The sequence below is a fragment of the Uloborus diversus genome, chromosome 9, assembly GCF_026930045.1.
Source record: "Uloborus diversus isolate 005 chromosome 9, Udiv.v.3.1, whole genome shotgun sequence".
Classification (NCBI taxonomy): domain Eukaryota; kingdom Metazoa; phylum Arthropoda; class Arachnida; order Araneae; family Uloboridae; genus Uloborus; species Uloborus diversus.
The window spans coordinates 110,156,768-110,300,946 of NC_072739.1; the positions used below are offsets into that span (position 1 = coordinate 110,156,768).

Below are 144,179 nucleotides of genomic sequence, written 5' to 3' on the forward strand. Positions count from 1 at the left end.
ATTCGATCGGGCAAAAACACAATTGCTGAACGCAAGTATCGCAATTGCGATCCTAATGATCGCATGTTGATGAGCTATCGCAATGCTGATCTTAATGATATATTATGACGTTGGTGAGCTGTCGCAATTTGCGATCATGATCTTGATTGATAGCATCATAGCTTGATGACCAAACTGCGAATCTTCAATAGAGCAATTGAGGGACTAATAAGCCGTGTTACGAAAACGTCCATTCAATCTTGATGTTGCAACTAATACTAATCACTCGAACAGTTAGAATTTAACTTTGGGGGGGGGGGGGAGAGCATTGCGATGGGGGTCCCAAAACCTGTAAATCCGCCTCTCACAATTCTTCACAGGTAAAGTCAGAATAAAGAATGATGTTTTCCAATTTTCTTCAACTAACCAATACGCACATAAATATTAGAGTGAATTATAGTCACAGTGTAATGTTTTCTAACTAAATCTTACAGTACTGCAGGAAGCTTAAGTTTAAAATTCAATGAAATTAATTCTTCAACGAAATAAAAAGAGGTATTAAAGGAAAATATTTTTTCTATCATCTTTGTAGATGTGCTTTTAGCAGTAAATTGAGAGCGAGAGACGCAGTTGAATCGTCCTCTCATATTATTTCAAAGATTGTTTATTAGTAATGTCAATTTTCATTATAATCCAAAATATTTAAATAGTTTTGTTTGAAATTGTTGCAAATTTAAACAAGGAAAAATCGTTAGCCATAAAAATAAACTATCAGTAAAATTTTTAACTCGAGTCTATTTTTAAGGTATTTGAGGCTACATTATTAATATATACTATATGTAAATTTCCAGTCAATAAATATCTTTGATTATGAAATGCCACTATGATGCATAATATTTCGAATTGATAGGTAGTTTAAAAAACCACTCCAAATTCCATAACACTATCCGACCTTTTTTTTCCTTCAATTTTTCTGTTGCAGCTGCTTTCAGTTTTCTTCATAAGTTATTTTATTTTTGCGTTCCCTTTAAAGGGAAGGTATGCATGAATCATAGTAATGATTGAAAAGATATAGAGCAATTTCATGCAAACATGCTTTACGATTTTTAATTTCGTTACAGACAGCAACCCCCTCTCCGCAAAAAAAAAAAAAAAAAAAAAAAAAGGAAATAACCAAGAATAACAGATTAAAGAATATTAAGCACTGGGGCAATTTTTTAAAAAGAATTTAAATGATTTATGGAAAATTTCCTGTCTCTTAAACATTTCATGCCTAGGGTATAGGTCCTGAGTGCACGTGCGATACCCGTACACACCCAAAAGGTACCTGATCTGATACATGATATTTACACACCAAAAAAAAAACTGCTTCTTTCAGAGGAGAGCAGTTATTTTTTTGTTGACATTGATTTTCAATATGATTTTAGAAAGAAATCACGCAACTCAAAATCGTTTTATTCTTACAAAAAATTTCATTCAAACTGCTTCCAATTTTCTTAGCTCCAAGCAGAGACCAGGGCCGTGTCCATGGGGAAGGTTTTAGGGGGTTAAACCCCTCCCACTGAGACAAAAATAATAAACCAAATGAAAAAAAATGTACATTTGACTTGAAATTACCTTAAATGTTGAAGTTTGTGCACAGCATTTTTTTTTTTCTAAACACACATTCCTTTTAAAGTTTCCCGGAAATTTTGAAAAGCCCTCTCTTTATCGACTAAAATCATATTTTGAAACAACAGTGATGAAGGAACCGTTGAATAGACTGTCAATACAAAGTACTCACTGTGATTCAATATTGTTTCTTATAAGGAGGTTATGATGACTTCGGTGTTTTACAAAAAGAGAAATGTTGCCGCTATGAAGATGCATATTTATTTTGTTTGATAATGTAATTTGTATCCCCACAGAACCCTCTCCTAGTTAGTTTGCCAAACATTATCTTAAAACATAAAACCAGAAAATATATGCCATAAAATAATTAGTGAAATTGTTTTAGTACTTGTTGTAGTGCAATAAACCACTCAGTAAATAAAATAAGTTTTGAATCCAAACAAACAGTAAAATGAATAACTACTAAAGGTTACTAGAGCAGATAGACTTGACTTTCTGGGAGGTGGGGCTCATAGCAGTCCTTTCATGTACAGTACAATCTCGTTCATTGGAACTTACTGCTTAATAGAACTGAAGGCAATCCAAATAAACGAAAATCCGGATAATCCGGTAAAAAAAATAATAAAAACGATATTCCTAAGTAAAGTAAGATTTTGGTGCCAAAATAATATTTAAGAAACATCATTGCAATACAGAAACATTGGCTACGCACAGGCAATTTGGTTCTTGTTTAAAAAAGTGTGATTTTGTCTTCGTGTAGAAATATTGTTGGGGGGGGGGGGGGCACTGTATTAAGGTTTTTTTTTTTTTTCTTCTTAAAGTCTGAAGTCGCGCCTTGTAATGACGACGACAAGGATTTGAAAAGGGAGAGGGAAGAGTGTCTGTCAAATGCTGCAAATGATTTAACAAAGTAAATAAACATTTTACAGAAAAACGTTGACTTAATCCGAATCGCAACATCTAGATTTACAGGTGCCTTTTTAGTGAAAGAATGATCCTACCTTTTCTGATTCTGATCGTGGAAGAAAAGCATGTGAACTTTGCTTTCTTTTTTAAATAAAACATACAGAGGTTTTACATTTTAAATAATTTAAATTACTGTTTAAAATAATTCAAGTTATAATTAGTCATGAAAATCCTACTGTTTTGTAAATTCTCTTTCGCACCACAGACGTAGTGAACGGCCGGATACAGCTGTGGGTTATGGTTTTAGAGAGGAGTCATTTCTAGATGGAGGGCTTTAGTGTCACTTTCAGGCATAAAAAGATGATTCCGAATTTTTTGAAACATAATTCCCCAAAATACAGCTCCAGCTATCTTAACTCACTTAAAGGAGAGGTGCAATGACCTCCAATGTATCTATGGCCCGGTGCAGCAAGCAATTTCAAAACATTTCAAGAATTGTCATTTTTTGTTCCCATATTGGTAACATAGCATAATAGAAATACATGCAAGGTCTGCTATGACAAAACCCATCCCATTAGAGAAAGTTTTGACTCGTTATGAACTATTCCCGTCCCCGATCCATACACCAGGAAGAAAATTAGGTTGCACTACTGATTTAACTTTCTCTATCCCATAAAGTCTATCCGGAAAAAAAAATCTTGGCCTCACAAAACAGCTTGTTTTCTAATAGATGAGGCAACATCATGTAGAAGACAACCTGGACTCTTCTTAAAAAACATTGTACTGTCTAACTATGGATTGTATGGAAAGGCAAACATCCAGTTTACACGCGGAAATGGACGCATCTATTAGTTTTCAGGGATGTCAGCTTTTGCAGATGCAGGTTAGCCTCTAAGTTAAGCAGAGTCTCATTCAAATGAGCTGAATACGCGCATCAAATTTTTACTTTTCTCCCTCATTCAAATAGACTCGTCTTAACTGAACGTTTGCCAATTCCATTCAACTTGTGGTTGGACAGTATAAGGGAACTACTATTAAACATTTATTTATCTATTAGGATAAGATTTAAAATACAGTACATCCTCGTAAATCTCAAATAACTGGGACCAAAGGCAATCCTGATCGAAAATCCGGATAGTATGGTAAATAAGCAAAACAAATCTTTAAATGAGATGACTCATTGTTTATTACGATTTAAAAAAAAAATGTTTTGTAACAAAATTATAGAGTCCTTTAAAAGACATTAAAACATGTCAAAACGATTTTTCATGTGATTTCTTAACAAAGGTTTGGTCCACTGTCTTTCAATTCAAACATGTGTGTCCTTTGAATGAAGCTAGATCAGTATAACGCTTGATCTTTTAGTTCAGCTTCAGGGGTGTTTGTTAGATTATTATAATTTACAAGACAATCTATATGCAGGAGTTGTAAAATCAATAGAAATAAAAAGCGGATTTTTTGTGTACTTAAAGTTATGTTCCTGCTGTTGTCATAATTTAAAATTATCTATCTAGTGGGGCACACAGGAATTTTTCAAAGGGAGGTCCAGGATCAAAGGTTCACCATTCTCATACCATACTCTATGCAACATGCATCCAACATGCTCTTTTGATTTTATTGATTATCGGGAACTACAAACATTAAAAAAATATATTGAATAATTACTTAGAATTAATTAATAAAATTTATTTATAAACAAATAATACTTAAACTTATACTTAATTATTAACTTATACTTAATTAACGTATTATACTTAATTAAAATACCAGAAAGAGCAAGAAATAACTAAAAATAAAAACAGCTTATCAAAATAGTCATTATAGAACGATTGAGGCATTGAGAAGCAAAGGGATGTAAAGGACAAAATTAAAAATTTGGAGATAACCAGTACAAATGGTAGATGGGTCTCTCCTCTGTCTTGGACCAAGAAATAGTATTGTTAGTCCTGGTAGGTTCTGCTGTATAGTATGATTAAAATTTTTCTTTTTAACGAAAGCCTACAGGGCTGGCCAAATTATTAGACTAAAGAGTTCTTTTTTTGTACACTATTTGTACTAAAATACTATTTATTTTACTGTTAAAGTACAGTATATACTGTATGCTGATTATTACGTTATTTTAGCATAATTTAATGTTTTGCAGGTGGGAGCACTGTCTGCTTTGTTTATCTGCCTACCAGGAACATAACCTCAATCAGCTTAAACAGTTCACTAGTTCTTTTTATTAGTGTGTTCTGTTATATTTAAAGTTAGTTTTAGGTAATTAGTGAGTATGTGCATGTGAGTATACATAATAGTAAGTATAAACGATTTTTTACCTCCTTTTTTAAAAAGTTAAGAAATGGTGCAAACCAAGGCCGTATCCAGAAATTTTTTTCGGGAGGGGCCCGGATTAGCACATTGCCCAACACACACACACACACCATATAGTATATATAGACACACCAAACGCATAAAAATGTTAACATAGAAGACTTTTTGTCTCGATTTTTAACGATTCCACTGTTTGGACTGTTGTTATTTTATTTTAATTTCTTATTATTTTTCTTATTCACCTTGTAGTGGTAAGGATAACACGAGGGTGTCCCTTTAAGTCGGATGTAGAACATCCATAATTTCAGGGGGTCCGACGGTTTCTCCCCCCGAGAAATTTTTGAAAAAAAAAAAAAAATCTGTATTTTGAGGCCTTATATTAGGTAATTGAAACAACGAAAATATGAAAAAAAAAAAAATAATAGGCAAACAAAGTTTTTTTTAAAGTTATACATTCTTTTTTTAATCAAGATCAAACAAAATAAAAATTGCTTGCTCGACAAATCATGGAAATTAATGGACAGAGAGGAAAAACGAGAGAGGAGAAAAGAGAAGCACCCCGTCATCTGCTCATATCGACTTTTAGTGAAGTTTGTTTTTGATCACTCCCCCTACCCGCACTTTTTTCATTAACTGCCCTACAGTATGAAAATTGTACAAAATAGTTTAAAAGAAATAGTGTAGACATGCAGAAAAAAAGAACGGAAGGGTAATATTCTGGTCATTTGGACAATTCATACTTTATTTTTTTGATGAGATACAAAATTGAAGAACTTTTCAAGGAATTTCAAAAACTTAAATAATTTTCAAAGACTCTCGAACAGTTGAAATTATTTCAAGCTCTTATAACTTTGTAAGACACACCCGTTTTAAGTTAATAAATGCAACGAAATATTTCTCGAAACAAACTTTTTTTTTCAATCACAAGTAGTGCAGAAAATGAAAAAGAGTAGAGTAAGTGTTATTTTTTTTCTCATACTTAAGGTATTAACAGTATGCCGTAGAAGTAAGAAAAAAAAATAAAAAAAAAACAAGCAATAACAAAAGAACTTCCATGATACTGAATTCGGCATTAAATAAATGCAAGACATGAAACATATCAGTCACAAAAATGATCTGGAAAATTATGCTACAAAAACGCGAGAATAGTGATTTTTGCATTTTTTACGCAGGATGTATCAAGGAGCTGAATTTGGCACATCTTGGTAACAAGATACTCGCCTAATTGGAAACTAGGGGCCCAGCCTTTGGGGAGTCCCCGGCTCGAAATCAGTACAGTGTAAGTTTTATAAGAGTTTTAGGGGGAGGAGAGCAGGGTCGTGTATAGAGGGGAGAAGGGACACCTGTTAGTCCAGGCCCGAGCTTAAATGGGGCCCAATATCTTTAAACCTAGGGTTCAAAATATAGGTAAACAATATGGAGGGAGCCCAAAAAAGATATTTGTAACAGCCCCAATATTTCTGTGCACGCTCCTGGAGGAGGAAGTGCACAGAAGTCAGACTTTTCAAGTCTGCCGAACCAGACTTTACCAAAACTGACAAAGGGCCTGCCTTGACCCTGGACTACCCTGAATTGAATTGGGAAAGAGAGCAGGAAGTCCTAATTAAAGGTCTAAATTTCAAGTGTGCCTTGCGGCTAATGAGAAATAGAATTGCTTTTTCTGTATTTCTTCAAAATATTATAAATCTTGAATAGTAGCAAAATTAAGAATAAAAAAAACTTCGTTATTCTCCTTTTCTGACATTAGGAATTTAAAAAAAAATCTTCTTCTGTTTTACGGTACAAAACATTTCGGGTTTCGGGGGGGGGGGGCGGGCCCGTCAGGCCCCCCCCCCCCCCTCTGGATACGGCCCTGGTGCAAACCTTGTGAAAAGATGCGAAAAAGACTTAAGAAGAATGCTCATCAAGAACAAGGGAATGCATACTAAATATTAGATAATTATTTCACTGTTCGTTAATGTGTCTATAGTTATGTAATCAATAAAGAATTTGCTTTTAAAACAGCCATAGTCTAATAATTTGGCCAGCACTGTACCTAGGATCAGAACTTTAAACGTGATTTACTCGAAATTTTAAATAGTCCACTAACATCCCTTTGCTTCTCACTGCCTCAATTTGTGTTAACACACAGTTCAATTTGGCAGGAGACGAAAGAGAGAAAATAATTTTTTTTTTTCTTTTTTAAAAATGAAACTATTGATACCTTTGCTTGGAATTATTTTACGAACTACATAAATAGGATTAGAGCCAATCAAAAAAAAAAAACCTTAGGCGGTAGGAAGAGTCCGGACTTCTGGACCCTCTTTTCGTGTGCGCCACTGTATCTATGTGAACATAATTTTTTTCTAAAACTTACAAATTTAATCCAAATAATCCAGAAATTTTGTTCACACCAATGTTGTAACACTAAAACATCTGGCTACATATTAAATAAAAAAAACATTTAATAGCAATTACAAATACTTCATAAAGTAAAATGAACTTAACAATGAATGTTAATACACATACAAACATAACACTTAAAATAGTGTTAAGTGATTCCAAACATAACAAAATGTACAATGTCCAGCAATAAAAGAAACGAATCAACAAGTTATATATTTACAAAGCAAAAAGAAAAATTAAAAACAACACTTTACAACATGCAGAAAAATATGCATGTTGCTTAAAAAAGTATGATTGAAACAATGTTGTGTATATAGATATATTTCCATAGACAACAAATAACACTAACATTCACATAGGAAAATAATAAAATTTTTGGTTTTTCTCACACAACATTATTTTACAAAACTCTCACAAACCTTTTCATTTATTTTATATGTATATTCAAGGAATATGTTCTGAAAACTTTTCATTTGTGACAGATGAAAAAACTGCTGTTAATAATTACATTCCAACACAAAATTATATAAAAAGATATTCTGTGTATTTTAACTGCAATAATTCTTCTAGAAAAAGTTATGAAATATTTTTTTATAGAGCAGAAAATTGCAACTAAAACTTTGAGCTTCTGAAACAGATTTCATATCTGTTTTTCTTAATAAAATTTTAACAGTACAATTTTTTTTGCCAGAATTGCATTTTATCAAACCATCTGTATAAAAAATGCTTCCCACTATAAGTGTTATTTACCATGTATGGCACATTTCAACATGTGATGTTTTAAATCTGTGTTGTGAGTGCTTTTTCAAGACAGGTCAAGTGCTAATAATTACTCGAGTCGATTAAGTTTTCGTTATTGTTTGGGTGATAACTTGCACCACAAGAGTTATAAACTGCTGCTAATATCAAACTAAGCAACTTGGCTGCAAAAAATTAGGTACAGTAGCATTTAATTGCAACACGCAAACGCACATCTTTGAAACTGGCTGACAAGTTTGTTGATGGACATTTTGGAGCATTTTATAATGTTTACGAAGTTTATATAGAAGTTTTCTTTCAAAATCTCAAGTACAAACTTTGGCACCCTGAAAAAGTACAAAAACCAAAGAGTTTTCATTGTTCTGGTTAAAATTAATAAGTTAATTTATTTCAATTGATGTAACAGTAAATATCGTGAATGGGATAATTAAATTTTTTGTTTGCTGATTGAAGTTGGTTGATGTTTATTTTTATTGCAAAGAAATAATTTACGAAATGATTAATATTTAAGATTTTTAGAGCGAGTTAACCAGAATGGAAAATAAAGTATTTATAACCTCATAATATGTTTCTGTTATGTGATTATTTTATTATTGATATATCTTAGGTACGGCAATAACTGCTTTAGTTGGCGAAAAGGAAAAACTACAAGGTTCAAGTTCTTTATTACAACCATACTTTTGCCACTCCATTTCAATTTTTCTCAATGATACTCACATTCATAAAAAATGGATGCTTCTGAAACGAGGTCTGGCAAAGTGCCCTCTCCTGACAGTCAGACTAGATCAACAATTAAACTTTGGTCAGCAGTGTGGCATTGTAAAAATAAAAATGAATACTTCGATTTCACAAAAGAACTATTATGAATAATTCTAAAGAGTTGATTAAGCCATTAATAAAACCATCAATCCAAACTTTTTTAATCATGCAGAAGTTTCGTAAGACTTCATTTGGACTCTGCTGTTCCGTTTTCATCATCTTATCAAGATATGGCCTTTTTGGAAAGGGTTGTATAGACAGCTTCTGTGTTAGTGAGTTGATTTGTTGATTCTGATTTCTATTCCAGGCTTTAAAAATTTTAACTGTATAGTCTTGAGGAAAAATATTATTTTTGCTATTTAAGTTTATTAAAATAGATACGTTGAATTTTTACAAAGGAGACAGAAAGAGGTTATTGTTTTTAAACTATCAGAATAATCTTGAAATTAGGAAAAATTACCACTGCAATTGGGCAAGCATTTGGAAGTTGCAGGAAGCAGTTGTTATTTACAATGAGGTGAATGATTCTAAGAGGGCACTTCATCTTTGTTATGGAATGGTAAAATTACACAAAGACCATTTTGATTGGGCCCAGAACCTGCTACTCATTGTTTCTTTTGTACTTCAAGTATGATAATGATTTAAGGGTTAACTATATTAATTTTAATCATTTGTTAACATCCTTCATATTTAATTTAAGAAATAGACAGAAATAGCGAATTTATGTAATTGAAACTTTATCTATTTTAATCCTTTTACAGAGAATCATTTTCTGTCTTCAAATTCTACTCATAACCGTAATGGACAATTCCAAGAGCAACTGACTGGTAATTTAACTGGGGGTTTTAATTCGAGCTTGTGCTTTGAAATGTACCTTACAAAAACCAAATTTATTAAATAATGTTTACAAATTAAACCTACTTTCGGACATTTGTTCAAGATTGAGGTAAGTTTTTAATTTAGTCTATGTAAACTTTTATTGTTAAAAAGGATGTTTTCCTAGGCGGAACTTATTTTTTTTAGTTTCAAACATGTTTTTTTCGATGATTTCTTACTGAAAATTGATTCCAATTTCATTCAAATAGTTCCTTCATTATGAAAGGAAACATTTTGAAGAATATAATGCAATAAAATTTACTAAGATACACATCTTCCAAGTATTTTTTTAAAAAATCATGCAAAGGGCCGAAAACCCCCAGTCTGGAGAGAGATATGCGGTTGAAATAGCTCAGACCTGAAAGTGTTAAAAACAAAATTGTAAGTACTTTGTAACTTGCAATGCGAAATATACATTGCACAGAAAGTCCTTATCCTTGGATTATTGTATTTTTTTAACTAAATTTAATGGTATAACAGAACTTTCGAAACATATTTTGGTTCATTTTTAATTTTTTAAAACATGGGAACTGATTGAGATGTTACTTTTGTAATTGTCTGTCAGTTACCCAGTTTTTAATATATTTTTAAAAATCATCCAAAATGTATTTTAGGAGTTCAATTACATCATTAAATTAAGTTCAAAAAATTAAGTAATTAAGAAGAAACGATCTTTTGAAGAGTATATTTTGTGTTGAATGTTAGAAAATACTTACTTATTTGCATTAAAAATGTCAATAAATAACCAGTGGAATTACCCTAATATGAAAAATAATTTTTTTTTCTGTGAAAATAAATAATATTAATAAACATAAAGTAATTAAATTTGATGTACCATGAGCATCATTCCAATAATGAGAATTAGAATTTCACATACGGAAGAAGCAACTTTGTCTGTTCAGGACTGAACAGATCTGAAGGAAATTATTTTAATAATCATAAATAATAAAATATAAAATCAAAAAACAATTTCCTGGAAGTGATTATGTATAATACAAGCTAATTACTTTTCATAAAACAAGTTCATCTTTTTTTAAAAAAAAAGTAGCTGTATTTTTGATTCATATGTAACAAATGAATATGAGTTTCAAAGAATAAAAAATGGCAAATCTATGACGCTACAATATTTTTAAACTAAACAATAAAACATAATATTAAATATTTGATAGTTGCAACAAAATAATATATAAAATTTTCTAATTCCAAAGTAATAATTAAAATTCATTAGTTTATGCATTTTATATTTACAATTAAAAAAAATATATCTTATGAATAAGTTTAAATATTTCATGTTATTGATTTCACTAAAAATCAGATAAAAGAACAAGAAGTTCTTTTGTCAATAAGCCTAACTGACAATAAGCACCGGAATCATCAACAAAAGCAAGGACATGTCTCGCAGCTTCAATTTAACGTTTAGACACTGAAAAGTATCACAGTGAAAACAAAAATATTATGATTACTTATTCATAAGAAATCACAGATGTATATGCAGAGTCCCTACTGTTTACATTTTTTTTAGAAAAAAAAAATTCCAAGAGTTGGAAGACAATCCCTGATCCTACTCAGATTTTTATTTTTATGAAATTTATTTTATAATTATTATCATTATTTATTTTATTATTAATGTTTTATTTATATATTTTTTTATTTAAAAATTAAACTTGGAGAGAAAACAAGAGGGCTAAGCGTTAGCAATCAAATTCACTCTATTGTTTATACTGTACTTAGTAAAAAAAAAGGAGGGGGCTCTTTAATTACAGCTACATTATTCTACTTACTCTGCTCACAAATGTACTTGAACATTTATTTCCTGATCTTAATGACCCCTAGCTTGTACATTTGCTCTTAACTGGTAGGAACTCTGATATTTGACAGCTTTTAAACCTGTTTTGACAAGGTTCTAACTTCATATGTTGGCTAAGTTGATGAATAGCATAAACAGCCAATGACATCATTCAAAATATTTGTTGATCTTGAAAAATTTAACTTATATTAAGTTAATATTTTCAACCATCAGGAAAATTTAGAATTACATAATTTTTTTTCTGAGTGTTTCTGAGTTATGCTAAAGCAGTACCTTGTCAAACCAAGTTCATGAGTTGTTAAAATACATTTTTGTGTATAGTAACATTTTTACATTAAGCTCCAAGTGTTTTAGGAAACAAAATACTAAAATTTTCAAAAATACCATTTTTGATGAAGTTATTCCAGTTAAGAATATAATCATATTTCACAGCTAGATAATATTACATAGGACAAATTAAAGACACAAATTTCAAAAATTCAAATTTTAACTAACATTTCTAACATAAATGAGTAAAGTTGTCAACTGATTTTACATCAACACATCTTCCTCTAACATTCAAATCTAAAACAGAAGTTTTAGAGTCACACTCCATTGCAGCAAATGCAAATGTTTATTAACTAAAAGCTTTGAAGTTGAACCCATACAGTAGGTTTAGCTATGACATATGAAATGAAATGTCCAACTTATGTACTTAACATGATCTTTAGTCTTTTTTTTTTTTTCCACGAGGATTTACCATCCCCCTTCTCTGTTCCTCAAATGATGGGTGGAAGACATTGTAGCAACTATTAATATAAACATAGTGAAAAAAGAAAGTATTATTATTTTTTTTAATCCCAAATTTAAACTTCACATATTTTAAGCATTACTTCTCACTTGAAGATCTTTTACAAAGCATGTAGAAAGTCCCAATGATATTCTAAATCATGGAATTCTAAAGAGTAATTTTGTTCAGATGATGATCAATAGTTTTCTTTGTATGCAGTGTGACATACTACTTCCTTATTAACCCTTAATGTGACTCCATTTTTGAGATTATTCTAAATTCTGCTTTGTATCACTGCAGGCAGACTGATTTATTATAACCAAACAATTATTAAGGTGGCATAACGTGTTAAGCGGAAACAAGACAATTTTCTTCAGATCTCAAAAATAATTTCATTTCACAACAATTGACAACAAACTTCTGCTTTTGTAATACTATCCTTTTCCTTTAAAAATAAAAAAAATACAAAACCTAACAACTTTGATTTTTTTTAAAAATGAAAATGTACAGATGCCATTAAATTTGAAAAAAAAAATGCATAAAACAAAATGATAAGTATATGTAAGAAATGATGCATATGATAAAAAAAAATAAAATAAAATGATGAATGACTAATAAGATAATTACATTTTACAAGTGCACCTGCAGATGAATATCCGCTCATCACTAAAATTAATAGGTTGCTAAAATATGGCTTCGCCACAAATAAGATTATCAAAACAAACTTTACTCATTTCTGTTAGAATGCATTTGAAAATCGTCACTCTTGGAAAACATTTTAAAAATATTTCTGCAATCAAATTATAAAATATAGTTCGTTTAAAAAAGACATCAACACTCATTATATTCTGGTGCTATTTGATGGGTTGTCTGATATTAATCTTGCATCCGCAGAGGCTACACTTGACATAAGTTCCGACATATTACTCTCTATACTTGCTTTCCCTTTCATCCCAGAATTCAAGTCTTTGTGAGCTAAAGGTTGAACATCTGCAGCATCGACAACATAAACAGCTGGGGCGTGAATCTGTTTTCGTTCAGAACTATTCCACATACCGTAGAAAAAGTAAACACAGAAGCCTGAAAAAAAAACATTCTTTTAATTATTCAGTGAGTATAATATTTTAATAAGTCAAAACATTCATGATTTTTTTAAATGAAGTACTATGAAGGAGAATATTAATGATTATATCACATGTAATTTATATTTTATTATTGTTCATTTACAATTAATAATCAAGTAATATTTATTTATTAAACACTTGTAAGTGATCACTAATGGAATTTTTACGCTCTCTTTCTCTTTCATATTGAGAACTTTTAACTATTGTTAAAGTAGAAACTTGACTAAGCTTGAAAAGAAAAAAAAAAGCTGGTGTATGAAATACTGAGACAAAGGTGTTATATATTGGCTCAGGGACATTTTGAAATAGTTCGTTAATTTGTTTTTCACATAATTACATCATATAAAATGCAAAAGGATTTACTTATGAAATGAGTATCATTATTTCAATAACTTTTGTGATGGAATATTTAGATCAATAGAACATAAATATATAATTCAATGTAATACAGAAAACAGAAATTCTGATTTTTTTAGTAACTCAAATGGGTTTTTAATACAAATTTCAGGGTGCAGCTACAAACCATTTCGTAAATAGAAGACTTTCATATGTTTATTTTTGACAGACCACAACTTGAAAAATGTTGTCTTACGGTAACTGAGAAAAATATCAAAAAATGAATGATACCTAAAGCCATCCAAACACCAAATCGCTGCCAAGTCAGAGATGATAGCTTGAACATCAAGTAAACATTTATGGCAACACTTAGCATGGGAATAAATGGAACTAAAGGAACCTGCAAGAGATATATTTGTTTATTATGCATATTTAAATGAGGAATCATAACACCTTCATTTTGCACTGATTTCAACCCCCCCCCCCCCCATTGGTTGGATTGCAATGCAAATGTTTGCAAACATAAACCTTAACTTATCTCTTTATAGTAAATAAAAGTAAGGTTTCAAAGAAATTCTAGACAGAAGTCTGTGGCGGGCCTGCATCCAGGAGACCCCATAGCACCTACAGCCTTGAAATTTTGTCCAAAATTACTTCGAGCCCCGGAAGTGTGCACATGGGTTTTTTTTTTTTAAAATTTGAATTAGTTTTTTTGCAATTAATTCTTTAAGCTCAAATTTTGTGTAAATTGCCTATTATTGCCAATCAAAGGGGTGAAAATTACTTGCACATATTAATATTACATATCGTTGAAAAGGGTAGAATTTTACGCATGTTCTTCTCAATTTTTTTCAATGCTCTAACTTAAATACAGCGGGAGTTATTTGCGTTTTTAGCTCGAACTTTTTTAGGCTTAGCTAAAATTTAAACACTACTTTCTTCATTAAATCGATCAGTAAAAAGCGAAGGAATTGTCCCACAGTTTTCTTTTTGACACCACTGGAAAGAGCAGCTTTTTTTACTCCAGATCTAACTCGAACTATGGGTGAAAATCTAAGCTTCTATCTCCAAAGAAAAAAAGTTACAAACCGGGCGTGGTGAGCATTAGCAAGCAGGGGGATTACCTAAAAAATCAACCTTGCTCTTTAAGTAACTAATAAAGCAGTAACTAATAAATAGCTAAAAATAAATACTTAATTAAATAAACTACAAAATGTAATAGCAATAAGTTACCGCCCCTAAGCCAAGGCTAAGGCAGAACCACATGCAGTATAACAGACAGCCTGGTTATCACATCCAGAGACTGCAGTTTCATTCTTATTAGAATTCTTTTGTCTTGAGATGACATCTGCCTCCGGTTCAGTTAATCACAAACACAGCCTGAAGAGTTCTAATAAGAATGAAACTGCAGTCTCTGAATGTGATAACCAGGCTGTCTGGTACACTGAATGTACATTTTTTTTTCTTTTTCAGATATGTTTTTGAAAAAAAAATCTTACTTTAAAGGAAAGCTTTTTCTGCTCAGTAGGCTGTCTTTGTAGCATTATTAGACAAATGAAAATAATAAAAAGAACAACTCCCAAAGAAATTAAGGATCGTAATTCATAGGTTATCAATCCTTCTTCATCCAAAGCAAGCATAGCATCCATAGCACAAATTAGTAAACCTAAAAGTAAGAAGAAATAAAATCAAGTAACATCTTTTCTAATTTTTTTGAAATATCTTTGAAATTAACATCTTAGCCAGTGGTGTTCCCGTAGGGTATACTCTATATACACCGTATACTCTCAAACATTTTTTAGACATATAGCGTACACCCTCAAGCTTCATAAATTTTCATAGTCTGACATACTATGTATATGATCATATACACAAATTGTGCATAATGGATTACTGGGAGTATACCCTCAGAAAGATTGATGGGAACATCACTGATCTTAGCACACAGTAACCTAAGCACATTTACAACTTAAAATGATTATAAGTAACAACAGAAGAAAAATAAAAAGATTGCCACGCACACAAAAAATAATAAATAAATAATGATAATTTAAAATGAATAAACTACTGAAAAAAAAAATGTATGTTCAATAAGTGTAAAACATTCACTCTTGTCATTCTGAATTTTAACTTCAAGTTTCATTATGAATCCATGGTAAAAACTAAAACAGACAGAATCAGTAAATTGCCAGAATTGAATACTTACAAATTATACTGATCAACCAAACACTTATTTTTGTTGAAAATTGAGTAGGTTTTTGTACTCTATTTAAGTTGAAAAGCTGACGAATTAGCGAGCTGTCAGATATCTTCTCCAATGATGTAGCCACAGAGTTAGAAAAACTTGGAGATTTGGTACGACCATTAGTACTCATGGATTTTTCACCGCTGGAAGAAAATTCATTATTCAACAATAATAAATTTTAAATTCAATTTTAGAAATGACATATATAATGATATAAGAAATATAATTATCATATGAGTAGGATCACAGGATTTTCTTTTTTGGTTCGGGGGGGGGGGGGGGATTGAGAAAGCCAAATATAGTGAGAACTTCCCAAATTTACAGTTGAAAATAAAAATCCTTATTCACAAATAGTGAAAAATTTATTTTGGGAAGGCTCTGCGCCTTTTCGCGTGCGCGGTCTGCCTCTTAAATACATTCTTGGTCAGCGAACATACTAATTTTCAAATTAAAAAAAATTGTTTTTGAAACTTTAGATTTCATCACAGTGTCCTTTTCTAAGTAAAAGTTAAAACTACTCAGAACTAACAGACAAAAGTTAATAAAACTGGCATACCTGCATTGCATAGCCCTTATTTGTACTGCAGGGATGCTATGAAATATTGCAACAGTTTCATAATCAACAAGTCTCTAGTTATTTGGTAAGTTACTGTAAAATTTCAGTTCCCCTGTGAGCATTTCTCTGCTTTCAAGGGAACCACGGCGTGCAGTTTGGGAATTACTGCCTTAGAAAATACAGTAATTGACACATCCTAGTAAGTGTTCAAAGGTTGAAAGCCGAGAATGATTCTTAAGACTCTTCAGTATTTTCCTAAATATGCCTTTTCTTAACTGACTCGAATTAGCCATTCAGAAGAACTTGCCACAAAAACGCTATTTTGATACTTGGGAAGGAAAAAGTTAGCACGAGCCCATAAGAAAAAGCTAATGAACAATTATATATAAAAAACACACACACACACACAATGGAAAAAGTCACAACAGTCCAAGTGCAAAATTGCAAGTGATGACTGTTATTCAATAATCATTCTGTATATGAACATAACATTTCCATAATCGTAAAATTTTTCAGTTACTGAAACCTAAGTTCAAAGTTAAAATTTCAGATTATTTTATTTATTTATTTATTTATTTATTTGAAATGACAAATCAAAACCAAGCACACATAACTTCCCAAAAACAGTTCTTACTTGATGCTCGAATACTTGGCATCACTGTTGCATCTGGATTCCTTTCCATCACATCGATACCTGAGGGAAAATAGGAAAAGGAGTAATAAATATTCAATTTAAGTTTTTTTTTAAAAAAAGAAAAAAAATTGGTATAGTACTATTGTCTACTCATTATAAATCACCCAATTAATATGAAATCATTTAAATAAAATGTAAACATAGTAACCTCTTATAGAACTACCATATTTTTGGGAGTATGCACCGCACCTGTCGTAAGAGACACATCTTAAGTTATAAACAAAAGAAAAAATTCACTGTATACACAAAACGTGCAGTAAGTGCCACAAACAAAGTTAATAACCAAATTAAGCAAAATTATAGTAATGAAAACTGGAAAGCAATTTGAATAGATTGAAGATTTTGAAAGATAATATAACTGCTTATACATATTTTAGTGCCACCCTAAAACCGGCAATCGGGGACATTGCCAAACTTTAAATCGCTATCTGAGGTTTCAACATGGCAGATGCAAAAATATTGAAGGGCCACCTTAATGGGTGTTTTTAAAAACTATGAACTTTCATTGAAATAATTTTTGTGTATAAAGGTACTTACTTCAAATTGAGCAATTTATACAAAAATGATAATTCAAGATGGAGAATCCAGCCTTTTCAAAAGACAAAACTTCCAAAAAAAAAAAAAAACCTAACAAAGCTCAAAAATCTGCTCATTCTCTCAAGTTTATTTTAACCAATAAAGAAAGCAATAAATGTGAGTACATTCTGGCATAATTTTATGCTGCCTGACTGCTAAAGACTTTAACTACAGTAAAAGCCTGACAATTTGAGAGTGCCAAATTCTGGATTCATAAATAATTTGTATTCACCAAATTCCAAGCCACGCTTACTCTTTTGAACACTAGGTGGCAGGGCTGCGCGGGGTCACTCAAATTTTCCGGCGGAAGTCTTATTTGTATTGCTTCTTACGACGAATTGCTCTGTTTACGTATCTGTAATTTGATTGAATTTTTTAAATTAATCATGAATTTCAAAGGCGCAAAATTTTCGTAAAAAGAGCGGATGTTGTTCTGCTTTCGGGTACAGCATGAGGACAGGAGCAAATAAGATGTCAAAAATAAAGATGTTCAAATTTCTAAAGGTCCTGATCGTCGAATAGTAAACACACTCTGTGCGAGGTATTTACGAGCTGGAAACATTTACCTTAATCTCATCAGCTTTGTATTTTTACTGTAATGTGTGAAGATCTATATTGATCTATATTAAATTGATTATTAGAAAAACTCAACCTGAACAATTTTTTATTTGCTTCCCGCAAAGCTGAAAGTTTCCAGTGTTTTGACGGGTTTCAAACAGTTTGATTTGTGTGATTAAAATAAAGAACCACTATTCATTACCTCATGAGAAAAAAACTTCCCATAGCTCGAACTATCAATAACTCGAACCATTTAGCCCGTCTCTTGGGACTTCGAGTTATTGACGGTACTTTAATAAGGCGCTCTAATTGTAAACAAATTTAGATATTCGACAATCGGTAAGCAAACATATTAATTAAACTTATAGTATAGTATCATAGTATAGCTATAGGTATTACATTCAAAGCAATTTTAACGCAGGAGAAAGCACTCGGAGATTAAATTTAAATTTTGTTATCTTTCAATTTTTTTTTATGCCTATCAATCTTGCTACAGCAGCAAGTTGATTAAACAACAACAACAAAAAAAAAAAGTGATGAACAAATATGTAATAAAATATATTAAATATCAAACCTGAAAATTAGGTAGCAACTGTAAACCAATAAGTGTGTGTGAACTGAAAAGCTACAACAGGAGAATTGATTGAATATGACACCAAAACTCCCTGTCATAGCCATTCTGTGTGAACACAGTGCAGAAAAGCTTCCATCTTTGAAAAAATAGCTTCAATTCACAACGTACTTGCAATCCAGTAGATTTGTGATTCTTGAAAGCAGACTTTGTATCAACTTTATTTCTGTTTAGGAGGTATTCATAAATGCTTATCATTGAAATCGCGGTAATGATCGACAAACGAAGACTCGTTTTTTTTTTCTTATTTCTGTATTTAAAGGATCAGGAAAATCAGATCCGTTGATCGAAAATTTTTGAGAATAGCAAAGCCTATTATACTCATTTCATGCATTAAAATACGCAAAAGACATGATTCTACCTAGAACTGAAAGAAAACAAAATTGCCTGAACACTGTAAAAATCAGTCGTTAGCAATAGATTCGCCATCAATCTACTAAAGGATCGGTAAGGTCACAGCCATTGAAAGATAATTTTTAACAATAACTAAGTTTGTCTTTCTCATTTAATGCATTGAAATACGTAGAAGACATTATTCTGCTTTTTAAAGAAGCACAACAAAATCGCTTTCGCTATGAACACCTATCTCTAGCAATGGAGATTGGCGCTTAACCGGAAATAAGACTCGCTACTTCCGGTCTACGTCAGTGGTTTGTTTGTTTATTTAGGATATTTGGTGAATAGTTGGTTGAATGAAAATTAGTTTGCTTAAAAAAAGCACATGTAATAATGCTATGAGATATTGAAAAGAAAAATTTCATTGCTATTAATTTAGATCAAAAGCAACAACTGACATTAAAAACGATACGAATCGTGGAAAGGAACCCCTTTCAAAATGCTGGATAGCAAAAATGAAACATATGCATACACATACACAGGGTGGCGACAGGAACTGTGAAAAAAAGTTCCCTGACTTTTCCCTGATTTCCCTGATTAAGTTCAACAAATTTCCCTGATTTACGTTACCTATGATAATGGTTTCCTTTCTTTGCTCTAATTGAAATCGATTGTATGTTTGTATAAAATGCAATATTTTAAACGTTTTAAGTTGTGTAAAGTTGTTGAATTAGAGATATATTTTAAAAAGATGCTACTTTTTTAACAAAATGGTAAAAAAAAGCATATCAAAACAATTGTTTTGGGAAAAAAAACTACAAAACAGTATATTAAATTTTTCTACAATGGAAAGATTATAGAAAATTAAAAAAAAAAATACTTTACTCACAGAAACCACTTAGCATAAGAATTTTAAGAAACTATTAAAAACACCCTTAAAAATATATGTGTATTTATGGTAGAACTAAAAAGTAATTGAAATTATTTTGAACTAAATTTTCAAACAGTATAATAATTTTTGCAAGAATAACAAGTAATAGTGAAAGAATAGAAGTAATGTAGTTATTCTTATATAACTAATTGACATATTTATGCAAAACAGATGAAACCTTTTGACATCCATTCATAGGGAGCTTTTCTCTAATCAAGAACATAGGTTTTAATGAATGAATACAGCATTTTAACAATAAAAAAAATAAAGATATTTACTTAAGTACACAAGTTAACTCTATTTCAAATGATTTCAGTATATAACGAAAAAAATCTTGGATTGCTTTTGTAACAAACAACTTTGAAATGCAAGGAAAAAAAAAGCAATTAGTTAAATTCAATTTATATAAAAGAAGAAAACAACTTGGTTATGGTTATAAAATAAAAGAATCAATTAAGTCTGAAGACAAGAAAACCTCTATAATCTGCGGCGACAGCAAATAGTATAACGGCAAAAAACAAAGTTTTTTTATTGAAAGTTCAATTTTAGCAATTAAATTAAAAATGCGAAGAAGTAATAACTTTTAAGCTTTTATCAGTATTAATTCAAAAACCAAAGATTTCTTCTTGAAATCGTGATTACAGTACGCTAATCACTTCGAAACAATGGAATAAAGGCAAAGGAGCTAAGGCATTAATGAAGGCTTCCCCTTTGCCTGTATGGTTGTTTATTTTACGTCGCATTAAAAGCGTGAAAGGAAATTTCAAGCTAGGTAAAATAAACAACCTAACAGACACAGAAGCAATCTTCGGAAGTTCATCCTGTGGTAAATAAGTAAGATTCAATACATTGATGTTGAGGGAAAAAAATGCACAAATATATGGCAGTGTATAATCGCACTTCATTAATTTTACTTTTTTTTTTTTTTTGAACAAATAATTGGCGGAAAATGCGTAGGGAATTAGGATACTTGATTTTGTAAAACAAAAAAAAAAATTTTCTTCATAAAATCAATTTTCCCCGATTTTTTGTTATTTTTTCGAAATTCCCTGACTTTTCCCTGATTAATAAAGTTCCCTGAGTTTTCCCTGATTTCCCTGGTCCCCTGTCGCCACCCTGATACAGTCGACTCCCGCTACAACGAGATCCGACTTACGCGAAATGGCTATGACGCGAGTTTTTAAGGAGCAACGAATTTATGAGCTAAAGTGAATTTCTCGCTCTCAACATGAAAATATTTGGAAAGGAATCGTGATGCTAAGTTTCGGCTTTGTTATTGACTACTAAACATTGACTTCGTGAATGTACTTTCATCCTTTCAGCATCACTGATTGCACAAGTTCCCACACACCACACTATAAACATAGCTTTATTAGTGTGTATCTATCACCACTCCTCATTTTTCATTTATTTATTCCAAATATGAAAGATGATGAAATATTGCGGCACCTAGGCACACTATTCTATCTAAAGTTTAAAGATGGAAACAAAAAGCGAAAATTTGCGACAATTTAAGAAAAGGTAAAGAGTTTTGATACCCTTGAACAACTAGAAAGTGAGTCGAAGGTAGCACGACAATTAGGTATGAGTGAATCTTTCATACGTATAATTAAAGGCAAAGAGAAGGCAATCCGTGTAAGCCCAGAGCTTAATTTTAGTATGTAGCTCGCAGAGTAGTGTTTAAGCAAAATGCAAACAACATGAAATTGGAATCTGCTCTTGTATTGTAGAACATATGGAGATCATGAAAAAGGGGTGTTACCATAGATGTAAATGTTATAAAAGTAAATGCAAAGCTACTGTATTTAAAAATATATTAGAAGGGCTATCAAATTGCGCAGCATAAATCATCATCTTCAATTTTTAAGTTATAATTGTAACTTATTGTGTCTACTGTATAGTAAGTGCTTTATTATTACTACATACAGTAGGTACCGTACTGATTTATTTTTATGTCTCTCTCTCCTATGATCATTGATTTTGTGCATTGTAACAGTATTTTATGTTAAATAATGCAGCTTTTTAAAAAAATACGGTAAAAAAATTCAGTTCTTAATGTAAGAAACGAATATATTTAGTTTAAAAATGGTCTAAAACAATTTAAAAGACATTTAAAAATGTCTAAAGTGATTGGGTATGTTAATAAAAAAAATCATATTCACAACACTTTTACGCAACGCAAAATTTTAACTTACGCGAGGGGTCTTGGAACGCATCCCTCGGGTAAGTCGGGATCCGATTGTACATAAAAATTTAACATATTTTCTGATCATTTTTGAAACATATTCATTACACTTTATTTTATTTCTCTTATACTGCTTCATTGTCATCATTTTTATATACAAGTGTTTTTATGGAACTAGTTTTTACCTCCATCTCCCCCCCCCCCATCTAACTTCAATAGTTACAATTAATGTACTACTACATATTGGGTCAAATGAACCAAATTTATTTTATAAGAATTCTTTTCTAATTTCAGGTTTAGCAGTGGAAATCTCTCAAAGTGACTGCATTCTACAGAATTTTCACCTCATCGAGGAGCGGCAACTTGTTGATTGGGGTGTAAAAGTTTACAACACAATTTTTTTTATAGCAACAACTCAAAGAAAATTTGGAAAAAAAACTCAGCACAATTAGTTTAGTTAAAACTCAGCTCACTTATCTGAGTTACTTGATAAAATACCAAAGTGCACTGTATTTCAGTGCATGAAATGATAAACTAATACTATGCCAAACAATTATAACTTTAGTGAAGATAAGCCTACGAAGAAAAATTCATTCAATATTTTAATCCAAAATAAATTGTGGATAAAATAGAAGACAGTTACTTCAATGCAAATATCTGGAGCAAAACCATATAAGCTCAATATGAACTTGTAGCAAATTATTCTTAATTTTACTAACTGTTGTTAATGAGATTAAATACTAAAAAATGTACCTAAGAATGGTAACAGAAACGGCTACTAATGAATAAGCTAGAAGAGTTCCAATTGACATCATGTCAGCAAGTTCGTGTACATTAAACATCATTGCCATGAACCCTGCAAGAATATCACAATACATTTTACATAATATTTGCCATGAAAAATATTATCTGAAGCATTAATTACTTTCAAACATAAAAACTTGTAAGAAAAAAAGCTCCACACATTCAAGGTTTAAGTACTACAATATTAAAATTAAATAGTTTTAGTTAGAAATTGTATACAATCTTTACTAATAATAAAGCTCAAAGTTTGCCTGGATATCTGGATCTCTATCGGGATATCTCTCTGTGAGGCGCATAGCGCCTAAACCATTCGACCGATTTTCATGAAATTTAGTACAAAAGAGGGTGTGCACCTCAAAGCGTTTTTTTCAAAAAATTCAATTTTGTTGCGAAGTCGAGCGGGTACTGCTAGCACAAAATAAAAGAAAACAAAGAATAAGAAAAAATAATTAAAAATACCATCATTTTAAGGTTTTAATATACTAAATCATTGCAAGAATTTATTATACTGGAGTAAAAGCAAAATTTTCTCTTTATAAGTAAATAAAAGTAAGGTTTTACAGAAATTCAGGAGGGAAATCTGTGGCAGACCTGCATCCAAGAGACCCCATAGCACCTACAGCCTTGAAATTTTGCACAAAATTACTTCGAGCCCCGGGGGTGTGCACCTGGGGTTTTATTTTTTTAAATTTGAATTAGTTTTTTTGTAATTAATTTTTTAAGCTAAAATTTCATGTAAATTGCCTAGTATTGCCTATTAAAGGGGTGAAAAATTATTTGCACATATTATTATAATATATCGTTGGAAATAGTAGAATTTTCCGCGTTCTACGCAATTTGTTTCAATGCTGTAACTTTTTTAGGATTAGCTAAAATTTAGGCACTACTTTCTTCATTAAATCTATCAGTAAAAAGTGAAGGAATTGTCCCACAGTTTTCTTTTTGACACCACTGGAAAGAGCGGCTTTTTTACTCCAGTTCTAAATCAACCTATGGTCAAAAAACTAAGCATCTATTACCAAAGGGAAAAAAGTTACAATCCCTTAAAAATCCAATTTGAATAATCTCCATCTCCATTAAAATTATTGATGTTTTATTTGGCATTGCCATAGTTACGTCTTTTTGATTTGCATTTTTCTTCTTTCTTATTCAAACGCTAAGGACTTTGATTGTAACAGAAAATCTTAGGCTCAACTCAATTCAAGCCCAGAGCTAAAGAGCAAAATATATTACTAGAGACCACAAATATGAAAGCCACTTTTCAAACATACAAAAATACAGTTTTGCAATGCTCAGGAGCCCCTTAGCCCTTACGGCTCTGCAAGTTGGTACAAGTTATTTTGAAACCCGGGGAAGGGGTGCTTTTTGATTCAAAGGGAGCTTATAATGCGTTTTTAATCTGTTTATTTTTAAATGACAATTTAAATCTTTTCAAATCAAATAAGATTGCAAAGCAATCTTCGGGAATTAGTGAGCGTTAATGAGCAGGGAACAGAGCAGTGTAGTAATGTAAAAAAAAAGAACAAAGAAAGAAAGAAAAACCGGATTTCCAGATTATACTATAGATTATACAAAACAAAGCACATTTTTTTAAATAAATATTTGACAACATTAAGTCTGTTAGCAACAAGGGCGGATACAAGGGGGGGCGATCGCCCCCCCCCCTTGGGCCAAGAGATGAATAACCGGGCATCTACCAAAAATAACCCAAAAAAAAAAAAAATTAAAGAATATTCGCAAAACAAAATATTCTTCAGAGGCAAAGGAACATTCTTTCTTGCCTTTATAGGAATAAGAATTTATAACATTTTTTCTTCTTTGTTGGGATTGAATTTTGGCTTGAAAATATGACGAAACAGAAACCTCAAGATATTCACCGAGAAAAAAGTTTAATGGGCTAAAATGCAAATCATAAAGGGGAAAGGGGGAAACATAACCTTTGCAATCAGACATTTAGAGCCACCGATTTTTTGATGACGCCAGTCATTCTGTAGAGCGTCACTCTAAGAAACAGAGGGAAATGTTCAGTCATTGTCTCTCTTGAATACTGGTTACATTTAACTTCCAAAAGTTGACTATGTCCAAAAGAAAACAAATCAATTTATTAGGATTTTTCAAGAAGAAAGAAGACGAAGAAAAAACCCATGAAACTGATGAGCTACCAGATGCTGTTAGACAAGGTACGTTTATGTATTTTGTATTTTCTTTTCATTTTTTATTTTTCTGATTCGGCAAATTTTGGTCTGTGTGTGAGTGTGCATGCATAGATATTTTTAACACCTCATAAACACATGCATTAAAAATCGAAAAGACGGCTCAAAAATATTGTGAACTGTAATTGACGGTTTGTGTTTTAAGCCTTTGAAAACCTTGTTGTAGCCTTTAAAAACACAAAACCTAAGTTCCGGGATGATAATATTTATCAAAAATTTATTAAATTAGAAAAAACAAGATTGAATAAATTGACTAGGGCAACTCTAGCTGGGGTCAGTTTTATATTTTCTCTATGTGTTTAAAAAAAGTAAGGTCAAAGAAATAATGAAAGGAAGTCTGTGGCGGGCTTGTGTCCAGGAGACCCCATAGCACCTACAACCTTGAAATTTTGTACAAAATTACTTTGAGCCCCCTCCCCCCAGGGTTTGCACCTGGGGTTTTGTGTTTTAAACTTTGAATTAGATTTTTTTCTAATTGATTTTTAAGGCAGAAATTTCACATTAATTGCCTATTACCGGGATGAAAGATTTTCCATACCCCCTAGCATTCGTTGTCATTCGAAAGACATTTGTTTCCTGAATCAGATACAGCTTGTTCCAATATTATCAATGAATTAAAACATTTCAATCAACTTTTATCACATTTGTATTTGTATATATATATATATATATATATATACACATATACAACATGAGATACATATTTTAAATATAAATTCAAAGACATTGAAAAAATGAAAGAATAAATATTAAAATGTACTGTAATGCCAGCACAAAGCTGCTAGAAACAAAAACAGTACAAACATATTCATGAATAAACAATCTAAATAAAATCGAAGATGCAAAACACAAGAACATACAAATTAAAAAGGTGAATCAGGGACCAGCATTTTCTCAAGGGGAGGATTAGTCCCTAAGTTCAAGTTATTGGGTTGAGTTAGTTCCTCAAGTTATTGGGACCTTCCCTCTGGCTAAACAGAAAGGGCCTTGTGAACTTAGGGACCAATCCTCCCCTTGAGAAGGTGTTGGTCCCTGGTTCACCTTTTTCCCTTGTATGTTCTTGTGTTTTGCATCTTCGATTTTATTTATATTGTTTATTCATGAATATATATATATATATATATATATATATATATATATATATATATATATATATATATATATATATATATATATATATATATATATATATATAAAGGTTTGTGTATGCACGAGCAAATCAGGATAAGACGCAAACTAGTAAGGGGTAAATAATAAAAATCTATCGCCCCCCCCCCTTGAGAAGTTTCTGGATCTGCCTTTTGTTAGCAAGTATTTATTTGGAAGAAATATATGTGCTTTTCATAATTTTTCCAAATAAAAAGATGAAAAAGATGAGAAATCTACTGAGTGCATTGGGACATGAGTAGGGGTGGAAGGAAAATGCATGAACATGGTAGGGAGTAGTAGCACAGTGAGGAGGTCAACCCCATGGGCGCTCATATGGGGGGGCAAACAGGGGCTCATCCTAACCCCCCTCCCCCTTATAAATTAGAACTTCTTTACTTTTAGATTGAAGTCTTTGAAAAAAATGTAAAAAACATTTCTTCTCCAGCCATTAATGAATAAGTTATTAAAACTTTAGTAACTCTAATCTGTACTGAAATCAGTTTCTATGGGGAAAATATCAGAGTCCCCCCCCCCCCCGCCAGATAAAATTTTGCATATGGGTGCCCATGGTGAAGAGGTTTTGGTCTTAACATTATTTCCCATCCCCATACAGTAGTTTATACCCAAGAAAGGACTGTTTTGATCAAAAAATCTTCTCCAGAAGGTAATTCTGACTGCACTAGTGGTGAGGAGTAACATGAATACTTTGGGCTATGTTTGCCAGTCGGAAATCTTTGTAACAGTTGATTCATGTGGGAAAACGAGATATGTTGGTGATCCAGGATAAATCCTTTTTCAGTACTAGTTAATGGATAATCAGCTTTCAATAACTATTAAATAAGTTGAATTTTTAAGTTTATTTAAAAGCACACCAAAAAATATTAATCCACCTTTGAATAATTGGGGAGCCATTTAAACACAGTAGAAGACCGTTATAACGCACACCTTGGAACCAGAGCCTTTGCGTTATACAGGTTTTTGCGTTACATAGATCATTTCACAAATTTTGAAACTAATATTCAGAATATATCTATATATTAGCACTTCAGAATGAGTTTTATCTGCAATGAATATTAAAGCACCAATATTACAATTAGTTGTTCACAAATAAATATGTTTCACAATCAAAAGAAAGTGCATCATCCTGCACTTCTGTTGGTTCATGGTTTGCATAACAGCTGCATTTTCAAGAGCCATCTGGTATTTTGTATTTACTGTAAGTACTAATTTTCCCTTTAAAGCTTTGAATTACAATGGAAAGATGAGAAACTATTTCAAAATTTGATTTTCCTTACAATTTTAGTGCTTGCAAAGCAAAACAGAAGGATTTTTTAAACTTCAAAACACATTGTTTACTTCTGAAAAGTTGTGCGTTTTATAGAGAATTGCGTTATATAGGTCGGCGTTATAACGGTCTTCTGCTGTACCAAACACTTCCATCAAGTTATGCAAAGTCATCCAATGAAAAATGTTTGCTGCGCATTAGGGTGGAGCACATATTTTTTTTTTCTAATTTCTAGTTCTGACTGAAAGCTTTTTTTTTTTTTTTTTTTTTTTTGATGTTTTTAGCAAATTTAGTAAAAAAAATGTTTCTCAATTTTTTATAATGGGTAATGCAGAAAAAATGCAATTGGTGGAATGAAATTCCCATAAAGAATTTGTGAGACTGCTATTTGTTAAGAAATTATAACTTTTTTCAAATTAAAAAAATCTACCAGTGATAACGGTTGTGCCCGTAGGTTTTGAAATCAAGAGTGCTGCACAATGTTCTAATACAATATTTGAAATCTTATGTGCCATAAGTAGTTAGTTTATAACAAACCAGCATCTAAAAATTAATCATATGTGATGAACTATATAATTATTTCAAATAAATATGGGGAAGACATAATTTCAACATTTCAACAAAATTTATTTAAAAAGTTAAAAAGGCAAAATTGTGAAAACCTTGTTTAATGCATTTGTCACATGGAAAGAATTATATACTACACCCCTCAAGTATTTTATGGGATTTTAGTGCCACCAGTGATTCTTACCCCACTGCCAAACTGTCAGATAAAATGCAACAACTTAAATGATGTTTCTCACTTTTAACTGAGCAACCTTAACCCCTTAACGACCGAATAATTTTCAAGAAAACGGTCATAAAAGTGTCTATTATTTTTATTTAAGAAAATTATATAAAAATAAGTGTATGAACAACATGTGCATTCAATTTTTCATTTTCAATATTTTTTTGGTTTGAAATTTCAAAAAAATGTAAAATTTTATGAAAAGTCAACAAGCAAGCCCAAGCAAGCAGCGAAAATTTAAGAAATACATCTTTTAAACATTAAAAAAGAATTTTATAAATTTTTTGTGTAATATAAGTATATATTTCTTGTGTGGTAATTTCAAAGCTTGAGGTACAGAGGCCAACGTCACAATCTGGAAAGTTAGTACCAAAATTTTTTCCTGAATCTCTGCAATTACATTTAAAATCCTCAATTACATTTAAAATTACATTTAAACTGGTGCTGCCATTTAGTGTATAAAAAGAGAAATAAAATGTCTTCCGGGTCAAAGAAATGAATTGATTTTAATTGTTTCGTCGCGTTAATATTACACACCCCAGCACGGCAATATCACAAGAACGAGAAATGAAGATCAAAACCCCAGCCCTGCATATTCACGGGAGCGAGAGGGAAAGGGTTAATTAGATTTCACTGAAATCTATTTATGTTGCTTACCAGCATTGTTCTTTTTCCCGAAAATGGGTTCTCATCAGCAGCTGAACGAATGTGTAATCAAAGCAATCATGCAATTGCAGAGTTATTACATATTGCTGGGTATAATTTATTCAGACAGGATAGAGTAGGTAAAAGAGGTGGTGGGGTTTTATTTTATGTTAGAGACAATTTTATTTGCAATGAATTGGTCATAAATGATAAGCCTACTGATATTGATATGGTTTGGCTGGAGTTGATGAGCAGTAAGGGCATAAAGCTACGCTTTGGAAACATTTATAGGCCACCTAATTCAAACCAGGGACAAGATGAACAGATGTACCGTATTATTAGTGACATGTCCAGTAAGGGATCCGTTATCATAATGGGGGATTTCAATTTTCCGGGTATTGATTGGAATAATTTTTATCCTGGTAATGGCAAAGAAGAGGAATTTTTAAAAGTAATTGGTGACTGTTTCTTAGATCAAGTTGTAACTCAGGGAACTCGAGAGGAGGCCATTTTGGATCTAGTTTTTTGTGACATAGGTAGTTTTGTTCAGGGGTTGAGTGTAGGGGAGCATATTGGAGATAGTGATCATAACAGCATTAGGTTCCGGGTTAAATTTGAAGTGTGCAAAGATGATAATTTTAGGTTTGTGCCCAATTTCAGAAACACCGATTTTGTTGCACTTAGGCAGAGCTTGAAAGAGGTTTTTTCGTCAGGGTTGGAAAATAGCGACGTAGATCAGCAGTGGACGGAATTTAAGGATAAACTTGCTAAAACCGTTGGGGACTATGTTCCATTTAGGAGAAAAGGTGTTAGTACCAAAATTTGGCCCATGTGGTTCTCCAGGGAGACTAAAGAAGCTCTTAATTATAAGCAAGCCACTTTTCGTAAGTTTAAAGAAACTGGTCAGAGTGCGGAAAGGCTCCAGTATGGTAAGGCAAGGCGAAATTTTAAGTATTTGGTACGGATTCAGAAAAGGGAATTGGAGCAAAGGCTGGCAGATGACATTGATGGGAACCCTAAGAGGTTTTTTGCTTACGCTAATTCTGGGAAAGCTCAAAACAGTCAAATTGGGCCTTTGGTTGATGAGCATGGAAATTTAATCCAAAACGATAGGGATATTGCAAATGTTCTAAATAACTTTTTTTCCAGTGTGTTTAACGATAACTGTATCTCAACAGTTGACACTAACAAGACACAAGCTATTATACAGCTTGAGGATTTTGTATTTTCCAGGGAGGAGGTTTTATTTCATTTGAAAAAGATTAAAGCAACTAAAGCTCCGGGACCAGATAATATTTATCCAAAAATTTTAGTTGAATGTGCAGAGGAATTAGTGGATGTTATTTTGAATATTTTCAATGCTTCTTATAACTCGGGGACGGTGCCAGAGGACTGGAAGCTGGCTAACATAATGCCACTCTTCAAGAAGGGGTCTAAAGGTATTGCTGGGAATTATAGACCTGTAAGTTTGACTTCGGTGATTTGTAAGATTTTCGAAACTTTGATCAAAATTAAGATCATGATGTTCTTAGAGACTAATAGTCTGTTGACTAGTTTGCAGTATGGTTTCAGGAAAGGTAAATCCTGTACTACTAATTTATTGCATTTCTACGACAAGGTTACCTCAGCTTTAGATAACAAAAAATGTGTGGATGTTGTTTATATTGATTTTCAAAAAGCTTTTGACAAGGTACCGCATGTTGCTCTTCTCAGCAAGTTAGCTGACATTGGAATAGGAGGAAAAACTTTACTTTGGGTTAGAAATTGGCTTACTGGTAGGAAGCAAAGAGTAGTTGTGAGAGGAAATCATTCTAATTGGAGTGATGTTTTAAGTGGGGTTCCTCAGGGATCAGTTTTAGGGCCTCTTTTGTTTATTATATTTATGAATGACATCAATGATAATATTTCTGGAAGCATGAATTGTTTTGCTGACGATGTAAAAGTTATGGGGATTGTCGAAAATGATGAACAAGTAAAACAGCTGCAAGAGGATTTAGATCATATTACTAAGTGGGCAGATAAATGGGGTATGGCAGTTAATGTAGGGAAATGTCAAGTGCTACACTTAGGTCATGGAAATAAGCGTATGAGATATCGTTTACAGGGTTCAGTCATAAATCAGGCAGAAAATGTTATGGATCTGGGTGTCTTTATAAATCAGGACTTCAAGTTTAGTCAACAGTGCAGTATTGCTAGTAACAAAGCCAACAAAATGCTTGGGTTCATCAATAGATCTATTTCAAACAAATCTAAGAAAGTTCTTCTGCCTTTATATAGGAGTTTAGTAAGACCTCATTTGGAGTATGCTGTTCAGTTTTGGTCGCCTTATCTGAAGAAAGATATTTTTGTATTGGAAAGGGTTCAAAGAAGGGTAACTAAATTAGTAAGGGGACTCTCAGATTTAGATTATGATACCAGACTTAATAGGCTTAACATGTATAGCCTGGAGCAAAGGAGAGTCAGAGGGGACATGATTCAGTTATTTAAATTTATCAAAATGAAAGATGTAAATGGATTAAATTTTTGCGGGGAAAGCAGGACAAGGGGTCATTGTTTTAAGCTATTTAAATCTCAGGCTAACTTGGAAATCAGGAAAAACTACTACTTTAGCAGGGTCGTGGGCACTTGGAATAGCTTACCGGAAGAGGTGGTAATGAGCAAGGGAGTGGATAGCTTTAAGAGGGCCATTGATCTTCATTGGGGACTAATTAATTGACTAGGACCAGCCTAGCTGGGCCCAGTGCCTGTTGCTGGTCGTCACATTTGTATTTGTATTTGTATTTGTAAATTCAAGCTCTGTTTGATTACACATGCGAAGGTCAGAGGGAGGCGGGGCATGCAAGTGACATAGTTGGAGGTGTGATTTGCCACATCAATGCTGGCTGAACCAATAGAGATCAACAAGGGCGTTGGCATGACATCTTAAGTGACCTTGTGAGATTCATATGAAAATAAGGTGTAGCTTAAAAGTATCATTTGCATTGCTTTCGCCACTTGCACCAGATGACCTCTCATGATGCTGTCTGGTCTGTAATAGACTTCTCATTTTCTCCATACAATTGGGCATTTTGAGATGATTGGTCTTCTACTGTTCTTGTAAGCAACGGTTCTTGTAGCGTTTTTTTTTTTTTTTTTAAATATTGGCCGACATTAGACATAGTGCTAAATTAGTATTGAGGATTTAGAGCTTTATTTTAAGTTATGAAATTGATCATTGTTTGAAATATTCATTTGAATTTATAATGTTTTCAATTTAAGTATTTATATAGTGAAATAATGCCATTTGTTCTTTTAACAAAGTTTAAAGTCATCGTTTCAAGCTCTCTTAGTGCTACTTGGCATATAAAGGAAATATTCAATAGAAATGAGTTCCATTTCATCATCAAGAATACTTCCTTTCACTAGTTTTGATAAAAACTTAAAAAAGCAACATTTGGTCAGAACTTCAACACAGTTGGCACAGATCAAGAGCACGGCACAGAGCATCAAGCAGAGTGGCAGGTCTAGAAATTGTCAGAAGTATTTTTTACGTGCACTTTGTGCTACCAATGGCAGCTTTTCCACACAGCCCAACATGGAAAATAGAAAAAAAGTTTTTTTTTTGGTCCACCCTACTGCACCCGTCATGTGTGCTGCATACATATACAGTAGAACCTCACCACACTACAGGGGTTGGCAGACATATTGTGGAACAAAACTAAACTTCCACCACATGTAAATTAATGACAGTAATACAAAATAATACAGAATTAAATCCTTGAACTAACATCCAGTCAAACTTTACAGAAATCATTCTCTGCATTATTGCAAATAGAGTATTTTAACAAACTGCCTTTAAATAAAATGTACAAACAAACTCATATTGGAGGAGAGTTAGAGCCTTTTCTCAAAACATGAAAAGGTTAGAATGGAACAAAGGAGCAGATGTAACACAAAAAGGCCGGAAGGGCAAGAAATGTATGTAGGGACTTTGCAGGAGCAAAACACGAGAATTCTCTTATTTCTTAAAACATCAAACAACATAATGGCATTTGCAACACAACTGATCATGTGGTACACCGAAGAGTGTTATAACAGGGTTCTACTCTACATATACGATTAAAATAATGAAATAAAAATGCAACTTTTTCTGCCATCTAAATAATTGTGATCTCCACCACACATAAAGCTTTGAAGAAGGTCACCCTTTTACTAGAAATTTGAATTTTAGCACCTGATACATACACACATAAGTACACACAGCATTAAACTAAAAGATTTAGGGGGGGGGATACAAAAGATTTTAACTGTCTAAGGGGGGAGGGAGGGATGCAGAATTGCATTTACTTTTTTCATTTATGGGACTGATATTACTGATTATAATTACTTACCAGCAAAAACACCAGATACAGCTGTAGCAATCAATGGAGTCTGATAACGAGGATGAACTTTTGCAAGGAAACGAAATATTATCCCATCAGAGCCCATTGCATATAAAACCCTTGGCAAAGGAAAAATTGCTCCTAACAAGCTGAAAACAATAAAATATTTGAATGCTTCAAAAGTAGATAAAAACACAAAAAATAAAACTTATTAAGGCATGGCAAAAAAATTGTCGGGAATTAATGTTTTTTTTTTTTTGAACAAAATATGCATCAATCAGAGCTAAAAGCAATATTACTGAGTTAAAATGATCATACCCGTGTCGTAAACATTACATGGCACAGCTTTCATAATGGATCAATGTTAAAAATAGCTTTAAGTATGGATGCTTCCTTTCTCATATCTTGTTTCAAGTAAGTTTCTATTACTCGCTCAAATGCATAACTTAATCCTTAAATCCATCAAACGCATAACCTTTCCTTGGCAAAAGAATTGCACTGAAACTTATTTCTGACTTTCTTTCTTCTTCTCACCATACATGTAAACCCCCTCCTACATTCACCATGCAAAAAGAAAACTCCAGAAAAACAACTGATCTAGAAATTTTGGTACTCTTGTCACTAAATGTAAAATAATACCAGTAACTAAGCCTTGAAAACCTTTTTTAATGCTAATTTGATTAATGTTTCTGGTCTCATGTTGCTTTATATAGGGTGTTTATAAAATCTTGCACTGATAAAGAAACTCATAAAAAAAAGATGCAACTTCAGATTTCAGTATTATTCTTCTTTTATTTTAATCATTATCTCAGTTTTTTCACATCGTTCATACACTTCTATGTGTACACCTTTAGTAGTTTTGAGAAGACTTAGACGATTTTCAACTTCGCAGCCAGATTTTACGTACAGAGAGATAAAGTTGTGGCAATGGTGCACGCAAGGGGAGAGTCCAGATCCCTGCCATCGTCCCTTAGTTTTTTTTTTATTGTTGATATTTCTATGTATGTAGATTGTAACAAAACTTCAAGCAAAGGAAACAACTTCAAATTTAATAAATGAAAAAATAAAATCTATTTTCTCACTTTCTTCCCTGAAAAATCATATTATATGCAAACCCAAATAGTTCTATAATGATGATTTTGCTTCCCTGTTTTTATATTTACTTGTGAGGAAAGTAAATACATATATTCTTGTGCTTCTAGGTATTTTAATCAACTATTTGCTATTAAGTTATTTTATTAACTAAGGCGAAGTATGTTCAATTATTTAATTCTTACTGTTTTTAGCTCTCAACAATTGATTAAATCAAAAGATTATGCTTGGCAGTGTATGAGAGTATGATATGAGAATAGTGGACTTTGCATCCTGGACTCCCTCCGCCCCCTCTCCTGTTGAAAACTTCTCGTGTGCAACACTGGGTTTTGGACATAACTGTCCTTATATGTATATAAACTGTGATATTAGAATGGACTGTATGTATTAAAAACAAAGATTCTGGAAGATTGAACATCAAAAACTTGCATGCGACGTTCCTGATTATTTTCAGACATTATTTTCAGTTTTCAATGCAACTGCCACCTATGTGCCTTTAGCTAATATTGTACCCATGGGGGGGGGGGGGACACTTGATCAGACAAAGATCAAATTAGAAAAATATTAAGTACAAATCTAAAATACTGTAAAAGCACTTATTTTGACGAACTGCAATTTTGGTGAAAATGAAGATTTTGGTAATTTATTGTAAGTTATTGGAAATATTGATTTATTATAGTCTGCTGATGAATAAAGTCTGAAAGTAAATATCACAAGGGGAAAAAATGATGTATTTTCTATTTTTGCACAAATTTATGGCATACTTTTAAAGTACAAAAACATTTTCCACAGCCTTTGTTCAAGAGTGATCACGAAAACTAAAATGAATGTCGTAACACGGTATTATACCATAACTTTTTTACTTAAGAATATCATTTCTTTGAGAATGCCACAAAGAGAGAACTAATGTTGATGTCAACAAAGCATTTAGCAAATCTGAAATTTTGTTTCTGCCAAATGATAGATAATGTCTTTTCATGGAAAACAGTTGAAAGTAATTCCAAATAAATAATTTCTAACACTTAAACAAGAAGCAAAACTTCAGAATTAAATATTTTTTTGAAAAAGAGAGAGCTGAAAGCTAAATTTCATTATTTTACTTCCAACTAAGCAAGAGAAAGAGATAAAGTTAAAAAACGTAGAATCAAACCTTGTGGAAAGTCCGGCTAAAGCTCCAACAGCAACTATCCATCTACAAGCTGGCCATCCTACATAGTCAAATACATAGGGCAATGGTGCAGGATTGTTTTGCAAATAGTATGGCACCATCAATGTTTGGACAGTTGAAACACCATAATAAGCAAGGAATACAAAGAGAAGAGATAACACAATGCTGATTGGAATAGATTTCTGAGGATTCTTTACTTCTTCACCTAAAATTAAAATAACAGAATATTAAATACATTTAAAAAAATGCATATAATGTAACAAAAATTTGTAAACTCAATCAATCCTTAATGAATACAAGAAATAAAAATTCTGCAGGTGTTCTCGCAAGCAGATTTTCTCAAAAAATTGTCCGCAAACCCCTGGGAATCTGCAAGCTTTTACTAAGGGGGTTACTTTGGTAATTTGCTAAAAAGTGAAAATTATTATAATTGATGGGTGAGTAGCAATATTTTTGTTCAAAGAGAATGACTGGATGAGATACCCTTTTAAGCAAAGATATATTGGGAGCTTTCCTAGCCTTTCTGAAGGTGAACAAGATGAATTTTGTAGACTTATCTTACAGTGCAACTGGTCTACAATAAAGAAAATGAGTTACATCATTTTTGGTTTTTTCTAAAGTCTGAATTCAAAGCATTTGCATCAAAGGTGTGGGATGTGCAGAGTTAATACATTTTCAGAAAAGTGTCTGTAGTGAGCTGAACTATGAGAACCTCTACCCAAAAGTTGTACTATTATTTAGAATGATAAAAAAAAACTAAAAATCATTTAAATTAAAGTCAGGAATGACTAAAAATAGATTAAAACAGGGATTCTTAAATGGTGTTGTAGTCGATGCCCCTTGAAAGAATTAGGGTATACACTTGGAAAAGCACCTATCATCAAGTATTTTATGAATTTACACACAAACACACACACATATGACACAAAAAAAATTATAAAGGATTTAAACAAAAAAATAATTTTAAAAATCCTAAATGAGATTTAAATTTTTTAAATTTCAAGTTTAGTAATAAATTTAATTATTTCACATAGCAAAAATATGTCTAGAAAAATTACTTGAAACGAGGCCTATTATTTATTAATGTCAGGAGGGGACAACTAACCCCTCTAACTTAGAACAAAAAGTTAAAATACATATAGAAGTGGCCAAAAATGGTTTATGTGTGCATCTGCATATATAAAAATGTATAATTAGCAGGGATGAAAAATAAAATATTCTACATTTTAACCAGCTCAAAATGCAGCTAAAGCATCTTTAATATGTTTTGGTTAGTAATGTTACACTAGCAGATTTGTACAAAAGTGTACATTTAAACAACAATAAAAAGAAATTAACTAACATTTAACAACATAGAAAAGTCGATCATTGAACAGTAAAAAAGTGAGTAGTAAACTGCTTCGTTGACAGAGCAGGGGGGGAGGGGCAGTTGGTATGTTACTATAATGTGCAGGTTTCTGAAGAGGTCAGTATCAAACGAGTCAGCAAGCAATTTAAATTTTAGAATATTATATTCGTTACTGAGCCATATAGGCTTAGGGAGGTACGAAGAAGCAAATGCTCACGAAAAAACATAGCTATACTTATATTAATTGAAAAGTATTTTAAAATGAAAACTGTATAAATATATAAACATGGAAAATTATAAAAATACATATGAGGGTGTGAGAATCAAAGGGATGTAAGTGGTAAAATTAAAAATTTGGAGATAACCAATACACATGGTAGGTGAACCTCTCTGTCTTGGGGCAAGAGATGGTACTAGTAGCCCTGGTAGTTGCTGCTATACATACAGCATGATTCAGGAAAAAATTTCACCTAGGATGTTATATTTAAACACGTTTTACTCAAACCTTGAAAATGTCCACTTACATCCCTTTGCTTCTCACTGCCTCATATAATCAGGGAAGAATTAGCACTAGAACTTAACAGAACACCATTCCTATACTACTTTTATCCAAAAACAAGTTCACCTACAATTGGTCATGACTCAGGCCTCTACTATTTCTCATTAATGTTCCGGTACCCGAAATTTTACAAATTAGTTCTAATGTAAATATTGTACATCCAATTCAATACTGCCTTAAGTGCAAGTGCTAACCTGCTGGACTTTCAAATGAAATACAATTAAGCTTGATTAATTTTATTATCCATACATAATAAAAAATTTAACTGCATTTAGTATCAAAATCTAACGTGCTAGCACTGCCTCCATAAAATCAAAATATAAAAATTTGCATTTATAGCAGCATTTTGATGTGGGAAAGTAATTGTCATTTTTAATTTTTTTTTTTTTTTTTTTTTTTTTTTTTTTTTTTTTTTTTGCATTTTTGTCATCTATTGTACTTGAGCTTTAATGTACAAGCTTGCTTATTTGGTTTCTGCTGAAAATTAAGAAAAAACGTCACATTCCAAGATTTTCCTGTCATTGGTTTGCAACCCAAAATGCATTTCTACAAATATCTCAAAAACATTTCTGAAGATACTGCACTTTACCTTCCCACGGCAGAATTGAACTGGATGTGTAAAATGTGTGTATGTGTGCAGCCATACATGTAGTTTTTTGCTAACTCTTATTTGCTTGAATAGAATAATTTTTTTTTTTGTTGAAGGTAACTTACAATAACAAGTAATATAATTAAAACTAAATACACAATGACTATCATCACCTGTTGTTGCTATGCAATCAAATCCAATGAAGCCATAAAAGCAAGTGGCAGCTCCAGACATCATACCAGAAACACCAAAGGGCAAAAATCCCCCTTTTCCATAACCGTCTGGCACCTATCAATGCAAAAATCATAGCTGCACAAACATTAGATAAATTCAAACACATAACATAACTTTGAATGGATATTTACTTTATAATTTATAAAAATCCTAATGCAAAGAAATCTACCTCAGACAGTCTCCAATTTTCCGGATCAGATTTTATAGCTCCAGCTATTATAGCAAAAACTACAACACCTAAGTTCAATAAAGTGAAGATGTTGTTAAAGCGAGAGGATTCTTTTACTCCAGCAGCAAGCATCACTGAAATAAAATATAAGTTTTTAGGCACAAATAATATTCAGCAAAATATATAAACATCATTAAAAGAACTTAAATACAGTATACATTTATTCTCATGAACCTTTGACTTACAAAAGCACCTATTTTACATGCATGCATAATCTTTTTAAATAAGAATGGATGTATATTATTGTGCATGTTTGTATGTTCCTTATACAAATCCAGTTTACTTTGAACTTTTTCCACATTTAGCACACAGGTCCTTTGATGCTCAGAAATTCACATAAGGTAGTTTTTGTCCCACTATGGGGGCAAGACCTCTCCTCACTACAGGGTTAAGACACAATTTTCATATAAATTCTCTAATATGCAAGTGAAAACATACTAGCATGTATTAACATTACATGTCCATCAAAAGCGTTGATTTTTATGCTGAAGTTGACATCTGTTCAAAATTTCTAAGTTAAATTTTAAAAAAAACGGGGAATGCGAACTCATCTGCCATTCTTCCGATGGCAATAAGAGCTTTAGAAGGAGTTCTAGATTTTACCACGACAAACCTGCAAAAATCAAAATTTAAAAGGTTTTTTTGTTTTTTTTTTGTTGAAAAACATCTTTCTAGTTACAATTACAAAGTTTCTAACATAATAGCTATATACATCTCATTTTTTGAAAAAAAAATTTAAAACCTAAATTCTTTTTTTCATTACTCCTTTCTTTATGTTAAAAACTCCCAAAAGGCATAATGAAGAAAGAAAGACTAAAACGAGTCTAGATGTGGATTAAAATATATTTGAAGAACTTACGATGTCTTAATGTCTTACAACATACCGTGCTGCACAACTCACGCAGCAGGTGAAACGGAACAACAACCAACAGTGTTGCCAATTGAGTATAACCAAGATACATAATAAAACTCACGATGCCAATCAGTTTCAGCAACAAATGAAAAATACTAAAAACATAAATATAGTGTGAGAGGTATATATTTTTAACATGCTCCCTTGCCTATCACACTAGATACAACACAATGAAAATAAAACTTCTAATTAAAAATACAACCATTAAGCAAAAAAATACTGACATGGCAAACTCTAGGTACTACAATTTAAAAAGAACACACTTCAATACACTTTTAACAGAAATTAAATTTAAGAAAATAAAAAGTATTTTCATAGCTGCAAACTCGGTCCATGGTTGCAGGACTTCAAAAGAATTAATAATAAAAAAAAACCTAACAAGTCATCACATAGTTCAAATGACTCAATGTTCCTTTGGAAACTTGTTTTGTCATGGCATCTGCCACATTTTCCTTTGTGGGTATATGCTCAAACTTCAATATATTACTGGAAACCAGGTCACGTAGAAAATGGTGTTTGATATCTATATGCTTACTTCTTTCTGAAGTCACTCTGTTGTTCGCAATGAATATTGCTCCCTGATTGTCCACATTCACAACTTGAGGTGAGGCAAATAAGCGGCTACTTACTACCTCTTTTACCAAGCTATTGAACCACAAGATTTCTTTTGCTACGTGGCACATGGCCACATATTCGGCTTCGGTGGAGGACAAAGCAGTGATGGTCTGCTTTTTGCTAGACCAAGATATTGGTCCTCCAGCAAGTAAAAGCATGTATCCACTGAAGGATTTCCTGTCGGTCTTGTCCCCTCCCCAGTCGGCATCCGAGAAGGCAAGCAATCCTTTTCCGGTTCTTTGGAACTTCAATTTCCGAAACTTAGTACCCTTGAGGTATCTGAGGATATGCTTGACTCCTCTCCAGTGCTCTTCCATCGGCCTTTCGTTGAATTGGCTCATGTATGTACTTGCATATGCGAGATCAGGTCGTGTGCCGCAGGCCAAGTACAAGAGGCTGCCGACGGCTTGTCGATAAGGGAAGCTGGCCCCCGTTTGCTTCGATTCCGCCCCCTGCTGATCATCGGGCTTGCAGTACTTGATGCTTGGGTCTAATGGTGTAGCAGCTGGTTTTGCATCACTCATCTTAAATGTGTCTAAAATTTCAGACGCATAAGCAATTTGATCCAGCGTGATCGACCCATCTTCTCTGTTAATCTGCATCGACAATATTTGGCTGGCAGGACCTAGGTCTTTTGCAGTGAACTTTTCTTTAATTTTTCCTTTGAACTTGTTTATTTCTTCTATGCCGCCAATGATTAGGAGGTCATCAACATAGACTCCAATTATGATGTTTCTCTCATGGCAAAAATAGATACAAGGGTCTGCTTTAGCTCTTATTAATCCATAATCGATTAGGAAGTCATTCAAACAAGAATTCCACACTCTTCCCGATTGTCGAAGACCATATATACTCTTTTTCAGGTGGCAGACAAGGTGCTCTTTACCTTTTTCAATGCATCCATCAGGCTGTGCCATATACAGGTCCTCTTCTAAAACGCCATTGAGATAGGCAGCTGTAATATCCATTTGATGGACTTCATAATCCTTTTCGGCAGCTATTGCAAGTAACAGTCGAATGGATTTAAGCTTGATGACAGGCGCAAAGGTGTCTTGGAAATCCTTGCCAGATACCTGAACACAACCTTTTGCAATTACTCTGGCCTTGAATTTCGTTCGTTTTCCAGATTCATCCTTTTTTCTGCGAAACAGCCACCTGGACGGTATTATCTTCACGCCTGGTGGTCTCGTGGTGAGTTCCCACGTTTGGGCTTGAGTGAGGTTTGCAATTTCTTCATTCATTGCCTCTCTCCACATGTCCGCTTCAGGGGATTGCATGGCTTCAGTGACTGTCACTGGGTCTCTCTCATCATGGAGTGTCTCTTTGGCATTGTAGAGATAGTAATCCGAAAGGTGTTTGGGAAGATTCACAGGCCTTGCACCTATTCCCCTCTTGCTTCCACTGCCCGAACTGCTATTCGACGCTTCAGTAATAACATCATCGTGTGTGTCATGCACTTCTTCAATAGTATTTCCAAATGATTCATTTAAATCTTCACACTTGTCATCTGGGACGTCTTCTATCTGTTGAATCGAGCACGCTTCAGTGCATAAATCCTGTGATTCTTGATGATTTAAAGGCATTTGGTTTCCTAAATTTGAAAGATCAACTTCTTCTTCAGATGTATACATGCAGTTTTCATCTAAGCTTTCAATGCTAAGAATGGCTTCTTCTGCAGTATCATTACAATTTTCCATCTTCAAGGGGAAAACATTTTCTTCGAAGATCACATCTCTGCTCACGAAAAACTGTTTTTTCTTCAAATCATATAGCTTATAGCCTTTGACTCCAGTTGGATAGCCAACAAAAACGCATTCTATAGCCTTTGGGTCAAGTTTGCTTTTCCTTGAATGTGTGCGAGTATGACTCCATGCCTTGCATCCAAATACCTTGAGGTGATCTACTTTACTTTCAGCGCTTGACCAAACTTCATCGGGGATCTTGCCATTTATTGCACAGGATGGTCGCTTGTTGTTTAGGTAGGCTGCAGTAGCTGCTGCTTCGGCCCAAAATTCATGGCCTGCTCCGGATTCAATTAGCAAACATCTTGTTGTGTTTATTAACGTCTGATTCAATCTCTCCGATTTGCCATTTTGCTGAGGTGTTTCTGGCACTGTAAGTTGTCTTTGGATCCCATGCATGGTGAGGTACTTGTCAAAACTTGCATTCTTGAACTCTCCCCCATTGTCACTTCTCAGAATCTTGATCTTCTTGTTGTGGATGTTTTCAACTGTGCGGCGGTACTCGTCAAATTTTTCCAATACTTCTGCTTTGGCCTTCATAGTATATAACGTAGTATAATGTGAGTAGTCATCTGTAAATGTGACAAAATAGCTTGAACCTCCAAGAGACGAAGGGGAAATCTTGCCAACAACATCTGAGTGTATTATTTCAAGGAGATCCTTGGCTCGTGTGCTGGCAGACTTTGGAAACTTTTTCCGCTTCATTTTCCCTTGAATACAGACGGTGCAAGGTGTATTTGCCGATTCTTTGTCTTCTTCAAGAGAATCCAAATTTTTGATGGCACTGTAGTGTGGGTGACCGAGCCTTCTGTGCAACAGTTCAGTATTTTTAGTTCTAGTCATACAGGCAGTTTCTATCTGTTCTTCAATGATGTAAAGTCTTCCTTTTTTCTTGGCTGACAGGAATATTTTTCCCTCGCTGTCGATTATTTTGGCTTTGCCGTCTGCAAATTCCACTTTAAAGCCTTTCTCTTCTATTTTTCCAATAGACAATAAATTTCCTCCTAGCTCTGGGACAAATAAAACATCTTGAATGGTAATGTTTCTTCCTTCGTTTTCTTCATGTATGCAAAATGAAATATTCCCAATCCCACTGACTTTTATTCTTTCAGAATTAGCCACTTCAACTTCAGATGCATATTTTCTCAGACTAAGGAATTTTCTTCTGTCAGAAGTCATGTGTTCTGTGGCTCCGCTGTCCAGGATCCAGAGTAGGGGGTTCACTGATGCCATATCATTTCTTGCAGAAAGTGCACTGTCTCTTCTTTGTTCTCCAGTTTTGGAATTATTTTTATTTCCTTTCTGTGAATTGCAGTTCTTTGCAATGTGGCCCCATTCTCCGCATGAGAAACACTTAATTTTCCTTGGTTTGGCTTCATGTTCTTCTACTGGTTTTCTTGATGACGACCTTCTTTCATTCTTCTCGTTTGGTTTCCACGAGGGGGGGTTGTAGTTTCTTGTATGGAGTGCTGCTTCTTCGTGGTAAAAATTCTCACTTCTGTTTACTCTTTTTTCCTCTAAAAGTAGTTTTGATTTCACCATTGAGGTTGATAGGTTAACTTCGTCTTTCTCTAAATTTAGAATCAGATTTTCGTATTGCTTTGGCAATCCAATCAGCATTATTAATGCCACTTCCCTATCTGTAAAGGCGTAGCCTCCGCTCGCAAGTTTTCGATGAATGTCCATTAGTCGACTTAAATAGGTGTGCATTGTTTCATTATTTTTCATTGTTGTATTGAAAAATTCTTTCATCAATTGTATGGTGTGCAGCAGTCCAAACTTAGTATGGATATCTTTCAATGTATTCCACGCTTCTCTCGCGCTGTTGCAATCGCCGATGTCATCGAGAAAATTGTCTTCAACAATTAAAAAAAGCAGTGTTAAAGCTTCTTCATTTCTTCTAGTTTGGTTGTCTGTCATTTCATGACCGTATCCGGGCTCAACCGCCTCCCAGCAGCGTTTTTGCACCATCAGAGCACGAGCTCTAATTGACCAAGAATGGTAGTTGTCAGAATTCAATTTCGGCAATTTATGCTCGTCGGTAGCCATTTCTTTTTCAGTTCCTTCTAATGAACCTTCAAATGAAAAAAAAATACGATGACCAACTTCTTCAAAAACGAGTTAAATTGCTTCTTCTAAAACCTTACTTCGGGAATCGCTGCTAGTTAGGCCTAGTTCTCGCATCAGTCGATCGTTCGTCGATCCTCTCCATTTATTCCAAGAGCGTTTGTGCTGATAACGTGTTAAAAACTCCCAAAAGGCATAATGAAGAAAGAAAGACTAAAACGAGTCTAGATGTGGATTAAAATATATTTGAAGAACTTACGATGTCTTAATGTCTTACAACATACCGTGCTGCACAACTCACGCAGCAGGTGAAACGGAACAACAACCAACAGTGTTGCCAATTGAGTATAACCAAGATACATAATAAAACTCACGATGCCAATCAGTTTCAGCAACAAATGAAAAATACTAAAAACATAAATATAGTGTGAGAGGTATATATTTTTAACACTTTAAACAACTCAAAGCAAATAGAAAAAGAAAAAAGCTGTTTTGCAAAAACTTATGTTTTATTACACTAGGTGCAAAAGACAGCAGAGCAAAGAGTGATTTGTTTTTGTTATGAAAGATGTAGAATATTTTCAAAAGACCAAACATGGAAGCTGGTACTGTAATTCTTCCTCTCCCCAAAATGTAATAAGAATGTCTCACATTATGTAGTAAAATGGGTGAAAACAGAGAAAAATATCATCTATGGGAAGTTCTCTCTCCCCAATACAGAGCACCTTCAATCACTTCTGTCACTCCACTGTAAAAACAATAGTGAAAAAAGAGATGTATATTAACTTCTTGAACCCCTTCCACAAGCCTATCGTTTAGAAATACTCTATCTTTAGTTCACATTCAGCTCACTAGATGACAGCACAAGACTATAGTGCACTTGAAGAAAAGTGTGTGTGGTTCATTTTACAATTATAATTTTCAAGAATAAAAAATAACTACTTTTTTGTTTTAGTTTCTTAAAAAATCATTCAATTAACTGTCAAAGATTAAGTTTTTGGCTACTTTTGCAGCCCCCCTCCCCCACCCCCAAATAATAAATACACTTGAGATCAATAAAAAAAGAAATTTTTGCTCCATTTCCTCGACTTGCCCTCTTGTGAAAATTAATTTTAAGTGTAATTACGAATGTATTTGTGCAAGGAACAATTTATTCCAACCATCAATTGCAGCATTTCTTTATGTTATTTCATAAAAAAATATGTCTCAACTGTACTGAATTTTGAAAAAAACTTTTTCTTGTTAGTACAACGAAAAGTAATTTGTTGTCGTCGGTATTGGAGTGTTGTTCTGTCTCGATATTCAGCTTTATACCAAGCGAGAAAATAATTGTAATGTCTCGAACATTTGCAAAGAGGTAAGGCATAATCATTTGGAGCATATTTTCAGATATTTACATAATTGTAAAGAATTTCGAAAAGAAAACAAAAAAGAAACCAACAAAATCGAATGCATTGTAAATTTCAAATTATTAACTGTATCACCAGCCTGCTTGAATTCAGAAAGAATATTTTTAACTGCAGGAAATTTTTTCACTAAACTGAGTTTCAGGCTTGGTGACAATTATGTTTCTTGCTATTATTGATTTTTTATTATGGTATTTGTTCTTTCATTTTACATTTGTTCATAATAAGCAAAAAATGCACTTTTTCACAAAATAATAAAATATGGCAACGAAACATTATGTTTTTGTATGTTCGTTGGGGAGATTTTCAATGCCGGTATTCCGGTATCACGTTAAAAATATACCGAATACCGGTATTGCATTTTTGGTCCGGTATTGCAATCCCTATATGTGTTCTTTTACCCTTATAGGTCTGCCTGCCGAAATCCTTAGCAAGAAAGAATTGACCTTTCGGTTTGGGTTTAGGGATTTGACTTTCTTGTCATTCTAAGACATCTAGACATCAGATGCAAAAAGTCTGGACAAATTTTGAAAGAAGTTTCGTCAATTACATTTTGACTAAAACCAGTGGCATACTTACAGGTTTGGGAGCGTGTCGCGATGCATTTTCGGGAGCCCTTTGTCTGTCCCAAAACAACACATTTGGCATATGTACGTTTTTGAATTTTTTTTGAGGTCCCTATGGTTTTGGGGGCCCCTCGTAACTGAGAAATTTGCAACATGGTAAATCTGTCCAAAAACCACTCTGTGCCTCCTTACTAAACTCTCCTTCTAGATTAAATTAATCATTTTGCTCATTAATATTTTACCTTTCAAGGGTACACACTTGTGACTAAAATACTGCTTTATTCTGCTAAAGTAAACCTGGAGCCCGGCCCTGAGGCAACTGTATCGATGATTACAGAAAAAAAAAAGCTTACAAAGTTAGATAAGTCATTGTCCTGAAAAAGGTGACTATTTTAAACATAAATTGATATAATATCTCATTCTTTTCTTTTTTCTCTTTAAATGCTAAACGATTTGAATTTCGCATGTACCAGCAACAGTCAATTTGCAACATTCATTAATTCAGGTTTTGAATGAATACGTCTAATTAAAGCTCCTTAAAAAATGCTTCAATTTTTTTCTTAAACTTTTTTAAATCTCTGCACCAATTCTTTTAAAGCATTTTATTCATTTTTTACTACTGATCATTTTACATTTTATTCAGTGTTGTGTTTGTCGGTGGATTGAGGAAATTATCAAACGTTAACTACTATACTAAAAGCCGTAGTTGTGTGTTTTGAGCAAGTGAAGATACAAAAGTGACTATATATTTCTTTTCCCTCTCTCTCTCTCTTGTTCTCTATTGATAGTCAACGATTTGACGAACCACAAGCAATTTTTATTTTGATTGATATTGGAACAGGACCTTGGAAAAGAATGTGTACCCTTTAAAAGATTTTTGTTTGCCTAAATTTTTTCTGATATTTTTGCAGTCCCAATTATCCCTTATGAGGCCACACAATGCAGAATTTTACATGTATTTCTCAAAAAATTTTCTGGGGGAGAAACACGCGAACCCCTGACATTGGGGACATTCAATACCTCTCTAAGGGGGTTCACGGTTCATTCGCCTGATACCCACTTCCCTCCAAGATCAGTAAAAACAAAAAAAAAAAGAAAAGAAAAGAGACACGGGAAAAAACTTAAAAATTGAGCAAAGAAATGGGTCAGTGTGAGCCAATAGAAAAAAAATCGCACCACGAAAGAAGTCCGCTAAAGTTTATTATCATATGAAAACGAGCTCCTTTTTGAGAAAAATCGATTTTAATGTAATGCGTCTTAGCTTACATTTTTATTGTAACACACTGACACATCTTAAAAATAGGAAAAAAAAATTCTTTTGTTTCATTTGTGGTTGTCTTGCATTTTAGTAGTTAAAAATGTACCAGGCCATATATATATGTATATATATATATAACTCCAAATTAACAATTTTTGAATTGTGGTGGTGTTATATTAGATGTGTGATATCTTAAATTATATTTAATCTAATAAATTTAACAAAACAAAAGTGCCTAATACTGCAGGTGGAGGGAGAGGTTACATATGAGGCAGTGAGAAGCAATGGGATGCAAGTGGACATTTTTAAGTTTTAAGTAAAACACGTTTAAAGTTGCGGGGTTTGATAGGCTTTCAGTGAAATTTTTTTCTAAATCACGCTGTGTAACAGAATCTACCAGGGCTACTAGTACTATCTCTAGCCCCAAGACAAAAGAAAGGTTCCCATAGCATTTGTTATCTCCAAATTTTTAATTTTGCCACTTACATCCCTTTGCTTCTCACTGCTTCATATGGCTTCTGGGGCAATTTTGCATCAAACGAATTTGCAGTTAATATTTTGACTTCCAAACTTTTGTTACGCCACATAAATAAAAAGGAGTAGTTTCTGAAAATTGTATAAATTTCATATTTACACATTACAAGTTATGGACCCGTGAAACATCTGTACTAGAAATTCTACTGCTTAAAACATCAAAATACCTGTTGTCATTTTTTGTTGCTAAATTGCTCTTTAAATCTTGCTTTTCTTCTGGCAAGTGATAATTTAAAAAATAGTCTGTAATTTTTAGGAGGTCCCTAAGCTGGGCTTCTTGGGTCTAGCAATAAATCAGATCCAGAAAATGTGATCTTCACTAACTTATTGAATGCTAATCAAGAACTCCTTCAAAAATACTACTGGAAAACCATGAGACAATCAAACACTAAACATTCTTTTTTATCATCTGACCTAGAACAATGCTGCATATTTGGGGTGACTGAATGGCAAAAGAACCAAGCAAATTATTAGTGGGGGGATAGTTATTTGAGTAGGGATACTCGTTCCATTTTACAACAACTATTATGTTCATATTTGAAAATTATTACATAAAGATTTTACAGAAACCATGTCTTCAAAAAAAAAAAAAAAATGTTGAGGAAAGAAATGCAGTTAAAGTTTGATAAATTATAAAACAATACAATACCAGCTAGCAACAAGGTAATTCCAAAAGCCAAGAAATCTGGATACTCAGATACATTTGGTATATCTATAGGCATTACTTCTTTCATATGCTTTTGCATTGTACCATTAAAAAGTGAATCGATGTATCCACTATAGCCTCTAGCAACAGATGCTGTTCCTGCAATATCAAAAAATTCATTTTATGCACTTAAATTCAATAATTTCAAACATTTTAGGAATATTTAAGCAGGATCAGGATATACCAACAAAAGAAGTATGCACACATTGCTAGAAATTAATGGCAATTAGCTCTGAAAGAAAGATGAGATTTTATTTACAAGATGGTCGACACAGAAAAATACTAGAAAGAACTACTACCCCAATACCTTCAAAATAGCTACCTATACTGTCTGCCCACAGTTGCTACAGAATTGGCATAAGGCCAGCTAAGCCAAGCCTATCTGAATTGGGGGGGGGGGTGGAAAAACTTGACGCAAGCCAGCACAGATCTACATCAGGGGCGTAGCTAAGGGGGGGGTTTTGGGGACAAAACCCCCCCCGAAAAGTTAGTCTCAAAAAAAAGAGAAAAAGAAGAGAGAAGAGAAAGAAAAAAAAAGAATAGGAAAAAATTCCAAACGATTATACATATATATATATATATATTATATATATATATATATATATATATATATATATATATATATATATATATATATATATATATATATATATAAAAGAAGTAACCCCCCCCGAAAGTCGGGTCTAGCTACGCCACTGATCTACATATTGGCAGACATTGTAGTTGGGGGGGGGGGGGGGCACTGTACTAAAGGGTCCCGTGGCTTTCTGGCATAGAAATCCAGTAGGCAGTTAGGGGCAAGGTTCAAAAATATCATGACATTTTGATATATATCGGATATTTTGATATACATAGAATATTTTCGAGCACAAAGTAAAGTCTTCAAATTAGTAAATGCATCCTGAAATCACTCTTTGTTTTCAAACATTATTATTAGTACAATATGTAGACTTAAAATTAGGTAAAATATTTAATATTTCATTTCACATTTTTATCAATTTTAATGGAATTAATTCAGCATTAGCTGTTTACTTCTTAAACTTAATGTTTTTCCTCCGTTAGCTACTTTAACACAGTTACCTAATTCAGAAATTAAAAATATGCATTGTTAGTCGGTGCACAGTCATAAGACATTTTCTTTTCTTCTGACCAATGTTTAATCATTAATTAGGCACTTTTAATATGAATTAAAATTGTTAATTAACTAATAATTTTATGAATATAAAATAAAAAAGGAATATTATATTACTTTGCCATATTAATGATGTATTAATACATCATAAAAATATAGTACATAACTTTTTAGTTATTTTTAATAATACATGAACAATATTACTATGTTAATATAATTTTTATATTGGAAATACCGTAGTTGAAAAAATAAATATTGAAAACATCAAAGTATCATGATGTTTTCAAAATAAATATTGGATATATATCGTGATAAATATCGGATATATATCGTGATATATATCGACTGATAGATATTGGCAAACTATGTGTGTGGTTGGGGGCCCAGCTTATTTTTTGCAGTAAGGCCCAAAATTTAGATCCAGGCATGGATGCACATGTTCCATTCATTTCAATGTCTATGCTTATTTTAGAGGCTAACACACATCTGCAAAAGCTGGCATCCCCACAAACTAATAGCTGTGTCCATTCTTGCTTGCAAACCAGATGCTCACCTTACCATCTGATTGATGAGTAGACAGTAATTAGCTGCATTGGTTTACATCTTGACAGAATTTAAACGAGCTGATGTCTGCATCACATGACTTCCTTTTACTCCAATTTAAAGTCATTTTCCCATTATTGGCAATTTTAGTGTAATTCAATAGTTTACTCTCTAAATATCACCACCAGTGACCAAACTGAAACCAGATTTTTAAAAAAAATCGTCAAATTTGTCGCCAAATTGGCGACCAAAAGACTGCCGATATATCGCCAAGTATCCGCCAAATTATAACACCACTTGAGTATCCATCGAAATTAACAATGATTCCCCCCCCCCCCCAAAATGGGGCAACAGATCCCTTTAGAAAAACCCGAATGCAACCAAAAGGGGAGGTGCACAACTAGACCCCACTAGGAGTCTACGTACCAAATTTCAACTTTCTATGTTCTTGAGTTATGCGACATACATAAACACATCCGCACATACATACGGACGTCATGAAAAAAGTCATTGTAATTAACTCAGGGAATGTCAAAATGGATATTTTGGGTGTTTATACGTTCTTAGGCACTTATCCACGTGGGGTCGGGTTGAAAAAAAAACTCAACATTGATTCGGGGGTGAGCAAAATGGAAATTAAGGCAGAATTTCGAGTGAAAATTTTTTCGCGAATACAATACTTCCTTTTTTGTAAAAGGAAGTAAAATGCAACTACTGTTGACAGATTATTTTTATACAAAATAAATTAGTACTTAAAATTTAATTGTATAGCTTTCTTAGAGCAAACAATGATGAGTTGAGCATATATCAGTGTTTGACAAATGTTAGTAAATAGCTTCAATTTTATGCAACCCACATATTTTATGAAGTATCAACACATATTTCAGCATAGTTCTGACAACCAAATACTAAAAAATTTAATACTCACCAATAACATACTCTAATATCAAATTCCAACCAATAATAAAAGCCATCAGTTCTCCAACTGTGACATAACTGTAAACATAAGCAGAACCTGCTCTTGGTACTCTCGCTCCAAATTCAGCATAGCATAAACCTGAATTTAAAAGGAAAGAAAAAAGTAGAATTGTTTTAATACAGGAAATATAAATGATAAAGAGAAACAAGTTTTATGCATACCAATCTGACACTTTCAAGATAAGATAAAGTATTAAATTATAAAACCAAATTAATAATAACTGAAGGGTACAGGAAAAACCCCTGTCAGTCAAAAAATGTTTTCGGAAAAATGCTTTTGAATGTTCGACTGATGGGAAATTCCCCCAGTATACCTATTTTCAAACAAATATTTCAGCTGTTTTACAGGGTTTTGTACAAAAGTTGATAGATTATTCGAAAAGTGTATGTTAGAATTATTTATGTAAATTAACTCGGCACTGATGATTTTTTCTTATAACCGTAACCACACTTAACATGTTGCCTTTTTTCTGAATTCTTATCTGATGTGTTTAAGTCAATTGAAACGATGAGTAGTGTTTGAAGGTACGATAGAATGTTTTATGCTGAGAAAATAAAGACAAAACCTTTGAAACCTTGTGAATTTTACTTAATATCAACTTGAATCTTGAATTTTGAACTTCAGTTATTTCAGTATACTTCAGCAGCCACTAGAGGGCATCATACAAATACAAATGTGACAATCAATGACAAGCTCTGGGTCCAGTTAGGCTGGTCCAAGTCATTTTATTAGACCCCAATGAAGATCAACCGTTCTCTTAAAGCTTTCTACCCTCTTGCTCATTACAGCCTCTTCTGGTAGGCTGTTCCAAGTGTCCGCAACCCTACTAAAGAAGTAATTTTTCATTACGTTTCTTTGCTTCTCAGAATTGTACTACTTCCGTGAAAGAAGTTACTGTACCTTTCAACTGCTAAATGAAGACATTCAAATAAATTCAAATAAAATGCCTGTTTTATACATTGGATATTGCTGCTAAAGTTTCACTTTGTCAAAAAATCTTATTTCCCCACATATTAAAATTAAATATTGGGTAGTACTCCCAATACACTTTGAAGAATTAAATTCTACAGCCTGTATAACTCAACATAGAAATCAAAACAACATCTCAGTATCCTACTCAAATTCCAAACACATTTCTGTTTTCAGATGGAAAGGAAAATGAATGTATCAGTATGATCATTCGGTATGGATCATTTGGTGATGTCAACACATACAAAACTAAAGAGACCAGCTTTTGATCTATAAATACAGATCAAGGTTACAATAGAAAATAATTACGGTCAGAGTGTGACAAAAATTTATGATGCTAAACAAAAATGAAAGGGATTGAAAATGGGTGCTAACTGCTTAAGGTAAAAATGCATAACTCAATAAAGAAATACGTCTTTAATATTTCTTTTTTTTTTGCTTGTGCATAATTAAAAAACCTATTATCTTGGCGATTTCTAATTAATCTTATTTGTCCTCTATTCATACCTCTATATTACAAAATGCCTTTAATTCAAAAAAAAAATCATATCAGCGAAATTTGACCATAGAAAACTTTTGCTGTATTTCAGTAGCGTAGGTTTAGTAAGGAAATTAACTGAATATTCAGATTTTGAATTTCATTTATGCTTTTAAAAAAATACATTATAATGGATTTATACTAATAAACTAATTATTATTGTATAAAAGGAAGATTAAGAAATAGTTGTGGAAGGAAAAGAATAAGACGAATAGTCATTTTGCCTAATAGTTTTTCTGATGCATCTTATTTTTCGGATCCCTGAAAAGTATTTTTGTAGGTAATTTTTTCGTCAGTCTTTTTTTCTCCCTTTTTTAAATTCCCCAAATATTATTACTTCAGAATTGTCACCCTTAAATATACAATTTGAGGAACATTTGTGGTAATTTTCAAAAGTTCTTTTTCATTTTGCCCAACAGTTAATTTTTTTTATTAAAAATTATTTTAAAAAAAGAAAGAAAAATAAAAAAAAATAAAAATAAAATTTTTATCAAAGTCTGTTTGTGATTTGATAATCATCTAAGACACTGGCACAAAAATTAATGAGTTGAGGAGTTTTGCAATTTTTGAGGAGAAACTCCGCGAATTTAGGAGCTGTTTGCAACCCTGTTATTATATCTCTAAAGCTTTATGTACAGTTTTTAATGTAATTCAGGCTAGAGGTTTATTTAGGTATTGCTAATAATTAACAATTAAAAGTACAATGCAATTGAAAAAAAAAATTTTTTAATCAAATTTTAATTCTTCTTACTCATTTTCAGCACCTATAATAATCCTAGTAAAATTTTCAATCTTTTTGCATATTTATCAGGAATAAGAATTCTCTATTTCATGATATTTTACATGACTATGTAAAGGGTAAATGAATATTTTCTGACATTATTTTAACTTAATTTTTAGAATACTTATACCTTATGTTTGTAGCAACAAGACACTAAAAAGATTACCAACATTCTCTTTCTATACTATTTTACTAAAAATATTGTGTTCAAATGTTTATAATTTTGTACTATGATAATTTAACGAAACAAATGAAAGCAGTTTTTAAGAGAAGTTTGATATACTGTGCCATTAAAAAAATAAAATTTAAGCTCTAGTGAGGAAAAATAAAATACAAGAGTTACTGGCTAACTTTATGAAAACTAAAGCTAAAAAATATTTATATTATTCATAATATAAAAACTGCTCATCCTTAACATTGTTAGAAAATACACAGATATATCTTATGTTTTCACCTTCATTTATTTTATAGAAAACTTGAACTAATCTTTTCAAGCACATAAATCTAATTTCAAAAGTTAAAAAATGAACTCTGCTTTTTTTTTTTTTAAATAATAGCAACATTGTCACAAAATAAATACATTAGTCTGCTGTCATTTAAAAGAAAAATAACCATACCCGCAAACACAGATGCTACAGCAGCAATGAAAAATGATATAGTTACAGCTGGACCAGCTTTAGTGCTTGCTACCTGACCAGCAAGTACATAAATTCCCAACCCTAAAGTGCTCCCAATACCTGTAAAAAAATGAAAACAGAAATATTAAATTCAAACAAAAAATAAGAAGTTAAAATACATTTTTAAAAATTCTTCAGCATTTAGTTTTGAATTTTTTTTTTATTTTACTACATGCATTTTGAAATTTCAGTTTTAAAGAAATGAAAATATTTAATATGACCCAATACATCTTCCTTGAATACATGTATTATACATACGTATATGTGGGGTTTTGTGTTTGTCTATTTAATTACTGGTTAAGCGTACTTCTTTTGCATATTTTAAGTTGTATAGAGAACTTAGAAACAATAATACTAACAGAACACATTAAGAGTAACACAGTAAAAAATTTCTTAATGAATGCATATATTTTATTCTAACAAAAATTAATTGCACTAAGTATGTGTATCAAAAGAAACATAGTTGCAAAATAAGCATCAGAATATAAATTCATTTATAACTGAGTAATTATACATTATATATTTATGAATAAAATAGTTGATTTTAATAAACACATGAAAAGAAAACATACCTAAAGCTGTTAGATCCAAGGTTGATAAACATCTGTTTAACTTTGTTTCTTCAAGATCAACTTCTAAAGGTTTTCTTCTCATTAAAGCCTTGAAAAACTTTCCAGCTCCAGACATTTTAGAAGTTAATTCAACCCACTTGATATATGCTTTCTGTAAAATATCATTTTATGTTAATAAGAAATTGATTAAGAAAACAAACCATGAAATTGTATATTTGCATTGAAATATGTTGTCATCCTTAATTTTTTGAAAAACGTAAAAAAATATGAAATAAATGCAAAATATCTCAAAATGTAGTAGCAAAAAAGAAAAGTCTATATCTAAAAAGTACTATACCCCTCTAAGAAATTACATTAAAATAAAAGACTTTTAATTTGAATAGGAAATATCGAGTAAAATTTTTAAGGTTTATAATATACAAAGAATTTGTAGAGGAACTTAAAAGTTTATGAATAAAATTAATTTCAATGTTTCTGCACAAAATATACTTATTTATAATTGTGAATTTAGAAACAATACAGGTGCATGAGAAATTTGTATTAACACCTTTAAAAGAAATACTTATATAATATCTCGCTTTTGAAAGCAAAAATAAATGACACAAGGAAAACCATAATACAAATAATGGAAAATCTAAATATAAGAAAACTTGCATTATGTCAGAATTTTAAATACCATAACTTCTAGTTATTTTTAACACTTGTTTTTGACTGAAAAACAGTTGGAAATCAAATTTACTGTCAAACATAGTAAACACTCTGAAGTATGGAGGAGAGTAATAATTAAATTAGACAAAGTGAGGTTTCTACCTTTAATTAGAATCAAAATGTGATTTAAATTGAACGGAGATCAGATAATTCTGACACCTATTTTCAATTCTTAAAAATTTTTTTAACTGAAAATGATTACCCTGTCAAAAAAAAAAAAAAAAAAAAAAGATCTCAGCTGTAATATACATATTTCTTGTGATTCTATTCTGTGCATACAAACATGAAAAATGAGAGGGTAATAACGCTGAAATAAAATTAATAAATACTGTACAAGTTGAAGGAAAGATATTATGCTCAACAGGAAACTCGCAGGTTAAAAGAAAGAAAAGGAAAAAAATACAGTAAAATATTGAAGTGGTAAGAATTCCATTGGCTTAAAATAAATACAACAATATATAATATTAAAAACAAATAGGAAAAACAATGATTCATTAACTAAATTAAATATAATTAATTATAATGAAGATCGGGATTATTCTTGATGGAAATTAATGCAGGAAAAATATTTTTTCAGCATTTGCATCTGTTGTTAAAGTCTTAATTCAAGATCCAAATTTGGAAAACACATAAAATAGCTCAAACACATTAGCAAAGTTATTCATTAAATAGAAATGTAAATAAAATCAAGTATCGATGAGCAATATTAAAAGGCATTGCATCATCTTTCAGCAAACAGTAAACTCAGTATCATCACAGAAGAGGATTTCTTTTCTCATACGATCTCCAAAATTTAACATCAAAATCTACTTACTAGTAAAACAGCAAAGGAAAGAAACAGATTCCGGCAAACGATAAATTAAAAATCCCTAAGCACATTACTGGAAACATCTACACGCAGAACCACGTTTCCGTACGGGAAGAGATTGAGCAAAATGTTTTCCGCCAAACAATCGGAACTACAAAAGAAGGGATTGGAAAAAACGGATGAATCTCCAAATAAACTTACGCCTGAAACTTGAGAGGAATAACCACGATGATAACTGGGAGCAAATACTTCCTTGTGATTCAGATTCTCTCTTTCTGTGCTACTAGTGACGAGAGAGGCAGCGTGCAAGAGTATGCAGGAAAAGATTGCCATACGCTACGTTGGAAAGGTACGTTTTCGCCGACGCATGCGCAGACAAAATATCCGTCCGGACCGTCTCAGGAATTGCCATCTGCTGGGCTTTTTTACCGCCATTTCCGATCTCCCATTTGCCGCCTTTTCGTCTCGCTACGTTGGATGTTTAAACACGTGCCGCTCGTACACTGAGATATCTCTAATTATAATAGTGGAACAAATCAGCAGATGATATCTGGTCAAGTTCTATGTTGTGAGACGAGGGATTAAAAACAGAGGAAGAAAAAACACATACTAATGTTCTCAGTTTGTTTTCGTGAACCGAAAGTTGTTTTATTCTAATATTTTCTGAAGGAAACGAACGTAAATTATAGCAAAAACACAAACGTATAATTTAAAACAGCACAGCACTCTGGCATAATTTTGCCGCTCTCTCCCTCCCGCCCTCCCCCTTCTTCCTGCCTCCATCTGCCTCTCTTCCCTCCCGAAACTCTGTGAAAATATTAAGAAAAAGCATCAAAACGACAAGGAAAAAATTATGTAATAAAATTATTATTTGTTATCAAAAAAAAATAAGGATTGTCAAAATTATTTTACTGATACCAACCACTAAGTCTTAAAATTAATTATTTTCAATTTTAAGAAAAGGTATTTTTTTTCTATCTTGCTTCCTTTTGACAGGGCCGATGCCAAGAAGGAAGGGGGGTGCTACATCCCCTCCCCCCACTTTTTTTTTTAGAAATGGGGCCGCCAATTTCCTTTTAGCGATGCAACAAACGAAGAAAAGGAGAAACTCTTCGTTGTTTTAAAAAATTAAAATAGTAATGAGTAATTGAAATAATAGTGATAAAAAGTATTTTTTCTGTGAAATTTGAATGGAAAATAATCTTAAAATACAATTTAGGAACATCCATGATTCTCTTTTATTAAGATGTAAGGGCCGCGAAATGTACGCTTCAAACATTTTTTAATGCAAAAAAAAGTATTCGGTGCACTATTCACAAGGCCTAGGCTAGGAAACTATGGACCCGGCTCAAATTAAAGTATTGTGCATAGAGTACAATTAGCATAATGGGATGGAGGACCGACGACAAAACGTACATGCCTTGTCTCTCGGCGGACCTGGTTATACAAAACCATGCTTCATGGTTTTTCAGTTAAAAAAAAATAGATAAATTAGTAGGATGGCTTCATAGGGGCCGCCGAAACGTTTCCATATGTAATTTCTTTGATGAAAAATATTGTCCTGAAAATCGTTGCTAAGTGGAGAAAAATACATGGGTCGCCGAAATATGTTTGAAACAGAAAGAAAGAAAAAAAAACAGTTTCATGAAAAAAAAAAAGATTTAAAGTATTGTGATGATTGAAACAGAAAGAAAGAAAAAAAAAACAGTTTCATGCAAAAAGAGATTTAAAGTATTGTGATGAATACTCACACCAGAAGTTCTAAATGTTTGAACGTAAAAATCGTAAGAAAATCAAAGCTTAATCAAGAGATGCAGGAGGAACATTTAAAATAAAATGAAGTGGAATAAATAGAACCTGAGGTAGCACAGAAAATAACCACATCCGTTCAAAGTGTTAAAAGTTCTTTTTCTGGGGCCGCAACTCTTGTATTTCAAGAAAACAAAAATTTTGGGCTGAAAATTGAGAATTTTACCATGGAAAATCCAAGCAAATAATCGTGTTTGGCAAAGGAAAATTGGAAGAAAGTATTACCACAATATATTTATCAATAATTAAAGTTTAAAATGAAAATAGCGACGTAGCCAAACTGAGGGTAGAGTGGAGAACTCCAATTCCTTCTTTTTACGTCCCCAAAGCTGGTGTGGAATTGAGTTTTAAATTTTAGGTTTTGAAAAAATTCTGAGAAAACGTTCTCAAACCCCATCTTTCTTGCCCTAACGTCATTAAAGATGGCCTACACATGAGTATTTAGAACTGCAATTTCGAAACCATGAGAGTGCTCCCAATGTAATCCCCAAGAAACGCCCTCTCAATTAGTCAATCATCATTCACGGTCGAATAAATTTCGTCTTTTGGACTTTAATTTAAAAAAAAACTCCTTGAGGTTTCCCGAACCTGTCCTCCTCCTAATATTACCGAATATCCTCAAAAATTTCATTGTTAAGGTTTCAGAAAATTTTTCGGCGGAGATCTCTCAAACCCCCTACCCCCTCAACAGTATTGAAATTCACCTACGATTGCGTTAACTGAATTGTCAGTTAATAACAATTCAGTGGACTCCCAATTTCTCCACCCATTACCATTACCAAAATAATTCAAAAAATTCGTTTTCCACAGATCGGAAATTTTTCGAGAGAATACTCCCCTCTCTCTCTATCGCCAACATCATCAAAAACGTCTTAAATCTAGCTTTTAGTGCTTCAATTACGAATCATTTCTGTATACGAGCCCCTTCAGCCCCTCCCCCCTTCAGTGACGGTTGGCTTAAATTAAGTTTTCGGAGCTTTAATTTCAAGAAACTGGCGGTGCATTCAATTTCAACAAAAATGCCTGCAACCGCGTTTTTATAGCTTCAATTTCAAAAAATTTCGGAGGGATGGCGCCCGCATATCTCTTTCCCTTAATATCACCATAGATCGTCTAAAACTGCATTTTTCAAACTACAATTTTCAAATTTTTTCCCTAGGGAGAGCCCCCGGACCCCTCCCCCCCCTCTATCTATCACGATAAAAAATAATTCAGAATTGCGTTATTGCAGTTTGAAAATTTGAAAATGTATCGGGGGATGACCCCCGAGTCTCTTCCTCCCTTAACATCACAATAGATTGTCTACACCTGTGTTTTTCAACTAACAATCTTGAAAATTTCCCGGGGGAGAGCCCTCAGAACCCCTTTCCTGAACATTATCAAATATAACGCACGATGGTGTTTCGGGAACTGAAATTGGAGGGGGGGGGGGGATTATTCGGGGAGACTATCGGACCTCCTCTCCCCTTTATCTCCAACTTAAAATATAGTCTAAATCTGCGTTTTTATATCTTCAATTTCGAAAAAATGCCAGGAGGAAACCCACTGACATCCCTTAATTCTGACTGAGTGAATATTATCCTTATAATTAACTTTATATTGCTATTACTACGTAAGGTCTAGTAATATGACTATCCCTGCTGAATCAGAAGCTAAATCTTCTCTCTCTTTCTCTGCATATTGGAACATGCATTTGAAACAATTTAGGGGCCGCCAAATGCGTACCCCCCCTCCCCCCAGTTTTTTGACCTAGCGACGGTTCTTCCTTTTGAACATATCTTGCTGAAAAGGACTCAGGGATGTCCACCGGAAGAGAGGAGGGAGATAATTTGGCACAGTTTTCAGTATCATTTTTAGGGAAGGCACTCGACAGGCACGGATCTGTGTACCCGTCTGCGGGGGGGGGGGGGAGGCACGTCCTTAAGGGGCCCAACGACCCCAAAAATTGATATATATATATATATATATATATATATATATATATATAATAAAAAATTTGTACTAAGACTTATTTACTATGCAAATATACACTGCTGGCCTCTGAGTAGGAGCCCTATAGATTTTGTTGCTGGGAAACTTAAAATGTATACATCATGGCCTGGCAGCCGGGCAAATGCCCGGTGAGCCGTCTCTGTTTGGACCGCGCTGAATTTTACAATTAAATAGTACAAAAAAAAAAAAAAAAAAAAAAAAAAACTGATTTTTTTTCCTTTCCTTCTTTTTTTTAACTATTTAAATATCAATGGACATTTTATAATAATCCGGCCGAGATCTAAAAATTTTGGGCCCCCCCTGCAACAAAATCCGTTAGGCCCCTCCCCCAGATGCCAGCAGTGAAAATTTGCAACCTTATTCAGTCTTAGTGGTTGTTTTTTTTTTTTTGTTTTTTTTTTGCAATTTCTTTGTCCATTGGGACCTTTAAGGACACGGGCCCGGCCCCCACCCCCCACACACTGGGGTTATGCGGCTACACAGATCCTGGTCTGATATCCGGTGCATTTCTAAACGAATTACAAGAAAATCGCTGCAAGAAAAGTAATGGTTGTAAAATTAAAAAAAAAAAAGAGAGAACTCTACAAACTCATGATGCTGTGAGTAAGCTGTTTCAAGGTGCGCCGGTAAATTCATCGGCCGGTGCGATAACTTTGTTGCATAACTGTCCAGGACCTTCTAAGTCCCTAACAGCTGCCTCTAGTTTGTAGGGGACAACGGACACGTAAAGGCAGGGCCGTCGCCAGGGGAGGCAGCCAATTTTTATTTAGTGATGGAAAAAAAAAAAAAAAAAAAGAAAACGTTCCCAGTATTTAAAAAATTAAATAGTAATAATATAATAGCAAATGGAATTCCAGTGGCAAAAAATATTTCTTTTTCAGCAAAATTTTAAAAGAAAATGCAACCTTTGAATATGAAACAATTAAACCTTTGAATATTATTTAGGAAGTAGAAAGTGGCCCGTCGAGGTATGACGGGTGAAAATTGCTTCTACGTTTTCTTTAAGACTACAAACCCGAAACCCTTTCTACCCCCCCCCCCCCCGGAGTACGGGGGAGGGGGGAGTACCCCGGAGTTATACTTACGGTTAGGTTCAGATTGTCAATACTTATATCTTCTAATTACTTGCTCTTAAACTAGAATCTGTGAACCCATTCTCTACCTCTGTTTTTGAGATACGTCTGAAATAACTAAACGACCGCTTTATTCTTACATACGTAGTAGTATGTATGAAATGAGCGGTCAAGTGTAAAAACGTTACAAGTGTAAACTAGTATGTTGTGGCCATCACGAAACTTTCTTCTATATTTTTCTTTTTCTTTTTTTTTTTCTGATCCCTCCCCATGCTTGACGGGGAAGCAATATTCCCAACAAACACAAAATGACACATGCAAAAACTTGACGACCATCCCAATGTCTGAATTATTCGCAACTCCAACGAACTATAGGGGGCACTGAAGTCCCTGTCTAATGGCGGAATTGAAAACTAAAACAAACGCACATGGTAACGAAGAAAATGCTAAAAGTGTTGTGATTTTTGTTCGTACGTATGATTGTTTCGCTTTATTCTTTTTAAATTAATTTTCAAAGTCTTGTTGATATTCTGACCCACGTAGAAAGAAATGAGAATTCAAGAAGCATTACTAAACGTCAAACATTAATGCAAAGTACGTAGTTCGTAGTTCTAAGCAGCCATTTTCACGATGTTGAATTCGATATTTATCAATTCTTGATAAAACTAAGTAATAATTGTGGCCTGACAAGAATAACAATTAATGCTAGAAAATTTAATATGACATTACAAATTATTACCAAAAGAAGATGATACTTCTTTGCTTTGCTTTGGCTAGCGCTTGTTTTCCATTTGTAGCTGAGTTATTTCTCTTGAATTCCCGAATAGGTTAATTTAAAAATTTTCTGTTTCGATTTTTCTAATTTCTGAGTTACGATTTAATTGTGTCATGTTATGCAAATCATCAACAAAATTCTCACGGATATATGGTGGTAGTTTTCTTGTCAGTTGATTGACAATTATTTCTTTTTCCTTATCGAATTCTGTAATCTTACTACCATTTTATTCCACTCATGATAAAAATTGAAAATGGTTTAACTAAAAACGCGAAATCTCGCCAAGGCTACTTTGCTCGCACAATGCCAAAATTATAACCCTAAACAAATTTGGCGATACCTTTCAGCTGAGAATAAAAGGAATAAAGTAAATTCTTTCTCGGTTATTCATTTTGTTCTACGATAATATATTGAAGAAAATATTTTGCATACTGTCCATTCCAACTAAATGCTGCTGTAAAATATGGTAAGTTTAATTAATTTAAGATTAAAAAAACTCCCATTATTCTTACAAATTCATACAAAACAATAAAATTTTTTACCTTGTAGAACGTTATCCAAGTTTGTTAATCCAGAATTTTCGCTTTCACCTATTATTAAGGAAATAATGAAAACTAACATTATTTTGAGGAGCTCGAGAATACTACTAAGGGACGAATTAATTTCTGTAGCTGAAAGCAAACTAAGACACATCGATTGCGTTAATAAATACTCAGAACAAACTGCCTGTGTTTACGTCAACAGACACACATGGAACGCAACGTGGCAAAGTTTTAGTTGCATTCGCAGTTTTATAAATCACCGCAAGGTAGCGTATTCGAGCGCTGGAGTTCCGAATTGCAAAAGCAAAGCAAAGAGCGAAAATTGAAAGTTATTTTAAAAGCCTTGCTTGAATTAATTACAAATATTTTATTTGTTAGCAAACATAAGATGGCAACAGTTAAAAATTTTAAATCATTGAGATAATATTTCCGATCATTCCATACAATTAAAATCACGAGAAATAAGCAGACGATTAATCTATTACGATTTATCTTTCTTATTGTTGCATTAATAAAGCTATTTTTATTCGCTAAAAAATAATGATAATAAAAATAAATCAGCACCTCTTGGCGCGATTGGCGCCAAAATTGAACCAAAGCCTGTTTACATATGGATTCACATATATTCCAAATTTCAACCAGAACGTAGCATTGCTTCTTGAGATAGGGGACTCACAATGGAAAAAAAGAATGGGCGATTGCGCTACCCCCTTTTTAGCTGTTGACACCAAAATAAAATCAGCTTTTATACCCACTAAAAGCTACTTGCCGATAAATTTTTCTTTCATTCCGTTCATTATTTCTTGAGATACATCAGTCACAATTGACGACAAAAAACGTTCTATAGCTCAACCCCCGTTTGAGTTATTGACACCAAAATTGAATCAGCACCTGTTCCTGTTACTGGCAACATATGGACCAAATTTTGTTCGATTCCGCCAGTTACTTCCTGAGGAATAGCAATCACGCGTAACTCAAAAAACGTCCCATTGCTCCACCCCCCTTAGAGGAATTCGCACCAAAAATCAATGGGCACAAGTTCACATAGGGGCACATATGCGTACCAAATTTCGTTCGATTTCATGCGGTAGTTTTTGCTGTAGAGCGGCCACAAAAAACTGGTCACACACAGAAGTGACACACATACACACACACACACACATACACACACACACACAGACAGACAGACATTTTCCAAAAATAGTCGAAATGGACTCAGCACACCTCAAAACGTTCGAATCCGTCAAAATTCGAAATTCGAAAATTTGCACGAATCCAATACTTTCTTCTATATATTAGATATAGAAGAAAGTAAAAACGTAGACGGTATTTTTTTTTTTTTTTTTTTTTTTGACCTATCGACGTGCATTGAGTCTATAAGACATCGGCTGATGTCAACACAGGGCTAATGTTTCCATGAGGGCTTGACATGTCGTCCACCTGAAGCTTTTTGAGAATCTACTCCTCGGAAGATTCCTCACCTTATCCGTTTTCCTCTACATGTATGTGATTCCTATATGTGCCCATACATGTATGATGATCTATACATGTATGTTCTTAGAACTTGAACTTCAACAATTTTCTGGGGGATCACTTCCTAATTCTCCTCCGCAAGAATCGTCTGAATTTTCACTTTACACGTTCATTAACATTATACACTCTATTTTCACGCGATATCCCGTGAAAAGTTTCTCCACTTCAATCGTTATTGCTCATAAAGCCTGCATACACTGACTTGGGTGCGGGGGGTGGTGGGTAATTTATCGATAACAAACTTGTTGAAGAACTTCAATTTCGATAAACAACGCCCTCCCCCAAAAAGAGTTAACTGTCGTCTAAATTGGCGCTTTGGGAACTTCAATTGAGATATTTTGCCTAGAAACAATTTCTGTACCCTTTTCCTTCTCTTAGTGTTTCCAATGATAGCTTACACATGCGTTTTTAAGCTCTGATTTCGATAAAACTTTGGGGGAAATCTCCAAATTCTCCCTTTCGCCAACATCGGCCAAGATCATCTAAAAATAGTCTAACAATACGTTTTTGTAGCTATAATTTCGAAAATTTTCCGGGGGAGAACCCCCGCCCCCGGAACCCCCCATCATCTGCACGAATATTACACTTTTTACTATGCAAGTGTTCCTAAATTTATTCCTTTTCTCCAATTCGTAAACGCAATTATCCTAATATGAGTCCTCCTAAAACTTCCTAAATCCTCCAAAAACTCCTCCTAAAACTGGAAGCTGTATCCGCTCTCCCTTTTACACTAGAAAAAAAAGGGTGGGAAGGGCATCTCCTCTTCAAGGAGCAACTCTTAAGAGGCCGGCTGGCTAATAAATGCCAGGGCCGGTTCATGCTGTCCCATCCGCCACTGTCCAGGAACTAGTAACTTTTTGATGCAACAACAGCCAATATGATGCAGCGCCACAATGGAGTAATAGTGATCACATTTACCTAAAACCAATAATCTTTGCGGGGTTTTTTCCCCCTCTACAATCAGTATCTTTATTTGGAACTAAAACAACCAATTTTACTTGTAATTCAAGTACAGGGGAATGTGGGACGAAGTGAAATAGTTAAGATGACTGAGCTTTTTCAAAATAAACAAATTGGAAATTTGTTTTGAAAATTACAGTATACAGTGAAACTTGTGTGTAGCAATTCTTTCGAGAACAATAAACCTGTCTATAATGATATTTTCCTTGATCTTAGCAAAGTATCAGTATAAATAATCAAACTGTCTATAACGATAACCTGACTATAAGAATATTTTTTAGGTTCTAACAGTATCGTTGTAGACAGGTTTTACAGAATAAAGAAAGAACATTGTATTTTATAGTAAAACTTGCATTGAAGCATTGTTTTTTATTTTTGGCAGTAAAATTGTGGATTAAAGAAAATGTTCACCTTTTTTTCATAGGGAAAATTGAAAAATGAAATAGTTTTCGAATGAAGTATTTTCTATTCGATTCTGAAAAATATTTTCGAACAAAATAATGAGCAAATAGAAGAATAATTTAATAAATGAAAGGAACAATAAACTAATAAATAAATAAATTATTTATTAGTTTATTGTTAACTAATAAATAATTAATAATTAAACTAATAAATAATTAATTTATTAATACATATGTAAAAATAAATGAGTGAATAAAATAGGGAATGAATTAGAAAATAAGTGAAATAGTGAATTAATAAGGGAATTATTAAGTGAAGGAATATAAATAAATTAGTTAATTCATGATTTAAAATAAATAAAAATTATGATAATACTGTTAATAAATTTAGTAAATGATTGCATGAATAAACGAAATGAACAATGCATGACAAATTGTAAACTATATTAAAAATACAAATAAGCTAAATATTAAGTAAATAAATACTGCACCGAATATTAGAAGGTCCCAATTAACATTTGAAACGTTAATAGCAAGAATTTTATCATTTGATAATATTAAAATAATTTTTGACTTACAACAAAACATTAGAATTAGTAGCAATTTTTGAAAATTGCTTGTATTATCATTTGCTTTGATTTTCAGAGGTAATTATTTCTCGACTGGAATAGATTACATATGCTACTACACAGTTAAAATATAACTAGGTAAGTCGCACTAAAAACGAAGTAAATATTTCACCATTTCACTTTGCCCCGCTATTTCCTTTGCCCCACATTCCCCTATAATTAAAATAATTTGAAGTTAAGTATTTATATTTCTAATGTAATATCATGGCGGGGCACGAAAGTTAAATAGATCCAGAAAAAATAACAAACTTCCTGACCACTTTCTCAAAACTGATATTTTTGACATTTGTTGTTATCTCGCCAAGATAAAAAAAAATTTGTCTCGTTACTTTCTGATTTAAATGCTTCCAACAGAACTCCACTGGAACAACTAAACTCGTTCCCATTAAAATTAAGAATACGCGAGTGCTTTACAATTATGTTGTCGGAGAAAGACATTAATATGTAATTAGAATGCATAAGAAAACAAATTCTTTCTTGATAAGTTGAAGTTTTTCCCTCGTTCCAAAGAAGCATTAAAAAGATTCGGATCTTTGACCGAGTGAAAAGTGGTTTTGTACCCTTGCCAAGTTTAAGTCCTTGAAAAAGTAGAATGAGTTTTAGCAGACATAAGAGTTAACGTTCACTCGACATTCCTCTGTAGACAAATCATATGGAAATAGCTAGTTTGCTTTTTGAAATCGCTTCTACAAAGTAAATTAGATAGTTGCAATATCTGAAAGCAATGCAAATTATTTTTAGATTGCCTGAAATTAAAAAACCGGCTGACTGACGCATTTAAAATTCTTCGTAAAATATTTTTTACTTTCTGATCAACATCATCGTAAATTATATTATTTGCCACTTCAACTTTTATTTTTAGCCAAACGATAAAATTCGAGTGTTCACTTTTCGGGCCTGCATATTACTCTAACGTGCATACCTTTGTTCAGTGAATTTTGCTGTATTACTTTTAAGTACAAAATTCAAAATTTATTTATGCTTTTTTTTTTCTTTTTTACTTCCTTTTGCAAAAAAAGGAAGTATTGTATTCGCGAAAAAAATTTTCACTCAAAAATGGACCTTAAGTTCCATTTTACTCACCCCCGAATGAATATTGGGTTTTTTTCTAGTCGACCTTACGTGGATAAATGCCTAAGAACGTATAGACACGCGAAATATCCATAATGAAGATCCCCGATTTAATTACAACGAATTTTCTCGTGACGTCTGTATGTACGTATGTATGTGCGATGTGCGGATGTGCGTATGTATATCGCATAACTCAAAATTTTTTTAAAAAAAATATGTTTCAATTTGGCTACTGTTGGTGATATTTAGAGAGTAAACTATTGAATCACATTAAAATTTCCAGTAATGGGGAAATGACATTAAACTGGAGTAAAAGGAAGTCATGTGAAGCACACATCAGCTCGTTTTTCATTTATTTTACTACTTTTCTTTTTTTATTGTATTTCTTTCATCTTTCATCAGGGTTAACTCTACTTTTTATGTTTCGTTAAGTAATTAATTTATTCGTTTTCCATTCCATGTTATGCTGAAAAAAGTATCTTTTCCTGGAGAATTTCGTTGAAAAATATCAAGATTTTTTTTTTCTTCCTTTCTTTTTGACTAAAAGATATTGCTTTACCTTGCATACTTGAATAGTTAAAAAGGAATGCTAAATTTGTAACCTTCAATGTACGCTAACAATGCAGAGATACTGGAAAAATAATTTTTTCAATCTCATTGCTTATAATGATTATTACTTCTTTTTTTCTCCTGCTTTAAATATTATTTTTTATTTAAACTCAAACGAAAATTGAATTTAACAAAAATCTAAACTTGATATTTTATCTAACTTCAAAACTAGTTTAACTATTTTGCTGCAGTCCTTCAGTTCATAAAGAATCTTCTCCTAAGTGAACCGTTTAGAAACAAATCTACAAATTCACGTGTACCAAAACTGTACACAGAGAATAAGTAGGTCCGTAGAGCCAACGATCCAACCAAAATTGCTACTCAGGAAAACATATCGCTCCGCGGCAAGGAAAGTGACACAACTCAGGAAAAAAAAAAAAAAAAAAACAGCGTTGGAGAAAGTCAAGGTTTTTTCGTAATAGTAGTTTTAAGTGATTGAGTCTTAAGTGATATTACAGTCTTCTACCGCATTGTATACTAGCGCGATACTCGCACGACTTTGCCCGTTGTAGAAAATTAAAAGTTCATTTGGTTCGCCTGTATATTTACAAATAATGGATGATGAATTTCTCGCCAATATGGGTATTTTAATTTGCTCGCCCACCATGTTATGGTAATTTGCTCGTCCACGTTATGATAATTTACTCGTCAATATTATGGTAATTTACTCGTCTATGTTATGATAATTTGCTTGATAAAATGTTCTTAAAATTGGAATAGAAAAAGAACAAAATCGAATTTTCGAAAAATCACTTTGAGGTGCTCCCCACTATGCTACGAATTAATTTTGTGCCAAATTTCATGAAAATCGACCGAACGATCTATAGACATCCAGATATCCAGACTTTCAGCTTTATTATTAGTAGATAAGTTTCTAATGAATAATGTTTGGTAAAAAGTTTTTATTTATTTTCAGTATTTTTGATTATGTGGGCCATTGGGATCTCTTACGTCACCCGAAGAATATAGTCATGACCTTTTTTGCTGTTCATCCGCGATTTTTATTATCCTCGGCTCTTGTGCCATCCAATTTCGCAGATAATCGGGGAAGTTTTCTGTAATTAAACACCTCACATTACGCTTGTTATTCCTACTATGACGATGCAGCGATTATTTATAATTACATTTTTTCCCCTTCCCTTTTTTTTTCTTTTTTCTTTTTTTTTTACGATGTCCTAAAAAATTCTTGAACTAATGAAGTATTATTGCGCAAACCGCATAATCATACGACAATTCGCCGCTTTTCTATGATTTCTTTAAATGGGTCAAGGAGTTTTCGGACACTCTGTATGTTCTCTAGTATATAGGACTCCCAACTTCTCTTCTCAGAAACTAAGCCCTGCTTTAGTACCAAGAACTGCTGAAACACCTTCAAACGTAGAGTAATAAATAAATCGCGTCTCTTTTTCCATTTCCACAACACACATTTCTTTCCTTGTCCTTCTAAGTTTTCCATTTCCTCGTTGGAGTACAAGTAAGGTGATTAAACAGAAGAAAAATTTTCGCGGCCGCAAGTTATGCGGTTTGTAAATATGCTCTCAATCAAACTGTTTGAGAAAGCGACAGCTGTGAAATATTTCATCTTATATAGATGAATTCATTTCTTGTGAATTGATATTAATATAATTTTCTTTTTTTTTTTAAATAAACGGTGTAAAGTTTGTCAACAATGGTGATCGATTGTTCATTATTCTAGAATTCATGTTTGAAAGCTATTGCTGAAGGCTGGTTTGAAGTTTAAAGGCGTTTAAATTTCTTTTCCTGTATTGTAAAATTCTATTCAGATATTCGTATAAAATTACACTTTTTTGGCTAAAACGTTACACACATTCTGAAGTATGTGGTATCATTGTTTTAAAAACTCAAATTGTTGGAGGAACCTTGTACTATGATTGCAGCAGAATTCAAAGCGCATGCGTAAAGATCAGAGTCGGCACAGAGCAGCTAAACTTTCATTAGCGAAACAAAAACCGGCCTTTGCGGCGGAGCAGTAAAAGGTTTTGCTTTGCGACCCGTCTGTGAGACGCGCGTAGTGGGTTTGGACACCACTCAGGTTATTTCCTCACTTAGTGCAATAAAAATGTCTTGTTTGTATATTAAAATAATTAAATAACTGGTACATATTGGCTGTGAAAAAGCATAAACTTGATAAATCTATACTAATAAAATAAAACTGAAGAGTTTGTTTGTTTGAACACGCTAATTTCAGGTGGATTGAATTAAAAAAGTATTTTTGTGTTGAATAATCCATTTGTTGAGGAAGGCTATAGACTGTATAACATCACGCTATAACTAATAGGAGTGGAGCAGCAATAAATTGAAATTAAATGAATAATAATCATCATGCATTTTTTGTTGCATCAATAGCTCGAACTTTTGTTGCTCGAATAGCTCAGTAGGTGAAACCCTGGGTTAGCAACCCTAGGGTCTCAGGTTCGAACGCGAGTACGAGCGGAAGATTTTCAGCATTTATTACCGGCTGATTTAAAAATTTAATTAATCTATAAATCAAGGGTTTTCAATTATCATTCATTGTTTTTTTTTTTTTTTTTCGATTTTCTTATTTAACAGAAAACATCGATGTGGATAACGGTGTATAATTTGTTACTACATATATATCTATATCTATATATATATATATATATATATATATATATATATATATATATATATATATATATATATATATATATATATATATATATATATATATATATATATATATATATATATATATATATATATATATATATATATATATATATATATATATATATATATATATATATATATATATATATATATATATATATATATATATATATATATATATATATATATATATCAAAGCGTGCTGTATTTAAAATTATTTTTTAATACGTTGTTGTCTCATTAAAACTAGTGAAACCGAGGGGCACAGTCAAAAATAAATAAAGGAAAGTATGAATTGTTTCTCAATATTATCACTGACCCAGGTCTGGCTATGTCTGCTAGCATTGAATAATTAAAACAAGAGCTGTAAGGAATTCAAGTATTGTAACCAAATAATTTATTTCTTTTCTTTCAATTTGAAACGTGTAAAAAGAAATTATTTCTTGATCATTTAATATGTCTGAAAAATTTAAACCATAGAATAGTTAACTTGAAGTATAAGTCTACTTAGCATTAAAAAAGAGTATACTGTTCAAGAAAGTCAGATGAAAGCTTTTTGCTAATGTGTAACCTTTCTAGCAATTTCTTTGGAAGCATACAGAAAGTTCTGGTATAACATTAAGCTGAAATCAGTGAGATGTTATGGTATAATTATATTACCATAATGAAACCTTCCACAAGCGATGTGTAACTTTGCACCAGTTATATCAGTTAAGTTAATCCAGAGCAGTGGAGGCAGCTAAGCAGCCATTGATTTTATGAAGTAAGGTTACACAATTTTTTTTTACAGTGCAGGGCTGACTCAGTCTGATTTTGGGGTAAAGGAGTCGGAGTCAAAAGCTCTTAAATTTTCGGACTCGGAGTCGAAACCGGTCATTTTTCCGCCGACTCCGCATCCCTGGTTATAACATTTTAAAGTACTGCTGGAAACTAAAAGACTGCTTTTTAACGAATTTCAAATTAATTACTCATCAATCATGTAGGATAGGTTTTTGGAAAACTTTTATATAAATTTAAGCTGCCAAAGAACAAGATTTTGGAAAGTTTCATGTAACTCAGAGATAGCATTACTTGAGAAAAAATACATTTTTGTTGATTTGACATGAAATGAACCAAAAATTAACTGCGAAATGAAGGTGGAAGATTTTTATTTTCCCCCCAAATCTTTGCACACGTAACATTCCTACCAGAACCCAACTGTTCTGCTTCAGAGCCAAAATAAATAAATAAATAAATAAATAAATAAATAAAATAAAAAAATCGAAAAACATAAAATAAAAGTATTGATATATAAAGGGTTAAAAAATTCAAATTGTCTTTAGAAACATTACAGCAGAAAGAAAGTTTACCCATGTATGGGTTACATTTAAATGGTTTAAAAGGTAGACAAAGCAATTTTCGTTTAATGTTTCTTTCGTCTTATAATATCACAGCTAAAATTAACTTTGAGACAGATAAAAATTTTAATTTACTGAGGTCAATAAAAAGAGCCAAGGCAACAATTTTCTTATCGTACAAAACCTGAAAAGTACATATTCAAGGGCATCAAAATAAGCAGACGACATTTTATGTTTCTTATTATCATTATTTTATGATGTTATTTAATAAAAGAGCAGAAATATGTTTTATGTTTTACATTCCTATCCGATAAAAATACTTTTACATTGCATTATAAAGCATAAATTTTGCTGCATCACTAAAATACATAAGAAAAATTAATAAATATATTATACCAAAATATAGTATACCAAAATGAAAATGAATTAAACCATATTAAAATACGCAATACCGATTGCTTTCTGAAATATATTATGCACGATATTCTTACAAGTTTGTTTACGCGTAAATTCTTACCTAATTAAAAACTTTGTACCATTTGTCAGAAACCAAAATAAAAAAAAAAAAAAACGGCAATTTTAGATTTATGAATTCATGTCTTGGTACCAAAATGTTAAATTTGAGACTCTGCAACTATGTCATGTGTATCAGTTGTCATTATTACATTAATTATTTTTTAATTATAATTAGTTCAGCTTGTTACATTTCGTTTTAATTTGAATATTTAGAAACATATGTCCATTGTTCAAGCGTAGATTTAATTTTTGCAATTGCATTTTTACAAACCACTAATTTAGATATCCTTAAGAAAAATGATGTTTTTTTTTCTGGAAAAATTGCGTTCCGTGAGTCATAGAAAGTTAAAAGCGAAAGTCATAGAAAATCATAAAAAGTCATGGATTTCAAAACGTTCAAAATTTTTAGTTTGTCTACATTTCCTTCAAATGCTACTTTTATCAAATCTTTTACTATGTGGATGAATTTTTGCGTTCAAACACAAATTAAATTTAGCGTTTAAATTGTCCCATAATAAGGCAATTCCAGACGATTTGTAGCAAATCATAGGACTCACCTATTAACAGGAAAAGTCACAGAAAGTAAGTATTTGCGTATTGTACTGTATACTATGTAGTACAATACATACAGAGATATTTTTAATGACTCTATGTTAGTTACCTGTGAACGGTAGACACTTTTACTTTAGTAAGCACTTTTTTTTATTATTATTACTATCCACTTTGTCCAGAACTTTCTTTAATGAAAACAATGGCATGTGAGACCTACAGGGTATCTGCTATGTTTAGAGTTTTGAAATCCATGACTTTCCATGATTTTCTATGAATTCAGCTTTTATTTTGCCATGACTCACGGGATGCAATTTTTCCAGAAAAAGCATATATTTTTCATGAGGATATCGAAATTAGTGTTTTGTGAAAATAATTGCAAAAACTCTTATCTGTACTTTGGTCAAATCTTTCTAAATATTCAAATTCAGACGAAATGTAACAAGTTGAGCTACAATTACAACTAAAAAATAATTAATGCAACAATGACAAATGATACACAAGGAATAATTAAAGGAATTTCGAATTAAACGTTTTAGTACAAATTACACACATTCATAAATAAAAAAAAAATGTTCGACTTTTTTTTTTTTTTTTTTGGTTTGTGGCAAATGATACAAAAGTGCTCACTAGGTAAGAATTTATATATAAACTATTTTATTATACTTTTTCTCTGAAAAATCTGATATGATACCCAATAATTTTTCAATCACCAAAAATTTTGGAAAAAGTTTTAATTGCAGAATAATTTTCCAAACTAAAAGAATCCTTCATCTTGTGGCAATAATGACGTAAAACTAATAGTCAGGGGGCTACGGGGGAAGAAACTGCATTTTGTGATAAAATTTTGAAACTTTGCATGTTTGTAGACATCGTGCATACAAATATTTTAGGAAGGAGAGACATTCCCAAATCCCCCCCCCCCCAAAGCCCCCCCCCTGGCGGCCATTTTTGGTCCAGAACCAAAAATGTTGATTTTTTTACAAAAAATTATTATAACTTTTTAAATTATTGCTTTTATCATTCCATAGATGTTGATTATATTTTTTACCGTTTAAAGCTCCATTAAACATTTAATTTCCGAAATAACTTCACAAAAGGTGATTACTTAAAAAAATTGATATTTTTAATTTGTAAATTCTCTGACTTGAATTTTACCCCCTCATTACATAATTACTGGTTCCTAAATTTAATTAGGGTTATATCAAAGTAGGGTTCCAGTTATCCGAACTCTAATTGCCCGAACTGTTTCAATTATCCGGTTATGAAGCACCTCGTTTCTTATGACTGAAAGATGGAGCAGACATAATCCAAACTATTTCCAAAGGGTATAAGAGAATAAGGATTTGAAGGAAAATGGGTGAAATTAATGTCAAGACAACATAATTTTAATAGAAAGAAATTTAAAGTTTGAATTAAAAATGTCTTCTAATTTTCATCATTACTATTGTTGCTGTTGTTAATTCTCCGTTACTCGATTGATCACTAGTAAGCTTTTACTCTTTTTATGGGGAGGGGGGGGGGGGGAACATACCTAAAGTGTATTATAAAATGTCTCTAACTACTTCTTACAAAAAGATTCACATCGATGCAATGAAGACACTTTTGACAGAGAAGTTTTTATAACTTAAAAAATCCGAGAAAGAAAGCACCATCCCAATGTTCAAATTTTGAAGCACCGTATTAAAGCTGAGGCTTTTAATGTAAATGCTTATTAGATCACAGCTTTCAACCAACTTCAATACCTTTTCTGAACCTTTGAAGGAGTTGATTCTGTGGTGTTTTTTTTTTTTTTTTTTTTGCCATTTTATTGCTATACTAAACGATGTGCTGTATTTTTTAGTAAATATGCTCGTTGGTTACCAATTTTCATGAAAGATCTTATTCTTTAACCTACAAACCTTCCAGACGTACACAAAGCCTTCGAAGAAGGAATATTTGTTGTAAAAATGGAGCTCTTTGAACGGAAAATAAGTCTAGTTATTAACATTCCTGCTCAATAAATTAAGTAATAGTATTCCTACTGATGAAGACTACTCGAGAGAAGACGAAAACGTTTTGAGAAAGGATGCTGAAGATGAAAGTTATGAATGCTAATTTTAGAATAAGTGCAGAGATACATTGTGATGCTATTGTCTATGATGGTTCTTTCATCGTTCACATAAAACGACCTAGGACCGAAAATTTTTTGTTTTAGTATCTGAAGTCTATTCAGGATACAGATGCAAGACATATAAGAGGAATAGGAGAAATATATCACTTTGGAGAAAATGGTCTGCTTCCAGAGAACTGGATCAGTTTCTTCCGGAATGCAGATAAGAAGACAGAATTGTTTTTCATGATTGCACTGCCTATATACCATCTTGATTTGCTCTTAAAGATTCGACGGGGATTTTCATTGAGTACGACACCTCTAGCTCCATCAAATCACGAGGAAGCTGATTGTAGGATATTCGGACATGTTTTTGATGCTGCAGAAAGAGGATACGGAAGCATATGCATAAGAACTGTTGGCGCCCGCTGTCATTTTAGGCATATCATACTTCCATGAATTGTACAAAAAGGGGAGAAAGAAGATAAGGCTTACATTTGTAGCTGGAAAACACTTTATACTAGTCCAAGATTTTGCTCACAAATTCGGTCAGCAAAAAGCAGTTGCTTAAAGAGGGTTCGACTCATTCTCAGGATGTGACACGACCTCTTTGCTGCAAGTCGGGGAAAATTGACTATGTGGAAAAGATGAAAAGACTATCCTGATTGGTACATTTTTATACCAATCCTAACCTCAAAAAAAAAAAAAGTATACCCGATTAAAAATTTCAAATAACTTCTCGAATCTTTGCTACTCGTCTTCATGTAACTTCCGTCTGTAAATGAAGCTAGAAAACGTTTTTCCACCAGCAAACAAAGATCAATGATTAACTTATCACCCACAGCTGAAGCCCTTTGGCAACTTATTTAGTACTTATCAAGGTAGATATCCATGGGACAGTATGCCTAAAAATTTAGCCTGAACTTAAATTCATGATTTTGGGGTTTACAGTAATTGATGAGAAGCGCGTCCTTGTTTGTTTGAGTTTGCCCGCAATTTCAAGTGCTTAAAGCGAATTTATGTCATGCAAGTGTAAAAAAAAACTGCTCTCAAATAACTTGTGGGTGCGTCAAAAATGAACTTATCTGCATATCGATGTGTAAATACAGCAAAAGAAAATGCTATGTATCTGTGTAAATTTCTTGTAAATACAAACGTTTTAAAATTATCTTCTGTATAATCATTGTACTTATCACTTACTCAGATTTGTTGTAGCTTTAGTCGTAGTTTTGCAATAGTGAGTTATATTTCAATAAATAACAATTTTATTACTAACTAGTGGTACCCGCACGGCTTTGCCCGTAATAGAAAGTTTAAAGTTCTTTTGATTCGTCAGTATATTAACAAATAATGTATAGTGAATTTTTTCGCCAATTGACTTGTGCCCATGTTACGGTTCCACGTTATGCTAATTTCGTAATTTACTCGTCCATCTTATGACAATATTTTTCTTAAAATTGGAATAGAAAAAAGAACCACACCGAATTTTCGAAAAATCGCTTCAAGGTGCGTACCCCCCCCCCCCCCATGCTACAAACTAATTCTGTGCCAAATTTCATGAAAATCGGCTGAACGGTCTAGGCGCTGTGCGCGTCACAGAGATCCTGACAGACAGAGATCCAGACAGAGATCCAGACAGAGATCCGGACAGACAGAGAGACTTTCAGCTTTATTATTAGTAAAGATCACAATATTTTTATCTTTATTAACATAGCACTAAACTTCTTATTGCAGTAATTAATAATTTACTCCTCTTACATCGTTTAAAACATAGAACAAACGCTTCAAATCGTCTGAGAAAAAACTTAAAATTTGTTTTAAAGCGCTTACTAATAAATTTTGGTGTTCTATGAACAAAATATCCGTCCCCCCCCCCCGCCCTCATTTCGCTAGTGCAAATATAACTTATAAAACTGTAGAATGTGAGTCAAACTTCCAAAAAATTGCGAAAAAAGTGTTTGAAGTTTTCTTTTCTGTTTTGCCAAAAATGAAAATTGATTTCGTTTTAACTAATCAAGATATTGTATTCATTCTGAAGTAAAAATTGAAATGTTTGTTTCAAATTTTGAAAAAATTACTAGCTTTGTTTATGATTTTTATTTCTAGTTTTATTCTAAATTTTGTAATCAGTTTTTATTGGTAAATATTAAAACATATGTTCGCATTTTCTAATGTTTCGGATTTCGGAGGTTCGGACTATTGGGTTCTACTATAAATGAATTGATTTTCTTTAACATAGTGCTTTAAAATACATAAAAAAACATTTCTTAAACAACTCCTCCAGAAATGATCAAGACTTTAGTTAGTTAAAGTTTTATTTAAAAAAATGAAAGTTTTTGAAATTATTATGAAAATTAGGAGGTTAAGAGAGATTTTGATGGATTGAGAGATTTTTTACGCTTTAGTAAGCATAATAGAGCTCACAAAAGAAGAAACAGTGGGTGTTTTCCAAAAAATAAAAAAATAAAAGTAGTTTTGGATTTTGGACCAAAAATGGCCACCAGGGGGGTTTTGGGGGGATTTCGAAATGCCTCCCCTTCTAAAAATGTTTATAAGGACATTGTCTACATGCATGCAAAGTTTCATGATTTTATCACAAAATGCAGTTTCCTGCTCCATTTTCTACCATAGCCCCTCTACTATAACTAGTGAATGGAGAACCATCAAACCGGTTTTATTTTATTATTTATTTTTTAACTGTTGAATTTTTTTCATTAAATAGTTTATTTTAAAAGCAAATAAAGAATCGAACATTTAATTCTTTAAAAAGAGAGCAGTTTTTAAAAGAAACCGGCGACTACCAGTAGTTTGTTACTAAGTATTAAAATTAAGTTCACAATAAATAAGTAAATAATAAAAAAATAATAAAATTACTTAATGCAGTCGAGTCCCGACTTACGCGAGGGATGCGTTCCAAGACTTCTCGCGTAAGTCGAAATTTCGCGTTGTGGAAAAATATATGTGTACAGTTTTTTTTTTAAAGTATACGAAATTCTTTTGAACTTTTATAAACACCTCTCAAACTGCTTTAAAGCAAAAACTCTCAACTATACATTACAGTTTCTTACATAAAGAAACCATAAAGAACTAAACTTTTACTGTATTTAAAAATAAAAAACTGTTTTATTCAACATGAAATACTTTAAGATGCACAAAATGAATGATCAACGGGAGATAATGACATAAAATAAAACACCATACGCACAGTATGTAGTAATAATAAAATGCTGCACTATAATAGTACTGTAGAGTAAATACAGTAACATACACTGGTGTGCAAAAATTAAGGACGAAGTCGAAAAATTAGCATATCAGCTGAACGAAGAGACAGAGCGGACAGAAAGACCAATCAGGAGATTAAGTAAGGTGATGTACGGTAGCACATGCGCAGATATGCAGGCAGACGTAATGGGGGAGTGTCTGAGTAGTATAAAGCATGTTGTCGGGGTAAGATCATTATTTCTGGCAAAGAGATTGCACGCCGTATAGCAGTTAAAATCACACCGAGTTGCTGCCTCAGCGAGAAATGGCGAATAATCAATCTGTTAGACGACATCTGGATGCTTTTACCCGAGGTCGAATCATTGGGAAGTTGGAGGAAGGCCGCAGTGTGACAAGTGTGGCTGCAGAGTTCGGAATAGCTCACAGCATCGTTTCACGACTTTGGAGACAATTTCAAACTACAGGAACAGCTATCCGGGGGTTCAGTAGTGGTCGTGCACGAGGAACCACACCCGCAGATGTCCGGTATATTGTCTTACAGGAAAGAAAAAACAGGCGGCAGACAGCGGGAGAAATCGCTAGACACACGACACAGGCGACTGGACGACCGATATCGCGTTTTACCGTGGCCAGAAGACTGCACGGTGGTGGTCTGTTTGCACAACGCCCTATACGGTGTGTATCTCTAACGCCTGCTCATCGGAGAAGGCGTTCTCTGTGATGCCGGGAACACCGGAATTGGAGAGACAATGAATGGGGACGAGTACTCTTTACAGATGAGAGCAGATTCAGTCTGAGTAGCGATTCTCATCGCATACTCATCTGGAGAGAGCGGGGAAGCCGCAATCATCCCTCGAACATCATTGAAAGGGACAGGTATGGAGGTCGCGGTGTTCTCGTTTGGGGAGGCATCATGCTTGGTAGTCGTACAGACTTTCACATCTTCGACGCAGGTTCAGTCAACGGGACCCGTCATTGTAACGAGATTGTTCTTCGATATGAGCGTCTTTTTAGAGGCGCTATGGGTCCGCAGTTCCTTTTCATGGACAACAATGCACCATGTCATCGCACAGTAGCTGCCGAACAGCTCTTAGAGAGTAAGGATATTGAACGTATGGATTGGCCGGCACGATCTCCGGATCTCAATCCCATCGAGCATGTATGGGATTTTCTAGGCAGACACTCGGCAGCTCGTACCTTACCACCAGTAACGATTCGGGAGCTTCGATTGGCGCTGCAAGACGAATGGGCAGCAATGCCTCAACAACTCATTGACACTCTCATTCTCAGCATGGGCAGACGCTGTGAAACCTGCCTAGCAGTCGGGGGAGATCATATCCCCTACTAAAGACCGGATGTTTCTTGCTGGACACCCATCACAGGGATGTTTCGGCCTTCAGTCGCATTGCGCTCCATGCTACTTTTTCAATAAAGCTTCTTTTTATCCCTCTGATTTCTCTTTTAGTAAGTGTTGCTTACATTACACATGTCCTTACGTATTGGGGATCTTACGGTATTAAATGTGTTGATTTGGAAAGCTTTTGTACAAAGTTATATTGAAAAAACCGTCTCGTCCTTAATTGTTGCACACCAGTGTATGTATGAGTTAAAAAATGAAGATAATGGTGATTTATGCTCTATGATCAGATCGTCATTCCTATGCAATACATTTTTAAATACGGTTGCTTCACATTTTCTTTTATAACGTTTCAATTTGTGGCAAGAGATCCTCTTAATGATCTCTTAAATCCGTAATACAAGAGCAGCATCCCTTTTCATAATATTTACTTTGCTAGACTGCTCTGCAAACTTAAATATTGAAAATAAATTCTGAACCTTTACGAATGCCTTTTCGTTTTGACTTTTAATTGTACGCATGGAAGATTCAATCATATTTATTGTCCCGCTACCGTCGACGTTTTGTAGTTAAAGCATCTCGAGAGTCTTACAAGGAGAGGTTACGGTCTCGGAAATTCAGATCGGGATGAGATTTGGCAGATTAGTAGTATCCCTTAAGGGTACTCTCAGGGTAAAGTAATAAAGCGCACTAGCCATAAAATTCCGAGAAAACAGCCTTTAAAGATTTACGCGCAACTTATTAACTAGTAGAGATTGTCCATAAACAAGCGCCCGGCAGTCATGTGGGCAGCGCGCTGGGCTTCCATGCTGTCGATCCGGGTTCAAATCCACTGCGAGTGTTTTTTTTTTTTTTTGTTCATTTATAAAGTAACTGTTACAGCTTTGTACAATTTGAATTGAAGATAATGCGAAAATTTTAAACACGTAAAGCACTTGAATAGAGAAAATGGAGATAAATTAAATCGATACAAGTTAAAATTTGAATTACAACGGCTACAAAATTACTGTGGAGCTTAATTTATAGATGATTTTTAACAATATAGTTGTTATTTATATACATACACCAGAATGATATTTATCATAAAAACATGGAAAACAAAAACTGTTTTGATATCTCGCACAATTTATAAAGGAAGATTGCTTACAGGATCAACTTTTTTGTGAAAGAGTCGTTGGAAAACATACTTCATTTACATTCAGGAAAATTTCTCTTTTGTCAGAATGTTTAGAAGTATACCAGGTATATCGAATCATTTTATCAAAAATTGGCGATGACAGTTGATGGACAATTGATTGTATTTTTATGCAGTCTTCACGGGCATTTATTTCTCTATTATTTTCAACGAGAAACGCGCAATTATGTATATTTTTTATTAAATTCTTTACCTGTCTATAAAAATAGACGTCGCAAGGTTGAACAAGTGGAGTACATTTTGGTGGAATCCCTTTAACTGAAAAGGAGATTTTTCATCATCCTGGAAAATTTGGTCGTATAGTTCAGGTTTTGTTTGTCCTCCCGAAGAGTCGATAATCAATAGAAATTCTTCCTTTCCCACATAAAACTTCAAGCAAACGGTTTAAAAATTCGATGTATAGTCTTGTCGTTACCTTTCCTGATTTCGAAGATGTTATTATGACATTTTTATATTTTTGTTAGTATTTATCAATTGGCCAAAAATACCAGTTGCTTTTTGTAAAAAAACAAATACAAAGGGCAGAACTTTTCCAGACAGGGTAAAAGAATATTGAGCTGTATATGAATGCATTACTCTATTCATGTCGTGCCTTTTGACGAAAATAGTTTTACTTCCCTTTCGAGCCAAAGTCCTGTTGTACGCCGACTGATACTGACATCCTGGAAAAAGGAAATGGGAATTAAAATATTTTGTCAAAATCAGGCGCGGATCCAGAGAGAGGGTTGTGGGGGGGGGGGGGGGTCATGACCCATCTTTTAAATGACCAAATATAGAATAAAATTGCATTTTTGGGACATATTTTGAAAAAAAATTTCCCATTTCGCACAAAAATTACCCTTTTACCCCTATCTTTCCGAAAATGACCTCCTCCTAAACCAGAAGCTGGATCCGCCCTTGGTCTGAAGATTGTAAAATAAGTTTTTAATTACTTACCAGTTTGGTCAGCATTGATAACATAATCGTTTTTGAAATTCGGTATCAACTTTAACGTCTGGATTACAAAAGTGTCTGCAGAAGCCAAAGTTTCTTCGATCGTCGCAGTTTCTCTTTTTGAAACAAATTTTGTGACTTTTCGCTGACGAATGGCATGCTTCCTTTTGAAATTTTTTTACCCAACTGTCAGATGTTTTAAATTCAAAATCTGTAAACTGTCGTGCTGCTGCTAAAGCCCACTGTTGCAAGTTCCGAGTAGTAACTTGTTGATAATTCTCTCGAGCTTCTAGAAAACGATCATATGTCCAAGAATTGATTACATCGTATTGATCTAATAGATTTCCTCCATTTTTTATTTCTTTCTCCCATTGCGATAAATATTCATTTTTTTTAAACCTTTTTTTTGTAAGGTTTGTAGATTCCATGAGGGGTGAGCCGTTGCTATGTTCACAACTTTAATTTTGTAATCCAAAGGAAGATGCTCTACCTCTCTTCTTTTTTTCTCTTTTGGTTCGTATTCAGCTGATGAGCTTTGAATTTCGACTTGCTCAAAAGGTTCCTCCTCACAGTTTTCATTTTCATGAGCAAGTTCGTCATCAGTTACAAATATTTTTTCAACCAGCATATCCATAGTACGTTCATAAATTTCTTCGCCCATTAACACTGCTTCATGAGAAATTGAACTTGATGATTCTGCTGCAATCAAATGGTTTTCAGTAAGCAAGCTCTCGTAATAAACGACCGCATCTTTTAATCTCTGCTTCAACAATTCCGTGTGCAATGAATTTTGATCCATTTTGCCAACAGATTTTATTTGTTTCAGGATTACTTCAATAACCGACCATTTCGATTCACAATATTTTAAAAACTGAAATCCTTTTTCACGGTATAGAATGTTCCAGTCTAATATACAGTACAGACGATAAATAAATTTAATGATGAAAACAAATATGAACATTGCAAACAATAATAGATGGAAAATAAAGAGTTGAATATTCAATGAAAAATACAGCAGACGATAAATTTACAAATAACAGAATCAAGGAGCAAAACCATTGCTCGATAAGTACGGTTAGGTTTTTTTAAAATTTGACTACCTGCTTATATGCAATAAAACAACATTCTTACTCATCCACAAAGAAACTGATTATGTTTTTATTGCAAAAATCATTTACTTCGTCAAAGTTTATAATATCTAAAAATGTGTAATCACTTGTTTGTGAGAATAGTAAATAGAGTTTTGCAAACTGCAAAAAGCGGTAATAGTCACTTTATAAATGAACAAAAATGAAAAAACTCGCAGTGGATTTGAACCCGGATTGACCGCATGGAACCCCAGCGCGCTGCCCACATGACCACCGGGAGCTTGTTTACGAACAATCTCTACTAGTTAATAAGTTGCGCGTAAATCTTTAAAGGCTGTTTTCTCGGAATTTCATGGCTAATGCGCTTTATTACTTTACCCTGAGAGTACCCTTAAGGGATACTACTAATATGCCAAATCTCATCCCGATCTGAATTTCCGAGACCGTAACCTCTCCTTGTTAGCTTTTTTTTCTTTTTCTTTTTTTTTTAATCAGAAACTTTCATTTTCTTCCCATATTCACAAAGTTTAAATGAAGTTACCACCAAGATATAATGTATTTCATCAACTTTAATATTTAGAATGAAAGAATTCCATTCTAAATATTAAAGGTGATGAAAATTCCATCCTTCCTTTAGAAATAAATGAAGGATATTGAACGGTTATTTGGTACACTAACAACTCCCTTTCTTCTTCTTTACTTAATGTTTTGTGACTACATAAGAACTGTAATTATGTGAAACTGTGATCTCAGGTGCCAGTGAAAATGCAGATCTTTAATGTTCCAAGTATTGCATGCATTGTTTAGGTGAAACCTGTGAAAATTCAGTGTCTGTGCACAGTTTCGAAGAAGATGATGATGATGATGTTGAATGATGATGCTTTTTTTTTTCTAGATTTTTACTGACATTATTATCTTCTCTTTATATATTTTATAGGTTTTTCTATAAGATATTCTATACTAGTTTTAAAAGTACTAAATGAATGATACTCAGCAATGTTTTTGAAAATTCTTTAAAGGTCACTTTTTCCCCCTTATCATATTCTCATTCCAAAGCTAGAAATAGCAATATTTCTTTCAGAAATGGAATAAAAGCTACTTGGTCATCAATAAATGGAATTTATCAATCATATTGCAGTTAATATTTTAAAAAGAATACCATAAAAATTTCTTGATTTTCGAAGTTTATTTGTTCTGCTGATTATTACATAGAAAATAGAACTTTTAGCTTTTGGTACCAAAAAATTGCTTGAACTTTTTTATTGTTTTTTTAAGGTACATATCAAAACACTATTACTTTTAGAGCATACAGGTTTCTTTAGAACTGAAAAATTTTCATTTTTGACCAAGTAATAAGGAAAACAAAAAGTACTAGGCGGCTATCTTTGATCCGCTATTTTGGATGAAAGCTCACATGGGAGCTCAGGGGACTTTTCAGGGTTTACTCTACATGCTATGAGGAACTAATTCTGAAAATATTTCTTAATTGTAAATTTGTGGTGCAAAATCCTAAATTTAGCAATAAAAGAAGCAATAGATCATGCTGTAGCTCACAATAACTTACCATCAATTATGTACAGTGACAGCCAATCAGTCATTAAATCAATCGGTAATCTAAACCCAACAAACTCTTTAATAGCTGAAATCCAACAACAACTAATAAATCATGATAATATCAAAATTTCTTGGATTAAAGGTCATTCAACCTCTGCTGGAAACAATAGAGCCGATTTTCTCGCAAACCAAACAGCAAATGGACTCTTAGTACCAACAAAACAGCATCCTTTGCCATTTCCAAGAAGTTTTGCAAAGCATAAATTATTACAAGATCTACTGACTGATTGGCAAGAACGATGGGAACAAGACATAACAGGAAGACTAATCTACAAAATCCGTAAAGTTAAACTTACTCCTTTGAATTTAAATAGACATGAAATTTTTTTCTTTACTGGCCATGGCCCTTTCCCTTCATACTTGAAAAGATTCCATATTAGAAATAGTGACCTCTGCAGATGCAAATCAATTGGAAATCCTCAACATTACATACAACATTGCATTCACACTTCTTCATTCCATCTTCGTTCTTCTGGCAATTGGACTCAAGACTTAAAAAACTATTATTCGTTTCCTGCAGCAAAAAAGAAAATTACAGATCTTATTACATTTCTAATTGACCACGAACATTTTCTCTTTGGATATATATATTTTTTTAATATATAGGCATTAAGCATTTTAATTAATTTTTTAAAATTATTATTTTTATTATTTATTTATTGATTTTTTATTATTATTATTATTATTTTTTTTAAATTCATATAATTATTATTTTTTTAAATATTTTTATTTTATTTATTTATTTTTTTTATTTTTTTTTCTTTTGCTTTCATCTACTTTTATTTATTTATTTATTTTAATTTATCTTAATGTAAATATTTATATATATTCTTTCTTATTGAACAAAATTATTTTCTTCTGTATATATCAAAATTTATTGTTTATCAGTGTGGAGTATTGTTAAATTTTCTCGTACGTCATCCCATAATTTGTGAAATTTAACATTGTTGAATGTGTACAAAAGGATGACGTATTTAATAAAAAAAAAAAAAATCCTAAATTTACTGGACTATAACACGAATTTATCACCTACAACACGAAAATTTTCAGAAAAGAATCACGGGATGTAAGTATCTATTTTGTTATTGATTAGTTAATATTGACTTCATGATTCGAATTACGTCCCTTCTGCGTCACTGAAAGCCAAAGTTTCCTCGCCGTAACAGTCTAACCTTGCTTTTTTAGTGTGTACGAAAAAGCACTCCAAATTTTTATCTCCTTTTGTCTCCTTCTAAATGTGAAAATTTAACAAAATGGCACCTTTGCGTGCTACTTCATTCAAAGCTAGTAGAGATGGGAAGAGGCAGAGAAAGTTTCTCACAACTTAAGAAAGCTTTTGGGCATCGTAACAGTATTTTACATTGAATAAAACAGCTTTTAAAAATGAAAATACATTTTATATACATTTATTTATTCATGTGGAAAACGATAATATATAGTTAAGAGATGGTTTAAGACAGATTGAGAGATGTTTACAAGTGTCGAAAATAATAGTGTACGTTATCAAAAAGTCGTATAAAATGTTTTTTTTTTTTTTTTTTTTCACAACGCGAAGTTTTGACTTACGCGAAGGATCTTAGAACGCATCCCTCGCGTAAGTCGAGACTTTACAGTAAGAAAGGAAAACCGATATATGTTGTAATTAAAATTCGCATTGCAACGTTATTTTTTATTTTTGGCAGTAAATTCATACCTAAAAAAAGGTAGAAACTGTTAACTTTTTTTCATGGGGTGAAAGACAAGATATTTTTCTAATGATATATTTTCTATTTGATTATTATTTCTTTATCAAATGAACGAATAAATAAAATAATGAATTAATAAGCGAATAGATAATGAAACAATAAACGAATAAATAAATAAATGATAAAATTGATAGATGAGAAAAATAAATGAGCAATTAAAAGAGAGTGAATGAATAAGAAAATAATTGGAGGAATTAATATAAATAAGTAAATTATTAAATGAAAGAATGTAAATGACTGAATTAATAAATAAACACGTAAGTACATGCAATAAAACGAGTGTACGTAAATGATTTTTTAATGACAACTCAGAAAAATAAAAAATGCATGTACTCATATTCGCGCGTTCGAAGAAATACTTCTTAATTATCTCATTTAACTCATTAAACTCACATTTTGGCCGTTGTAAGATATGTTAAGTACATAATTAGGCAGGTTCAAATATGAAGAATTTTGATGGTTTTGTTGGCGTCAGGTCCTCAAAACTTGAAGGAAAAAGCTGTATTGTTTCGGAAGAAAGGAAGTTCGCAACAATAAAAATAAATACTGCAGGTAAAGCACTGAGATTATATACTATTTTTCAATAATAATAATTTCATATTTCAAGTGAAACTGAAAAAAATTTTAATAAATTAAAAATAAATTAGAAATAAAAATATTTTTTACCAGAAAAAGTATTTTTTTTTTTTTTTTTGTATTTTTCGGAGCAGTTTTGAAAAATTTCAGAGGGGTATGAACCTTGAAAACTCACCCCTTATATAAGGCCATCGTTCTACTGTATTTTTGCTTACTTTTCATACTTAAATGCGTGGAAATTGAGGTCTAGAAAGAAAAAATAACCCGACTCCAAAAACGAAAATCTTTCAGGAAAGCCGGCAAATGTTTTTCCGTAAAAAAAAAAGATGTTTCACTATTATTATTGTTTTTTTTTTTTTTTTTTTTTTTTTTTTGCACTTAGTTTGATTTCCATTTCTAGTCCTCAATTATTCATGAATATTTTCCTCAAAATGCAATACATTATTTCTGACGAAAATTGTAAAAACGTTTTTGCGCTTTTTTTTTTTTTTTTTCGTTCGCTTAATTTTCTGTATTCCCGTGGGAAAAACTATTGGGAACAGAAAAAATCTACATAAAAAAAGCTCACAGCCAAATGAAAATGAATTTGGAATGCACTTTAAAAATATTTTCGAGCCAAAAACTACTCCCATTAATCGTCTTCACCTCTCCTGCTTTCAAACATTTTTTTTTCTCTTAATGCCACTACTATATATACTACCATTTGCGTAGAACTTACGCTTTTACCTCAAAAATGTCTCCCCACGATTTTCCTAAATCTTCAAATCAAGATCATTTATCTCCTTGTGCTTTCTTTACCTTAAACTTTTAAAAACACCACTTTCTGCCCAGCAACTGAATGCTTGCGTACTACTGAGTCCTGTTTTGGAGCAAGTATTTTGATTTAACGTTTTTAACCTACGATTTATGTCAGCATTGAAGACATGCAGTTTGTATTTCAGAACTTTCAACTCACAACATTTTAAACGAGGAATAATTTACAACTGCACCGAACCTAGGGTGCTGACAGTAATATCGTTCACACCTCAATGATTTTTAGCAGTTATTTATCCTTTTAATTGAAGAGCAAACTAATTTTAATCCTAGGAAAAGACAAAGTCGAGAAATCAAGAGACTATGACTTCGAAATAAGCAGACACTGATAAACGCACGGTCCTGCGGGTCCGTGGACCTGGGAACCATAATTTTAGGGGCACCAAAGTGGGGTCAACTAATTTCTTTCTTCACTTTCTTTGAAACTAATAGCTTGAAAATGTGTGGATTCCCTTGTAAGGGGGGCATCAAATTTTATCAAGACCTGGGCACCGCTTCGCTTTGATCGGGCCCTGGAAATAAGAGTAATATTGCAAATTTAAGCAAATACGTTTGCGCTTGCTCATGGGCTATCCACTGTCACGTTTTGACTGAGGGGGAGAAGTGTTCGTGAAATTGTGACAGTTTCTGACAAGTGCGAGGCAGGGGTTAACAAGAAGTGTGACATCACGCATTTTTTTAAAAAGAATATGTTTATGAAAATTAGAGTGACAAGGGGCTGGAGGACAAAAAGTTGAAAAACACTTTGACATCATTTACGGACAGTTCCTTATGACGAGCGCAAAGGGATCGCGATATCTAATTCTAAAAGCTCAAGAACAATTGCTTTTTTAGTTTCTTATTTCTTTATTTGGTTCCTTTACTTTTTTGCTTTGGAATATTTTATTGCTTTTTTTTTTCTTGCGCTATTGTTTTTCATAAAATGAGATAAGTGCACCACATAAGGCCACATTAAATTTCGAAAAATAGTATCTTATCTTGCCCACTTTTGATGCAATTGCCTCCCAGTTTTGCACATTCATACATGACTCAAAAAAAAAAAAAATCACTAGTACAAGTAGTAGATACTGCTGTACAGCATGATTTAAATAATAAAAAAAAAGCCTGCCTAGGACCGGAACTTTAAGCGCGTTTACTCAAAACTTGAAAATGTCCACTTACATGCCTTTGCTTCTTACTGCCTCATTAGATAAACTCAAAAACATTATCAAAAATTCCATATTTACTTCAATGAAAAGGATAAAGATCAATCGTCACATTCGGGGAACTGATAGATAATTTGATCTTTTCTGTTTTTTGGTCACTCCTGCTCACAGTTCGTGCTCATATGCGCAGTATATACAGCACAAAATCAAAACCTCCAACCGCTCCTTCGGTGCCTTAATAACGACACCGGAGTCCTAATAAGACCAATCATGGTTTTATTAGGCTACAATCTACTTTTCTAAGGTAATCAAACTACAGAAAAAAAAGACGGTATGCAAAGACATTTTTCTTTTTGAGTTCGCCAGCTTCACAAATTAGGCTTTCTAGAACAATTAATACCTTTTTTTTTACTACTAAAACATAGTGAACCATGAAAAAACAAAGTTGACTACAAAAACAGGAAATTTTGACTTTTGCCGGTTGATAACAAACTGCTTGTTGATAAGGCTTCATCATCAGTCAGGCTTCTTGACGACGGTAAAAACACGATCTTGCTATCCTATATCAAGAAATGGGATAGGGGTGGCCTTATTGGTCTACATGGCCTTATTTGGCGCACTCACCTTACTTATGGGTCGGAAATATCGCCATTTCCACTCCTGACTTGGAAATTAACTTGAAATTTTTTTACACATCAAAAATGTTGAGAAAAGTGCAGTTTGAAATAATTCGCCTTTATCATTATCGTCGCCACTTTCACTATTATTTTTTTTTTTCATATGCTTTACCATGAATCAGGGGTGGATACAAGGGAGGGTGATGAGGCTATCGCCCCTTTCTTGAGGAACTCTACTCCGCGAATTTTTCGATATTGAAGTTCAAAAATCGCAATTTTAGACGAGTTTTGATGATGTTGAGGAAGGGAAGTTTATGGGTTTCCCCCGGAAATGTTCCGGAATCGCAGTCCGAAACATTTGTGATCATTTTTGTAAGCCTTGTACTTTATAGAAAGAAGAAAGTAAGAAATAAAAATCAACAGTTCCTCCCTCCCTTAAAACATTTCTGGGTCCGCACTTGTCTTGAATTTGAGCTACAATATCTCCGGAAGTAAGCATCTCAGATGTGATAACATTGACGTCATCTAATGTATTATTTTTAAATGATTATCTATTCCACAAAGTAAAAAAGGGGCGGGGGCGTCATAATTTTTTCTCGGGATTTTTGAATCATCACTAAAAGTGGGATATGCTCGTTAAAAACGAGCTATGTCCCGTGTACCAACCAAGTATTTCTAACTTCCTCGTAAAATCCGGATTCTCGTTAAATCAGTGCTCGTTTTTCGTGAGCACTGATTTAACTAATAGACTGATTTAACTAATAAGCAGATTTTCTACTAATTTATGCTTGTTATGACATGTTTTGTGAAAGTTATCAAATCAACTGTTCAATGCATTAATAGTAATAAAAATCTGACACGTATTTTGGAGCTATAATGAACACTTTACCTCTTCAAACTAATGAGCTTTCGGATGAAAAGACATACGAGAAAATTGAAGAAAAGTATCAAATGTTTTTACTGGATATCTTTTCATCCATTAGCCTCTCTCTCTCTCTCATTAAGATATCGGGAGAATACTAAGTAAAGAGTTTTTTTTTTTTTTTTGGAACTTTTTTTAAAATATAAGTTTGAAATGTGTCAGCAATTATATTGCTATTTATTTTTTTAAGGGTTGCTTCAAAGACTCTTACTTTTCGCACAAATGTGAATGTTTTATTTGATTTTACCTAAATTGGTTACCTAAAAAAAGATCGAATCTTTTCTTATCAAAGCATAACAAGATATCCACATCGAGATCTTAGAAGACCTCTATAGATCGAACTAGAATGGCTTACCACTCAAGAAATAAAAAGGAAAAATAAAGAAAGGAAGATAGATAGAAAAAATACTCACTTTTCTAGCTAGACAAGAAACGAAAAAAAGTACCTCAGCTGAATAAATATGCAACTCAAATAGATGCAAAAACTTAATGGCAGCTGAAACAATTTCTTTTGCCAGCAAAAAAAAACTACTCCGATGGAGTAACATTTGAAAATGGTAAGGTTTCTATAACCGTGCGATTTCTAAATAAATCGAAAAATAATCGAAATAATCATAATAAAGCTGAATGTTTCTGACAAAAGTTTTTTGCAATCAAGGACTCCTGAAAGTTTTTGAAATATTTTTTAAAAACATTCTTTCTTCTTCCTTTTTCGATTTTTTTTTTTAGCTTAGCTAATTATTTCGTGTTCATGAAAGTTTGAATATTGCGTAAATTTCAAGTCATCTTTTCACTTTTTTTATTCAAACTAAGTAACACTCACTCTTTTTTTCTCAACATCTCCTAACATTTAACTGTGCAAAGACAATACTAGACGAAAGCAATACAATAAAAAAAGAAATACAAACGAACAAAATAACTTGCGATTTTGGAAAATTTTATGACTCAGGATAACAAAAGCAGCAAAATTTATTTCGTCCAGATGTCAGTGCAAGAAAGATGTGTCACGCGTCGTTATAATAACTTTTTCTTTTGAAATAATTACACGAATATAAATTGAATTAGTGATTTACCTGAAAGTTTTATACTATAGTTTCTGAATTTAAACCAACACTACCGTGGACAGGTAAACGGCAGTATCTGCAGAAATGAGTACAATACAAACAAAGGGAAATGTTGGAATTAGATTTTTTTTTTGAGCAATTACGATTGCTAATTGTTTTCATTTGACCGTCCTCGATGTCCGGTTCCTTTTTCAACCCCACTGTCCCGGTAACCGCTGCTCCTGATCGGTTGCGTCCATGTCCTAGACACATGCACGCTCATACACATTCACACACATACACACACTGCGCCTTCACACACATACACACATGCCAATGTGCATACGCACAGCCCTTTGCACACACACAAGACTACACATACACAACTATACACACATAACCGCCCAAGAGGAGGGACAGGAACCGTTTCTAGAAACAAGCGAGTGGGGCAGTAACCAATGAGTAGGGTCCTGTCGCAACTCGTGATTGCGAAAAACATAATTTGAATTCAAAATTTCAGAATTCAAATTAATTTCAAAAATTCAAAAGTTTTTTTTTTCCGCGCTTTTTTTAGCAGAAACCAAATAAGCAAACTTTTACAATAAAGCTAAAGTACAATCGATGACAAAAATGCAAAAAATTGAAAAATGAAAAATTTGCAGTTTCTGCTCTTTACCTGCCCACGGCAGAACAGTAATCTGACAGAATGAGTTTGAACATTTGCTTTAACGTTTGGGCTGCTTGAATTGAAATTTATCGTTTGGTAATGATAACAATTTTACTTTTACTTTCACGTTAAGAATTTTCTACTCATTAAATTCTTGTTTCGTTCGTAGGACATTTGGAACACCTGCCATTTTTATCGACTCATCCATTATCCAATTTTGATAGATTTTATGCTCGTTATTTGCATATCCAATTCATCATAACTATTTTAGCTTCAGTTCCATCGCCTGTTTCCCAACTCTTCTTTTATCAAGGGAAAAGCTATAAAATTTCGAATCGTTTGACCTTGAGTGCAAGTATTAGTTTCATATCAGAACATGAAACTCGTTATGATTCAAACAAGAGATCAAATATGAAGTATACCAAGTGAAACAAAATACAGACACAAATTGATTAGAACAAACTTTTAATGGGAACTAGTAAAAAAAAATTTTTAATGTCGCATAGGATTTAACAATATTTTGCAGTTGACACCGTTGGCTTCTTCTAAATAACTAAACTAATTAATTAACTAAAATTACTAAAACATTTAATTGCTTTTTAGTGTCGAGAACCGAATAAATTTTAAAATTCAAATCATTTTAAGTACGTTAGCCAGTGGCACACACAGGAAATTTGCAAGGGTCGTAGTCGAGAACCTCATTTTCATATCATACCCCAATATGCCGTCAAACATATTGTCTTGATTTTTTCGATTCCCGAGAATGAAAAACAGTAAAACAAACTATTGAATGAATAATTTACTCATTTACTTTTCTCATAGTTAAAAAACGGATTTAGCTAAGTAAATTCATCGTTGTAGAAGCACCACATGGTTATAAAAGTTCATAGAATCGTCTGTTAATCTGTAATTACAAAACTAAAAGCATGATTATTACAGTGTATCCATTTGTAAAAATCACCATTCTGCTTCTTATAGGCAGTTCTTATGCACTGCACAGTATTTAGAATATTTTAACAAGGGGATTTTACTTTCACTTATTGAAATTGAAGTTATTGTTACCTTTTTTTTTTTTTGAATTATTTTACATACAAAATACATAGAATCGTATTCAATCGGAAAAAAGCAAGCCCTATGGGAGGGGTTCGGACCCCCCGGATTCCTCCCTTGTGTGCGCCAATGACGTTAGCAATCAGTTCATAGTTTTTCCCTAAATGTGTTTGTTGGGTCCGGGGGCGGACTGGCCTATCGGCCCGCATGCCGGTGCGCCCTACCACCTATGTGTCCTTGCGCTCCCGAACCGGTGCGACTTTGCGCCCTCGAACTTTGCGCATTCGGGTTTTTCCTATACCCTCGAACCAGTGGGCCTTCTTTTTTTTATTCCCTCGAACCTGTGCCACTTCTTTTTTATATTTTTTTTCTGACCTTGAACTTGTGCACCCCCGATGTGCACCCTTTTGAGAGACCCAATTCACACCTGATTGGGTCCTTTCACACAAAAAAAAAAAAGGCCGCCGTTTTGTCTCGCACGTAATAGCTCATAATTTCATTGTAAAGTAACAACGAAAGATAAAGATTAAATTTTTTTTGCTTAAGAATTTGCACATACGTTTCTTATTTCTTGAACTATTTTTTTTTTTTTTTTTTTGTAAATTTCCCTTTTATATTAGTGATGGAAAATCGCCCGTCAAGGTATGATGGGTGAAAATTGCTTCTACATTTGAACGAAGCTATTGCCTGTTAGGTGATATTTTTTGATAGTTTAAATTCTAACCCTAACTCTAGTAGATTAACCCTAAAATCCAGTAGATAGCGTTCATTGTTGACCACTTTTTTGCTTCTTCATTCTCCTAAAATGAGTTTTACCAATAAAACAGTTCAGTTACTAGATCCAGTTCAGCCTTGTCAAAATAAAGCATTTCACTGCATTTCAAACATTGACAAAAAAAAATGTTATCAAATTATAAATACTTTACTGAATTTTTGGTGCATTAACAATGAAATAATGCCGTCACGCATGCTACGGCGCGAGTGTGATTGTTGGTGACGTCAAAGCGTTACTCGATCAGTGATTTTGGTTATATATGAGGTTTCTTAATGAAATGTATGAGTTTTCACCAGCGGGACAAAATGTTTGTTTTCCCGTGCAATGTCACTAATGCAGTTAAATGTGCCACCACATGCTTACACACACACGCCCTTACACACAAACACACACAGGTCTACATATACACACACAAGCTTACACACACTCGCGTGCGTCAACACACACCATGGCTTTCCTGCAATTGGCTGTGCTATACGCTCAGGGCAGACCGATCGCAAGTAGCCATGCACACACATATTCACTTATACACACGTAACCACCCAGAAGGAGGGACAGGAACCGTTTCTAGAAAAAATAACGACCAAAGAGTAGGGTATTGTCACAACTCGTGATTGTAAAATACATAATTTTAATTCAAAATGCAAGAATGGGGTGGTTTCCTTCAATCAAAAGTACTACTTTTAGTCATTAAAGTGGATAGAAGGAGTAAAAAAAATACATGGACCCAGAAAATACTTTTATTTTCCCAACAGTTTTTTTTTTTTCATTAATTTTTTAAAATGTCCGATTTTGAAAACAAGGCGTGGTCTTTATGACGTCACAAATGATGCAATTTGGCGCATCTTTCTACTACGTCACCACGTTATGATAATCAAGCAGCGAATTAAAATTGCGCTCTACGCTTTCTATCAACCATATCGTCGCCAATACACGTGAGTAAAGATGCGAATTAAATATTTTGTTCTGTAAATGGCAACATTGAATGGCATTTTATCATTTGTGTTATCACACGACAGAAATATAAACAATGAAAGCGCACCGATTTAAGTAATTTTTTTAAGATATTAAAATTAAACAAATTATTTAAAAAATGGTCAGATCCTATGTTTTTAAGCACGCTCTTTCACAGAAAAATACTTTTAAAATTTTGGAAACGACCCCATTCAAATTATTATTGTTATTACTATTATTATTATTATTACTATTATTATTATTATTACTATTATTATTATTATTATTATTATTATTATTATTTATTTTTTATTATTTATTCATTTTATTATTATTATTTCTATTTATTTATTTATTTATTTGTTTTTTTGAAAATGAAAAGCTTGAGAACATTTGAAAAGGTAAAAGTTCAAAATCCCCGACCACTCGCGTCACTATTAGCTCATAACATGAACAAAAATCACGTTGCTTCAAGGAGTTTCCCAACAAGCACAAATTCACAACTGGAATTGAATGTTCGAAATCACATGCCGTAAATCAGCGAAAAAACATCCCTTTCTGATTCAGAGATAATTTTATCTTTCTCAACCGTATATCCTTAACTAGCTCTTTTGCTACTAGCCACAATCCATTTACAGCGTCACTAAAAACTGTATACATTTCAAATAGCCCTGAACTCCTTCCGATAATAGGTTCTTTCCTGGAGGTTTGTGTAAGTTTCTTACCTTTCTGAGAAGCGGTTCGTTTGAATTTACGTGCATTTCAACACTTCGGTGTTTTCACGGCGCATTACTTGCTCCAATGAGCGTGACAAATCGGTTCCAGAATGCAGGACTCTAATTCTAATCACTTCTGAAGAAAATACTAATGAATAGGAAGGAAATTCTGGAACTGGATTAGTTCGAAATGTCAATAATCGTCATATTAATACGTAAACATCAAAAATGTCTCTTACTGTCTGACCACGGATTGTATGGAAAGACAAACATCCGTTTTACAGCCGGAAATGGAGGAATCTATTATTTTTTTTACCGATGTCACCTTTTGCAGAAGCAGTGTCTCATTCAAATGAGCGGAATATGCGCATCAAATTTTTACTTTTCCCCCTTATTCTCATAGATTCGTCTTATCTGGACGCTTGAAAATTCCATGTAATCCGTGGTTGAACTATATTTTTCTTTCTTTTGGAACTAAATTTAAGAGGAGGAGAACGAAACAATGTCCTCCGAATTGCATTTTGTCGTTCAGTTTTCTTTTTTATTCCAACTTCAAGAAATTTTCTATTTTGGAGGCAAAAACAAGTTTTTAATTTTCCCACCAATAGCAAGGTTTGATTTTTTTTTTTTTTTTTTTTACGTTAGATGAATTTTGTTCGAACTCCCTACTGTCTGACCACGACCGATGAGATGGAAAGACTGACATCCTGCTGGTTTACAGGCGGAAATGGACGCATCCATTAGTTTTCAGGGATGCAAGCTTTTGCAGATGCATGTTAGCCTCTGAATTAAGCAGAGTCACATTGAAATAAGCGAAACACGTGCATCAAATTTTTATCCAACAGCTCCCTCATTCAGATATACTTGTCCTGGACGAGCAAACTGGATGAGCAAACATGTGCAGACTGCAAGTCAATTAGACTGCATCACTATCAGTCTGTATCACTGGGGAACAATTTGTAACACAATTTTTGAAAAGTTAGATTTTTGAGCAGCTTTTAAAACAGAAACTAATATTTTTTTTTACCACGTTCGGTTTTTTTCTCTACACAGCTGTAGTTAGTTCTGTTTTACCGCGTTCGGTTTTTTCTCTACACTTTCTGTGACTGACCACTTTTCGCAGTGGAGTTGCTTATCACAGAAAGCACTGCTGCTCTTCGATTGGCAACCTCATCTGCTTTAAATTGAAACAAAATCGAAAATAATACTATTATTTTCATTAAGTTATCATCCTACAGCCAGGACTAAGGCGGAAATTCATGAAATACATCGCCAGCTCAGTCATTCCAGCCGAGGACTGCAGTTTCGTGCTTATTATCACTCATCAGCCCAGCATAGGAAGTGACTGAGCTGGAGGTGGAAAACCTCTTAAGGAAGACAAGAGTATCAAACAAACTGGTAGCTAACATAGAATTAGCATAGACAAGACGAGTGACCGAAGCAATGGTTCGGTTGAACTCGAAGATTGCGGGCAAGGAATGGTGTATTCAGTAAGATCTTCGAGTTGAACCGAACCATTGCTTCGGTCACTCGTCTGATCTGCGCTAATTCTATATTAGCTACCAGTTTGTTTGGCATTCTTGGCTTCCTTAAGAGGTTTTCCACCTCCAGCTCAATCACTTCCTATGCCGGGCTGATGAGTACTAATAAGCACGAAACTGCAGTCATCGGCTGGAATGACTGAGCTGGCGTTGTATTTCATGAATTACTATTATTTGTGACCAATTTTATATCACCTTATTGTAACAGCAAAAGAATTGAATTTTCAGTAAACAATGTAGTAAGAGACATATGTACTATATGTAACATATAGTACATATATGTTCTTCCTTTTTTGCGTTGCATGTGCAATGCTTGTAGTTGTTGCTAACCTAAAAAAATGAGTCTTATACTTTTTGAAAAATGTCCTAATTTTGTGAATAAACAAACCTTAGAAAAGTAGAACTGCGTTTTTCCGACATTCTATTATCCAGACCTCCGGATAAAATTGCAGATTTTAAAACAACTTATATCACATAAAAAGCAATATAAAATTATAATAGCCAAAAATGTCATTAAAAGTACACCAAACATTTGCTGTTTTAAAAATAAACGTGGAGCTATTGCATAGATCGCTAAATTGTGCTAACCTAACAAATAGCATGGCGCTAGTTTTGCTTGACCGCGCTTCATTCAAACGACACACGTATACTTGAAACAAGTAAATGGATCAATCTTTTGTTAAGAAAGATATGAAAACTATTTTTTTTTTTTTTTCTTTTTTCTAATGTCTTGTGAACAATTTTGTGTAATTTTGAGACAAAACATAGTTTTTTCAATTGTAATGAACGGTAAGTTTTTATTTAAGGATTTATCAATTCTATTCTTTTTTTTTCTCCCCCCCCCCTTTTTCTCCTTTCTTTTTTTTTCCGTCTTAAAAGAAGAGAATTCGCTATTTCTGCTGTTTAGCAGGCAATATTTCGTTCTTTCCTTTTTCAGCCAGCTCCTTAATTCTCACGAAGAATGTGACCGGTCTCTATTTTTAGTATCGCGTTTAAGAGAGTAAACGATCAACCAGCCTTTTCTTTATGACATGAAAACAACATATATTTTTCATAATAACAACAACAACATTTTTTCTTTAACTGTGGGTCTCTTTAACAATTATTCGAAAAGCCATGGAGAGGAAAAGGGGGCAAAGTTGTACATGCGGGCTCTACCGACCCCTCTCGTTTTTACGTAATACGTGCTACTATCAGATAAAAAGAAAATCAATTATTTCAGTAAAGTCTACAAAGAGCAGTTGAAGCTGTATCACAGTTTATATAACCATTACTGTGTCATTTTTGTCATTTATAACCATTTTAGGTTATAAATGACAAAATGACGGTTTTACCCCTCCCATATGGAAAAACTTTCTCTCTAATGCCTTCTCAGACTAAAATTTATAGGCGAAGATATAGTATACCTCACGCTTGTTGGCATTCGTCTTCGGACAAGCGTACTTCAAAACCGATTGAGACACTTTTCGTTAAAGGAAGGTCACTTGGCGCATTTTTACTTTTGTGCATATTTTACTAATTGAGCGGATGCAGTTACTACGAGAGTTTCGATACCTAGTTTCCTCACCAGGAGGAGGCACCTGGGCTCTATTCAATACGAAATTTTACAAGGATTTTAATTTTGCCAAGAGCACTCAAAGCCAAACGAATACTCGAGGGATCTTTTACATGCCGAATAATCATGCGACATGGACGCTGCTGACTTCCTGCATTTTGAAAATCCACCAACTGGAGCCAGGACCAACTCTGCACCTTTGTTGCGTAAGAGATTCGCGTCTAACCGCTACACCACTGGGTCGACTTTCATAAACATATTGCTATCTAAAATTATTGTTATTTTGACCAAAATGTGTGATGTCACACCTCTTGTATCCCCCTCCTTTCCCCTTGTCACAAACGGTCACACTTTTCCCTTCCTCTATTAAAGTATGACATCATTTGTGGACGACCCTTTATATACAGACTAAATGATTTTTAAAATGTGTTCAATATTGGAGTGGCATCCAAAACCCTCGTAAAATTGAAACTACTGAATTTAATGTTTTTATTGATGTTCTAGCCTGATGCAATTTGCAAGTTCAGAATACTTGTAATTAAAACTTCTTTAGCGCAGTTTCTTCAGTCCTATGCATGGTCACTGGCAAGGAGGTGCAAGAGCACTCATGTGTAAGGAGGCACTCACTGCATGTGTAAGGAGGCACTTACACATCCTAACTTTCGAAAAAGATTTTTTTTTAATTAAAAAAGAATGAATTTGATCTATTTATTTATTTATTTTTTTTTTTTTTTGTCTTTAGTGAATAAATTAAATTAATTTTAAACAAAAGACTAACTAAAAATACTTAAATTACAAAGTACATCGCGAAAAATACTAAAGACATCTTTAAGTCTATGGGTGTCGGCAGGGGCGGGGGCAAGGGTTGAACTTCAAGTTCCTGGATTTTAAAAGTGAAACTTAATTTATGAAAAGGGGCTAACTACAAAATACATCACGAAAATTACTAATCTTATTTTTAAGTCCGCAATCACAGCCAGGGGGTACATTCTTACACCCCTTAGCCTCTAAAAATAAAATAAAACAAATTAAATTAAGACAAACTAAAAAATACTTTTAAAAAACTAGAAAATGAATCATGAAAAACATTAATCTCACGGTTAGATCCACGAGCTTCGTAAGGGGGCTGCAGGGAGCAGCATTTTCTCCCCTTGGCTTTTAAAAATATAATAAAATAAATTTGAAAAATAATGCTAATGGAATATTTCAATAATTTTGTTTTAAAAATAGTTTATAACTAATTAGTTTTTTCATTTTGAACAAAGAACTGATTATAAAATTACAAAAAGATTGTGATCAGAGAAATAAAATTTATAAATTAAGTAATTTTAACAAAGATAAAAATACATCTCTGAATTGGCTTTATAGTAAATAAATAAATTTATTAATAAAAATGGAAATGAAAAAATAAATAAATAAACTTGTGTGTAAAAAAACTTTTAAAAAGAACAACCCTGCCAAAATCCGGAAAAAAAAATAAATAAGATAAATTAAAAAATAATAAAAATAAATTTGAAAAAATAAATAAAAACCTAGTGTTTTTTTTTTTTTTTTTTTTTTTTTTTTGTGATTTACATGCAGATACGCCCCCTAGCATATGATTCTACCGGCATCCATGGTCCTACATGCATTAATTTTTCCTCTTTCTGGTTTCAATATTTTTGAAAGCGATTTAGCTTAAACAAAGCTGTCTCTGACTGGGGTGAACTCGCGCATCCCGTTTGTCTGTATGTGTATAGGAAGGAAGATTTAAATTGTTCGAGAGTAGGGCTCACATTTCCTCAGTCCGTTTTTGGTGTCAATGCTCAATTTGAACGTCTGTAATGGAGCGCGACAGCTACATCGATTGATCGCGGATGTACTTCGTTAACAGAACGAATAGAACATTGTCCTGAAATTAAAATTAAATTTTCTTTTTCCGCGTCTGAAATACCAATAAATGTGTAAATGCTCATTTCTTTAATAGCTGTCTGACATTGCATGACAGTTCATGAAAAGTTTTGAACAATGTTATGAAAACTGTTTCTTTATTTAAATCTTTAAAAAAAAATCTCTTTTTTTCCGTTGAAAAAGGTGTTTAACAAGTTTTACAGAAATGCTCCATTCCGAAAAAACATTTTTTTCGGCTAGATAAAATGTATTTTCATATATTTTATCGAAAGAATAGAAAATATCAAAAGCTGATTTTTATATAAGGATTCGAATTCGGGATTTTTCTGCATATAATATACCATAGGAAAATCTGCAGTAATAGATGTAGCACCAATTTTTCGGAAATGTTCTTCATTTAAATTGTTCGGAGGGGGCATGCACAGATATTTTGGGACCCGTCACAAGTGACTTTTCCGGGCCCCTCTCCATATTGTTTACCTCTATATTTCGCCCCTAATTTTTAAAATATTGGGCCCCATTCAGGCTCGAGCCCGGGCCAACAGGTGCCCCCTCCCCTGTGCACGCCCCTGGAAGAGGAATCAACCATTAATACTTTCCTAGTCAGATTAATTAATTTTTAGATACTAAATTTTGTCTACTTCAGATCCGAAAAAACTGACATAAAAATGTGGTGTAATCACACTCTATCAAAAAAAAAAAAAAAAAAAATATCCTGCTTCTTGTACGCAAAGATTTTGTAGAAAACAACAGATGGAGAATTTCGATATACAATGAATGTATAAAAAGTACCGGGAACCTAACATTACTATACGTCGTAGTTCGGATGTTCGGTGAAGGACCTTCAAGATGTGCTAAGCACTAGTCGTCTACAATTTTTTTTCTTTTATTTTGGCTAAGTGGGGTTGCATATTGATTTCTCACCATTTTCAGACCAACTGTTACACCATTTGCAAACCTAATGTGAACCCCAGGGTCTAGCAGCCTCTCTTTTTAAATAACACCAACATCGGCAGAATGCCATTACCAGTTGAGAATGTCGACACCCGGCTTCCCACCAGGTAGAACATGAGCTTTTACGGCAAACCTGCACTAGAAATTTGATTTTGCCGAAAGTATTCGAGCCAAAACCCCTATGTGCCCCCTGGATGCACACGATTCTGCTAAACATCCTCTAAATATCTAGAGAACATCGAATCTTAAGGAGAGGAGGGGAGAGGGGAGCACCCCCCCCCCCCAAGGACGAGACCTACCCCACCCCCAAAAAAGACAACAGGAATATTAAAAAATTGTCTAAAAAATTCAATGTCGCAGTTTTTACCGTGAGCTCCCCTCGTGGGCACTCTCGAAGTCTGATTATCACTAACTGTTCCACGTAATCTCGATAGAATTCTCAATTCTGTTTTCAAACTTAGCACGCGTTCTCTGCACCAATCGTAGCTCTTAGAATGTGACACTCCTTCTCTACTGTCGCTGACGTCACTAAAGGAAGAAACGAATAGATATCACTTCCTACAGGAAGAACCCAAAAAAGTAACACATCCCAAAGACCTTATTTTAAGTATTCCGTAAAACACGTGCAAGCACATTACAAGGTTACTGGAATCATTCCAAGTGTTTTGGGTCTTGACTCCTTTATTTGACTATGTAAGATGTGGAGAAAAAAAAACCCTCTTAGTGAACTCAGTCCACGAAGTAGCGACATCTAGTTAAATTTAAGTAGAAGAGAAAGATACATAAATTTTAACACACTACCAATCTTTTTTCATATGCCAATCGTTTTTAGGAGCAGCCATCAAAATGTAATTTAAGACAATTTGCTAGTTTTTTTATACAAGGTATGGAAAGTCTTATTATTATGACAAAAACATTATTTTCTAATTCTGGAAAAAAAAAACATAGTATTTGTTAGCAGCATCAAGAGCAAGTGATTGAAACGAATAAAATTAACATTTGACATGCTGATAATATAAAATTTAAATTGCCTAATCAATCTTAGGACGCTATTACATTATACGTCCCCCCCCAATCAATTATTCAAGCTTGAACGTACAGTATGAACTAAGGAGAATTTCGTAATTTTATATACACTCTTTTAACTTTTTGAAGCATTTTTCCCCTCGTATATATGAGACAGTGAGAAGCAAAAGGATACAAGTGGACGTTTTCAAGTTTTGAGTAAAACGCGTTTTAAGATAACATTCTAGGTAGGCTTTCATTGAAATTTTTTTCTAAATCATGCTGTATCGCAGCGACTACTAGGGCTGATAGTACCATTTCTTGCCCCAAGACAGAGGAGAGGTTCCCCTACCATGCGTACTGGTTATCTCCAAAATTTTTAATTTTGCCACTAATACCATTAGTTAACGAATAATAGTGTGATTAGTAGCATCTCTGAAATAAATAGTCAAATACATTAACATTACAGGGGAAAATATTTTATTTTTACATGAACATATTTCTGAAATTGAAATTAAATTTTGAAATAAATGCGTAAAAGAAAATTTAAATATTTATTTATCACAACTTAAATAGATAAAGAAACTTAAACAACTTAAAAATTTGGTACATTTGTCAGCTATTTTAATCATCTTGCTTTCACTGTGGAGAATACATTTATTGCGTCTCTAAGTTGAAAGCTCGTCTGAGATCTGCCTATGAATTGAGAAGCTGACCAATGAAAATGTTTCTTTCCCCGATAGCCCTTTTATCCATCATCCAGGGGTGCCCAGCTAGAAGGGGTCATGGTGTAGACTGCGCCATTGAAATATTTAGGGGGGTGCTATTTTAAGGGTATTGTCTTCTTTATGGGGGGCTTGTGAATTGGGGGGGGGGGGAGTGCGCCTTTGTTCTTAAGTGGGATGGGCACCCCTGCATCATCAAAAGTCGATATTTTCTCAACATCGGATATGCTTGAAAAAATGACCCTATCAAAAATTAGTTTTTGTGATTGATGGTTTTCATTCACAGTTTGTGACAAGGTTGAGGGACGGGGTAACAAGCTGTTACAAATTCTGTAAATAGTAATTATTGTAGGAACGTAACCTGTAAATAGTTTCCCGTAATGAATATACAACCCCTTTTTCATATGGCTAAAGTATACGACCCCTATTTTATTTTTCTTTTCATTGATAACGGTCTACGCATTTCGGGAAGCCGAAAGAAACGTGTAGAATGTTGTGGAAAATTCTTTTCGGTGTATTTAAGCCGTTAGCGATGGATAAACAGTCAGTTTCGGTTGATATTTCGAACTGAGAACATTTTGCTCTGTTTATAGCGAGGCATTTTCGCTGTGTTGTTTTCGTATTTGGAAGTAAATACGTGTGTAAACGTTGAGTTTACGGTGTTGTGTGATAATTGCTTAATTGCTGATGAATAATTTAGCAGTTGTTGAAGATCTTCCCTGTACATAGTGTAAATAAATTTCCTGTGTTTTTATCAAGAACTGTGTCTTCATTTCAAGAAAGTGGAAGTCGCACCGAATCCGTTACAATTGGCGCCCAACGTGGGGCTACTTCAGGACTTTCTTGGAGTAAGTGTGACTTTGGACATTTTTTTCATAAAGACTGTTTGAATTTATAGACTTTGTTTTTATGGTGATTACTCGCGCAATGGATGACCAATTAAAACAACTTCTGGAAGCAATTAATGCTGTGAAAAGTGACTTGACCGAAAGTTTGGCGGCTAATCAAGACCAATTAAAAAGTGATCTGACTGCAAGTATGTTGGCAAATCAAGACCAGTTAAAAAGCGATTTAACGGTGCTGAAAAAGGACTTAACGTCTAACCAAGAAGAAATTAAAAACGACCTTATTTCGGTAAAGACTGTGATGGAAAATAAATTTAATGACATAGAGCATCGAGTTGATGCTATTGAAGAAAAATTTGATACCGTTGAAAGCCGATTCAATGCTGTAGAAAATAAATTTGAAGAAGAAGATAGAAGATTTCATCTACTTAAAGAAGAGATCTTTAAGGACGTGGAAAGGAGATTGGCGACCGCGGAAAGCAGCTCTGTACAGTTTGGCGCTCCCACATCGGTTGCTCGACCGCCCATTAAACTTGCCACATTTGATGGGAAAACTTCGTGGCAGGTTTACAAAACTCAGTTCATGATAGTGGCGGAAGCGAACGGATGGGACTCTGCGACCAAGGCCTGCCATCTTGCAGCATCCCTGAGAGGTGACGCAGCGGACATTCTTCAGACCCTTCCGGACAGCCAGCGCCTGGATTTCGCCGCCCTCACATCTGCGTTGGAGCTTCGCTTCGGTGAGAAATGCCAGAAAGAGTTCAGCCGACTCCAGTTGAAGTCCCGTTTCCAGAAAACCGGGGAAACCCTGCAAGAGCTAGCGGCGGACGTCGAGAGACTGTCTCATCTTGCTTTTTGCGACTGTCCTGCGGATGTTCGGGACAACCTGGCACTCAACTACTTCATCGACGGAGTTCGGAATCCTGAGATCCAGAAGGCCCTCCGGATGGCGAATGTAAACGACTTGAAATCCGCTTTGATGTATGCGATGAGATACGAGGCCGCCCAAGAAGCAACCCGTGTGGATCGCCATCTAATCCGGACTCAGGAAGCTGATGAGTCTGATTCCAGGTCGTCCCACCTCGCTGAACTTGAGAGACAACTCGGTGACTTGACAAGACATCTGAGCAGCATAACAGCCCAAAAGAAACAAGAGCAGAAGTGCTGGAAATGCGGTAGTGAAGGACACCTGCGAAGGAGTTGTCCGGCTCGCCAAGCTACGCGAGGGAAGGAAATCACCACCACTAGAGCTCTGCAGATTTCCTCTTCTAGTAGTGGCAGTGATGGACTTTTCATTTACGCACATGTAAATGGGAACCCCTGCAGACTGATTGTCGACACTGGAGCCAATGTGACAATCATTAGGACAGATGTGGCTCGTGAATTTGGATTGAAACTGCTGTGGACCTCGCCACGCGTAAGTCTCCAGACTGTGACAGGTGACAAAATTGAGATTGACGGTAAAGTGGACTTGGAAGTAGTGTTTGGTAATGCCACCTACCATCATACGGCATTCGTCGCTAATATCACGGACCCCTTCATTCTCGGATTGGACTTTTTAAAGAAATATGACTTCACTCTCGACTTCAAGACTAATGAGCTGCACTCGATGAGAGAAGACATAGCTGTTTTCCCCGCAGAAAGTGATGTAAAATCCGCCATCAAATAATAGCCCGAACAGATTTATCGATTCCCTCAAGGTCAGAATCATTAATACCTGGCTCCCTTGAAGAAAGCAATAGTTTTCGATTTGGACTCATTGAATACCCTAACCTAAGCAATAGCCTAAAAGGAGTACTGGTAGCATCTACGCTTGTGGACCTTTCTAAGGATGTAATTCCTGTGAGAGTCGCCAACGTGAGTGAAAGGCCAAGGAATATCCGAAAAGGTGAAGTGTTGGCAACTTGTACTCCAGTAAACTGCATCATTAGAAGAATCAATTCCCCCGAGACTGTGTCTTCTGAGTCCTTGACATCGAAGTTAATTGGGAGTGCGCCATTATCGAAAGATCAAAGAACTGCTGCGGAAGAATTGGTGGACGACTTCAAGCATCTGTTTTCATCTACATCGGAGGATGTTGGCCGTACGAATTTAACGCAGCACAGGATTTACACTGGAGAACACCCCCCTATTAAACAGCATCCGAGACGACTACCGTTCGCCAAGAAGGAAGAGGTTGAGACCCTCCTGAAAGAGATGAAGGAGAATGATGTAATCGAACCCTCATCCAGTCCTTGGGCCTCTCCCATCGTCTTGGTCCGAAAGAAAGATGGCTCCACCAGATTTTGTGTAGATTACCGACGGCTGAATGAAATCACCAAGAAAGACAGTTACCCTCTTCCACGGATAGACGACACCTTGGACACTCTTTCCGGACACAAGTGGTTTTCGACCCTGGACTTGAAGAGCGGCTACTGGCAGGTTGAGATACACCCTGATGACCGAGAGAAGACAGCGTTTACAACTGGACAAGGCTTATGGCAGTTCAAAGTGATGCCCTTCGGCCTCTGCAATGCACCAGCTACGTTCGAGCGTCTTATGGAGACAGTGTTAAGAGGACTCTCTTACGAATCCTGTCTGGTCTACTTAGACGATATCATCATCGTGGGACGCAGCTTCGAAGAACATCTGGCAAATCTTAGGAAGGTGCTGCAAAAGCTTAAGGAAGCCAATCTGAAGTTAAGTCCGTCCAAATGTAATTTGTTCCGCCGGGAAGTGAACTATCTTGGTCACATCATCTCTTCTGAGGGTGTGCAAACCGATCCAGAGAAGGTATCTGCGGTCAGGAGTTGGAGTCGTCCCGAAAACATCCATCAGTTGCGAAGTTTCCTGGGGCTCTGCACGTACTACAGGAAGTTTGTGAAGGGTTTTTCCAACATTGCACGACCTTTGCATAAGCTGACGGAGAGCAAGCAAAAGTTTGAATGGACCAAAGAATGCGAAGCTGCATTTCTACGACTGAAGGAGGCTTTAACATCAACGCCTATCCTCGCCTATCCTCAGCCTGAAAAATCCTTCATCCTGGACACTGATGCGAGCAACGAGGGAATTGGAGCTGTTTTATCCCAAGAAATTGACGGAAATGAACATGTCATCGCTTACTGGAGCAAATGCTTATCAAAGGCGGAGCGAAATTACTGCGTCACCAGAAAGGAGTTACTGGCCATAGTGAAAGCTGTAGAACACTTCCATCATTACCTCTACGGCCGAAAATTTCTGCTTCGGACAGATCATGCCTCGTTAACTTGGCTTTTGAGCTTCAAGAATCCAGAAGGCCAGATAGCCAGATGGATACAGCGGCTCCAGGAATATGACATGGAGATCAAGCATCGAAAAGGGTTATCTCACGGTAATGCTGACGCTTTATCAAGGAGACCCTGTCCTGAGAACTGCCACTATTGTTCCCGAATCGAGAAACAGTATGGAACGACTAGCCCTACCGCCTATCAGGTGACAGCGACTCCAACATCATCAGAACCTGATCCATGGAGTGATGACCAAGTTCGAAAAGATCAACTTGAAGACCCCGACATAAAACCAATTTTAGAGTTCATGGAAAGTGACAGTCGACGCCCTAGCTGGCAGGACGTTTCCATCTTCAGTCCTGCAACAAAAAGATACTGGGCTTTATGGAACTCACTCCATTTACGGAACGGCGTGCTACACCGGAAATGGGAATCTGACGACGGCAAGACATCTAGGTGGCAGTTACTACTTCCTCGATCAAGGATTTCAGATGTTCTGAAAGAAATACATAGTAGTGCGACTGGAGGACATTTTGGTGTCTTGAAAACCCTCAATAAAGTTCGGGAGCGCTTCTTCTGGAGCAAGGCGAAGGATGACGTGGAGAAGTGGTGCCATTCCTGTGACGCCTGCGCTGCTCGTAAAGGACCGAAGAAGAGAAGCAGAGGGAAGCTACATCTGTACAACGTTGGAGCTCCTTTCGAACGAATTGGGATCGACATCCTGGGTCCTCTACAAAAAACTGCTGATGGGAACAAATACATTCTTGTTTCCATCGACTACTTCACCAAATGGCCGGAAGCATATCCCATTCCAGATCAAGAGGCTACCACCGTCGCAGAGACTCTAGTCCAACACTGGATCTCGAGATATGGAACACCTTTGCAGATTCATTCCGATCAAGGGAGGAATTTCATCTCTGCTGTGTTTAAGGGCCTATGTCAAATTTTCGGAATTGAGAAAACTAGGACAACACCACTACACCCACAATCGGACGGCATGGTGGAGAGATTTAACCGCACAATCCTGAATAATCTCTCACTTATGGTATCCAGAAATCAACAAGATTGGGACAAGAAGCTACCTTTGTTCCTGCTGGCCTACCGCAGTGCTGTCCACGAGACTACCGGATATGCCCCATCTCAGATGCTCTTCGGACGAGAGCTTCGGCTACCTTGTGATCTCGTCTTCGGTCGTCCTCCGGATGCGCCTTCATCGCCTGAGGAGTACGTCCAGGATCTCCAGGCCCGGTTGGAAGACGTTCATAACTTCGCACGAGAGCGAATCAACATCGCAGCGGAGAAGATGAAGACCCGATACGACACAAGGTCTACTGGACATGAATTCAACGAAGGCGACAAGGTTTGGTTATGGAATCCCATCCGACGGAAAGGTCTTTCACCCAAATTGCAGTCGCATTGGGATGGACCCTACAAAGTCGTTAACCGACTAAATGACGTCGTAGTGAGGATCCAAAAATCACCTAATGCAAAACCTAGGGTTGTACATTATGATCGGTTAGCCCCATACTATGGCCATAGTTCATGAGTATTACGTAAGCAACCATGGTTGATAACATAAAAGTTGTAGATAATTTTTGCTTTTAATGTTTAGTAATATTTCTTGTTATTATTGTATTTTCTGTATCTGTTAGTTATTAATTAATGTGTATATTTGTAAACTTGTGATAGAAGTTTGGCACCCTTTCTGGGGATTGTACTGCCCGGGACGTGCAGTCCTTAGGAAGGGGGCAATGTTATAAATTCTGTAAATAGTAATTATTGTAGGAACGTAACCTGTAAATAGTTTCCCGTAATGAATATACAACCCCTTTTTCATATGGCTAAAGTATACGACCCCTATTTTATTTTTCTTTTCATTGATAACGGTCTACGCATTTCGGGAAGCCGAAAGAAACGTGTAGAATGTTGTGGAAAATTCTTTTCGGTGTATTTAAGCCGTTAGCGATGGATAAACAGTCAGTTTCGGTTGATATTTCGAACTGAGAACATTTTGCTCTGTTTATAGCGAGGCATTTTCGCTGTGTTGTTTTCGTATTTGGAAGTAAATACGTGTGTAAACGTTGAGTTTACGGTGTTGTGTGATAATTGCTTAATTGCTGATGAATAATTTAGCAGTTGTTGAAGATCTTCCCTGTACATAGTGTAAATAAATTTCCTGTGTTTTTATCAAGAACTGTGTCTTCATTTCAAGAAAGTGGAAGTCGCACCGAATCCGTTACAAAGCATCATGCATTTTTTAATAAAAATAGGTTATTAAAAAAAAGCGTGACATGTGGCAAAAGGGATAGGAGGTATCGTGAAGTGTGACACTTTGTGACAAAGGGAAGACTGAAAAAGTTGAAAAAAGTGTGACATCATTTATTGACATGTCACACTTTACATGTCACATGCCAGTATCTTTGCCCACGGAGTATGATGATGGGAGATTATCTCTCCAGGTCTGCGGACTCAGTGAGAAAATGTCTGACTCCAACATCTTTACTCCAAAATCAGATAGACTACGACTACAAAGCCCTTATCTATCCCTACCAGTTAGCTTAAGGACTGTCCATAAATGATGTCACACTTTTTTTAGCATTTTGGCCCCTCTCCCACCCTCTTTGTCTCAAAGTGTCACACTTCTCCACCACCCCTCCCTTTGCAGGTGTAACGTACTATGTATAAACATATTCTTATTAAAAGAATGCGTGATGTCACACTTTTTGTTACCCCCCCCCCCTCCCCTTGCTACAAACTGTCACGATTTCACGACCTATAACACCCCTCAAAGCGTGACATTATTTGTGGACAGCCCTTTTAGTCACTTTGTAGTAGCATTTTTATCTAAAAAGTATGAAAGGAACTCCCTTTCCCCCGATTTTCAAAGAAGAGAGATCATCTCGGCTGCGGCGTTGCAGGAAAAATGATCTACTCCGACTCCTATAATTTAAAACCTCTGACTCCAACTCCTTGATTTCAGAATCAGTCTGCCTCCGACTCCAAAGCCCTGTATCTATCCCTGCTACTTAGCTCAAGAGAAAATTTGCTAAGTGATCCCTACCCTCTTATCAGGTCGGATTTTGAAACTCCCGTGACTTTCTAAAAATCAAAACGTGCAGGAAAATGCTGTGTGATAGACACCATGAACAGAATAACATACACAAGCAAAAATAAATCCATTAGAAAATGTGCTGCAGATACAGCCTGAAAGAAATTCCCCACGATTAGTACTAATTTGAACTATACAGTATTCGCGGAAAAGATAGACTTCATGCAAACAAGTAAATCTGCCATTTGGCGACGTCAATCACGTGTTTGGCGTGAACAAGAACAACAAAGTTCCAGCAGACGGTGAATGACAACACTATAAGTTTACTTTTGTCTTTATTGAAGAGAAAAATCTCCAAAAGTGGTCATAATCGCAAATCTTCTATCAACCTGAATATTTACTTCCAGTCTATCTTTTCCATGAACGCTGTAGAATTCAAATTATTCATTGATTTTAGAAAATTGCAATCTTCGTTACGGTTTAATATTTTAAACACGTTTTACACTCAGTAGAAAAAAGTACTTTCACAAAACCCGCTGAGAATTAAAAGAACATGATATAAAATATTTCGATGAACATACTTATGTTTTTCGCTTTTTAGTTTATTTTCATGTCCAACATTGTTTTCAATAGACACGATTCTATTAAATAACCACCTGCAACTCTGATGTGTTACGACAGTACATTTCGTCATTAAGAGATGTCACCAAAGCGAGAAAAGAAGTGTACTAAGAATAGAATGTTACTTTAAGTACGTCGTAGTTGAAATAATAATGAAACTTGCAAAAAGTGTATTTCGAGTCATGAATGAGAAAAAAGCAGTTGCCACACTCTTCTGTTTTTACGGTTTGGGGTCAAAATTTCGCGGCCAAAACTTCGTGTGGACAAAACTTCGCGCGGTCAAAACTTCGCATGGACAAAATTTCGCGCCGTCCAAACTTCGCGTGGACAAAACTTCGCGCTGTCAACTTCGCTGGTTCATAACTTCGTGACTTCACCTTCTGTATTAAGCAGTACAGAACGGTCGTCATATCGGAAGCAAATTAACATAGAGTATATAGGAATAAATTTGGGACTTTTACCACTAGTCATTATAATGGAATGATTTTTAAAATGTGTGATCGTTATAACAAGCGTCGACTGTAAATGTAATTTAAATATCTTTTTCAATTAAAACTAAAATAATTTATTTTTAAGAAGTTTTATTTAGATGCGAAAAGTAATGCACGTACATAGTTTTGTTTGTGCAAAGTTTTGTACGCACGAAATTTTGACTGCGCGACGTTTTGTCCATGCGAAGCTTTGTCCACGCGAAATTTTGTCCACGCAAAGTTTTGTGCACGCGAAGTTTTGTCCACGCAAAGTTTTGGCCGCGAAGTATTGTCCAGCGAAGTTTTGACCCATTACCGTCTTTACGTTGCAAAACAATTCATACTAGATTACTGAAGAACTTAAGGTATCCCACTAGGTTCGGAGCAGTTTTTTTTTTTTTTTAACCTCATAATGAAATAACATTAATGTTTTCTAGAAACAAAATGATCTTAAAACATGTATTTTACTTAAAACTTAATCATAATATCATTCATTTTTTTAAAAACGGGAGATTTCTCGGTGAAAATAACTGAAAATTACTAGTTAGGAGAAACACTGCATTAAAAAAAGTAACTAGCTACATACAATTTGCTTGAATATGTTATATAATTACATGTATAAATGATACAAATGACAGACGGCAGTTTAAGAAATATTTCAAGTATTTTGAGATTTGTGACAAATTACATGAATTTATCCAGAAATTTCTCTAAAATTAGTCCCCTTTTTCAGGTAAGAAGGCAATAAATCCAAAAATACTTTATCATTTGTATAATCTACGATCTATTACACTCACAAGTACTTACAAGACAGGTATGCCAAATTTCATGCTTCAATATTGAATATAATTGTTAAATAAATATAATAATAAAAATTTGTTGTTTTCCGTAGCCAGTATCGAACGAAAATTGCATTCTTCAGAAAACGCAAATACAGATCAGACTTAATACGTATTATACTGGAGACAATTAGCATTCAAATACTTTTTTCTTGAGTTCTAACTTCCGTAGATTAAAAATCTAAAAAGTTTTATAATCTTAAAAAATGGGGCTGTTCAGCGAAATCCTTTTGAGAAAAAGTGAATTTTGTTCAAAAATCGCCTTTTCAACCTAGTCGGATCAATTCATACTAGATTAGTGAAGAACTTAAATAATGTCAGAGGCTTGAAAAATAGTAAAGGTTAAGCTCTCCTCCAGCCCAAAAGACTTATTTGCCTTTGATTCAAAAGGAATGAGTTTAAAGGAGTTGTTCATATTTAAATATCTCTTTAAAAATAAATAAATAAATAAACAAAATAAATGGCCTTGACTTTTTTTACCTGCCAGAGTGAGTGCTGACGTCAGTGCCTGGCATAAATTTCACTGTCATCGCAGTTAAAATAAGATGGGGATGCTTTTTTTTTGAATATCTTCAAAAGGTAGATAAAAAAAAAACTTTTAATTTTTTTTCCTCCCGTCCTATTCTTCATTGTGAAAGCATTCGTTCGTGACCAGCGGTGGTTTTACCATGTCACAAATGTCACAACTGCGAGGATCTCCAAAACGATAAGGACACAGAAGGCCTTTCAAAAATGCACATAATAGATTTTTTACATAGTTTTGTGATTGTCAAAGGGTTCCCCCAAAAATTCATTACAACTTGCTCCCAAACTTGTGAAGCCGAAACTATTGGTGATGTATTTGACCAAATATGATAAACCCTCATGGCCTAAGCAAGAGCACGTCACAAATGTCACAACTGCGAGGATCCCCAAAATGATAAGGACACAGAAGACCTTTCAAAAATGCACATGATAGATGTTTTACATAGTTTTGGGATTGTCAAAGGGTTCCCCCAATCCCCCAAAAATTCATTACAACTTGCTCCCAAACTTGTGAAGCCGGAACTGTTGGTGATGTATTTGACCAATTATGATAAACTCTCATGGCCTAAGCAAGAACATGTCACAAATGTCACAACTGCGAGGATCCCCAAAATGATAAGGACTCAGAAGGCCTTTCAAAAATGCACACGATAGGGTAAAGACCCCAGTAATTGGCACTTTAAGAGTTACCTACCACTCTGGCAGGTAAAAAAAGTCAAGGCCATTTATTTTGTTTATTTATTTATTTATTTTTAAAGAGATATTTAAATATGAACAACTCCTTTAAACTCATTCCTTTTGAATCAAAGGCAAATAAGTCTTTTGGGCTGGAGGAGAGCTTAACCTTTACTATTTTTCAAGCCTCTGACATTATTTAAGTTCTTCACTAATCTAGTATGAATTGATCCGACTAGGTTGAAAAGGCGATTTTTGAACAAAATTCACTTTTTCTCAAAAGGATTTCGCTGAACAGCCCCATTTTTTAAGATTATAAAACTTTTTAGATTTTTAATCTACGGAAGTTAGAACTCAAGAAAAAAGTATTTGAATGCTAATTGTCTCCAGTATAATACGTATTAAGTCTGATCTGTATTTGCGTTTTCTGAAGAATGCAATTTTCGTTCGATACTGGCTACGGAAAACAACAAATTTTTATTATTATATTTATTTAACAATTATATTCAATATTGAAGCATGAAATTTGGCATACCTGTCTTGTAAGTACTTGTGAGTGTAATAGATCGTTGATTATATAAATGATAAAGTATTTTTGGATTTATTGCCTTCTTACCTGAAAAAGGGGACTAATTTTAGAGAAATTTCTGGATAAATTCATGTAATTTGTCACAAATCTCAAAATACTTGAAATATTTCTTAAACTGCCGTCTGTCATTTGTATCATTTATACATGTAATTATATAACATATTCAAGCAAATTGTATGTAGCTAGTTACTTTTTTTAATGCAGTCCTTAAACTTACCTCTGTTTTCAGTACTTAGAAAAAAAATACTCTCTTGCAAATATTTTTGTCTCAAAGAGTGCACATCTGTGCATCTATTTCGTTCACTAAAATCAAAAATATTTGAATCGATACTTTTATAAAAATATGTATATAAAAAGTTACCAAAATCCCCAGTAATTACCACCTGATACCCCAGTGTATGACACCTTGTGATCCAGTAATTGGCACATGTTAATAGAACTGGAAAATCACTTTATTTTTTACTTTTAAATTACATACAAATTTTATCATCATAAGAAACATGAGTAATGATAATGTAAAGTAGGTAATCTTTACTAATAATAAAGCAGAAAGTCTCTCTGTCTGGATCTCTGTCTGTCAGGATCTCTGTCTGTCAGGATCTCTCTCTGTCAGGATCTCTCTCTGTCCGGATCTCTCTCTGTCCGGATCTCTCTCTGTCCGGATCTCTCTCTGTCCGGATCTCTGTCAGGATCACTGTGACGCGCATAGCGCCTAGACCGCTCGACCGATTTTCATGAAATTTGGCACAAAGTTAGTTTGTAGCATGAGGGTGTGCACCTCGAAGCGATTTTTTAAAAATTCGATTTTGTTCTTTTCTATTCTAATTTTAAGCACATTTTTCATATAAATTTGATAATATGGGGTAGAATGTGTTTATCTTTCTTCTTCTTTATCTTTACTAATAATAAACCTGGAAGTTTCTGTCTGGATCTCCCTCTGTCTGGATCTCCCTCTGTCTGGATCTCCCTCTGTCCGGATCTCTCTCTGTCCAGATTTCTGTCTGTCTGTCAGTATCTCTGTGACGCGCATAGCGCCTAGACCGTTCGACCGATTTTCATGAAATTTGGCACAAAATTAGTCTGTAGCATGGGGGTATGCACCTCGAAGCGATTTTTCGAAAATTCGATGTAGGTCTTTTCCTATTCCAATTTTAAAAACAAAATTATCATAAGATGGACGAATAAATTACGAAATTATCATAACGTGGAACCGTAACATGGGCACAAGCCAATTGGCGAGATACGAAATTATCATAACGTGGAACCGTAACATAGGTACAAGCCAGTTGGAGAGAAAATTCGCCACACAGGCGAACCAAAAGACCTTTTAATTTTTCTATTACGGGCAAAGCCGTGCGGGTACCACTAGTTTTATATAAATTAATGCTAAATCACTCTTCTTCATGTTGGAAAAGTATTTTAGAGAAATAAAAACATAAATTTGGAATGTTCCATGGAAAAGATATTGATACTAATGCTGTTTCATCCTTCGGTTTACAGTTTTGATTTTGCGAATGCTACCAAGTTAGGTTTGCCCCAAGTGTAGTTAAAAACTCATATGGCATACTTTTTTCCATAAGTTTTCCTCTTTTTTATTTATCAAATGCAACAAGTCGGTTTTCTTTCTCTTGAAAAACCACCCGCTGCAGGCGGCATTGAGATACCGTAGGTGGCGAACGGGGGTTAGCGAGCGAATCGAGCAGAGGACGGAGCCCCCAGTATAAAATTAATTACTGACTAACTTTCATTTGGATATTTTTCTGGTGAAAGTCACTCCAATTGACAAAAAGTCGCAACTTCAAAAATTGATGATTTTGATGCTTTTTTTGACAATTACTGTACAAAAGCTATCGATTTAAATTTCCGCTTTATCATATTCGTAATCTACGCAAAAAACTGAAGATAATGACACTTCATTCAGCTTTATCGCGGAAATGACGCTATTTCCCCAGTACTTGGCACACATGCCAATTAGTGGGGACTAGCAAAATTGAAGCACCAGTAAATGGCACCCATCATTATTTTAAAATTCCAAAAAGGTTCGAAAATATACTTCTACGCAATTAAAGTAACACCTTTCAACTAAACAAAACTTTTGACAACGAAAATTTAAAATATATTTTAAGTCAGATTTTAATGGATTTATGTGCATGCTTCCCTTAAGCCAGAGAAGAAGCTTTTGCAACAAAAATGGCTGATTTGACACAAGCCACAATTGTTTCTCTTTCCTACGAACTGCTGTCATTTAGTAACATGAATTGAAGTTATAATCTTTAAAATTAATGTACATTCAGTTGGTATATAGCCTTCTTTTTCAAAAAAATTGGATACGAGTCTTTTTTTAGGACATTTTTGTTGGAAGTGCCAATTACTGGGGATGTTACCCTAGATGTTTTACATAGTTTTGTGATTGTCAAATGGTTCTCCCAAAACTGCATTACGACGAGCTCCCAAACTTGTGAAGGCGGCACTGTTGGTTATGTGTTTGCCCAAATATGATAAATCCTCATGGCCTAAGCAAGAACCAAAGAAAAAAAAAGTCCAAAAGACGTTCCACCCTCTATTATAGCAATGTTCATCTGAACTTTTGCATATGTGTTTGAGATGAATTCAAAATTTTGGTAAATAATTTTTGGTCTAAAAGTGAAAGACAGTAAACTCTAAATTTCTTAGTAGGAAAAGAAATCCTACCTGCCAATAAGTAGTCGAAGAAATTTTTTCAAAATAACAAGCATAGAAAAAAAAAGGGAAGATTTTGCTTTTAAATTCTAGTGTTGCATCACTTCTGCAATAAAAATTCATTATTTGAAGTTAAATATTTTTATCGGATTTGACAAAAATATATAGTGTACGAGAAATATCTTACTGCACATAAATAAGATACAAAACACGGAAATAATCGGAAAATGGTACAAATAAAAGATGAAAATTTAAAGTTGCTAAAGTTGAAGCATTAAACATTATGTTTAATAATTTAGTCAAGCTCGGTCATTTCGAAGTTCTCTATGCAGGGAAAGATTTATATACTCAACACACATAAAATAAAAAATGACAAAATACACACATTTTTATGAATAAATACATTACACATTTCCAAAATAGGGGGAAGGTAATTTCCCCCCTTCTGATCACCTGATCCTTCTAAATGACCATCCTGAACTTAACGCATTTTGAACAATCATTGATTGTTATTTATGTGATATTCTACAAAAAAGTCGACATTTTGTCCTGGAAGTGATATTTCTTTGACTAATTTCAAAACCAGTAACAGAAAAAGAAATTTTTTTACTGAAGAAATCACACTTATACATGATTTTTTCGGCAAAAACTTTTGCTTATCATCTTTAAAAAAAAATTTTTTAAATTAAAATATAGAACTGTCACGTGCCAGACAAAATTTCCGATTTTCTGCGGAATTGCCCACTTTTTTTCTTGAAGTTAACACAAAAAATAAAACATAATTACTAGAAAGTGAATTTTTATTTGAAACATGTTAGGGAAAGATGAGACATTTTTAATGCCTATTTTAATTGGTTTTTAAAACTAATGTATTGTAATAATTACTATAAATTTTTGGCAACATGTTAAAATACCTCAATTTGTTGTTCTAAATTTTGCAATGATATAGCATCAGAAAATAGCTAATGAGAAACTTTTTTTAAAATTGCCCCATCGATCTGGACTCTCCCCCGCATCAAGTATTTCTGGAAAAAAAAAAAAAAAACGTTTTGCATCATTGCCTCTTACTCAGAAATTTTTATACTCTGCTATTCTACGCTGCTTTTATGAAAGTTTTCCATGAATATATATGATTTAAATCGTCACACAGAATTCCTTTTCATTCATAAAACTAGTTTCTACGAGCAAAGTCCTGTTTTCTGTAACAACTTTTCAGCACCGTGATGCAAAGCAAGTAGTGTGCAGAAACGTTTCTAAAATGTATTAAAGAAGCAAAGTATCATTAAAAAGAGAGAGAGAGAGAACGAGAGAACGAGAAGAAAAAGAAACTGCCTCGAAGAACCAGTTTAAGTTTTACACCATAAAAGCAAGCACAATTTTTTCTCCACGAATCAAATTATGATATCTAATTAACTTAGTTTTAAAAAAATTCAAACACAAAACGAAATACTTAATTGTTTGGAATCTATAGAATGAACACTTACTGATAGTTCTGCCGGAGGTCAAGATCAACTACCGGTTTACTTAGGAAGTTCTAATATGCCAAGTTTATAGCCGGCGTTACAGAAGGAACCTTGAAAAGGAACTTTTAGGAAATATTTACTACTAGCGCCACGTGTGTGTAATGAATATTTATCAACTCACTTCGGAAATACAATACTTTATATTGGTCCTTCTTTTTTTTGGTAGGCGTAGCTCTCGTAAATTTTTCAACGGGAAGTAGGAGAAGATATCGAAAGGATGCTTCGTCACGAGACGCCGGAAAATGAAACAGGAAATAAAAATAAATCGTGTGAATTATGAACCTAACGTGTTAGTAGCTATTTGAATAAGGGAATAGGGAAATATTAAAACTCAGCGAAATGACGAATAGCTTGTGGAGAAATATATTTTCTGAAATGGGGTCGTTTCCAAAATTTTAAAAGTATTTTTTTCCGAAAGAGCATGCTTAGAAACATAGGATCTGACCGTTTTTTAGATAATTTATTTAAGTTTAATATTTTTAAAAAAATACTTAAATCAGTGCGCTTTCATTGTTTACACTTCTGTCGTGTGACATCACAAATGATGAATGCCATTCAATATTGCCATTCACAGAACAAAATATTTAATTCGCATCTTTACTCACGTGTATTGGCAACAATATGGTTGATAGCAAGCATAGAGCGCAATTTTAATTCGCTGCTTGATTATCATAACGTGGAAACGTAGTAGAAAGATGCGCCAAATTGCATCATTTGTGACGTCATAAAGACCACGCTTTGCTTGAAAAATAGGACATTTTAAAAAATTAATTAAAAAAAACTGTTGGGAAAATGAAAGTATTTCCTGGGTCCATGTAATTTTTTTTTTTTTTTTTTGCTCATTCTATCCATTTCGATGACTAAAAGTAGTACTTTTGACTGAAGGAAACCACCCCATTGTGGTATTGGTGTTAAACAGAGTCGCTGAGATGGAATCGTGCAGTCGAATTGATATTGGGTTAAAGGAGTCGGAGGGTTCACAATTCTAGTATTAGGTCGTTTTCCCTCAGAGATCGCAACTGTGCTAAGTCTTCGAGGTCGGAGTTGGAGTCATTTTTCCTTCGACTCCACAGGTCCTGCCAGGTCTACGAAGTCGGAGTCGTAGAGTTAGACTGATTTAGGAGTAAACGTGTTGTCCGTAGTAGCTGGTGTTAGTAGCTTAACTCCGTAAACGTGGTATTAAAGCCTTTCAACTCATGTTAGCACAAAATGCTCTGAAATTAAAGAGCAAAACCTTCGGAAAATCTTTAGCCGCTAGTGGGTGGCAGCTGGCAGCAACAATGTTATAGTTGCCACTGTTTTAAAAATGCGGTCACTTTTTTTTCTTCTTTTCGAGCTGGACGATAGATTTTTTAGAATTGAGGTTATCACCCCGAAAACACTAATTTTTTAAATGCAATAAAATTTTAATTAATTAGTTCACAATAAATCTTGATTTTGGTGGAAAAGATATTATCAATTACTTATTGTATTTTGCGCATCTTAGGGACATTAATTTAATTTTTGAGGTAGCGATCAAGTGGCGATTGGCAAAAGATTTTTATAATCGTCAATTAGTCGCCCTGTAGCTGGTGGTGACCGCTAAATTTGTCTGTTACTCGACAAAAAATTATTATTTGCATTAAGAGAGGAGAGAGAGAGAGAGAGAGAGCGTAAACTTTTCTACAAAATACCTGTCTATTCATTTATGCACTATGCATGATTATGTAAATGTAGGACTAAAGTGTAGGAGTGAAGAGCGTATATATTTTTCTTCTTATCGTTATCGCCATACATTTAACAAACCAATCGTTTGAAAGGGAAATTTTACTGTGAAAAGGAGTCACCGTTCAAGGAACAATTTGAAATTAAGGCTAAACCTGATTTCGTTTTAGAACTTGGATCGAGCTTAGAATGATTTCTTTCTTTTTCATACTAACAAGACGGTGGAGAAAAAAAACTGACACTTTATCATCCGTTGAAAAAAAAAGATAAGACAGAAATTTTTGCTTATTTTTGTCACAAAATTTCAAATTTCACATATTTGTTTTTTTTTTTTTTTTTTTTGAGACTATACCGTGTTTTGAAAACTTTGAATAATAGCGTGCCTTGAATGATTTTTAATTTTCTTGAATGAGCAAATCCAAAAATTTTCAGGGGGGGGGGGGAATGTAGGGAATAGAAATTGCAGCAAATAATGTTGGATATTTAATTATAATTTTTGCTACAATTTTTAAGTAACTGCTGCAACATATGATTCTTTCATGGTCCCACTCTTAAAATTTTTGTAAGTACGTATTTCTTCAAATACATTGAAAATTGCATATATATATTTTTAATTTTCAAAAGACAGTATCTCAAAAATTTTGGAACTTTTAAATTTCAAAATTTTGTGAAATAACATTTTTTTGCCGAAAATTATTAAGTAAGTGTAACAAAGTAAAATGCATGTACGAGGGTCGATCCAGAAATAAGGTTCACATCAATTTTACAAATACACAACATTTTTTATTTTCGTAGAAATTTACATCGTTGGAAAGATAAAATTTTCCTCTATTTTTCTACATAATCGCCATCTTTTGAGGCACTTTTATTATACTTGATCTGATTGTCACGGAGAAATATGAGGCCTGGTTTTGCTTATATATCTGCAACTAGACCACTTAGAGACTTCGAGATTTCACTAAATGATTTGCTTAATCTTAAGGTATAACTTAGCGCTGAAAAATTAAAATTCTAAAATAAAATTATTATTTCAGTTAGGATGGAAAACAGCAAGTTTCATGTAATTTTCCTATTAAATGTTTAAATTAATTAAATTGTTTAAATTAGTTAAAACCCATTGTTACAAATTTTGTTGCCTTGCAACAGTAATGTTAAAAGCAATCATGATGAAAAATTTTAATTAAGACTTCTATGAAGCAAGTATGAAATTAGCAAGTATAAATCCTAGAGAGGAACAAGGATTAAATTTCAGTGCCAACTGCTTAAAGCTTTAGACACGTATATAGGTATTTTTCCCTTTTAGTACCGAGCATTTATATGAAAATATAAGGTGAAGTTTCGTGAGGGAAAAATTATTCTATTTCTGAAATACATGTACACTAAATAGAATAAAATAACAGAATTTTTTTAAACATTCGAAGCACTTTTCACAATGCACTCAAAAGTACAAAATAACTTCTCTGGGTCAGAAAGGACAATTTAAGAATTCCTGTAGTTATCAAAAAATTCCAAGAAAATGACACCACAAACGAAGAAAAGTGCGGTTCTAGTCATTTCAAACTAAACTTTCCCAATAAGAAAAATATGCATGTTTCAACTCTCAAAGTTATGATTGAAAGCTAGATAATGGTAAGAGAAATTCTCTTCATGACTTGAGTCGCACTTTTTTCCGTTTGTGGTGTCATTTTCTTGGAATTTTCGAAAACTACAGGAATTCTTAAACTGTCCTTTCTGACCCAGAAAAGTTATTTTATCCTTTTGAGTGCATTATGAAAAGTGCTTACTATTTTTTAAAAAAATCTCTCATTCTACACACTTTGCAGACGGTAATTTCTGTATCCCAGCAGTATCATAGAACTCCACCGCCAAACCGTTGAAGAAACGTTTAACCTCCTCTTTGACTTCAACGTCCTTACGGAAACTTTGGTCACTCAAGTGTTCCTTTAACTTCCCCAGCAATCAACTCAGACAGTTACTGTGCAACACTTAAGAAAACTCAGGTGAGCTATCCAGAACCGCCAACGAGGACGACTGATAGCCGGTGTAACGCTGCTTCACAACATCGCATGAAACCTAGGAATTTTTGACCGACTTAGGGTGGACTGTCATGCCCCACCCACCTTACAGTCCGGACCTCGCGCCTAGTGATTATCTCTTGTTCCCAATTTAAAGGAGCACTTGAGTGGCCAACGCTTACGTAGTGACAATGAAGTCAAAGAAGAGGTTAAACGTTTCTTCAACGGTTTGGCGGCGGAATTCTATGACATTGAGATACAGAAATTGGAGCACCGTCTACAAAAATGTGTAGAAAAAGATGGCAATTATGTAGAAAACTAGAGGAAAGTTTTTTTCCTTCCAACGATGTGAATTTCTATTATAATAAATTTTTTTGTCTATTTGTAAAATTGATAGGAACATTATTTCTGGATCGATCCTAGTAATTGTCTTTAAAGTGAGCTGTAACACAACTATGTAGTTTCTCTAGAACGGGAGTTATAGCCTTTTTAAATAATGCTGGCAAGTTTAAGAAGAAAAAAAACTTTTTGTTGAATTTCAAAAACTAATTAATCATCAATTATGAATGATAAATTTTTTTTAAACAAATCTTTATCTTTATCTTTACTAATAATAAAGCTGAATGTCCTCTGTCCGGATCTCTGTCTGTCAGGATCTATGTGACGCGCATAGCGCCTAGACCGTTCGGCCGATTTTCATGAAATTTGGCGCAAAGTTAGTTTGTACCATGGGGGTGTGGACCTCGAAGCGATGTTTCGTAAATTCAATGTGGTTCTTTTTCCAATTCAATTTTAAGAACAAAAATATCATAAAATGGACAAGTAAATAACGAAATTATCATAATGTGGAACCGTAACATGGTTACAAGCCAATTGGCGAGAAAATTCACCATACATTATTTGTAAATATGCAGGAGAACCAAAAGACATTTTAATTTTCTATTACGGGCAAAGCCGTGAGGGTACCACTAGCCTATAAATATAAGAAGTTAAAAAATAAGATTTCTAAAAGTTTCATGTAAATTTGAGATGGTCAGGTTGATAATATATAATTTGACACGGAATGACTCTAAAACTAAAGAGAATAAGGGCTTAAGATGAGTGCAATATCATAAACTGAGGTGTGTTGTAACAAAAACATAACAACATGAAAAGTTACATTCATCAGTTCAATTTTTCATGAGAGATTTCTTCTTTACGGTTAATGTCACGTAGTTTCTACGTTGACACAATCATAAATCAGTAGCAATGTTCTTATACTATTAAATAAAAAGTTGTTAACGGGGGGAACGTTTGGTTGAATGGTGGGGAAAAAATTCTTAATATTTAGTATTCTTAACACTCGAATAAGTGACCTCAAAAAACTTACGTCAATGCTGACCTTGTAAAGCCACATACATGATATAACTTCCATAAAATATCCACTTTTTACATTAGTATTAAAGAAAAATATGTTTTATTACTAGAAGTGAACCTCCTTCCGTATTTCACTAGCAAAAACTTGCGAAACGTTCTATTAGGGAAATCTTACACAAAAATTAAAAAAAAAATAAGTAGGTGTCCAAACGCGCTTGAAAATATAGGAAAGACGTCAGGGATACAAAGTCAGCATTTTAGTATTAAAGATTCAAGAGAAAATACCAATTCTGTGCAATTCAGAAAATAATTCAGTCTATAGGTATTCAAAAAAGCAATTGGTCAACAGCACAACATCTGGTATCTTTTAAACAAACAATCATCAAGCCGATTTCTCTTTTTAATAACTGGACAGTGGCGATACCAACATTTACGAGATATTTAAAGTGAAAATTTCCGAGAAATGTGGATTTTTGGAATAAATAATGATGAATAAAATAGAAAGTAAAATAGAGTCATAATGAATGAAAATTTAAATCTAAATTTATCATGATAATTTCAATCTTTATGATGTTTCAAATTTTTATTCACACATCGTGTGATAACATTTGGAAATATTCTCGAGTTAGTATGTAAAGAGATTGGTTTAGTCCCGTGCTAGGCCCAACCGCGTGAGTCATGTTGACCCCATTTACAAGATCAAAGATAGGCTTAAATTACAATTTGCCTTAATTGAATTTTGAGAGCTTCAATCTCGAGAAATTACGGGGGGAGGGTCCCTGACCACCGTATTTGTGCCCGGCTGTTTGATCATCCGTTTCGATTTGCATGAAAATATTTTAATAAATAATTTATTTAATATTGACCCTTTTCATAACCAGACGCTGGAACCCCCTTTGTCTTTGCTTGTCTTTAATAGTAACAGGGCTGCAGAGTCGGAGTAGGAGTCGTAGTCTCGGACCGATGTTGGAGTAAAAGAATCGAAGGCGGTGGTTTTAAAATTAAAGGAGTTGGAGTTTGTCATTTTCCCTCCGAGTCTGCAGCTCTATCATGCATGGGCGTACTGACCCGCCGTCCGGTGTGCCCTCCCGCCTGTACTCTCTGGCGCCCTCGAGCATGTGCTCCTTTTTTTTTTTTTTCAGGACCAGTATGGTCCTGGCGCCATGGCTGCGGAGTTGGATTGATTTTGACATAAAGGAGTCGGAAGCTGTAGTACTATTTCAGAAGTCGGAGATTGAATTGGTCATTTTTCCTCCGACTCTAGAATGGTAGAGCCGTAATAAAGGTTACTTTTTAGTACTTTCAGCAAATTTCTCATCAAAGTTGTAAAAAAAAAAAAGATTCCCTTTACTATTAAAAAGCATCGCAATATGTGGAAAATCCCATAACAGCATTTTCAAGGTCGATTCAATTTAACAATCGCGCCACATTCGAAGATGCCATTTTTAATGAAAGTGTCGAGTTGCATAAATAATAAATAACAGTAGTGTGTAGCCAATTGTGTCAGTGATATCAACTGCGCAATAGGCGTAGATAAATAAGTGACAACGTTACTCATAAATAACGGCATAACGTTTACAACGCTACGTAGACATCTATGCTTGGCATTGGGAATTCAATTCACACTCTTTCTCATGAACAAGACGCTCTTTAACTGCAGGTTGAAAAAACGGAAGGAGGAAAAACGGCGAAGGAAATGTGAAATGTCGCAGCGGAGTGCGTAAAACTTGTTGATTCTTCATAGAAGGGAATTTTTGCTTAACGAAATACATAAACGATTCCTGTAGGACGTTTTGGGATGAAAGTCGCAAAGATCCTTGGTTATAAGTCACATTGCCAATCCTTGTATATCTTATCTACATCGTATGAAATGAAGTCTCCAAAAAGCGTCTGTTTGTCTGAACGCGCAAAACTCGAGAACTACCCGGCCGTTTTCGCTGAAATTTTCGCAGCATCTTTCTTTTAGCCCCGGAAAGGTTTCCAGACCAGTTCGAAAAAGAATTGACGAGTAGTTCTTTTTTTTTTTCTCCAATTTAGGCCCATTTTTCACAAAAATTCCTGAATATGGGGATGAAAAACTTACTTGCACATATATTAATATTACTTTATCGTTAGAAATAGTGGAATTTTCCGCGTTCTACTCGATTCGTTCCAATGCTCTAACTTTATTACGGCGGATGTTATTTGCGTTTTCAGCTCAAATTTTTTTACGCTTAGCTGAAATTTAGGCACTATTTTCTGCATTAAATCTATCAATAAAAAGTGAAGGAATTGACCTACAGTTTTCTTTTGACACCATTGGAAAAAGCGACATTTTTTACTCCAGATCCATTTCGACCTACGGTCGAAAAACTAAGCTTCTATCTCGAAAGGAAAAAAAAAATTACAAGCCTTTTAAGATCAAGTTCAAAAAATCTCATTTCTATTCAAATTATTAACCATTTTCTTTCGCATTTTAATTCCTTAAACTTATTTTATTTTGTGTTTCCATGGTTACGCTTTTTGAATTCATCTTATTTCTCGATTTAATTTCTTAAAAGCATTTTAATTCGCAACTCTAACAAACCATAGGGGGCACTGCAGCCACCGTTTAATGGCGGATGAGAAAGGTAAAACAAAGGCAGGCCGCGCCGTAGCGTAGAAAATGCTAATAAGTCTAGTAATTTTTGTTTGTATGCATGACTTTTTGTTTTATTCTTTTTAAATTATTTTTTTAAGTCTTCTGGATATTCTGCCACACATAGAAAGAAATAAGAATTCAAGAAGCATTACTAAACATTAGAAATTAATGCAAATTTCATAGTTCGTAGTTGTAAACAGCCATTTCCACGATGTTAAATTCGATATCTATCAATTCTTGATAGAACTACATTTTCATTGTGGCCATATGAACACTATAAATATATCATGTAACAAAACCTTTGTTTACCAGTGTAATCAAAAGAGGAAGATGATACTTCTTTGTCTTGTTTGGCTTATGCTAATTGTTTTACATTTGTAGCTGAGTTATTTCTCAAATTGCCGAATCGGTTAATTTTAATATTTTCTGTTTCGTATGTTACTAATTTCTGGATTATGATTTAATTCTGTCATGCATCCTCAATAAAATTCTCACGGATACATGGTGGTAGTTTTCTTTTTAATTGATCTTCCATTATTTCTTTAAACTTATCGAATTCTGTAATCTTTCTACCGTTTTAATCCAAGCATGATAAAAATTAAAAATGGTTTATAACTGACATGCGAAATCTTGCCAAGGGTTCTTAACTCGCACAATACTAAAACTATAACCCTAAACATTTTTGGCGAAACTCTTCAGATAACAATGTAAGCAATAAAGTAAAGTTGGCGCACAATTTTGGCGATGAAAATTCTTAGCGTTAAACATTTTTCATTTCGATCTACTATAATATATTCAAGAAAATATTTTGCATACTGTCCATTTCAACTAAATGCTGCAGTAAAATAGGGTTAGTTAAATTAATTATTTTTGAAATAGACGGAGATGAAAGCCCTAATTATTCTGCTAATATTATCAAATCCTTCTTTCTATCTTAAGATTGCAAAAAAGAGAAAAAAAGCCATATTCTTACGAATTCACACAAAACAATGTATACAATGTAACGTTATCCTCTTACGAAAAAAAAAAAAAACATCGAACAGTCGAGCATATTCGTTGCAAATGCGAAGTTTGTTAATCCAGAGTTTTCTTGTGTTTACGCTTTCGCCGTTTACTAAAATCAACTAACTTTTTAGATTGAAATAATGAAAACTAACATTATTTTGAGAAGCTCGAGAATACCATTAAGGGACGAAACAATTTCTGTTGCTGAAAGCAATCTGAGATACATTGAATGCGTTAATAAATACTCATAACAAACTGCCAATGTTTACCAACAGACACACGTGGAACGCAGTATTTTACCCTTTTCTTTAATTTTGTAAATCACCGCAAGGTAGCGTATTCGAGCGCTGGAGTTGCGAATATCTCTCGTCATTGTTTGGGAGGGACAATTTTGAAATTTTTATTATTATTATTATTATTTATTTATTTATTTAAGCCAGATTGTTGAATATACGTCACTTGACACAATTTTTATTTTAAGGTGGAGCGGGTATAGCCGGGAAACGCAGCTAGTTTATATTATAAATGCTCAGAAGCATGGGCGTAGCCAGAGGGGGGGGGGCAAGGAGGGCAACTTCCCCTCCCTGGAAGAGAACATCTGCTCCCACGCTCTTTCCAAATGTCACCAAAGATAATTGAAAATTGCAATTTCAGGACTTCCATTTCACAAAATTTCCGGGTGAGAGCAACATACATAACCTGATTTTTTTTTTTTTTTTGAAGAACTGTAGTAAAGAGACGTCATCTGATCAAAAATAGATAAAATGCTTTTTAAGGGGAGAGGAGGACTGTAATTTCAAGCAATTTCCGAGGTCTGCACTCGCATAAGAGGGGGCAACAAAAAACCACTATCTTGTTGCGCTTATGCTTGTCCCTCCCTAACGAGAATCCTGCTACGCCCATGCACGTAAGGGCAGTCATGTTTAAGGTAACCATGCAATTTTCGGCACCTATAAGGTTTTGTATTTTTCTTTTTTAGGGAGAAAAAAGACGCATACCTTTTAGCAATTCATGCTTTTTACAGAAAAGATCAGAAATGAACACTTAAAAAAGAAGATTTGGAGTGACATTATGCTTTTAATGAACAAATTGAGGGCATTTAGTGCTGATTTTAAATAATTATAGAATTTTTGGCAGATTATCCATAATTTATTTTTTTTACAGCATTGCTTTATGAGCCACGATTGGCAACTTTGCTCTTTTGGCACAAATCATTCATGAATGAAAACACCCTTGATACTGGTGCGTTGCATAGAGCTGGATTTAAAAAGAATTTTCAATAAGAATGCATGATTTTATTTCTTCGTATGAAAATGGTTAAACAACTCCACCAAACGGATTTCGGTTGAAGAATTCAATGTTTCGATCAATATTTCAGAAAACAGGACATTTCAGTATGTGCGGGGACAACGGGACAGGCTCAGCGCATACAAAACTGTATAGTTCAAAACGGGACGTTTGGTCATCTTAAATAACCCCCTCCCTCCCTCCTCTAATCGAAAAAGTTAAAGAAATAAACTAAAATGCTCTTTTCCAAATAGTTGTGGAAGGTAGCCTGACGTTATAGCTGACAAAACGGGAACGGCCAAATAAGTTTTGTGTCAAAACTTGAAAAGTGCAACTTGTAAACTCAAAACAATTTCAGTAGGTATTTAAATTTGAACATACGCTTATTATCGAATGAAACAAGTTAATACTTTATATATACATGCGTCAACTCATATACCTCTGAAAAAAAGGACAACTCTATTTCAGGCCCCCCCCCCCCCCCTTGGTGCTCTTTAATAAGAGGTTCTACTGTAGTTGTAAAATATGTGATCAATTATTTAAAAGCAGTAAAAAAACGTTGTAATGTGTTAACTTTATAAGTTCAAAAATGTGTAAGAAAGAGGAAATATTAAAATTTCAACAAATTCAAGTAGAATGTCTGCAACTCTATTACCCGGAACAAGTATCAAATATTCATGAGTAATTTGCATATTCATTTCCCTTGAAATCTGATGAAAACTCTTTCATTTTGCATAACGGATATTTTATTGATTTATTAAATTGTACCGCTGTATCACTTTTAAGAGTTATTGAAAGAAGCAGTTTGCAAAACGTCTCAAAAGTACACAAATCAAGCTTTATAATTCAGTTAAAGTACAGTACAAGCTATTAGTAAATGAAACAGGCGTTGAAAACTTTTTAAAAATCCCGTATTAAAATCATTTTTGAATTGCTTTTGAAACTTATTATTGTAATTTTAAAAAATAAAAAGAATAATAGTTCCAAAATTTGAAACAAAAATGTGTAGTGTCAACAATAACCTTGTGAAATCATTTAGAGACTATCAAAATGTGTTAGATATGCTAAGCTTTTGCATGTCACTGTTGCAACTGAGTATTTCTGTCATTTTTTCGAGGGGGGGGGGAGGCAAAAGGAGCGCATACATATAGGGTCGAAAACATTTTTTTATATTATTTTGATGTTGGGTAGTGCGGAAAAGGTGCCATTGGTGGAGCAAAGGGCACATTAAAAATGTGAATTTTTTTTTGAAATTTCTTGATCTGCAGCAATTGGATTGAAGTTTGGACCAAATGCTGATTTTCGATGTTTTTAGAAAAATTGGTTAAAAAGAAGGGTTTTCTATTTTCGATGAAGGAAAGTGCGGAAAAGGTGCTATTGTGGGCATTAAATTTTCATAAAAAATTTGAAGTGTGTGGTATAATTCCTTTCGTTGCCCCAAATCCTTAGCAGTTTTTACAATTTCCCGTTTTTTTAAACGTTTTTATTAAATTCTGTCAAAATGTTAAAATTCTGTTATATGCGTATTTATCTGAAATGATTATGTTGTTGTTATGATGCATTTTTGTGTTGCAAATTAACTACTTATTGCTTTTTTTCTGTACACTCAACCCTTCTTTTGTTCTTCGTTGAGTTCTGTGCCGTTTAACCTTAATTTTGAACGAAGTTGTGCACAAAGTTTTTTTTAATAGTATATTTCAAGTTTAAAAACTTATAAGCAATAAGTAGTTAATTTATATTATATTAAGCATTTAAAAATGCATTACACGTGACAAACATCAAACTTAAACAGAATTTTAACATTTTGACTGAATTTAATAAAAACGCTTAAAAAAGCGGAAATTGCCAAAACTTCTATGGATTCCTGTCGACAGAAGGCTTTATACCACACACTTCTAATTTTTTATGAGAATTTAGTGCCACCAATAGCAACTTTCCCGCGCTATCCGTCATCGAAAATAGAAAAATATTTTTTTTACTAATTTTGCTAAAAACATCGAAAAACAGCATTTTGTCCAAACTTCAACTCAATTGCGGCAGATCAAGAAATTGTCAGAAAAAATTAAAAAAAATTATATGCACTTTGCTTCCCACCAATAGCACTTTCCCGCATTACCAATCATCGAAATTGAAAAAAAAAAAAAAAAAAGTTTTTCGGCCCACCCTAACATACAAAGCCACATTTTAAAGGAAACCCGCTTATATGTAAAAATATTAAAATTTCAAAGCAATTGATCCCCTGACACCCCTAAATGACGGGCTGTACCTGAGTATCAAGTAACCTGGTAAAATTCCGAAAAACACTATGAAGTTCTGGCAATTAATGTTCTTTAGCCGCTCCGTGACATAAGCACTTTGTCGTCAAGTTAACGAATAGATTTATTTTATTGTCAATTTTCAACGATGATAATTCCCAACAAATGTACATGAACTCTGTTAAAGTTGTTTCTCTGCCAGGAGACAATGAATGCAGGAAAAACAAGCTGCATTCTGTATGGAACTTTTGATGCGGCGTACAGTTTTGCAAGAAAGACGTTGTTTTACTCTACTTAAATCGTGGCATAAATCTAGTTTACATCTGAAGCTCATAGTAAGTTTGATTTTAATGGGGTGGTGTTCTTCAGTCAAAAGTACTACTTTTAGTCATTGAAATGGATAGAATGAAGCAAAAAAAAAAAAAAAAAACATGGACTCAGAAAATACTTTCATTTTCCCAGCAGTTTTTTTTTTTTTTTTTTTTTTTTAATTATTATTATTTTTAATGTCCTATTTTTCAAACAAGGCGTGATCTTGATGACGTCACAAATGACGCACTTTGCCGCATCTTTCTACTACGTTTCCACGTTATGATAATCAAGAAGCGAATTAAATATTGCGCTCTACGCTTGCTATCAACCATATCGTTTCCAATACACGTGAGAAAAGATGCGAAGTAAATATTTTGCACTATGAATGGCAACACTGAATGGCATTTCATCATTTGTGATGTCATCGATAGAAGCCGTAAACAGTGAAAGCGCTCCGATTTAAGTTTTTTTTTTTTAAATATTAAACTTAAACAAATTATTTAAAAAATGGTCAGATCCTATGTTTTTAAGCATGCTCTTGCAGAAAAAAAATACTTTTAAAATTTTGGAAACGACCCCATTGTTGATCTTGGATTTTTGTCATTTTACTGACATAGACAAAAAAAGTAAAAAAGAAAAAATTAAAAAAAAAAGAAAGAAAAAGGAGTAAAGAAAATATAAATATTTTTTTCCATACTGTGAATTTCATGCTAATTTTTATTCTTGATTGTTTGTAAATTTTTCATTAGAATTTTTCAAAAGTAAGATTTAGAAGCTATAAAAAAAAATCATTGTAGAAAAAAAAGAATTTTTCTTTCATTTTAAAATATCAATTGATTGCAACAAGGTTCGGGTTTGAAAATTCACTTCTAATCGTAATTAGAATTAAAAACCTTAGTCGCATGAAGCATAAAAGCTTTTGCTCCATTTTAGGATATTTCAATTAAGTTGTACAGTGCGTCATTACGCACAAGTTTATATGCACAAAATCTAGTGGATGAATTTGAAAGATTGTTTACCTCTCAATCATGTCTCAAATAGCTATTCACGCTTTTTTGGTCCCTTTTTTGTGACAAAAACTTAAAAATTGCAAAATAGCCTATCGAAAATGACAGAAACTTATTTTCGGACTCGGTGTGGCTAAATTACTCTGAGGTTCCAAAGGTCATTCATAAGAAGAAATGAATGTGGGAGTGTGAGAGGAATGCCAATACCATTCCCGCCCAAACTCTTCCTGGTCTTTTTAAAATGCACTTGCATACTTCCCCCCCCCCCCCCGAGCCAATCATTTAAAGTATGTCAGGAGGTGAATTTGTCTCCCCCCCCCCTTTGCTTTGTGGAATCAATGAACTATTTACAAACATGTGGGCAGGGTTTTTTTAAATTTTACTACATAATATGCACTGAGTATATATCCAGGGGTCCCCACAAGGGAGGTGGGTATTATGAAACAGGGGGTATTGCCGAAATAGGAGGGTGTACTTTAATTAATTAATTTATTTTTTGGAATTCATTCGTTGATCTATATTTAATTAAAATTTATTTATTGATTTATCTTACATTTGAATTATTTATTTTATTTTGTTGAGCAATCACGATAGCTTATTGTTCTCATTTGACGGTCCTTGGCGTTGTGGTTCCTTTTTCAGCTTGGACCAGGGGCCTCTGCAGCAACGCCGCCCACCGGCTCCTCTGGTCCTGCGCACTGTCCCCCGAAATCCTCTTTTCCTGATCGGTGGCGTCCATGTCCTACACACACGCACGCTCACATCTATAACACATATACACGCTCACACACATACACACACTCACACAAATGCGCCGTTACACACATACGCAAATGCATACACACAGGTCTACGCACACACACAAGCCTACACATGCACCACGCGCGCCTGCACACACACGCTTGCTCACACACACAAGCCTGCGCGCGCACACACACACAACTATACACACGGAACCACTCAGGAGAAGGGGCAAGTTTAGGAGGACAGGAGCCGTTTCTAGAAACAATAACTCCAATGAGTAGGGTCCTATCGTGATTGCGAAAAACATAATTTGAATTCAAAATTTAGAATTCAAATTAATATTTTAATTTTTTTATTTTATTTTGTTTATATTTTATTTCATTCATTTATTTAGTTTGTGCGTGTGTATGTCATTGGCGTTGCACACAACTTTTTTAATAAAATAATAATAATAATAATATTAAAAATAAATAAATAAATTTCAAAAAATTAAAATATATATAAATAAAAAAATATAATAAATAATAAAAATATTTAAAAATAAATTGAAAAAGAGAGCTAAAAATTAAAAAAAGGGAAAGAGGGTTTAGAAAATTTGGGGGGGGGGGGGGATTTGCGCTATTGAACTTGGCAGGGGGAGTAGGTCACCCCTATACATATCCTTCTCTCCCCCCTTCTCCCGGGAAAAGTTGAAATGCCCCCCGCCCCAGGTTTTTTATAAACCAATGGTAATGAAGCTGTTGTGAAAAATAGATTGAAGCATTTGCTCAATTTTATTTCGGTATGTAAACCATATTGCCTTGAAATGCAAATTATGTTACATTAAATTTGCATATCCCTCATTGAAAAAGATTAAATTTTTGCTGACGTATCTATTCATGAGGAACCTTTGTTCCTTTTGTTCTAACATTACTGCAAGAGTATCAGATGTCATAATCTGGCTAATGTAAGAGATAACAACAGAAGATCGGATAATAAGAAGTGGAGTAAAGTAAAAGTTGAAAAATACAATAAACATCCGAATACAGAAGTTTTATCAAACACTGTTGAAAACATTCCGGAAAACATTTACCCTTTGGTCTGTTTTTATGAATGATTGTTGAAACGAACAGATGAAAGGAAGTTTAGTACGAAGTGTGAAGGTAAGGGAGAGTTTTCCTTACTTATTGTATAGAAAAATAAACATGATAATTGCTGTTTTTATTTTATTCTCAGTCGTATGAAAAAGATTCCGAGGGGGGGGGGGGCGTATTAGGAGTGTTGTTCAGCTTTATATAATTTTTGAGCACTGGCAGCGGGATATCTTAAATTGAATTTTTAGAGCGGATAAAAAGTTTTTACAAATTGAGTTAAAATCCTTCTCAGAACAAAAAAATTTTCAGTTTTTAACTAGCATTTATGTTAATTAGTAATGATTAAATATAATATACGTATTATATTGCTGAGATAAAATTATTTTATATTCAAAGCATAGGAAAATCAAATTGTTTTGCTCTTGTCATTTCTACCATATAGTGGACAGCTAGTTCGAGCTCGATTGAATTCAGTTTTACATATAAACAAATGGTTAATGAGTTGGTGAATAATAATAAATGAATTTAATGTAATAATGTCATTTGTGTGTGTCTGTTTCATTTCTTTGTTTATTTATTTTCAAAATGAGAGGTCGAAATAAGTTATCACATGTACTAGCTAAGATTAACAATTATCTTTGCTAATAATAAAACTGAAAGTCCGTGGGTATGGACAGGACGTGTCTGTTACGCGCCTAGATACTAGACCGTTCGGCCGATTTTCATTAAATTTGGCACAAAATTAGTTCGTAGCGTAGGGGTGAGCACCTCGAAGTGATTTTTCGAAAATTCTATTTTGTTCTTTTTCTATTCCAATTTTAAGAACATTTTACCAAGAAAATTATCAGAACATGGACGAACAAATTACCCTAAAATGGACTAGCAAATTACCATAACGTGGACGAGCAAAAAAAAACCTATGCGGTCTGCGGCCATATGCGAACAAATTAACATAGCAAATTGGCGAGAAATTTATCATCCATTATTTGTAAACATACAGGCGAACCAAATGACCTTTTAATTTTCTACTACGGGCAAAGCCGTGCGGGTACAGCTAGTATTAAATAAAGTGAATCATCAAATGAAGGAGAGTAAATGAATTAATTACTAAATGAATACATAAGTGTACATAAAAAGTAGTCGAAAACTTTGTACTGCATAGTGAATAAAATATGACAACGTATATAAAGTACAAATTGAGAATGGAAAAAGGTTAAAAAACCAGAAAACAGCTGTTTCGGCACTCTAAAATACAAGTGCCATCATCAGCGCATTAAAAACGAAGACAGGTTCACCGGACTAAAACACAGTCGAGGCGAACAATGGAATGAGAGACGAGTTGTAAAAAAAAAAAAAAAAAAGAACAACGGAAGAACATTTTTTTTACAACTCGTCTCTCATTCCATTGTTCGCCTCGACTGTGTTTCAGTCCGGTGAACCTGTCTTCGTTTTTAATGCACTGATGATGGCACTTGTATTTTAGAGTGCCGAAACAGCTGTTTGCTGGTTTTTTAACCTTTTTCCATTCTCAATTTGTACGTTATATACGTTGTCATATTTTATTCACGAATACATAAGTGGTTTAATATATGTTTCCTTTTGTAAATCGAGGAAAGAACGCTCGTATGAATTCGAGACAACCACTGATGGATTGACTGAATACTGCTGACACGTGTTTCGGAGTTTATTTTGCATTGGAAAAGAATTTCATTGTAATCCCGAAATACGTGTCTGCAATTTGGGCAATTTAACGTTGCTATTTCTTTTCTACTACCTTTTTCAAAAAAGAAAGTATTGTGTTCGCGAAAAAATTTTCACTCAAAAATCGGCCTTAATTTCCATTTTTCTCACCCCCGGATGAATGTTGAGTTTTTTTTTTTTTTTTTTTTTTCGACCCGATCACACGTGGATATATGCCTAGGAACGTACAGACACCCGAAATATCCATTTTGACAACCCCCGAGTTAATTACAACGAATTTTCTCGTGACGTCCGTATGTACGTATGTATGTGTGTATGTGTGTATATATCTCGCAAAACTCAAAAATGGTAAGTCCTAGAAAGTTGAAATTTGGTACATAGACTCCTAGTGGGGTCTAGTTGTGCACCTTCCCTTTTGGTTGCATTCGGATGTTCCTAAGGGGGTCTTTTGCCCTTTTTTGGGGGGAAATGATTGTTAATTTCGATGTAAACTCAAGTTGTGTTATAATTTGTTGGACACTTGGCAATATATCGCCAGTCTTTTGGTCGCCAAGTTTTGTCGCCAACTTGGCGACAAATTTCGCGATTTGTTTTTTCTTTTTCCTTTTTTAATTTGGCCATTGTTGGTGATATTTAGAGAGCAAACAATTGAATCACATTAAAATTGCTAATAATGAGGCAATGACATTAAATTGGAGTAAAAGGAAGGATATGCGGATATGCGGATGCGTATGGACGTATGTATGTCGCATAACTCAAGAACGGTATATCCTAGAAAGCTGAAATTTAATACGTAGACTCCTAGTGGGGTCTAGTTGTGCACCTCCCTTTTTGGTTGCATTCGAATGTTTCAAAGGAGATCTTTTACACCTTTTTTGGAGGGGGGGAATCAATTTTAATTTCAATATGCAAACTCAGGTGGTGTTATAATTTATGCAAACACTTGGCAATATATCGCCAAGCTTTTGGTCGCCAAGTTTTGTCGCCAACTTGGCGACAAATTTGGTGGATTTTTTTTAATTATTATTTTTTTTAAATCTGGTTTCAATTTGGCCATTGTTGGTGATATTTAGAGAGTTAACCATTAAATCACATTAAAATTGCCAATAATGGGGAAATTGGTTTGTAAAAGGAAGTCATGCGATGCACACATCAGCTCATTTCTGTTCTGCATTTGAAAGAGTACTGAAATAAATCCATATGAATTCACTAACATTTATCTCTGAGCTTTTCGTCTGAAAGAGCCAAGAATAGCTACTTGACTCATAATATTGGTTTTTGCGATAACAAACAAATCTAATCAAACCATCACAATTTATCAGTATTTAGATTTCCTTTCTAATCGATTACAAATAGCAAGTTTTTAATTATTCCACATTTTCATATAATCAGTGAAATATCACGAAACAAAAGAATATTCAAGGTAAAAAGTTTTTGAAACAGATATTACGGCAAGTCAAACGTAATTCTCGCACATCTTTTTAAAATTTATCTTAAATTTTTGTTATCAAAAGGGAAGGTAAAGTATTCTGTCTGATAACACGATTTACTGGTATTTTATTCCGAGTAGAGTGAAACCTCGGAATTAATTGGAGCTGCGCCCTGTTCGGATTCCGGAAAGTTCGGATTTACCGGTTGGCTTATTTGAACTCTTATTATTAGCTCAATAGTGATCTAAAAATACAGGGGCGCCCACCCCCCTAAGAGCAAAGGCGCACCCCCTAAATATTGCGAAGACATCCCAAAAGCAAGAGACCCCGCCCCCCAAAGGAAAAATACCCCTCAAAACACCTCCTCTAAAAACTTTATGGCGCAGTCCTCATCAACCATGACCCCCCACCCCCCGCCCCTAGGTGTGGATCCCTGGAACATATTTGTGTTGAGTTGATTTTTTTTTATCCCTGATAAAATATGAATATTGAGTACGTCATACTAGCAGGAATATCGTTGTAAGTGCAGTAGAACCTCGTTTATCCGGCCCCCGTTTATCCGGATCTCATGTTTATCCGGATCAATTTTTTTAGGAAAATAAAAAGTTATACTTACTTAAATAATAGTTTTTAATTATGATAGCAAGAATGGAACTATAAATACGCCAACTATTTGGTTTTTATTATAATAGAAAGTACAACTTCCGCATAGAACGTACAATAATTATAGTACTAATCTGACAAACATCGTGGTGAGTTTGGGGCTTCAGTTCAAAACCACTGCAGCTGAACTAGAAATGATTAAGTACCCTTGTTTTTGTGCGGTCGTTTCTTGTGCGATTTTTTTTTTTTTTTTTTTTGTGTGTGTGTGTGGTATATGAAAATTCTTTATAAAACGAGCTGAAATTATTTATAAAACGAATGCGAGGTAGTATCTTCAAGTAATGACAGGGGCGTCCCGATGGGAAATCACTGTGACCTCCCAAAAATTTCCTTATTCGGGAAATTTTTCGGGAGTCGGCAAAACTATCATCACTTGATTTATTTTGATTTCATTTAAATAAAACATTTTGGGTTATTTTCTACGTGACCCTTTTTTATACGGTTCCTATTCACTGCATATGTTTTTTTTTTTACTGTGTTGCGAAAACAATTTTTTATAGCTACTCGTGAAGTTTTGAACATTTTTTTATGCGTTTTTTTTAATGCGGTCCCTATCCACCGCATAAAAACAGGTTTGGTTGTATTCGCTAAAAATGATAGGTAGGGGAGACTATTGTACCTTGGACCACTTCTAAAACTTTTTGATTTTCAAAAAAAGAATGTGATTTTTATGGTTTTTAGTTATTAAAACATGATTTCAAGCTTTTTTGCATAAGTAAAAAAATATCTCGGATTATAAAAAAATATTTTTCTATTTTTGTATATTTTTCACAAATTTTATGTAATTTGGTCCATGGTTCCTGATGCTCGTGTACCTTGAGACAGACCTCTTGTACTTTCTTAACTACTCACGTTGTATTCAAGTTTATTGGACCCACTTTCATTCAACTTTCTTAAATGTCTAGTAATGGTTAACCTGTTCACTTTGAATACTTTTTCGGCTTCTCTGAAAGTCATTTTTTTTTCAGGATCATTACATCTTACTTCTTCAATAGCATTTTGCAATGCCTCAACATCTACTGGATCCCTCTTGATTCCAGTTTTACTTCGAGGCATGATGAAATCCTACATTAAAAATAAATAAATAAAAATTAAAAAAAAAAAAAAAAAACTATCACTACAACCTATTGTACCTTGATCCAGTGGTTCAAGGTACAAGATGGAGCTTGGTTTCAAGGTACACGAGGGTGCATGTTTATACAAAAGTGGCTACCCTAACCTAACAGTTACGTAAAAGGTAAAGACTAAATGTTGAATACACTTACCGAGACATTGGCAATAGATATAATGGTCAATCAGTTGGGTAACACTAGTCTTTAAAAGTCCAATTTCATTTAAATAACACTGGAATTATTTACTTTTGTTTGCACAAATCACAAAGCAATCACTGTCCACATAAAAGTTGGAATTTCAACCTACAACTCACTCTGGCAGGTGGAGAGATTGTCATGGCTGACATAGTACCGTAATTCCACACTAGGTAAAAGCGCTAGCTGATTAGAGTGCATGGTGCAAAGTACATCGTGGTCAAGGCACAAGAATCTCCCCTACTATGTAGTTTTGTTAGAAAGCATTTTTTTTTCTTTTTTTTTTTTTTTTTGCTGCAATAAAAGATAAGTCTGCTTATTTAAGAGCTTGTTTTGCTTATTACCCTTATTTTCCGGATTTTCGCTTATCCGGATTGCCTTTGGTCCCAGTTAGTCCGGATAAACGAGGTTGTATTATACTACACAGTTCAGTATAAAGTACGAAGTGTTTTCCTGGTGAAATATCGCGTCAGCAAGCCGACTCAGTTCGCTGCGTCAACGAAAAATTATCGAATTCAGTCTACATAATATGGTACAAAGCTGTATTATACATTATACTCAAACGTTTAGTAAAAGTAGCTGTCATTATAAAACTAACTTAACTTTTGAATCGTACTTGTTGTTGATTTTTCCTTTTTTTTTCAAATCTAATCTTAGGACTTTACTTCACAAGCTGTTCGGATTATCCGGCATTTCGGATCTTCGGATCCTTATCCGGTAGAATTTTGTTAGACGACCGACAATTTGAAGATAACATTGCAATATTTCAACTTATTCTTTTTTTTTTCTTAAAAAAAAAGTTGAAAATTCCCCCCCTCCCAACAAATTAAGCCCGGGAAGTTAAGTATCCCATGAAAACATGACGTTTCCATCGGTCAAACCACCCCAGTCATCACCACAGTACAAGCATCGGTAGAGCCCCATACAACTATTAACAAAATGTAGAAGAGCTGTTTCAACCGATATGGTTAACAGGTTTTTGGAAAACCTTTGACCTTGATGACTTTATTTTCAATTTAAGTTTTTCAATGTTCGAAGTTAAATAGCACGCATTTAAAGCAATTCCGATTTTAAAATGATTGAAATTAATGTTATTAAATATAAAGCAAAACTAACGTGGGTAACTCACAAATAAAATTTTCGACGAAAACAAACAGTAAATTGCTTCAAAGCGTCTTTCGTACAGTATTCTAAGTCGGATATCTGAAAAAGCTAGGATATCTCAGGTACTTCCTAACCGGTTAATTGTTTTCTTTCATGCGAAACCTTCATTAGTGAATTACTCAATTTTGTTTTGCTTTGTGAATCATTTTGTGCAAGGATTTTTCTTTATTTAATGAAATTTATTGCTTAACTATCAGTATTTACTTGATGTTTACGTTTTTATTTGTTTTCATTTTCATAGAGTTTGGCAAAGAACTTAGAGTAAAGAAAACATTTGGATGCGGATTATTACACAGAATTGAAGTTATTATAAATGAAAATTATATTTGTAGAAATAAAAATTCTTTTGAAGAATGAGTCATTTGAGGACAGAAATTCAAAGTTAAGAACTGTTCAATGTTTCATATATTTTAATTGTTTCAGCATGTCTTAACGTTGTAATGAAACTTTAGTTAATCATATGTAAACAGATTACATAGTTTCTTTCATCAATTTCATGCTAGAGCATAACGTATATTATTTCATCCTTTAAAAAAAATTCTATAAGTTTAGAAAGTTAACAATGACGTCAAATAAAATAATTGATGAAGAACAGATTAAATTATCTCTGCAGTACAGCAGAGAAAATTTCAGCAAAATAAGAATACTGAAAAACGCTTTTGTCTTGTGTGCAGGATTCATAATATTTTTCACAGCATATGATGCTCTTGGTATGCTGCAGAGTACAATAAATGCAGCAGGAGGCGTCGGTGTCGCTTCTCAGGCTGTTATCTACGGATGCTTCAGTATATCTGCTTTGCTGTTGCCAAAATATGTCATACAAAAATTGGGATGCAAAGCTACATTGATACTTTCCATGCTGTGTTACGTTCCATACATAGCTTCGAACTTTTATCCGCATTGGGCCACTTTGATTCCATCAGCAGCTTTGCTAGGTCTCAGCGCTTCATTGCTATGGGGAACTCAGTGCACTTACTTGAATGAACTGTCGATGGAATATGCCAAACTTTCTTTCCAAAGCCTCAGGAAATTATCACATAGTATTGGATCTAACCATAAATATTCTTCTTTTGAAAATGATAGCAAACTTTTTCCAGAAAATAAATCTAGTAAGACTGATCATGCAAAATCTGATGAGCACAGTACGTGTAAAATGAATGGCTCGAAGGATAATTGTAACCGAAACGGACTTGCTGCTGTGACATCAGAATGCCAAATTTATGCCACTTCACTTAGCTCCTCAAAAACTGTAAAACCGATGAACGAACTGAATTCTAAAGAAGCAAAGCATCGCAATAGTGATATTTCCATTGCATCTATCACTACTCACTCTCCAACAACTCTACTTAGATTGACAGAGTCTACCAACGCGAGGTTCTTTGGAGTATTTGGAATGGCGTACCTCTCAACTCACGCATTAAGCAATATGATGTCATATTTCATACTTGAAAAAAATAATCTTAGCCATGGAAACTTCAGTAACTCTAGCTGCAACTGTGGTCCAAATTTCTGCAGTGCAGATTCCTTTTGCATCAGTCACAACACTGAAGCACTTGATGTATCAGCAAGAAACATCTTGACAGGTGTTTGTACGGGTTTGAGCTTGTTTTCAATTTTGTTGATCGTCTTCTTCTTAGACAACGTTCGTATGGAAAAGAAATCTGTGACTTTCTCCTTGGATCTACTCATGGCGACTCTCAAACTTTCAAGAAAGAAGGAACAGTTATTTTTAACGCCTCTGTCTTTTTATATAGGCATGATCCAGGGATTTTTTGCAAGTGATTTTACAAAGGTAAGTTTTTATTCCAGTATGTATTTTGTGATAAAGTGTGAAAATTCACATCCTTTCTTAGCATTTTCTTTCCAAACGTATTGTAACGGATTCGGTGCGACTTCCACTTTCTTGAAATGAAGATACAGTTCTTGATAAAAACACAGGAAATTTATTTACACTATGTACAGGAGAAACCGTTAACAACTGCTAAATTATTCATCAGCAATTATCACACAACACCGTAAACCCAACGTTTACACACGTATTTACTTCCAAATACGAAAACAACACAGCGAAATGCCTCGCTATAAACAGAGCAAAATGCTATCAGTTCGAAATATCAATCGAAACTCCTCCCTTTATCCATCGCTAACGGCTTTTATAAACATCGAAGAATTTTCCACAACATTCTTTCTGCTTCCAGAAATGCGTAGACCGTTTTACAACTACACTTCCATTGATAAAATCAGTGAATGAAATAAGAAAAAAAAAAGAATAAGGGGTTGTATACTTTAGCCATATGTTAAGGGGTTGTATATTCATTACGGGAAACTATTTACAGGTTACGTTACTACAATAATTACTATTTACAGAATTTGTAACATTGCCCCCTTCCTAAGGACTGCACGTCCCGGGCAGTACAATCCCCAGAAAGGGTGCCAAACTTCTATCACAAGTTTACAAATATACACATTAATTAATAACTAACAGATACAGAAAACACAATAATAACAAGAAATATTACTAAACATTAAAAGCAAAAAAAAATTATCTACAACTTTTATGTTATCAACCATGGTTGTTTACGTAATACTCATGAACTATGGCCATAGTATGGGGCTAACCGATCATAATGTACAACCCTAGGTTTTGCATTAGGTGATTTTTGGATCCTCACTACGACGTCATTTAGTCGGTTAAGGACTTTGTAGGGTCCATCCCAATGCGACTGCAATTTGGGTGAAAGACCTTTCCGTCGGATGGGATTCCATAACCAAACCTTGTCGCCTTCGTTGAATTCATGTCCAGTAGACCTTGTGTCGTATCTGGTCTTCATCTTCTCCGCCGCGATGTTGATTCGCTCTCGTGCGAAGTTATGAACGTCTTCCAACCGGGCCTGGAGATCCTGGATGTACTCCTCAGGCGATGAAGGCGCATCCGGAGGACGACCGAAGACGAGATCACAAGGTAGCCGAAGCTCTCGTCCGAAGAGCATCTGAGATGAGGCAAATCCAGTAGTCTCGTGGACAGCACTGCGGTAGGCCAGCAGGAACAAAGGTAGCTTCTTGTCCCAATCCTGTTGATTTCTGGATACCATAAGCGAGAGATTATTTAGGATTGTGCGGTTAAATCTCTCCACCATGCCGTCCGATTGTGGATGTAGTGGTGTTGTCCTAGTTTTCTCAATTCCGAGAATTTGACATAGGCCCTTAAACACAGCAGAGATGAAATTCCTCCCTTGATCGGAATGAATCTGCAAAGGTGTTCCATATCTCGAGATCCAATGTTGGACTAGAGTCTCTGCTACGGTGGTAGCCTCTTGATCTGGAATGGGATATGCTTCCGGCCATTTGGTGAAGTAGTCGATGGAAACAAGAATGTATTTGTTCCCATCAGCAGTTCTTGGTAGAGGACCCAGGATGTCAATTCCAATTCGTTCGAAAGGAGCTCCAACGTTGTACAGATGTAGCTTCCCTCTGCTTCTCTTCTTCGGTCCTTTACGAGCAGCACAGGCGTCACAAGAATGGCACCACTTCTCCACGTCATCCTTCGCCTTGCTCCAGAAGAAGCGCTCCCGAACTTTATTGAGGGTTTTCAAGACACCAAAATGTCCTCCAGTCGCACTACTATGTATTTCTTTCAAAACATCTGAAATCCTTGATCGGGGAAGTAGTAACTGCCACCTAGATGTTTTACCGTCGTCAGATTCCCATTTCCGGTGTAGCACGCCGTTCCGTAAATGGAGTGAGTTCCATAAAGCCCAGTATCTTTTTGTTGCAGGACTGAAGATGGAAACGTCCTGCCAGCTAGGGCGCCGACTGTCACTTGCCATGAACTCTAAAATTGGTTTTATGTCGGGGTCTTCAAGTTGATCTTTTCGAACTTGGTCATCACTCCATGGATCAGGTTCTGATGATGTTGGAGTCACTGTCACCTGATAGGTGGTAGGGCTAGTCGTTCCATACTGTTTCTCGATTCGGGAACAATAGTGGCAGTTCTCAGGACAGGGTCTCCTTGATAAAGCGTCAGCATTACCGAGAGATAAACCTTTTCGATGCTTGATCTCCATGTCATATTCCTGGAGCCGCTGTATCCATCTGGCTATCTGGCCTTCCGGATTTTTGAAGTTCAAAAGCCAAGTTAATGAGGCATGATCTGTCCGAAGCAGAAATTTTCGGCCGTAGAGGTAATGATGGAAGTGTTCTACAGCTTTCACTATGGCCAGTAACTCCTTTCTGGTGACGCAGTAATTTCGCTCCGACTTTGATAAGCATTTGCTCCAGTAAGCGATGACATGTTCATTTCCGTCAAATTCTTGGGATAAAACAGCTCCGATGCCCTCGTTGCTCGCATCAGTGTCTAGGATGAAGGATTTTTCAGGCTGAGGATAGGCGTTGATGTTAAAGCCTCCTTCAGTCGTAGAAATGCATCTTCGCATTCTTTGGACCATTCAAACTTTTGCTTGCTCTCCGTCAGCTTATGCAAAGGTCGTGCAATGTTGGAAAAACCTTTTACAAACTTCCTGT

General features: G+C 34.0%; 2 protein-coding genes across 3 annotated transcripts in view; one reads left to right on the forward strand and one right to left on the reverse strand.

The window, feature by feature from the left end:
* Positions 1-7,235: 7,235 nt before the first annotated feature.
* Positions 7,236-118,035, reverse strand: LOC129230114 (cationic amino acid transporter 2-like). Of its 2 annotated transcripts, none has more exons than XM_054864519.1 (15): positions 117,977-118,035; positions 54,798-54,948; positions 54,166-54,285; positions 51,210-51,338; positions 48,550-48,705; positions 38,740-38,873; positions 38,510-38,624; positions 35,823-36,045; positions 33,590-33,729; positions 23,090-23,192; positions 17,060-17,119; positions 15,831-16,012; positions 15,124-15,290; positions 13,916-14,024; positions 7,236-13,244 (listed from the first exon to the last, which is right to left on the reverse strand). In XM_054864519.1, the coding sequence occupies exons 2-15, from the start codon at positions 54,910-54,912 to the stop codon at positions 13,006-13,008; spliced, it is 1,992 nt and encodes a 663-aa protein (XP_054720494.1). In that variant the 5' UTR covers positions 54,913-54,948; positions 117,977-118,035; the 3' UTR covers positions 7,236-13,005. The 2 variants fall into 2 exon arrangements, with proteins under 2 accessions (XP_054720494.1, XP_054720493.1); XM_054864518.1 differs by lacking the exon at positions 117,977-118,035 and adding an exon at positions 56,515-56,615.
* Positions 118,036-140,220: 22,185 nt separating this feature from the next.
* The window catches only part of LOC129230439 (protein unc-93 homolog A-like), a 10,020-nt gene continuing 6,061 nt past the window's right edge, over positions 140,221-144,179 (forward strand). Inside the window, 1 exon segment of the mRNA XM_054864838.1 lies at positions 140,221-141,450. Coding sequence (XP_054720813.1) covers positions 140,221-141,450 — 1,230 coding nt within the window.

Bases quoted from the DNA above. Each gene is read 5' to 3' on its own strand.
- LOC129230114 (XM_054864519.1), bottom strand. From the start codon at position 54,912: ATGTCTGGAGCTGGAAAGTTTTTCAAGGCTTTAATGAGAAGAAAACCT. The intron at 51,339-54,165 runs GTATGGTTATTT...TTTTAAATTCAG, and splicing joins TGTAGCATCTGTGTTTGCGG to GTTTATGCTATGCTGAATTT. The intron at 38,625-38,739 runs GTAGATTTCTTT...TTGCATTGATAG, and splicing joins AAAATTGGAGACTGTCTGAG to GTGCCAGACGGTTATGGAAA.